This window comes from Megascapheus bottae, chromosome 27 (genome assembly GCF_031878675.1).
Source record: "Megascapheus bottae isolate mThoBot1 chromosome 27, mThoBot2.hap1, whole genome shotgun sequence".
NCBI lineage: Eukaryota > Metazoa > Chordata > Mammalia > Rodentia > Geomyidae > Megascapheus > Megascapheus bottae.
Genome location: NC_143535.1, coordinates 22,267,531 through 22,387,720, shown reverse-complemented (window position 1 = coordinate 22,387,720; position 120,190 = coordinate 22,267,531). Strand labels below are relative to the sequence as shown.

Sequence of the window (120,190 nt, the reverse complement as noted above, 5' to 3'; positions counted from 1 at the left end):
GGTGGGACTTTGGGTAGCACAGTTCTGAACACAGGGCCAGACAGAGCAATGGGCCATTGGGAAACTAGCAAATATGCCCTCTCAAAGCAATACCTTCTCTCTATTGCTAAGACAGAATTGCTTGATGAATAGAATGAATACAACGAAAACCATTGGTTTAACCAGAGAAAAAGCTCATCTACAAGACGTGTGGATAGTGTCAGTGTGACATTACTCCATCTTGTACAGCCTCACTCACATCTATGCACTCCCCTCACTACAAATCACCCCTAAGTATTGCTAATTCGTTGTTGTTGCTGTCTCTGCCACTACTAGGCCTTAAACTCAGGTCACAAGTACTGTTCTTTAGCTTTTTCATTCAGACTGGTACTAAACCATTTAAGCCACACCTGCTTTCTGCTAGTTAACTGAAGATAAGAGCTTTCTGGACTTTGCTACGCAGGCTGGCTTGGAATCAGAATCCTGGATCTAAGAGTATGACAGTGGCCACCAGATAACATCTTTTTTTTTTTTTCAGTCATGGGACTTGAACTCTGGGCCTAGGCACTGTCCCTGAGTTCTTCAGCTCAAGGCTACTGCCCTGCCCCTTGAGCCTCAGCACCACTTCCAGTTTTCTGGTGGTTAATTAGAGATAAGAGTCTCACAGACTTTAGTGCCCAGGCTGGCTTTGAAACGTAATTCTCAGATCTCAGCCTCCTGAGTAGCTAGGATTACAGGCGTGAGCCACCACATCCAGCTTAGATAACATCTTCTTTATAAAGAGAATACATGAATATTCTTCTTCCTCATTAGTCTGTCCCTCCAACTCACTTTTTTTTTTACTCAATGTCTATAGCCTCCTAACCTTCAAAAGTTTGAAAAGTTGATTTGTGAGTGAATCTATCTCCCACTTCTATTCTTTGCCTCAAATAAAAGTCTACATTCACTGTTCATGGACATTGGATCTTCCTGCTGTTTCCATGGTTCCAAGAGCATAAAAGCATTCAGTCTATGGTCAACACTTTTCCCTGTAGAAGACACCTCAAACACACTCACCTGCATTCATTCCTGCAGCCTTGTCATTCTGACAACCAATAGCAGAATCTCTGAAACATTTAAACATCAGGATAGTCTTGGAGCACAGGTGGTTCATACTTGTAATCCCAGCTACTCAAGAGGTTGAGATCTGAGGATCTGTTTGAAGACAGCCAGAACAGACAAAGCCAAAAGACATTTATTATCTCCAATTAACCACCAAAGAGCCAGAAGTGGAGTTGTGGTTCAAGTAGTGGAGCACCAGCTTTAAGCAGAAAAGCCAAGTGAGGGGGCAAGACTGAGTTCAAACTCCAGTACTGGCTGGGGAATTTAACATAATGATTCGTTTAATATAACGATACGTAAACTGTAGAGCATATTTAAAATTCGTAAACTCTACAGTAAAACAAAACAAAAACAAATACAAACAAACAAGAAAAACATTGATAAAAGAAGGATCGGAAGTTCTGTGGAAGGGGTATGCAGAGAGGTTGCCCTACTTAAAAGTTCCCTGAGTGAAGATCTGAACAGGGTGGAAGTTAGCCATGCATATTGCCACCCAAGGAAAGAAAGACTGCCCAAGCAGAAAGAACAGCCAGCACGAGGGAGATTAAGCAGGATGTGGCCAGGCATTCCAAGAAAGACAAGAAGAGCAGATGGAAGAATAGTGGCAAGAAACAACTTTAACAGCACAGTATAACTACATGCTTTGGACATGATATTCATGGATTTTATTTTTGGGGTTGTTTGAGGGGTTTTGTTGCCAGTCCTGGTGCTTGAACTCCAAGCCTGAGCACTTTCCGTGGGCTTCCTCAAGGCTAGAACTCTACCACTTGTGCCACAACACCATTTCCAACTTTTTCTGTGTGTGTGGTACTGAGGAATTGAATCCAGGTCTTCATGCATGCTAGCATTCAACCACTTGGCCAAACTCCAGGCCCATTTTGTTGTTGTTTGCTTTTTGTTTTGTTTTATTTTGTTTGCCAGTACTGGGAGCTTAAACTCAGCGCCTTGCACCCTTATTTAGCTTTTTGTTTAAGGCTGATGCTCTCCTGCTTGAGCCACATCTCTGCTTTTTCTGGCTGTCTGGGAAACCTGATCTCTCATGACCCTCACAATGCCCGAGTTACCTGTGTAGGCCTAGACAACTCTCAATAGGGACATGATCTCAGGTTCATAAACTTTTTTTCCTGAATGTATGTGATTGGTGCCAGCCCCAAAGCACTGCCAATTAGGGCTTTGAGCAGATACAGGGGGGTGGGATGTTTAAACTAATACCCCCTGCCCCATTTGACAACCTTAGCTTTTACTACCCACTATCACAGATGATGGGCAAGGGTGTCAGTTCCTGCCCCATTACCCAGCAGACAGATGTGGACAGTAGATGGACAAGCTTATTGACTATTTCTCTTGATCTCCTGGCTGATCAATTTTGAAAGAGCAAGTGTAAAGTGAATTCGTTTCATATGTGATAATACCATCTCTCCTTACTCTCCCCAATTCCTCCAGGTCTGGGTTGGAGGTCTGGAGTTCATTATTGGGGTGGCTTGTCCCAGTTGACATCTCCTTTTGTCATTCATGGAGTTTGAACTCAAGGCCTGGACACTGCCTGAGCACTTCTGCTCTCGGCTAGCATTCTACTTTTAGCCACAACTCCACTTCCAGCATTTGGCTAGTATCTTAGAGATAAGAGCCTCTTGAGTCATGCTTTTAGCTTGGCTCTTTGCTGGTTAGATGGGACATGGAGTATCAGAGGGATTTTTCTGCTCAGACTAGCTTTGAACTGTAATCCTCATATCAAAGGAGTCTTTGCCACAAAAACCCTTTTCATTCCCAATGAAAGTAATGAGGAGACCAATAGAAACAACAGGCAGAGCTTACCTGTAACTTGTTAACCAACAAATACATGTCACAGTTATTTTTTGTGTGTGCCTGGCTAAATACTGCAGATGGTAAAATCTGCAATGACAGTAGATGCGATAAAATTTTAAAATAGCCATTGATTAATGGAATATAGCACTTTAGGATACTATTGAAAATTAAAATAAACCATTGTTGCCCAGGGTCTGAGTTCAAACGCCAGGACTAGCAAAATATAAAAATAAACATATACTAACTTCAAATTTTATAAAATAAATATAATCTTCCTGCATAGGTTAAATGGATATCATATTCAATTTTTATTCAAATAAATGCCTCATGAATTAAAAAAGGAGAGAGAAATTTTTCCTTTACCTAACACTTATACTCTCCCATCCATAAATAACCTTACTGATACTAAAATAACTTTTTCCATTCACTTGAATATTTATACACATATGTATGAAGCTATTCATGCTCAGGTATTTTGTCAGTGCCACTCAGGGACAGGGTCCAGTGCCCAGAGTTCAAGCCCCATGGCCCACCAAAAAAAAAAATTCTGGGAGGTCAGAATTTTTCTACTCAGGGGTATGAAAAATTCTGGGAGATCAGATTTCTGCTCAGGGGTAAGAAAGTTGAATCTATACAAAAGGAGAGAGAAAATTTCCAATCAGTAGTTTGGGGATGACTTGTTAAGACTCAATCCTTGAGTGTGATGGCACTAAATAAAGTTACAGTGATACTATGTTATTTCTCTTCTCTTTTGTTGTCCTTTGGTTAATCTTATATTTACTGTATCTGACTTTGTTGCCTGGTATATTATATATATATATATGTTTATTTGTTTATTTGAAATAGTAAAGGGAAGGGGGAGAGGGTGAGGGGAGGGAAATGGGAACAAAAACATGAGAAGGGGGTATCAATGTGTGAGAAGTAATGTACCTACTACCTGGAGAATGTAACTGTAACCCTTCTATACATTACCCTGACAATAAAAAATAAAAATTAAAAAAATAAAATAAAATAAGCCATTGTCAGATCCATATCCAAGGTGGCTTATTAAAAATTTCACAAACAATACTATAGATGGACATAAAAATGACATGATGATTTTACATGTATTAATCTTGACCTTCTTTAAACCATAGCCCATTAAATTACATACCAACTTTACTTCAAGCTCTTTTATTTTTTTTCCATCCTTGGCTTTTTAGCTCAGGGCCTGAGCACTGTCCTTGGTCTTTCTTAAGGCTAGAGCTCTACCACTTGCGCCACAGCACCACTTCCGGCCTTTTCTACATATGTGGTACCAAGGAATCAAATCAGGGTCTTCTTCATGCCTGCCAGGCAAGCACTCTACCACTAGGCCAAATGCCCAGCTGTAAGCTCGATCTTTTAAGACATGACATCTGCTATATACTCAAATCTTTTGGGGTTTCTTAGACAATTTTTGCTTTTTAAATCCTTTTTCATTGAAAGGAAATCATTTTTTTTGTTTCTTCAACTCCTTTTCCAAGGCCTTTTTAAACTAATTTTCCCTTTTTACATTTCCTCACTGTTTTCTCCCTAAGTTGTGTTTTGGATTAATTTTGAGACATATTTACTTGAACCCAAATATGATGAGCTCCTTTGCTATTTGAGTTTAAAACTGCCCACTTTTTTTACATCTATGTAATCAATTATTTTTATTTTTTACATCATATTTCAAATGTCATGTTTAATGAAAAAGTATTCAAGAAGGGAATCTCTATATGAAATTACTGGCACATTGATTTTAGAATACAGTTAAAGTTAAGCTGAGGGTTTGTATGTCATAGATACATACTAATCTATGTAATAAAGCAATATGTCTATAGAGTTTATATCCCATCATAGATTTTCATGTTTATGTAGGTATGTTTATATCTCCAGACCATGTCCATAACCTTGTACCCAAATATTGAGTCATTGCTCTTATACTGTTTGGATCTAATATCCACCTATCAAGGAGACCATGCGCCTTTGATCTCACTCAACATGATTCGCTCTAGTTTCATCCACTTCCCAGAAAATACCATTATTTTATCTTGTCTGGTAGCTATGTAGAATTCCGTTGTGTGTACATATATACCACATTTTTTATCCATTCATCTCTAGTGGGGCATTGGGCTGTTTCCATTGCTTGGCTATTGTGAATAGTACAGAAATAAACATAGCTGAGCAGGTGTCCTTATCATATCCTGGGTTATGATGTTCAGTATATATGCCCAGGAGTGGTATGATGGGATCATATTTTCAGTTTTCTAAGAAACCCCCACACAGCCTTCCAGAGTGGCTGAACTGATTTACATTCTCACTAGCAGTACAGTAGGGTTCCTCTTTCTCCATAACCCCACAAACATTTGTCGTTGTCTGAGTTCAAGATGGTATCTTAGGGTTGTTTTATTTTCATTTCTTTTATGACCATGGATGATGAGCATTTTCTCATATGTTTTTCTGCCATTTTAATCTCATCTTTTGATAAGTCTCTCTTTAGTTCCCTTGCCCATTTAGTGATCGGTTTGTTGGGTTTGGTGGAGATTAGTTTCTTGAGTTCCCTGTAGATATTGGATATTAAGCATTTGTCTGAAGTATTATTGGTAAATTTCTTTTCCCAGTTGGTTGGCTGTCTTTCTACTTTAGTAGCTATGCCTTTGTCTGTGCAGAAACTTTTTATTTTTAGGTAGTCCCATTTGTCGAGTCTCTCTCCAATCTGTTGTGATCCTGGGACTCTGTTCAGGAAGTTTTTGCCTGTGCCTATGAGTTCCAGTGTCTCTCTTACTCTATCATGCAGCAGGTTCAGGGTTTCAGGTCTGATATTGAGGTCTTTAATCCATTTCGAGTTAATTTCTGCATGGCGACAGGCTAGGATCAATTTTTAGTTTTCTGCATGTAGCTGTCCAGTTTTGCCAGCGTCACTAATTGAATAGGCTGTGTTTGTACCACTGTATATCTCTGGCTCCTTTGTCGAATATAAGTTGACTACTATGTGATTTTTTTTCTCGATCTTCTATCCTGTTCCATTGATCTTCTGGTCTTTTTTGTGCCAATACCATGCCGTTTTTGTTATTATGGCTCTATAGTAGAGTTTGAAGTCTGGCATTGCTCTTTTTGTCTAGAATTGTTTTGGGCCTTCCTAGGTCTTTTGTTGTTCCAAGTGAATCTTTGTATTACACCTCTATTTCAATAAAGAATGTCTTTGAGATTTTGATGGGAGTTGCATTGAAAGTGTATATCAATTTTGGCAGTATGACATTTTCACTATATTGGTTCTCCCTATCCATGAGCATGGGATGTCTTTCCATTTCCTGGTATCCTCTTTGATTTCTTTCTTTAGGCTTTTGTAGTTTTCATTAAATAATTCCTTTACCTCATTAAGTCCCAAGTATTTTATTCTTTTGGGAGCTATTGCAAATGGGATCATTTTCTTGATTGCACCTTCTGTTTGTGTATTGTTGGTGTACAAAAAGGCTAGTCACTTTTAAAGGTTGATTTTGTAAGCTGCCACTTTGCTAAAGTGGTTTATTAGTTCTAGGAGTTTGGGAGTGGAGTTTATTGGGTTGTTCAAGTATAGGATCATGTCATCTGTGAATAAGGATAGTTTAATTTCTTCTTTCCCTATGTGAATGACTTTGATGTCCTTCTCTTACCTTATTGCTCTGACTAAGGATTCCAGCACTATATTGAAGAGAAGTGGAGAGAGTGGGCATCCCTGCCTAGTTCCTGATTTTAAGGTAAATGGTTACAGTCTTTCTCCATTTAGTATAATACTGGCTGTAAGTTTGTCATATATGGCTTTAATTATTTTAAGGAATGTACCTCCTATTCCTATGCTTTCAACATGAATGATGTTGTATTTTGTTAAATGTCTTCTCGGCATCCAGAGAAGTTATCATATGATTCTTAACCTCAGCTCTATTGATATGATATATTACATTAATTGAATTGCTAATGTTAAACTAGCCTTTCATCTGTGGTTCAGATGAAGGCCTATTTGATCATAGTGTATAATTTTTTAAATTTGTTTCTGGATTCTTTTAGCTAGTATTTTCTTGAGGAGCTTTGCAACTATGTTCATTAGAGAGATTAGTTTGTAGTTCTTTTTTTTGTTGGGTCTTTCCCTGGTTTGGTGATGATTGTGACATTAGCTTCATAGAATGAGTTTGGTATGATTCCTTCTGCTTCTATTTCTCAGTAGAGTTTCAAGAGTATAGGTATTAATTCATCTTTAAAGGTTTTATAGAATTCCATAGTGAAATTGTCTGGACCTGAGCTCTTTTTGGTTGGCATGTCTCTGATTGCTTCTGCAATCTCATTGTATGGAATTGGTTTGTTCAGTTGACTTATCACTTCTTGGTTCAATGTGGTAGCCTATATTTATTTAAGAAATCATCCATTTCTACTAAATTTTCCTGTTTCTTTGAATATAGGCCCTGGAAGTACTTATTCATAATGGACTGAATTTCTTGAATGTCAGTCATGAGTGTTCCAGTGGGGTCTCTAATCTTGTTTATTTGAGTCTCTCCTCTCCTTTTTTTGATTAATCTTGTCAGGGGTCTGTGGATTTTGTTGACTCTTTCAAAGAACCAAGTTTTTGATTTATTAATTTTATGTATAGTAGATCGTATTTCAATCTCTGATATTTCTGATTTTATTTTTGTTATTTCTGTCCTTCTAATTGTTTTAGAGTTAACTTTTTCTTGCTCCTTAGGTGCTTCAATTGCTTCTTTGAAACTGCCCACTTTTTATCTTTAACTATAACTCCACCCACAATTAGACTGTAGGGACAGAGCAGTTTGGTAGACTTTGAACCACATTACAGTTTTTATTGATGAAGATTTTTTTTAACAAGCAGCCCACTTGATAATTAACACAAGGTGTACATTAGCTACAATTATAGTCAAAAGGCAAATAATTTTGACACCATGGTGACAGTTGTATGTATTACAATGAAATTACTTAGGCCAGGAGTTTAGCCTAGTGATAGAGGGCTTGCCTAGTATGCACGAAGGCCCGCAGTACCACATACATGGAAAATGCCAGAAGTGGAGCTGTGGCTCAAGTGGCAGACAACTAGCCTTGAGAAAGCTCAAGGACAGTGCTCAGGCTCTGAGTTAGCTCAAGGACAAAGCCCAGGCTCTGAGTTCAAGCCCCAGGACTGTTATTTTTTAAAAAGTAAGAAAGAGGGGCTGGGAGTTTTGCCTAGTGGTAGAGTGCTTGCCTAGCATCCACGAAGACCCGGGTTCGATTCCTCGGTACCACATACATAGAAAAATAGCCGGAAGTGGTGCTGAGACTCAAGTAGTAGAGCTCTAGCCTTGAGAAAGTCCAAGGACAGTGCTCAGGCCTGAGCTCAAGCCCAGGACTGGCCAAAAAAAAAAAGTAAGAAAGAAAGAGAAAAAAAGAAATTATTTTGAACATGTTTACACATACACACACATACACACACATACACACACATACACTTGGGTACATACACTTGTGCACAATTTTAAGGCACACTTAGATTGAGAGGGGGTTAAAAAAGAAAAGAAAATCATCTGTGTGTAAATTTTCTGGAATTCCAGTAGCAAAATGACATTATTTTGCCCAACATAATGGAACCATGTGGTCAATACCAGAAAAAAAGAAAAACTTAAAAACAAACATTTTTATCAACAAACAAACATTACACAGCCAAGAACAGAATATATTTAAACATCTTTGTTAACAAGACACATTGACTTTTGAATAATTGACTTAAACACTTTTTCCTCAAATACACTTTCTACTGTTAGGAAATGGAGTTATAAGAATAGTAAAGAAAGAGCAGAGCAGCCGGGCATGGTAGCTCACGCCTGTAATTCTAGCTACTGAGGATCTTGGTTCAAAGCCAGCCTGGGCACTAAAAACCATGAGACTCTTATTTCCAATTAACCACCAGAAAACTGGAAGTGGAGCTGTGGCTGCAGGGATAGGACAGTAGCCTCAAACTGAAAAGCTCAGGGACAATGCCCAGGCCCAGAGTTCAAGCCCATGACTCACAAAAAAAAAAAAAAAAGCAGAAACACAATCTTAACAAACCAGATCAAGTTTAATGGAGAGCTAAAGAGGGAAGCTATGGTTAACTGAGGAATCAGGAAACATGAAACATGATGCAAAATAATGGCTGAGCTGCTTGGGGGATAAACAAAATCATGGTCAAGGGGCAGAGGCATGGGGTGCTTGTTCAAAGAGTCTTCTGAGTTCATGGCATAGGTCTGACAAGGTCCAGTAGACTATTTTTCACATCTCCGCCCCTTCATCTACCACATTGTCAAGATGGCACCTGTTAAACCCAATTTTGTATTATCTACCACATGGCCAATGCTAGACAGATGGGCAATATACAAAACACAAGACAAAACTTAAGAACTAGCCAACAACAAGGAGAATTTAACATGCTTAAACATTGACAACAAGAACGGCAAAATTAACCTTTGAACATCTAAAAGGGTGGAGGAGTAATCTTGGTGGAAGTGGGGGCTATAGAAAAGTCCAACATGATGCAAGGTGCCCGTGGCTCACGCCTGTAATCCTTTCAGGAGGCTGAGATCTGGGGATCACAGTTTAAAGCCAGACCAGGCACTAAAGTCTGTGAGAGTCTTACCTCTAATTAACCACCAGATAACTGGAAGTGGCACAGTGACTCAAGGGGCAGGGCAGTAGCTTGAGCTGAAGGGCTCAGGGACAGTGCCCAGGCCCGGAGTTCAAGCCCCATGACTGACAAAAAGAAAAGGAAAAAAAGAAAAGAAAAGAAAAGAAAAATCCAACATATGACCTTTGTCTTTTTTTAGGTGGGTGTTAATCTTCAGGACCTGTGTGTGGGGGGGGGGTGATCTAGAATGACTGCAAAGCCCAGAGGTTGTGATGATGGCATGCTGAGAGGTAAGGCACAGATGCCCACCAAGACCTTTCCAGAGCTGGGGGCAGTGACAGAGATCCAGTGTGGTAGAATCGAAAAGTGAATTGGCTGAACATAAAAAGAAGTGAAAGGTCTAGAACACCAATTAGTCAGCTTTATTTGTCTGTCAGGTGACAAGAACTATAAGAAATTGGGGCATTTTATAGTGAAGGGGCCCAGAGAGAAATAGAGCTGTTAGCTGTTAGCTTGTTAAGGCAAAGAAAGTTTATGTAGTTAATCTGATCTAATGGAATTTTAAGCCAGGACAGCTAGCCTTAAGAGTGAACCTAGAAGGGTGTGGCGATATCCCCCTGTGTCTCAACTTTTCAAGGGCACAAGCAGAGAGGCTGATAAAGAAAGAGAAAGAGAGGGGGAGGGGGATCTGTACATAAACAACTTTTTCCATTTGCCCAAGCGTTCACAGACATTAAGTCCCGTAAAATATCAGGGGCCCAGTGTCCTATGAAGGGGCCATTTGGAGTTATTGTCCAGTGAATATTGGGGCCAAATTTGATTGCATAAATGATTAGTTTATGAGTGTTAAGATCGGGTCAACCCAGGGGAAAAGGGCAGACCCTGAAAATATAATGAAAGTGAAAAGGGCTGGCATGTCTTAAGTGGTAGAGCTTATAATAAGCAAGTACAAAACCTTAAATTCAAGGCTCAGATCCACCAAAAAGAAAAAAATGAAAGATAAAAGGTTTGTGGAAGATGCTTCTATGGAAAAATCCATATATGTGATCAAACTGACTCATTATAAGGTAATTATAAGTTTCCCTAGAAGGTGGAGTATGAATAGCTAACTGTACTGATGTTGAAATTCCTAGCAAGATGATTATATTATATCCTTGGATATAAGAATTCCTAGAACTCAAATGAAGCAATGAGTGAATTCTATAGAATTCTATAGACAGTAGAATCTGTTTTACTGGGAAAATTGCAATGTCATTGCCATCATTCCTGTTGTACTCATTAAAAGACAAATGGCACCTACAGATGGAGGTTAGCGAAGTTAACTGAACTGGATTACCTGCACCATAGCTATTTACCACTGACTTTGGTCAAGAGCACTCCTGCCAGAAAACATAAAATGACACCTTACTAAATAGTTAACAGAATACTTATGTTCTGGTGACAGAGACTCATGCATGTCTTGAATTTTTGGGGGGCGGGTCAGTCATGGTCAGGGCCTAGGCACTGTCTCTGAGCTTTTTTGCTCAAGTCTAGTGTGCTACCATTTGAACCATGGCTCCATTTCCAGCTTTGTTTGGTGGTTAATTGGAGATAACAGGTTGGCTTCACAGATCTCAACCTCCACCTCCTAAAGAGCTATGATTACAGATATGAGACAAAAGTGCTCAGCCAACATCAATATTTTTTAATTGCTAGACATGCCAGGTGTCAATGGCTCATACCTATAATCCTAGCTACTCGGGAGGCTGAGATATGAAGATTGTGGTTTAAAGCTAATCCAGACAGAAAAGACCATAAGACTCTTCATCTCCAATTAATCTGCAAACACCTGGAACTAAAGTTGTGGCTCAAAGCATAGAATGGCAGCCTTAAGCAAAAAGCTAAGAGATAGCACCTAGGTCTTATATATAAACTCCAGTTCACCTCCCCTCCCCCAATAAATTAAATAAATAAAATTCCTAGACATAACATTTTCTAGTTCTTCAACTATGACAACACTGGATATATGTATATCTTTGTATATGTATTTGTATGTTTATGAATACATAGATGCGTATGTATATTTAGCTATTTTCAATATATGATCATATAACAATCTATAATTATATATTAGTACAAGAACAATTTGTGTCCATATCAATAATCTGCCTTCCTTCTGTGAGTAGTGCATGACTCTACTAAAATTAATAAATCTAAGTTCAGACCTATGCTAAAGTAAAACATGGAATGTGGGACTAACTGACAAAAGATGCAAAAAAGAATATAATTTTTTGTGGGCTTTGGACTTGCTTAGCTAGTGCTCTATCACACATGTCATGCCAATCTGCTTTGTACTGGTTATTTGAGAGTAGGCTTCCGTAGACTTCAGTCCTCCAGATCTCAGCCTCATGAGTAGCCAGGATTGTAAGTGTGTCAGTGATGTCTAGTTATGGCACATTTCAGGTTGGTTTCCTTCCTTCCCTTCCCTTCCCTTCCCTCCTTCCTTCCTTTCCTCCTCCTCCTCCTCCTCCTCCTCCTCCTCCTCCTCCTCCTCCTCCTCCTCCTCCTCTTCTTCTTCCTCTTCTTCTTCTTCTTCTTCTTCTTCTTCTTCTTCTTCTTCTTCTTCTTCTTCTTCTCCTTCTTCTTCTTCTTCTTCTCCTCTCTGTCTCTCTCTTCACACCTTTTTCTTTCTTCTTTCTTTCTTTTTTTCTTTCTTTCTTTCTTTCTTCTTCATGGTGGCACTGGGATCTGTGCCTCATACTTGTTAGATAGGTACTCTACCAATTGAGCCACACCCCAGTCCTAAGAAGATAATCTTATAGTAAATCTATTGTTTGCTATAACTGCATTATAGGAAATTCTTCTCAAACCAGAAATTCAAAAGGAACTTTCTCTGTTCATCTGGGACAAAGCATGAATGAATACAACTTGCTCAAAAGGGACCTGTGGAGCTGCCGTAGGGGCACGCTACCCCATCAGCATATTTTGTGAAGGTGGCTGATTGGGCTCTCTTTTACCTCAGGTCAATGAACCTATCTTACACAGAGCCTAAGAGCAAACTAAACATATTAAAGAAATGAAACATGCTGCACTCAAATTCTTCTAAGGTAACCATTCTGGAGCAGCATTAGCAGAAGCCATCTCTACAATCAAAACAAAACAAACAACTTCAAAACAAAACACAAAACTCTTACAACAGGAGCCGTGGCTCAGTTGGTAGAGTGCCAGCCTTAGGTGAAAATGCTAAGCCAGACCACAAAGACTTGAGTTCAAGTAGGCAGAGTGTGCTAGTGCCAGCACATACAAATAACCTTTTTTTTTGCAGGTCCTAAAGTTTGAACTCTGGGTCTGGGCACTGTCCCTGAGCAACTTTTGCTCAAGGTTAGCATTCTACTACTTGAGCCACAGAGCCACTTCCAGCTTTTCTGTGATTAATTGAAGATAAAAGTCTCTTAGAAGCTGGGCGCAGTGATTCACACCTGTAATCCTAGCTACTCAGGAGGCTGAGTTCTGAGGATGGCAGTTCAAAGCCAGGCCGGGCACTAAAGACTGTAAGACTCTTAATCTCCAATTAACCACTAGAAGTGGCGTGGCAAGAATATGTAAAATACGTATAAAAGCTTAAAGAGTCCACTTTCAAGTTTAAGGCATGAAGAATGAAGTGAAGGATGAGCTTTATGATGGCCAAAAGTTTGATAAATATTAATTAATTTTACAGTCAATAACAATTAATGAGATGATCGTACATTTTTGTGCCTACTGCTATAGTAGATAAAATATTTAATATGCATATTACATTGTATTTTACCAGCTCAGCAAACAGGGTACACATAGGTTATATCAAAGTAATAGACAGGGACCTGTGAAAATCCTACAAAAATAATACTTCTGGTATCTGCTAATCAAAACCAAAAGCAAACAAGTTTGCTGTTTGAAGCGATTGTGAAGTACAACACAATCAAAAGACTGCAATGATGTTTACCATTCCAGAAGCAAATGTGAAAGATTTAATTTAAAAGATTGTAAATGAAGTCTTTTTTATCATTATCGTTAAGTAGTTGTACAAAAGAGTTGCTATGAGACAAAACAGATTATGAACAGAATGCATTTTGATCTATGTTACTTCTTTCAATATTCTCACTCATCCCTTCCAACCTATACCTCCCCTTACTTTTCTTAATTTTATAGGATATTCTTTTTTTTTTTTTTTTTTGCCAGCACCGGGCTTGAACTTAGGGCCTGAGCTCTGCCCTTGGGCTTTCTCAAGGCTAGAGCTCTACCACTTGAGTTATTGCACCACTTCCAGCTTTCTTCTATGTATGTGGTACTGAGGAATCAAACCCGGGTCTTCATGCATGCTAGACAAGCACTCTACCACTAGGCCAAACTCCCAGCCCTCTATAAGATATTCTTTACTGCATTCTCCCCCTTTTTCTATTCCACATGAAGCCTTTGAGTGAACCTTTTCTACATGCATATTATTCCTTGATAAAGGAAGACTGGAGAAAGGATATTGGTAATTACTTCATAAACATTTATATATCAAAGACAGTTCTTACCAGGTATCCATTGCGCAACCTGTAACCCTAGCTATTCAGGAGGCTGAGATATGAAGTGGCTGATCCAAACTACTTCAGGCAGTAAAGTCCCTGAGACTCTTATCTCAAATTAGCCAGCAAAAAGCCAGAAGGGAAGGTGTTCAACTGGTAAAATATCAGCCTTGAGCAAAAAACAAACAACCAAAAAAAAAAAAAAAACCCTTGCCAGGCTCAGTGGCTCCTCCCTGTAATCCTAGCTACTCAGGAGGCTGAGATCTGTGGCTCAAGGGGTAGGGAAGTAGCCTTGAGTCAAAGAGATCAGGGACAGTACCGAGGATCCAAGCCCCACAACTGACAAAAAGGAAAAATCTGAAATTCAATAACTGCATTAATAATAATAATAATAATAATAATAATAATGTGGCTTGGAACATGGCAGTCTTCAAATCGCTGACAACAGTACAGTTTTGGTTTGGTTTTTAAAGTCTTCATTATGAGCAATTCCCTAGAGCAGCACTGGCCAACCATATCCTCGGCTGTTCTCAGTACACCTGGCCCTGCGCTCCTGGTTAACTGACTAGAACCTCTGCCCTTTGCCCTCTCACCTATGTGTGCTACTTTTATTATTCTTTCACGGGCCAAGAAACAGCTCCTTAATTCCTCCATGGTGTTTAGATGAAGCATGGTAATATTGCTCCCACAGATTCTGCCTCCACCTTGCATCTGCAATAGAAACACGTCCCTCCTTTTCCAAGTCACTGTATTACCAAACTGGGCCTGAACAGATTTCATTTCCCAGTATTTCCCTTGACCCTTTGACTCAATTCCCTACTATCTGAGAATTATATTTATCAGTTATAAAGTAAAACAGCATTGTTTTGTATCTCTGTAATAAAGTATATGGCCATATCTCAGAGAGCAAAGATGAATCTTTTTTCTACCAACATTTAGCTTATGCGTTAAACAAGGTGCTTCAAAAGTAGCATGCAATTGTCTTTGAACTTGTTCCTAAAGTGTATCACAAAGCTTACTAGGCCTGCCAGGCCCACAAAGATCACTTTGAACAGCAGACTCTGACCCCTTCTCTATGCTGCGCCCCCTTCTCCATTCCACATCCCCACCCACAGCCAACTGGAACCCATCCAGCAGGCAACAGCAACCACTTCGCATCCCCCCCCCCAGGGTGCCTGTAAGGAAAAGTCTGAGAACCAGGACCCTACCCAAGGCAACAGGCCCTGGAGGAAAGGTGAAGTGCCTACCTCCTATCCAACACAACTTTCTAGTTTTAGGGGGCTCAGTAGAAATCAGTCTTACCAGTTGGTAATCTGCTTGCCACTACATTTAGAAAATCTGTTTACACCTGTAATCTCAGGAGACTGAGATCTCAGGATTCCAGTCCAAAGCCAACCCAGGTAGAAAAGTTTATGAGTCTCTTCCCTCCAATTAACCAGCAAATACACTTGGCTTTGCAGAAACTGGTTGATGAACTAGAACCCTTGCAAAAAAAAAAGGGGGGGGGGCGGGAGTTTGGCCTAGTGGTAGAGTGCCTGCCTAGCATGCACAAAGACCCAGGTTCAATTCCTCGGTACCACATACATAGAAAAGGGCTGGAAGTGGTGCTGTGGCTCATGTGGTAGAGCTCCTACCTTGAAGCCATGCAAGATCATAAAGCCCTGAGTTTAAGTGCCATTGCTAGCATGGAAGAAGGAAGAGAAGGGAAGGGGAGGGGAGGGGAGGGGAGGAAAGAGGAGGGGAGGGGAGAGAGGAGGAGGAGGGGGGGAGGAAGGGAGGGCAGCCTATCTGCAGGATGTGCATTCTGTTTTATGTAATAAAAATTCAGTTCCTAAGAAAAGTATGCAGGCATGAGACTTCACTTAGGTAATATCATTCCCAGGATTCCATACAGGGAAACTTGCCTTTCATTGCAGTTCCTTGCTCTTATTACAGAGGTAATTTTCCAGTTCTACCACAAGATGGCAGCATAGAAACTTATAACTGAATGAGACTAATCAGAAAAAAAGGAGAAAAATCAGAGGAGATAAAAGAGGGGAAGAACATCCAGAATCAAGAAAGGAGGAAAGGGGTGCTGACAAACATGGAGGAACAGATAGGCTAACCAGGAAAACTAACACATTCCTCAGAGATGTGACTACAGAGAGGGAAGGGAGAGAGAGCTGAAGCCACAATCACATCAAGGCAAGCCAGGCAACCCTGATGACATCAGACTGATGACATCAAAAGAAACTGTATTCCCCACAAGCATTAGACCCAGTGGAGGGCAATGGGGGCAGGGGTGAGATTTGAAACTGCAGTGACAGGTTAGCATTGGAGAGGGAAGACATTCTGTCACTCCTAGACTCTCAGAAACCATGGAGTGGAGGGTACTTTCCTGAGACTGAGTCACTCTAGAGACCCGAAACAAAGAACAACTGCAGTGCAGGGAGTCTGAGGACACCGGGCCTGTGTCTGGCTGGGACATGGATACAAAAGGTGGTTGTGGAAAAGGAGTAGGTAGAACATGTAACAACTGAGAGGTTGAAGCAGAAGGAAGCTGGACTATGGCTCTGTGGATTGCTTGGCCTCTGGAGCTGCCTCTTGGAGGTTTGCTGCCAGGTAAAACTGAGATGTCTGATCTTAGGTCAGGCAGATTACTGGATTTCCACAGCAGTGAACAGGGTAGTTCACTGCTAGGTGGGGTATGGAAGGAGAGTGACAGGTTCCTTCCAGTCTACCTGTCCATGCATACATAGCTCAATGCTCTGTTTGTAGCCCCCACTCTCCAATGCATCTGGGAGACATTCCTAGGCTTGAACATTAGCTTCTTCCTGGGTGCACTGAGTGAGGAGCCGTGGAGTCCACTGGAACCTGTTGGCCCAGAGGTTCTGAAACTGGTTTTCTGAAACTGGTTGTGCCGCAGCACCTTCAGATTTCCAAACAAGGGAAACTTCTCGTGTGACTACAGCCCTGAAGCTGTCCACTGATCCCTGACCAGCCGGGCACTCAGCCCATACACAGCACCAGTGTACAGCAGGGGAATTAGAAGAGACTCCAGTAATGACACATTACCATGCTTCAATCAACTCTGCAAATCCATTGGAGGCAGGAAGCAAGTGCTGGATCTCTGGTTGCCAGGACAAGATTAGAGTCATTGATTTGCCCATGGATCCACCCACAAGACTCATTCTCATGCAAGGAATGCCTCAAGACATGGAAATCTCTCTAGGGTGTTATAGGAGTGCTGATAAAATCCTAGTACTCCTGGCTTGGGTTTATAATCCTAGCTACACAGGAAGCTGAGATTTGAGGATTAAAGTTAGAAACCATCCTGGCAGGAATGTGCACAAGACTCTTACCTCTCGTTAACAAGCAAAAAACCAGGAGAGAAGCCTTGGTTAAAATGGAGAACATAAAAAATATAAAACAAAAACAAGGGAGAGCAGCACCTAGCCCTGAGTTCAAGCCCCTGTAACAGCACTAAATAAAGTGCTGATAACAATGGTAATGAAGTTCTTTGGACCAGGCAGCTGGCACCAAGATCTGATAATTAGGGGTTCATAGAGCAGGCACAGTCTCCTCCAAGACACACATGCAGAGCTTTGCCCTCCAGTAACCTCTTCACACTGCCACCCAGTTTAAGCATGCACTGACATGTGTTAGTTAAATCACTCCTTTTACTCAATTGTTAAAAATTAGCCAAATCAAGTCTCAGGAATCTCTTGCAGTCTCCCTCTCCCTCTTCCCCTCCTCTCCCCCTCCCCATCCCTCCTTTCTCCGCTCCCCTCCCCCTCCCCCACCTAAGTGCCCTCCCTGAGGGGTTTCTTTGTTTAAGGCTTATCCCTTTATCACTTTGAGCCACAGCACCACTTCCAGCTTTTATGTGGTTAATCAGAGGGAAGAGTCTTGTAGACTTTTCTGCCTGGGTTGGCTTTGAACCTCAGATCTCAGCCTCCTGAGTGGCTAGGATTACAGGCATGAGCTACAGATACCAGTTCACTTTGTCTTTAATAGACTTTTCTATCATTTTCATTATGCTTCATATCTTGTTTGAATTCTTCTCTTGTAAGACAAAAGAACTGATGTTGAGTTATATAAATTTTCTAGAATTTATTATGAAGTTTAGTTGCTTGCCTTTTAACACATCCAGAAATCTGTCTAGTTCTTCTAGGCTTTCCACTTTATTAGCTTCTGGAGTTTCATAATAATCCTCTATTTTCATAATGATCCCCTATTTTTCTACAGTATTTTCTGTAATATGTGTTTCCATTTCTATATTTTTCTAGGTTAGTTTAGCTAAAGGTTTGATTTGCCAATTTTGTTTATCTTTTCAAAGAACCGATTTTTTTGTTTCATTGAACTTTTGTTATACTAGTCTCTATTTACTTCTACCGTAGTCTTTATTCCTTTCCTTGTACTAATTTGGGGTTTCATTTGTTCTTGTGTTTCTTAAGTCCCTGAGATGCTATACATCAATTTGTTACTATGTAATATCTGTTTTTCTTTACTTTTCATTTTTTTTGTCAGTTGTGGAACTTGAACTCTGGACCTGGTTGTTGTCCCTGAGCTCTTCAGCTCAAGGCTACCACTCTACCACTTCAGCCATGGCACCACTTCTGGTTTTCTGGTGGTTAATTGGAAATAAGAGTCTCACAGACTTTTTGTGCCTGGACTGGCTTTAACCATGATCCTCAGATCTCAGCCTTCTGAGCAGCTAGGATTACAAGCATGATACACTGGCACTTGGCTTGTTGTTGTTTTGTTGTTGTTTGTTTGTTTGTTTTATTTTTTGCCAGTCCTGGGGCATGAACTCAGGGCCTGAGCCCTGTCCTTGGACTTTTACCTCAAGGCTAGCACTCTACCACTTAAGCCATAGCACCACTTTCCAGCTTTTTTCTGTATATGTGATACTGAGGAATTGAACCCAGGTCTTTGTGTGTACTAAGCAAGCACTCCACCACTAGGCAAACTCCTGGCCCTATTTGTTTGTTTTTTAATGTGGGGACTCAGTATTATAAACTTTCTTGCTTTTGCAAGATCTTTTTTTTAAAAATGTATTTTATTGTTGGGGTGATGCATAGACAGGTTACAGTTACATTTATCAGGTAGTGGAGACATTACTTCTTGAACATTGATACCCCTTCCCGTATTTTTCTCCCACTTTCCCTCCCCTTACCCTCTCCCAATCATCTTATTGTTTTTTTAAAAAATACTCCCTTTGGGGAGCTGAGAGTGTGGCTTAATGGTAGAGTGCTTGCCTAGCATGCACAAAGCCCTGGGTTTGATTCCTTGGTACTACTACATACACAGAAAAAGCAGTAAATGGTACTGTGCCTGAAGTGGCAGAGCACTAGCCTTGATCTAAAGTTCTCAAGGACATTGACCAGGAGCTGAGTTCAAGGCCCAGGACTAGAAAAAACAAGCAAACAAACAAAAACCTCCATATTTTATTTCTGGCTTCATCGCCAGATATACTGTTCACTCAAAACTATATCATTCTGCCAGGCTTAGTGGCTCACGCCTGTAATCCTAGATACTCAGGAAGCTGAGATCTGAGGATCGAGGTTCAAAGCCAGCCACTAAAGAATATGAGGCTCTTATCTCCAATCACTAGAAAATGGGAAGTGGAGCTGTGGCTCAAGGGGTAGAGTGGTAGCCTTGAGTTGAAGAGCTCAGGGACAATGCCCAGGCCTTGAATTGAAGAGCTCAGGGACAGTGTCCAGGCCCAGAGTTCAAGCTAATTACCGACAGAAAAGAAAAATCGTTCTGTCTGCATGCATTGGTATTGCCACCACACCTGGTACACTGGTATAATTTCTAAAGTTTGTTTTGTTAATGATTTCCAGTTTTAGTCAACTGTGATCAGAAAAGAAATGGGCACAATTTTATTTGTGCCCTTATTAAGTTTTTGTATTATACAAATCTTTGGTTTTGAAAGCTTTACACACACATATATTTACATATATAGAGAGTATATATATATCTATACATGTATATATGTATATATGTGTATATATATGCATATATGTATATATGTGTGTGTGTATATATATATATATATATATATAGAGAGAGAGAGAGAGAGAGAGAGAGAGAGAGAGAGAGAGAGAGAGTACTCAACAAGTACTGTTTAAAAGGAAGAGAAGGGTCAGACGCTGGAGCTCATGCCTGTAATCCTAGTTACTCAAGATCTATAGATTGTGATTCCAAGTCAATCGGGCAGAATTTTCTCCAACTAATTGCAGAAAAAGCCAGAAGTGGTTCTGTGGCTCAAGTGGTAGCCTTGAGCAAAAAGGAGTTTTGGGGATAGCATCCAAGTACAGAGTTCAAGCCCCAGGACCAGCAGCAGCAGCAGCAGCAAAAGAAGAGGAGGAGGAGGAGGAGGAGGAGGAGGAGGAGGAGGAGGAAATATAATTAAAAGGATACTATGTTCAAAATACAATGAAGAAAGGGCAGAAAGCGAACTCAACATATCACTAGACTTTATTCAAGAGTGAAGCCGGGAGGGATGACTATTGGACAAGCGTATCTCAGGCTTTCTTCTAAGGCCACCGGGATGTTCTGCAAAGACCATTCTAAGATGAGGTTGTCAGGAAGAGCACGTTATTGAAGTCACTTTCCATCACATAGCTATAGAATTATCATGATGCTATCCCCTCCAACTATCAATGTATGCTAATAAAGTGGGCATACTGCATTCTCAAGAAAATAATACTGGAATTTTAAAGGAGTTTGAAAGAATATCTCCTTTTCTGTGCTTTGAACTACTTCACATAAAATTGGAAGGTCTTCATCATTAAGTGTTTGAGAGCAGTAGGGCTGGGTGTACTAAGCTTTTCTTCATGGAGAAATTATGACTGATTCAATCTAGCACTTAGCATTGGTCTCTTGGGTTTTTTTCACATAGTTCAATTTTGATAGGTTATAAATGATCAGAAAATTGTAAATGTTTTCTAAGTTTTCTGTATCAGTAGCATATAAATTTTCAGTTATTGCGAATTCAATTTCTACTTGTATTTTAATGCTCACTCACTGCTGTTTTTTTTCATCTGTCTGGTTTCTTGTTTGGGGGTTTTCACAGAGAGCCATGTACTAATTCTTTCATTTTTGCATAAGTCTTTGTTTTTTCTTTTACAAAATTTGAGGTTGGTTTGGTCTTGCATTAGTAGGTCCTTGAAAGGCATTATTAGGTTGCTTATTTGGAATCTTCCCATTTTTAAATGTTTTTTGCCATAAATTTGCCTTATTCTTATAGTGCAGTTCTTGTTGTATCCAATGTGTTTTGTCTGATGTGCTTCAACTTCCTCCAAAGAATATTCTAATTAATTATTCTATTGATTTATCCAACGACGCACTATATGGTTATGAGCATGTGGTTAAATAGCCATGAATTTGTTTGTGTGTGTGGAGGGTGCTTTTAATTTCTAGCCTTATTCCATTGTGGTCAGGGAAGATGTATAATATAAACTGGTAATTTAAACTTGTTAAGATTTTGAGGGGCCTAATATATAGTCGATTCTAGTGGTTGTTCCATATGTTAAAAAATTTGCATTTTGGGCCAGGAGTTTGGCCTAGTGGTTAAAGTGCTTGCCTAGCATGCATGAAGACCCGGGTTCGATTCCTTGGTACCACATACTTAGAAAAAGCCAGAAGTGGTGCTGAGGCTCAAGTGGTAGAGCTCTAGCCTTGAGAAAAGTCCAAGGACAGTCCTCAGGCCCTGAGCTTAAGCCCAGGACTGGCAAAAAAAAAAAAAAAACAGACTAGATGGATTTCAATACCTATCATGTATATTAAAAACTCTACCTATAAAAAAAATTGCATTTTGTATTGATTAGATAAAATAGTTGGTGTCTATTCTATTTCATCTAAAATATAAGTTAACTCTTCATTGATTTTTGGGGGCTCAATGGTCTCTCCATCAAATAAAATGTGGTACCGGAAGTTGTAACTGTTGTGTTTTTTGTTTTTGTTTTGCCAGTCGTGGAGCTTGAACTTAGGGCCTGAGCACTGTTCTTGGGCTTTTCTCAAGGCTAGATCTTTACCATTTGAGCCACAGCACCATTTCCAGCTTTTTCTATGTATGTGGCACCAAGTAATTGAACCTGGGTCTTTGTGCATGCTAGGCAAGCACTCTACCACTAGGCCAAACTCCCAGCCTATAACTGTTGTTTTTACCTGAGAAATTCCCTCTCTTTTGATTTAAAAATGTTTGTCTTACAAAATTGCATGCGCTGCCATTAGGTACCTGTGTGTTTGTAATTGTTCTATCTTCTTTTTTTCAATTGTATTTTGTTGTTGGGGAGATATATAGATGGGTTACAGTCACAATTGTCAGGTAGTAGGTACATTACTTCTTTTTTTTTTGCCAGTCCTGGGCTTGAGCTCAGGGCCTGAGCACTGTTCTTGGACTTTCTCAAGGCTAGAGCTCTACCACTTGAGCCTCAGCACCACTTCCGGCTTTTTTCTATGTATGTGGTACCGAGGAATCGAACCCGGGTCTTCATGCATGCTAGGCAAGCACTTTAACCACTAGGCCAAACTCCCAGCCCCTGTACATTACTTCTTTAACACTGATACCCCTTCCCATGTTTTTCTCCCACTTTCCTTCCTCCACCTCCTCCCAATCATCTTGTTTTTTCCCTTCCCTAGTCCAAATAAGCAAATTAATTTAGATACAATACACCAGGTAACAAAGTCAGATACAGTAACAACATGAGATAAACTATAAGGGAGAACAAAAGAGAAAAGAAGTAGCTTCCCATAGTACATTAAGAGAAGCAAACACAAAGATAAACCTGTTGTTTCCATATCCTGGAGTTCATTTCACTTAGCCTCATCCTATATGGCCATATATATGTAACTTTTGAGCTATTGTGATGCTCTGTTATGAGAATTCTAGATGTATACTAATTATTATAAATGAGGGAAACCATGGAGCCTATATTTCTTTGGGTCTGACTTACTTCACTTAGCATGACTTTTTTCCAAGTCTTTCCATTTCCTTACAAATGGGGTAATATCATTGTATCTGAAGGCAGCATAGAATTCCATTGTGTTTAAGTACCACATCTTCTTGATCCATTCATCTATTGAGGGGCATCTGGATTCGTTCTACATCTTAGCTATAGGAAATAATGCTGTAATGAACATAGTTGTGCTAGTGGCTTTAGTATGTCCTTGTTTCTGGACATTTGAATAGGATTGCTGGGTAATAGGGGAGCTCTATGTTTAATCTTTTTACTGCTTTCCAGAGTGGTTGAACAAATTTACATTCCCATGTGTGCCATGCCAAGAAACCCTAGTGTATCTCCTATTCCTTCCTGTAAAGTTTTCAGAGTATCTGCTTTTACCTCAATGTCTGATCCATTTGGAATTAATTCTGGTGCAGGGTGACATAGAAGGGTCCAACTTTAGTTTTCTACAGGTACTTAACCAATTCTGCCAGCACTATTTGTTGAAGAGGCTGTCTTTCTTCCATCCTATTTTTTTTGTGTCCCCCTTATCAAAGATTAGGTGGCCATAAGTCTGTGTGTTGATTTCTGGGTCTTCAGTTCTATTCCACTGGTTCTCAGGCCTATTCATTTGCCAGTACCAAGCTGTTTTTATTACTACTGTAACGCTGTAATCAAGTCTGAACTTTGGTATTGATATTCCTCCAGTGCTGTTCTTTCTGCTAAGGATTGTTTTTGGTATATGGGGTCTTTTATTATTCCATGTGAATTTTTGGATGGTTTCCATTATTTCGTTAAAGAAAAATGTTGAGATATTGATGGGTATTGCATTGAATTTGTAGATAGCCTTTTGCAGGATTGCTATTTTCTCACTAAATCTTCCCAATCCAGGAGCATGGGAGATTTTTCCACTTCCTTAGCTATGCTTTAATTTCCTTTCTCATGATGTTCTATTTTTTTTTTTTTTTTTGCCAGTCCTGGGTTTGAGCTCAGGGCCTGAGCATTGTCCTTGGACTTTCTCAAGGCTAGAGCTCTACCACTTGAGCCACAGCACCACTTCTAGCTTTTATCTATGTATGTGGTACCTAGGAATCGAGCCCGGATCTTCTTGCATGCTAGGCAAGCACTCTACCACTAGGCCAAACTCCCAGCCCTGTTCTATCTTTTTTTTTTTTTTTTTTTTTTTTTTGCCAGTCCTGGGCTTAAGCTCAGGGCCTGAGCACTGTCCTTGGATTTTTTCCTCAAGGCTAGAACTCTACCACTTGAGCCTCAGCACCACTTCTGGCTTTTTCTAAGTATGTGGTACCGAGGACTCGAACCCCGGTTTTCGTGCATGGTAGGCAAGCACTCTACCACTAGGCCAAACTCCCGGCCCCCTGTTCTATTTTTTTGAGGAGATAAATGGGATTGGGAGAAGTAGGACTGAATGATTAAAGGGGTGACATCACCCCAACTGCATTCAACTCAGAAATTGACATGTTGAGTCAAAAACCATTTGTACAACTGCTTAACAATAATTTTAAATTTTTAATAAAATTAAATACCTAGAAATAAGCAACTGAAAGTGTAATGGCCAAATCTCAGGATGACCACCAAGAGACCACCGAGAGTCAGACATTCTGAAATGCAAAAACAAGGCTTTATTCAGGTGGGCTAGCTCCGGGCCTCTGTCCTAAGCATCCTTAGAGGGAGCTCAGGAGGAGGCTGCAACCTGCTTTTTCACAGGGCTTTTAAAGGCAAAGACCACAGATTTACAGCAACACAGCAATCAGCTATTGGAGTGAGATAAGGTAGGGGTTAGGGACACTTCAGGCAGTGGAAGCCAGTAGAGTCCTAATTAGCTGTCTGAGGGTAGTTCTATGGCTTTAGAAAACAGATGTTTTGAATTTACATGAATTCAGTTTTAGAAAACAAATGCCATCCCTTGAATTTACTTGAGTTCTGGTTAATTTTAACACAGACAGGTCAGTTCCTGGGACTTAATGGCACCACAATTCTGTTTCTTTAATTTATGTGGGCTTTTGGGTCACTCATAGTTTATATAAACAGCAAGATGGTTACTACCTCAGAATGGGGGAGCTTTTCTTTTTTTTTTAGCTCCTCAAAAGAACTGCACAATGAAATAACTACATATTGCAGAAAGAAACCAAAGAAACTGGAAGATGGAAAGACCTCTTACATTTATAGTTCAGCAGAATTAATATTATGAAAATAATTATACTACCAAAAGCAGTCTACAGAGTCAGTGTAATATCCATCCAAGTCTGGGTGCCATTCTTCACCAAGATAGAAAGATTAATGCAAAGACTTGTGTGGAAGTATAAAAGGTCCTGAATAACTAAAGTAATCCTGAGGGGGAAATGAATTACAGGAGGTATGATAATACCAGATTTCAAATCATATTACAGAGCCATAACCAAAAGTAACGTGGTTCTGGCACAAATATGGAAATGAAGACCAATGAAATAGAATGAAAGACACAAATCTGGGGGCTAGTGCTCATACCTGTAATCTTAGGTACTTAGGAGCCTGGGCTCTGACGCCCAAGGTTCAGAGCCATCCCAGGCAGACAAATTCAAGAGACTCTTACACTCAATTAACCAGAAAGATAAAAATAAAAACAAACACAAAATTGGAGGTTGTAGCTCAAGTGGCAGAATACCATCTAAGAGTGAAAAAGCCAAGTGAGAATGAGAGGCCCTGGGCTCAAGTCACAGTATATGGCACCAAAAATAAAAGACCCCCAAATTAGCCTTAATACATCTATCTGATTTTTTTTTTTGCAAAGCTGCTAAAAACATACGTTTTATGTTTAGAAAAAAAGAACTTTTTGTCTTATTCTTCTGATTATCTGGATATGGTTGAGGTTCTTTGTGAACAGATGTTAATAAGATTAACACACACACACACACACACACACACACACACACACACAGAGTGCAACTAATTTAAAATGTCACCATTGAAAACCAATCACATTCTCATACAGAAAACATAGCAATTAGCCTAAAGTCAAACCATTACCTTCTAACAAAACCTTTGGGGCTGGGAGTTTGGCCGAGTGGTAGAGTGCTTTCCTAGCATGTATGAAGACCCAGGTTCAATTCCTCGATATCATATATGTAGAAAAAAACCCAGAAGTGGTGCTGTGGCTCAAGTGCTAGACAGTGCTCATGCCCTGAGCCCAAGCCCAGGACTGGCAAAACAAAAACAAAAACAAAAACACCTTTGGTCATTATTAAGTATAGGGCCCAGGGGTAATAATTTTTTTTAATAATCTAGTCTCCTAAGGGAGGAAGGAATTTTCTGGTTTAGATAAGAAAACAGGACCAAATTATCTGTTTCTCATTAATCTTAAGGTGTATTTATATGTTTATTTATTGCATTTTATTAGTTTATATTAATTACGCACAGGAGTTTCATTCTGGTATTTCTATTCATGCATATATTATACTTTGATCAAATTCACTCTAGTACATTTTCTTGTCCCTGTTTTTTTATATCTTCCTTGCTTTTCTTGAAGCTTTTAGTGCATTTTTGTTATGCTATTTTCAAATATGCATATAATGTGATTTGATTATATTCATTCTTTGTCATTCTCTCCTTGCCCCCATCTATTTTTCCTTTTCTCCCCAGAAGAGTCCTCCTCTTTCATTTTTGTAATGTTTTAGGTTTTAAGGAAAAAAAAATACAATGTTTGACTTTCCCTGAGCTTGACCTGTCTTACCCAACACAATGATCTTCAGTTCTATCTACTTTCCCGTCAGTGATGTAATTTTATCTATTCTTTTTTATGGCTGAATAATGCTCTGTTGTGTGAGTATATGTTTGTTTATAAATGTTTTTCTTGATCCATTCATCTTTAATGGATACCTTAGGCACCTCGGTAGATTGTATAGCTTGACAACTGTGAAGAAAGCCCAGGAGTGGTAAAAAGGATCATACACCAGTTCTATGGTTAGTTTTATTTTTGTTTTAGGAACCTCCATACATATTTCCACAGTGGTTGCACTATTTTACATTTCCATCCACATTGTGTGAGATAATACTTTCCCCACATCTCCATCAGCAGAACCAAAATTTGTTATATTATTCATATCCACCTACATTCAGGTATATTTGATTAGAAAATAAGATCCTACTAATGTTTAAATATCTAACTAGATAAAATAATTATTGATAATTTTAAAGACTTGTTAAAACATGCAAATAAGCACCATATGGTTATACCATAAAATGCCTAACCCAGTTGAGTTTTAAGGTTATTTTTATGTTTTTTCACTATTGTAGGCAATACTATGCTGGCCATTTTTAACATCTTCTTCCTAAAGAACTAGTTACAAATGAACTTCAATAATCCAGGGCCAGGAGCATGGCTTAATGGTAGTGTGCTCAACTAGCATGCACAAAGCCCTGGGTTCAATTCCCCAGAACCACGTGCACAGAAAAAGCCAGAAGTGGCACTGTGGCTCAAGTGGCAGAGTGCTAGCCTTGAGCAAAAAGTGTCCAAGAACAGTGTTCAGGCCCTGAGTTCAAGCTCCAGGACAGGCAAATAATAATAATAATAATAATAATAATAATAATAATAATCCAAAAAATGTATTAGAACAGTTTCAGCTTGGGCTTCCCTCTAGATCGGATAAATGAGCCGCGTTTTATCTTCTCAAACAGGATGATCTGGGAAGAAAAGAAAACTGGACAGTAGCAAAGGCAGACACACCTGTCATTCAGACACTTTGGAGGGTGATACAGGAGAATAGAAAGTGAGAGAACAGCCTGAGCCTAAAGCAATCATGTCTCAAAAAGAAAATTAAAGAGGAAAAGCTGAGCCTCGCTAGTCCAGGATGAGGCAGACACTGTGATTTGTATCACAGTGAAAACCAAGCTAAAAGTTTGGGAGCCCTCAAGGCAGAGGTGGGGTGACTTACTTCATTGTCTTTTGGGTGGAGCCAGACACCAGGAAGGTAAAGCGATTCCTGAGGTCCAATCTTCCAGTAACGCCCAAGGTTATATCCATTGACAAACACGAACCCACAGTGCCAGCCCTGCAAAGATGAAGGCTTGAAACACAGAAATAGATTGACCCTGGCAAGGGAAATCTAAGGTGCTTTGAAGTAAGAGCAAGATGGAAGCACCGGATGTCATTGAACATGGAAGTGGGCTGAGACTGAAAGAGGTCTGGGACTTCTACCCTGACGTCTAGGAAGGAGAAAGGGGAACAAAAAGGAGCCCCCTGCTTCCTTGCTGATGACCCATGCTTCTGATGACATTGCTCCTGACCTATGATGTACATGTTATCTTTTCAAAAACCAATTTTTTCCTTCCCCCCAAAAAGTGCTAGGTAACAGAGAAGAACAGTACTACAGACAATAGCTATACAACATTTTTAATCTGTTTATGACATGACAAAAAATATTACAGGGCAAAGATCTAGGTGGGGGGAAGGACATACAGAGAGAGATAAGAGAGAGACACAGACACCCAAGAAAGAGGGTGAGCCAGGTATAGTGGTACACAAATGTAACCCCATCACTCGGGGTGCCAAGGCAGGAGAATTATGAATTTGAGGCCATTCTTGCATGCATAGTGAGTTCTGGACCAATTTGGGAGAGAGAGAGAGGGAGAGAGAGAGAGAGATGATTGGGGGAGAGAAATGGAGACAAAAACATGAGAAGGGGTATCAATGTGTGAGAAGTAATGGACCTACTACCTGACGAATGCAACTATAACCCCTCTATACATTATCCCGACAATAAAAAAGACAAAGAAAAAGAAAGAAAAGAAAAAGAGGGAGAAAAGGACCACATGAAGGAGAAAGGAGAGAGAAAAGGGAGGAAGAGAAGTAGGAACTGAGAAAGAGGGAAGGAAGAAGGGAAAATGAAAAGTCAAGGAGACATTCGGGAAGATTTTTCCATTGAAGACATCTTGCTTATGTAGGGAGGGCTGCTGAGAAGCTGAGCAGTCTTTCTTGCCCTCACAAGGAAAAGGATCCCCAAAATAAATAAATATACACCAGAAAACATTGTTTAATAATGCATTCTTTTGTTTGGGACCCTTCTAAGGGACGGATAACATACAAGAAGTCCAATCACTGGAATCCTTAATTCGTTAGCAACTTAAGGAAAACTGGTTTCCTCAGGGGTAAATCCTATAGTAATATACCTTTAGTTGTCCTTTCTTTTAGCTTTAGGTAAGAAAAGGAACTGAAAATAGCCAGAAGTATTCTGATGTGCTATTTTAACCTTTCAGATTAAATGTTCTATGACTTGGAGCTAAGCAGGCCCAGCCCGCTCCACCATCTTTCCTTCTTCAACTGTGACCTTAAATCAAGCATACTCAGTAATATTCATCTTAAATTGAGCATGCTTGGGAATGTACCCAATTCCAATGTGCCTTCCTATATAAATCTGTATAAGTATCCCCTATCTATCTATGCTAATGGTCTTTACACTTGCTAAGAAAAGCACCCATTATGCTGTTCCAGCTTCTAAGCATTCTTTTGCTTGTTTAATTTATTTTAATGATATTATATATATGATATACAGAGATGCTTGGGGTATTCCACTTTTATGCTTCTCTCTAAGACTATCCTCCTTTGATCTCACTGTGAATACCTAGAATCCTGTGTACCTTGTCATATTTCAGCGTCTTTTAGATCTAACTTCCGCATATCAGAGAGAATGTGCTGTTTGGCTCTCACTTAACATGGTATATTCTATTTCTACCCACTTCCCTGTGAATGACATTACTTTATTCTTTTCAATGGCTGCATAAAATTCCATTATGTATAAGTACCCCATTATTTCATTTTTTTGGCCAGTCCTGGGCCCTGTCCTTTGACACATTTTGCCCAAGGCTAGTGCTCTGCCACTTGAGCTACAGTACCCCTCCCAGCTTTTTCCTGCGTATGTGGTACCCAGGAATTGAACCTGGGCTTTGTGCATGCTAGGCGAGCACTCTACCACTAGGCTATGCTCCCGGCCCTGCTCATCTGTTGTGGAGCATCTGAGCTGTTTCCACACATTGGCTATTGTGAGTGGTGTCACAGTGAATGTGATTGTGCAGGTGACCTGGTCATAACCTGGCTCATGATGCTCTGAGTAGATGCCTAGGAATAACATGGCTGTTTCGTTTTTTGAGGAACCTCCAGACTGCTTTCCAGAGTGGTTGTATTAGTTTACATTCCTACCAGCCGTGTGTAGAGTTCCTTTTTCACCACATCCTGCCAGCATTTGTTCTTGTTAGAATTTAAACTCTTGGCAAATCTAACTGGAGTAAGATCGTATGTCGGGGTTGTTTTGATTTGCCTGTCCTTTATGGCCAAAGTGATGAGCATTTCCTCATGTGTTTCTTTGCCAGTCTCACCTCTTCTTCTAAGTAGTCTCTCCTTAGCTCCCTTGCCCATTTAGTAATTATTTTATTAAGTTCGGGAGGTTGCTTTCTTGAGCTCCTTGTATATATCGGATTTGAGGCCTTTTCTGATGTATTTAAGCATTTCAGTCTTATAATTGGAAGAAGGTTCTTGCTAGTGTCTGTTACCTCATAAGGTAGATAAAAATTTTCTCTGGAGTAAAGTGACATCATTCTAGGCATGAAAATATTTACAATATTTTCCATGTATGTGTCTGATGGTCAACAAATAAAGAGGTGGAGGAAAGAGCAATATAACATAATTTTAAACAGAAAGAGAACAACAGGCTATATTAGTAAATAAGCACGTAATCCAGGTAATAGATTTAGATGATAAAGCCTTAAAAAAAAAATCTGGGCAACAGGATTGAGGGTACAGATAGAGCACTTTTTTTTTTTTTTGCCAGTCCTGGGCTTGAGCTCAAGGCCTGAGCACTGTCCTTGAACTTCCTCAAGGCTAGAGCTCTAGTCCTTAAGCTTCAGCACCACTTCTGGCTTTTTTTCTATGTGTGTGGTACCAAGGAATCGAACCCGGGTCTTGGTGCATGCTAGGCAAGCACTCTACCACTAGGCCAAACTCCCAGCCTGTTAGAGCACTTTTTGACTTGCTGAAGACCTGGGTCTGATTGTTGCAAGAGCAAAAAACAAAGTAATTATGCATAACAACTCAATAGATTGGAAGAGATAAAACCCAGGACTGAATTTTTTGGAATAGAACTGGGATTATTAAAGCAATTATTAAATATAATATTTAAAATGATTATCTCTAACTAGCAAAAAGCCGAAGTAGAGTTGTGGCTCAAATGGTGGTATACCAGCTAAGAGCAAAAGAGCTGACCAAGAGTATCGAGCACACACACACACACACACACACACACACACACACACACACACAGCTCTAGCTAGCTGGGCACTGATGGCTCACATCTATAATCCTAGCTCTCCGAGTAGCTGAAATCTGAAACAGCAGTTTGAAGTCAGACCCTTATCTCCAATTAACCACCAAAAAGACGAAAGCTCAAAAAGTGCTGAGAGACAGAGAAAGAAAGAAAAGGGGGAGGGAGGGAGGTAAGATTTGAAATTAAATCCAGAACTAAACAAAAACAGCCCAACTCCAAAGAAAGAAAGAAAGAAAAGAAAAGAAATAACAAAATGAAATAGAGACAAAATGAGAAGCAGAGATAAAAATGAAATAGAATAAAAACATAATACAAGTAATTAGTGGAACTAAGATTTGGGGTTTTTTTAATAAAATTTAGAAACTCTTATTAGATTAACTACATGTATACTAAAGGAATCTGATATCACAGTGAAGATGAATAAATGAATGCAAAGTGGTTAACTAGCTGAATCTCACAAGTGATGCTGGGAATATAGGGCTGATAGAAGAAGTTAGGGATACAGCACATGCTTAGCTTGCATGAGTTCTCTGTCAGATCCAATTATTTGAATGCATGCCATATCATTCTATTTACATGAAGCCAAAAGAATTTTCTCATCTAGAGCGTTAAAATTTAATATAGAGCTACTTTCAAGAAACCATTATTAATTGTAAGTGATAGCACTTTTACCCAATGTTATCTAATCACTATCATTACTCAATGATAGTACTTTTGTGCAATTAGCTGTCTTTCATATATTTTCTTTCTTTTTGTTTTTCAGGCCTGGGACTTGAACTCAGGGCCTGGGCACTGTCCTTGAGCTTTCTCAAGGTGAACATTCTACCATTTGAACCACAGCACCTTTTCTGTGTATGTGGTACCAAGGAACCGAACCCAGGGCTTCATGCACACTAGGCAAGCAGTCTACCACTTAGCCACACTCCCAGCCTCTTTCGTGTATTGTCTAAACAGTGATAAATTAAATGGACTGAAAAATGCTTGAAGATGTTGGAAGTGAGGAAGAGAAAGAAAGAAAGAAAAGCAAGTGTCTAGTAAGGCTTTGTTTAAAAACTACTGACAAATTAAATTTTTAAAAAATGAATAAACAATATTTAATTATTATTTTAAAAATGAAAATACCATGTCTAGAGACCACAGCAGAAGAGGGAGGTGGGCTTACTTACTGGCAGGCTCAGGAAGGTGTCCGCGGGCGAGGAACCAGCCCTCAATATCCCTTTGTAAAAAGCAGGGCCTAAATAGCTCTCTGGAACAGGCCTCCAAGGAGCAGAGCGAAGCCTGGGGAGAGAGCAAGACATGAAGGAGATGACCATACTTCCCAGATCTCCCCTCAGTGCAGACTCCAGACTTCCCTCACAGAGACTACAGTTCTCTTTCAAATAATTGCATGAGACTGGAAGTATTAAGGTCTCCTTATTAAGAGGCTAGTCCTTAGGGCACCTGACAACCCCAAAAGTCAGATCTCTACAGTTGTGTGGATTCAGCCCTTTTCGTATGCACGGAAAACAATCAGAAATCTGAGTTCCCCAGGATAGTCTGCGTTTGTCCACCACAGTTTCATGTGCTGATAAAGAAATGTTAAGACATTAAAGAGGTGGGAGCCAGAGCAAGATGAGCAGGTCATGGCTCACCTCTCTCAGAAGTGATTAATATTGCAGGGGGAGAAGAAGGGTACTTTGCAGTGTGTTCCAGGGAGAGCACACACACACACACACACACACACACACACACACGCACACACGCACGCACGCACGCACGCACGTGGACATCCTACGTCTGTGTGCAAGTCATGTTCTTGGAAATCCAGAACTGTGAAATACATACACCTTTCTTCTCAAATGTTCCCTCATTTTTGTAATAGAAGTAGAAACCAAACCAAGATCCCTGCCACACAAAATGTCTACCACCTATCGAGAGGAACATACCTTTTGAAAAAGCTCTTCTTCATCTCTAGAGGATAGATAGTGAAATTTTTCAGGGCAATGCCATCGATGCTAACAGATCCAACTAAACCTGCAACAAGACACAGCAGTGAGCATAGAAACAAGGAACGGGGCCGAAAAATCCAGACCTGTGCATGCATCATTTGGCAATGGAATGGCCAGAAGGCAACACTTTCTGACCCATGAGGACTTAAAATTGCTTTTTGTGTGTCTTCATACTACCAAAATGTTCCACATTTAGCATAGGAACTTTTCCAGAAATTCCCAAAAGAAGACTGGGCCCTGTTCTAGGACAGGCCAGTCTCCAACAATCGCTGCTTTCCTGACCTTCTTTGAAGAACAAGAAAAGATAACAGGGATAGGGAAGGTGGCATCTTTGATCCTAGGACTAAAGTAATCTACCACTGAGAGACTAGTTGTTGTTCTCCAAAGCGCAATATGGCTGCAACTATAGGTTCTAAGGAAAAAAATACTATCTGCTTCTCAGGATCTCCCAACTCACCTTTCTTCTCTTCTTGAATTCTCCAGGAATAATTGACTCGTCCTTGATTCTCCACCAAGATCCTCAGTAGTTGACAACCCTGATTGGGACAGATCAGTTCATGGAGACTATATGATCCATGAAGGCTCATATTCTAGAACTGACACCTTCCTTCAAGTCTCAAGAGGAACACAAACGAATGAAGAAGGCTCCAGAGCCCAGCAGTGTTCTCCCTCTTGTGATATTCCCACAATGCTCCTATTATATTCCACCCTCCACCTGTCTTTTCATTTCCGATCCTATTTAGAGAAGGCAAAGACTCAGTTCTGTCTCTGCTCAGCGTCTCAAAAGGGGGCTAGAGATGGACTCAGTCTAAAGGACAAGCTCTACCTTTACTTCTCAGTGGTCAATGCTATAGGTCCTGAGACTCTAAGACTTGGGAGCTGCCTCATGATTCTGCATCCCTATGGCAAGAGAAATACTAGTGTACCATGGATGTGGCCTAGCTTAAGACCTGGCCAGGCCTATGTGTTCTTTAAGGGGAGGTTATGGGCACCACTTGTAATCTGTACTTACATACCTTGAACTTAGGAATATGCATTTTCTGAACAATACCACTCAGAAATCCTATAATAATGTTATTCAAAAACACCTGCAAAAGAAGAACCAACATCACACTCCTAGGCACAGCTGAACAAAAGGAGAAGAGAATGTGGATGAGGCAGAAGGAGGTCACAATGAGGGCAGAGACTAGCCTTAGGATAAGAGATAGCTAGAAGCTAAAAGGCAGGTTTAAGTTGTGTTACAATGAAAAGTAAGGGATTTGATTTGACTTTATAATTCTCTATGCATCTCCCATATTGACGCAATAAGTCCTATTCTATGGTAAAGTGGATTGGTAACTTCAATGGCAGAGTTTGGTGAAGCTATGTCTCACCATCAGGGTAATACACACCTGTGCCACGTCATGAGCTTCAGCATAGAGAACGCCTCCAGAGCAGATGGAAGTCTCATAAAGGATGAAGCCAAAGGACTGGCCACTGCCATTGTTTATCGGAAGATTTTCCATATTGATTGGAGTACGTGTCTTGACTGGCTGTGAGAAAGACATGGCAGAAACAGAAGCCAAGTTGTGAAATTCAAGATCCTTCTTCCTATGACCCTTGTCACTTGGTTTTTAGCCCTTCTGGTGGTCTCCAAGTATTTCTTAAACAGAAATCATAGTCTCATAGTCTCATGACTAAGGTTTCCATTGGCCAGGAAACTCAGGGAAAGAGACATGGTAAAGACAGCAATATATATATGTATATATATATACATATATATATAATCATATACATAATGCCATATACAACCATAAGAATGGCTCAACAGACTACAAAATTGAATTGCAAAATATCAAATTGATATTTAGCATTCATCTAGCATCTGACATAGGACAGTCACTCCTTTTCATGTAAGATAGCAATAACAAACATGAAACAAATATAAATTCAAGAAGGTTTTGTTCGTGATAATGGTGTTTGTGGTGGTGCCAGGGTTTAAAGTCAGGATCTCATGATTACTAGGTTGGTGCTCTCCCACTTGAGCCATGCATGTAGCTCAGCTTTTTGCTGGATATCTTAGAAATATGCTCTTGCAGGCTCAAGTGGTAGAGCTCTAGCCTTGAGAAAGTCCAAGGACAGTGCTCAGGCCCTGAGCTCAAGCCCAGGACTGGCAAAAAAAAAAAGAAAAGAAATGTGCTCTTGCAGACTTTTATGCCCTGGAGGACTTCAAATTGCAATCCTCTAGCTATAAGCTTCCTGAACAACTAAGATGAGAGGCATACTCACTGGTATCCAGCTTAAGGGTTGATTTTAAACAGGTTTTAACATTTCTTCAAAACTGGACCCACTCTCTCATTTTAAGGATGCACAGTGACATAAAACCCAATGGTTTGGTCTACATGATTGGGAATGAAGACCAGAGTTCAGTTTAATGGATTCCTAGCTCAGAGCTAGTCCTGGTGCCACAAGTGGATTTGTCTGAGCTGGAAATGAGATCCTCTGTTATATCGCTATGCAGATCTCACCTCGTCTATGTACTGTAGAACATCCCATAATGGCAAGTAGAGTGATGGTCTCACTGCAGGATACACAGTCTTGGGAGTCAGGTGAGGTGAGCTGGGAAGGGGTATTGCTGCAATGAGAATGGACTGTAGGATGGGAAGTACCTGAAATTGCCACAGCTTCCTCTAAGCCTCCTCAGCTTGTCCATAACCTCACAACACAAGTTATAAGCCCTATTCTAGGATAGGAGTGTGTTTCTCCCAAGGGATGAGGAGCAGGAAGGACTGAACTGGGGTCATTTTACTCCATACATACCTGGTAGACAGGAACCAGAGAAGACAGGCTCTATAGAGGGCAGGAACTCTGCCTCAATCCTGTACAACGCTTTTGCTTACTTTGTAAACCCTTCTAGATGGTTCCCTGACTTCATACAATGAAACCAATTGCCTTTCACATATAATTAGATAGTATGAATGCTGCTTTATATTTTGTTTTCTACATTACTATGACATAAATGGTCCAAGAGCGTTTTATAATTTAGAACTTGTTTAGTCTTCACTATCAACAAATACATTAATAATTAATTTGCTTATTATTGTTAATATCATACAATAATAACTAACTTTATGCTCCAGTGCAAACACTAAGTTATAACAGGGCTTACAAACAGTAATAAAAAAGTTTCAACACTCCCCCCAGGTTTAAGCAAATACTCAGGATTTGAACTAAAGATTTCCTTGCTTTCAAAAGCTATTTCTCATAGGAGAGACTTTTCCTTTCCTCACTCTTCCACAGGAATTGAGGGCAGCCATCCTTCCACTAAGCACGCTTGAGTACCTGAAACAGATCCCAAAAGGTGTCGAAGCTTGAAATATTTTTCTGTGTAATCCCCAGCCTCGGTCAGCACAGCGTCATAGTCTGTAGAACACACAGGACCGTTAGAGGCCAGGCAGCCTTTTGCAACCTGAGCCAGGACCAGGGGAAATGATACAAGGAAGACACACCCTCTGCATGCAGAGTGTTCATTCCCTCATAGGCTGGGGTATGCCAATCAGAAAAGGTCTACCCACACCTTTTCTTTAGACACCAACCTCACCTAGTGAACCTATCAATTTCTTTTTTTTTTTCTTTTGTGAGTTGTGGGGCGTGAGCTTGGGGCTTGGGCACTGCCCATGAGCTTTTTTTGCTCAAGGTTAGCACTCTACCACTTCAAGCCCAAGTGCCACTTCCAGTTTTCTGGTGGTTATATGCAGATAAGAGTCTCATGGGGCCAGGACTGTAGCCTAATGGTAAAGTGCTTGCCTAGCATGCATGAAGTCCTAGGTTCCAATTCCCTGGTACAACATACACAGAAAAAGCTCAAGTGATAGAGTGCCAGCCTTGAGAACGCTCAAGGAGAGTGCCCAAGCTCTGAATTCAAATCCGATTACTGGTCAAAAAAAAGTCTCATGGACTTTTCCTGCTCAGGCTGACTTCAAATCCCAATCCTCAGATCTCAGCCTCCTGAATAGCTAGGATTGCAGGCCTGAGCCACAGGTACCCTGCTAGCCTATGGGTTTCTGATTGATATTCTTGCCTTTCCTCAGGGGGGTGACCCAGACAGATTTAGTTGTGTCTGATAGCAATCATTGTGTCCTGGCTTCTAAAGGCTCAGATCTTGGGGTCAGTGAACTAATGAACCAGGACTCTAAAGCCCCAGGTTGCCCATCCTTGGAAAAGACAGCCTGCTGCAACATTATAAACATCACAGAGGAAAGCAAACATGAAAATCCTCAGTACTCAGCACTAATTGTTCCAAGATTGTAATTCCAGAGTCTCTTCCCCAAGGCTCCACCACTGTCTTGGGGAGGTGACCACGCCCACCAACACTTACCATAGCTAGTCACCACACTCAGGTGCTTCTGAGTATAGGAAGCACCATTCATAAAACCAAAGTTGGTTCCACCATGGAACATGTAGGCATTGAAAGAGATCTCGTAGTTGATAAATGCTGACACAGTATGTTCAACTTCTGTAGAGGAGGAAGATGAGAACACAGAGAAAATAAGGGAGACGAGGGTCTTGAGTAAAATCTATTATTGCCAACCCCATCTATCATCAATGGTTTTGACAGTCAAACTTCACTAAGAAATTGATCAGGAAGTTGATAAATCAGCCAGAACTGCTTCTCTAGGAGACCAAGTCCTGCCAATACCAGGAGCCTATTTTTGAGAGGGTTTTTGTTTGTGGTTTTTTTTTTAAGGGGTGTAGCTTTGTTTGTTTCATGACGGTATTGAGGCTTGAATTCTAGGTGACGGAAATTTGTTTTGTTCTCATAACTCCATGCTGCTCTCCTCCCAACCCAATCTTTTTATGTATCCAAAAGACCCAATATGAAGGACCTTCCTCTTCCCTTTGGCCCATTCTTTCTTATATATCTAAAGATGGAATATGAAGGATTGACACCCCCCCCCATCCTGTTTTCCTAGGTGCATCCAGAAACCAGACAGGCCTTAAGTGCAGACTGCCTGACTCCAGCAGGGCAATATATCTAGGCCTGGCTATAAACATTCAGACCTAACTGAAAAGCCACCCACACACACACACACTCCCTTGACCTAATGGCTTTTGCATTCACCTCCGCCTCCTTGTTCAGATCCCATAAAACCCAGCTCCTGTACCAGCTCGGACACACAGTCTCCATGCCGGTGGAAAGGTTGTGTCCCTTAATGCTCTAGCTCAATAAACAGTCCTTGCCTATGGAAGATCGAATCTGTCCTGTTTCCTTCCTTTCTCCTCCACTTCCTAACACTAAGGCTCTTATTTTTGTTTTGCTTTTTCACTCAAAAGCTGCTTGAGCCATATCTCCGCTCTTAATTTTTTGCTGATTAATTGGAAATAAGAGTTGCATGGACTTTCTTGCCCAGGTTGGCTTCAAACTCTGATCCTCTGATCTCTGATTCATGAGTAACTAAGATTTACAGGCATGGCCAGGCATGGTCTAGTGGTAGAATGCTTGCCAAGCATGCACAAAGACCCGGGTTCAATTCCTCCATATCACATACATAGAAAAAGTTGGAAGTGGTGCAGTGGCTCAAGTGATAGACTGCTAACCTTGAGAAAGTCCAAGAACAGTGCTCAGGCCCTGAGTTGAAACCCCAGGACTGGCAAAAAAAAAAAAAAAAAAAGATTTACAGGCATGAGTCACAGGTGTGCAATTTGAGGATATTTTGTACCTGAATATTGGCATAATTTATCTTTAAACTACATGAATTAAATAATAGCATTAAAATTCTAAGCCATATAAAATCTGGTTTCTACTTTTTAAAAGAATTTATGAATAATTTACCCTCATTCCTATATTTCTGTCTGCAGAAGCTGAACTAAAAGCACAGCAATGTGCATTAATGGTTGTTCTTAATCTTTAGCCACTTTGGCCACTTTGATTTTCCATCATGTTTAAACATGATAAGGTGATCACTCTGTCACTATCAATGAGAAGCAGGAAGGTCAAATTTCTGAAAGTACTCCTGAAAGTAGTGCTGTGGCTCAATTGGTAGAGTGAGTAAAAGTTGTTCACGAACAGCACCTAGGCTCAGAGTTCAAACCCCAGGATCTGGAAAAGGATGGAGGTGGGAGGGGGGAAGAGAAGGGAGGAAAGAAGGAAAAAGAAAGAAAGAAAGGGAGAAAGAAAGAAAGAAAGAAAGAAAGAAAGAAAGAAAGAAAGAAAGAAAGAAAGAAAGAGAGAGAGAAAGAAAGAAGGAAAGAAAGAAAGAAGGAAAGAAAGAAAGAAAGAAAGAGAAGCTAAAGGACAGCATCAAGGGCCTGAGTTCAAGCCCCAGTATCAGCATAAAACAAAAAAAGCAAACAAACAAAAACCTCATAGATTTCATGACAATCCTCATTTCTGGATGAGGACAGAGACTTACAAGTGAAGGAAACTCATCTCTGGTTAGTGCTGCAGAGCTGGGCTGAAGTCCCAGCAATCCCCTCCCTCTAGAATCTAGCTCTCCACCATGACGGCAGCGGTCTGGTTATAATAGATGAGTCCATGAAAGGGGCCGGTGCATTTTCTGGCAATGATAAAGGCTTCCTGAACATTCTATGTCCTTGAGCATTTCAGAGATGTCAGCCTCCTGGAAGTGCTCCCATGAGCACCTTCCCTCATCTGAGCAGGCTGGCGCCTTGTCTTCATTCTACTACTGCGCCTGTGTATTGGCTTCATAAAGCCTAATAAAGATGAGCCTACAGAGAACTTGCTTTCTTTCTTTTTTGCCAGTTGCAGGGCTTTAACTCAGGGCCTGAGCACTGTCCTTGGGCTTTCCCAAGGCTAGTGCTCTACTACTTGAGCCACAGCACCACATCCAACTTTTTCTATGAGTGTGGTACCAAGAAATCAAACCCTGGTCTTCATGCATGCTAGGCAAGCACTCTATCCCTAGGCCAAACTCCTGGCCCCTTGCTTTGCTTTCTAGTGAACTGCTGACTCCACCCAACCATGGTAAGAACCATGTAATCTTTTTGATTGGTATATACTCTAATTTTTTCCCAGTTACCCTTTTTATCTTTTTTATTTTCTTAAAGTAGTTGTACAAAGGGGTTTCAATTTAACATATCAATTTATTTTTCACATCAATTTATTTCTGAGTACAATGGACCTCGATCGATGTTACCCTTCCATCATTCTTCCCCATCTCTTCCCACCTCGCCTCAAGTTCACCCATGCTTCTTTTCCCCTTTTATCTATCCCCTCCAATTAACCCCTTCCACCCCAGCTTCTTGGTAATCATTTTGTTAAACTCTGAGTTAGCTAGGACTATGCAATTTTTTTTTTGGGTGGGTCATGGGATTTGAACTCGTCCTGGGTGCTGTCCCTCAGCTCTTCAGCTCAAGGCTACTGCTCTATCCTTGAGCCAAGCCCCACTTCCTGTTTCCTGGAGGTTAGATGGAGATAAGAGTCTCAGGTTCTTTTGTACCTGGACTGGCTTTGAACCTTGATCCTCAGATCTCAGCCTGCTGAGGAGCTAGGATTACAAGTGTGAGCCACTGCGCCTGGCAAGAACTATGCAATTTGTTAATTATTGGTTCATCTTCAGGGTCTGACCAGTGCAGAATTTGAACAAATACTAGTAGATACATGAACATATTAATTAGCAAGAAATTGTATGATGATCCATGACTCAGGGCTGTCCTAACTTGGAATCAAAACTGCAATTCACTTACCATTCACACGAGTCACAGAGTGTCTGTGTCCCCATCTGTCAAACCAGCCAATCCAATATTCCATAATCAGGAATGGCTTATTTGACTAAAAGAAATACAAGTGGAATACTAAGTATGACCAAAACAAAAAGAAAGTCAGAAAACTGAACTACAATATCTGAGAGCTTAGAATGTCCTTCTTGCTTTTCCCAACTCAGAGCCTTCCTTTTCTGACACAGAAGCCTCCCATCTCCCCATATTCGACCTTCACCATTCTCCATAGAGTTGAACCATCTACTTCTCATACTCATAGTACCTGGCTTCAGAGATCACACAGCTAGCCGAGACATGGCTGTAACTCAAATTCAGCCTCTCTATTAGCACAAAGTTACATTGAGTGTTCACTGCATTGTTCATTTTCTCTATGTCTGGATAGCATTTCCTTTTACCTTATCAGTTTAAAGTATCCATTATCATTGTTTCTGCTCATTTCTTCTTTACTTCCGGCAGCTTGTTTTTCTTATAGTTCTTATTTTGTGTATTCATGGTACTAATTTAGTGTATAAGAATTCAGATAGGGAGCTGGGGTGTTGGCTCATGCCTATAATCTCAGCTACTCACGGGGCTGAGATCTGAGGTTCAAGGTTCAAAGCCAGCCCGGGCACTAAACAGTCCATGAGACTCTTATCTCCAATTAAGCACCAGAAAACTGAAAATGGCACAGGGGTAGGGAGGTAGCTTTGAGCTGAAGAGCTCAGGGACAACACCCAGGCCCAGAGTTCAAGTCCCACAACTGACAAAAAAAAATTCAGATAGGGATTAGACCTTGTATTTCTATAAATAATTATTGACAAACTAAAATGACTAAGACGGTTGAAATTTTATCAGCACTGGTCCCTGAGTGAAGCAGGGATCATGTATAAACAACCCCACTGGGAGACACTCTCCATCCCAGTTTACAAATGAGAAACTTGAAGTTCAGTACCCTGTCTAGGAAGTACGAGAGTTGAGATTGAATTTGCCAGCCTAGCTCCAGAGCGTCTCCTTACTCGTCATCACACTACACTACGCTGTCTGTGCTGTGATTACAAATGACTTATTGTCTAAAAATTCCAGAAAGTATAGCACAGGACAATATTTCCCCAAACTTCTGAACTTACTCAAAACTACAAGGACTTTTTTTTTATTAAGATTTTACATAGCCCCTCACCGGTGGCTCACACTTATAACCCTAGTTACTCAAGAGAATGAAATCTGAGGACTGGAGTTCAAAATCAGCCCAGGAAAAAAAGTCTATAAGACTCTTACCGCCAATGAACCATCAAAACGCTAAACATGGAAATGTAGCTCGAGTGGTAGAGTGGTAGCTTTAAGTGAAAAAGCTAAGGGAAACTGGGTGCCAGTGGCTCATGCCTGTAATCCTAACTACTCAGGAGGCTGAGATCTGAGGATTGCAGTTGAAATTCAGCCCAGGCACAAAAGTCCATGAGACTCTTATCTCAGAAAACTGGAAGTGGCACTGTGGCTCAAGAGGTAGGGCGGTAGCCTTGAGCTGAAGAGCTCAGGGACAGTGCTCAGGCCCAGAGTTCAAGTTCCATGACCAACAATAGCAACAACACAAAGAAGTTAAGGGCCAGTACTGAGGCCCTGAGTTCAAGCCCCAGTTAAAAAAGATCTTACATTATCATATATTAGTCCATAGGGAGATTTCGTTATGGCACATCCATAAGCAAATAATGTATACCATAGATCTTACCTTTTTAATCACTCTCTCTTATACCCCTTCCTGGAATCTTTTCAACAAATTGTATTGTTCTGTTCTCTCACAAAAGTACGTCAATCATGTTTATCCTGTTACCCTGCTCCTACTGGTACCTGCTCTCCAACAGAGCTTGTTTTACTTTCCTGCCATTTCTATGTTTGTGCAGATTAGTTGTACGAAGAGCTCTCACTATGCTATTTCTCACATGCAGCGCGAGATGCTCCCCATCTCACTAGCCCCTTCTCATTCAACAGCTTTCAATGGATTATCTCATGCCTAGATCCACTGGACCTCAGTATGATTTACCCTCCATCATCCCCTTTCCTTTTGCCCCTTCCCTCTCATTGCTCAGTTCTAAATGTATTAAACATGCCCCATGCATGTGTATATGTATGTGTATGTGCATGTCTACATGTATACATATATATATGAATATGTACGTCTTTTAGATATAGACTCTACAAATGAGTGAAAACATGTAATATTGGCCTTTGGGCCTTGGTTTATCTCACTCAACATGACAATCCCCAGCTTCATTCATTTTTCTGCAAATAATATAATTTCATTTTTCTTTATGTTTGGGTAATATCCTGTGATATACATGCACTATCTTTTCTTTATCTATTATCTGTTGTTGGGCACCTCAGCTTACTCCACAGCTTGCTATTATGAAATAAACATGGGTGTGCAGAATCCAGAAATAGCTACACCATACATCCTAGGATCAGACTGAGTATGAGAAAAATTGCACAAGAATAAAGTATCAACGAAGTACAGCAATTCTGAACGAGTACCTAAAACAGACCTTCCAACATGAGAACAATAAGGATAAACAAATCATGATCCAAACAAATCTATAATACCAAAACCCCTTTATAATGTCTGATGAGACAAATAGAAAGTGAAAGTCAGTAATGATAGAAATGATATCTGTAACATCATTGATCAAACTGACCTAATGAAAACATAAACAGTAACAACATATACATTATCCCCAAGTGAGCATAAACTATATGTCAGAAAAGACAGAATTAAGATACATAAAATAAGTCTCAATAAATGAAAAAGAAAGGAAGAGAAAGAGGAAGGAAGAAAGGAAGGAAGGAAGGAAGGAAGGAAGGAAGGAAGGAAAGAAGGGAAGAAAAAGAAAGAGAGAGGGGGCAGGAGGGAAAGAGAGACAGTGGAAGCTTATAGAATACCAGAGATCTTCCTCCTACAGAGCCAGAACCTTTTGATAAGGTGTAAACTGTATAGACATTGTGGAGAAGGGGTACAGATTAATTAGCTGGTAGCCAAGTGTTGTAATCTTAGCTACTCCAAATCATGAGATCTGAGGATCAAAGTTCAAAGCCTGCCCAGGCAGGAAAGTCCATAAAACTCTTATCTCCAATTAATCACTAAAAACTTCAAGTGGAGCTGTGGCCCACGTGGCAGATCACTAGCCTTGAGCAGAAAAGCTCAGGTTCAGCACCCAGGCCCTGAGTTCAAGCCCCAATACTGACAATAATAATAATAATAATAATAATAATAATTAGCTGGTGACTACCAGCTAATTAATATGGGGGGGTAGGCCTGAAGAAAGCATCTGCCCTTCTGTGGGAAGCTCTGGCCAAGCTACACCACCCCTGAAAGAATTGGAAGGAAAGTCTTCTCCCTCCAGTCAGTGAAACACGGGCTAGAGATAGAAAGATAAGGATCCTGTTAGAGCAGTTTTACCTGGATCCCAGCACAAGGGGAACCAGGAAAGCTTGTTAAGCAAGGACAGCATGCCGCTGTCATTGAAGAGCGCCCCCTATCGGTTGTGTGTGAAAAAAGATGCACTTCCTGAAGGCTCAGACTGGTGTCTCATGAGCTGCTCAATCCACATCTGTTACACAAGCTGACACCCCAAACTCACATGCTCCCATAATCTGCTCAGCCTAGCTGGGGGAGGCTGGTCCCACCAAGAGAGGACACATCCTCTGTAAGTGCCAGGGACAGCTTGGCTTCCATCTGTGTCCCTTACACAGAAAGAAAGAACATCAATGTACGTCAGGCCTGACATAAACCCCTTTTACCCTTCCCACAGTCATCCCCAGGACATGATCTATAAACAGAGGAAACAGACAAACATACTTCCAAGATCACTCAGTTCTATGCCCATGGCCCAAGGGGTTATTAGGCAATCTTCTTGTGAAACTTCGTTCACGGAACATCAGCTGCATAGATAAGAAGGTCATGGGGAGAGAACAGCCAATGCTTTTCATTACTAAGATGGCTTACCTGCAGTTGGTGCAGCTGAAGAAAGGAATTCCTCCTAAGGAACCTCAGATTGACAGTGGCCAATGCTGCAGAAGGAAGAGAGAGGCCTCTTTGCAAGGCATGTCTGACTGGTCACCTATAAAGACTCTCATCTTTCCTGACAAGGGCAGTTAAACTCACCCACCTGAGACAGGGATAAGAACTCACTCATGTAATCCTAACTACATTGCAGACAGACAACCAGAAGAATCACAGTTTGAGGTCAGCCCTAGGCAAAATGTTCACAAGACCCTCCTGGCTGACATTGGGAAGATTATAGTTCTAGGTCAACCTGGGGGGAAAAAATCATGAGAGAAAAAAACTGGGTGTGCTACAGTAGGAAGTGTAAATGAGAAAAGTCATAGAGCACTGAGCATCTAACTTGTTCTCTTGTATCTCCTTATCATTCTGTCCTGTATTGTCCTGGTTTTTACAAACTAATGTCTACACAGAAACTCAGGGAGTCAGAATGAGGACTGTAGCTTTGCCCATTCTGGGTTCTGCCCTTTAAGTGACCACAACGGAGGGAGATCAGGCCCATGAGCTACACCTAGAAGCAACCCAGTCTTCTGATCACAAATGTGAATTCTGGGCTTTAATGATAAGTCTCATCATCTGTAATATCAAATAGCTGGTTCCTTCTCCAAAGACCTGGGAAAAACAGGCAGAGATATTCAGAGATCCTCTGACTATTTCACTGGTTGACTAAGAGTCTCACCTCTCCCTTGAACACAACTGTAAACCAGTACCTCCGTGAATAGAGCCATTAACAACTTTGTCCTCAGTATCAGAGGTCAGAAGCAGCTCTACGATCCCTCTTTCCAGCAAGGCCTATGGGGAAAATTGCAAAAAGTAAATCCACATTTCCTTGTTCTCCTGGGAAGAAGATACAGGAAGTAAGGCAACAAAGACAGCTGGGCTCCCCTGGAGAGTTGTGAGCTACAGAAAATGGACATTTCAACCAGAAATGTTTCTCCAAAGTCCATGGTCCATGCGGTCAAGGCCTAGGTCCTCCATTTGATGCTAATCAATGGTGGAGAACATTTTAAGAGGTGGAGCCTAATGGGAGGTCTTCAGGTTATTACCAGTGTCTGCCTTAGAAGGGAACTGTGAAGTCCAGCTTCTACCTCTTTCACCACCTAGCCATGAGGTGAGCGGATCGACTTTGGCATATACTCTTGCCACAGGCCCAAAAGCAATGGGGCCAAGAAGTGATGAGATGAAAACTCCAACACTTTGAGCCCACAGCAACCTTTCTGCTTATAAGTTGGTGTTTTCTGTTTTTGTTGTTGTTGGTTTGGGGGTGTTTGTTTGTTTTGCCAGTCCCAGGGCATGAACTCAGGGCCTAAACACTGTCCGTGGACACATTTTGCTCAAGACTAGCACTCTGCCACTTGAGCCACAGCACCACTTCCTGGTTTTTCTGAGTATGTGATACCAAGCAAATTGAACCCAGGGCTTCATGCATGCTAGGCAAGCACTCTACCACTAAGCCACATTTCCTGGCCCTTTTCTATTGTTTTTGTCTTTTTCTTTGTGTGCATGTGTCTCTCTGTCTATATGTATGTTTGTGCCTGTACTAGGGCTTGAACTCAAGTATTGGACTCTCTTGGTTTTTCCATTGAAGACTCTTTACCATTTAAACCACATCTCCACTTTAAGCTTTTTTCTGGTTAACTGGAGATAAAAGTCTCATGATCCATTCTGCCCAGGCTGACTTTGAATTGTAACCCCAGATCTCAGTATCCAGAATAGTTAGGATTACAGGTATAAGTCACCAATGCCTGGCTCATTTTCTTTTTTCTTTTATTTTTGTCAGTTGTGGGCTTGAACTCTGGGCTTGGGCATCATCTCTGAGCTCTTTAGCTCAAGGCTACCTCCCTACCCCTTGAACACAGTTCTACTTCGCATTTTCTAGTGGTTAATTAGAGATAAGAGTCTCACGGACTTCAGTGCCTGGGCTGGTTTTGAACCATGATCCTCAGATCTCAGCCTCCTAAGTAGCTAGGATTACAGACATGAGCCACCGCACCCAGTGCCTGGCTCATTTTCAATGTTTTATTAGTGCATATTACTCAGAATAATGAGTTTCATAAAATTTTCACACATGCATATGCATAATTGGATCATAGCTAAGGTATATCAATAGGAAACCTGTCTAAGACAGAGGTTTAAATGTAGGGCCTGTGACACAAGACACTGGGGAAATGACCAGCACAGGGTCAGCTATGTATGTTTCCAGAGGTGGACCTAAAGCAGTTAGGGGTGGGCTCTGATGCCCATAGTCAAAGCCTCTAAAGTTGCATTGTCCAGAAACAGCTGAGGGAGTGTCTAAATCAGAGGCAGAGAGAGAAAGAAGATTTGGCAGTCACCTTGTGCTTAAAAAGGAGAGGCCAACCCTGCAAGGTTCTGAGGAGCAGAGGTCAGCCATGAAGCCTTTGTCCTGCATCAACAAGAAGCCTGCCACTTCTGGGGCAAAGTACCCAGCTGAAAATCACATCTGCTAAGATCACAGGCAGCACTGCAGCCCGAGCATACCTTGGGTGTCTCATGGACATGGAGCCATTCCTGGGCTTGGAAGTAGAAGGTGGTGGTAACACTTTAAATCAAGAGGAAGCAATATGAGCAGGATGACAATGTCTGAGATGGCCACGGCAGCCTGAGACAGTGAGTAGGAATTGTTTTCAGCCCCTATTGAACTCTAGGAGTCAAAGCCAAAGGCCAGTGTCAGCACAGGCCTGGCCAGCCTGTTTTCCTCCCCCTCATTGCTGGGTTGGTAGGGCCTAGCCTTTCATTCCAGGCCACTTTCCCAAGAGTGTGTGGGCACTGCCAAGTACTTAGGGCTGGATCTGAATGGCTTGGATCAGAACATGGAGCTGGCTGCCTGTAGAATCCTGAAGCCTAGGTCCAGTGGAGACCTGAGACGGTGCTGAGTCAGCAAGCTCCTGATGCGTTGTTTACTGTGGCTCAAGGTCCCAACTCCTAGCTGTTAAATAGGTTGTAGAGATGACCACAGAGGGCTAGGAGTGTGGCCTAGTGGTAGAGTGCTTGCCTAGCATACATGAAGCTCTGGGTTTGATTCCTCAGTACCACCTACACAGAAAAACCCGAAAGTGGCACTGTGGCTCAAGTGGTAGAGATTTAGCCTTGAGAAAGCTCAAGTCCTGAGTTCAAGCGCCAGGACTGGCGGTGGGGGGAGGGAGCGGAAGGGAGGGAGAGGGAGAAGAAGAGGGAGAGAGAGAGATGATCACAGTAGCAGTATTTTGCTAACATCACAACTGATCTCCTTATAACTGGTACATCCTGATTGGCATAACCTTATCGAAATTCAGAGAAGCTGAACTTGACCTTATGATGTTCGTAATACAGATGCAGCAGGCATGTGAGCTGAGAGGAGAAAAACTGAGAGAGGAGGGAAATATGGAGCCAGATCAAGAGAGCTTACCCCCTTGAGATATGCCATGTAGCGCTTGTCTTTATTAAAGGAGCCGTATTCATTTTCTACTTGCACAGCGATAACAGGGCCGCCCTGGTGATACTGCGAAACAAGCAAGTGAAGCTGATGGGTGGGTAGGGGTAGAGGGGAGAGGCTGGAATTTGGGTTCTATGCTGAAAACACCCAGTGAATATGCTGCCCTCTCTTCAACATATCTTGGGGACTGCTGCCTTCTGCATTAGAGTACCTACAAGGGTCACCGCCTCCAGAGCTTTATGGATATAAGGCCAGCCCAGATCCTGTGTCTCAGACCAAATGAGTGATGAGCTCTCAAGCCTACGAATTCACCTGCTTCCACTTCCGTCCATGACATCACAGAGGGGCCCCCTACCTGCCTAAGGTGAGGGCTGCCTACAGCTTAGCCATACCAGCCTCTTCCTACCTGAGGGACTTCCTGCCTTCCAAGCTGTCTGACCTTGACCTCCTCCATCCACGGACATCCATTCAGGGCCTTCATGTCACAGAGATGAGGATGTGGCAGCAGGGAGGGATGGCCCCTCCAGCCAGCTCTCTGGTCTCTGCTCTCTAGGAGGTTCCCAGACATGCACACTGTGACCTCTTTTCTTTTTGTCATTTCCTTTTTTGTGTGTGAGTTGTAGGGCTTGAACCTAGGGCCTGGATGCTGTCCCTGAGCTTTTTCACTCAATGCTAGTGCTCTGCCACTTTGAGTCTCAGTGCCATTTCCAGTTTTCTGGTAGTTCGCTGGAAATGAAAATTTCCCACACTTTCCTGCCCAGGTTGGCTTTGAACCACAGTCATCAGCTATCAGCTAGGATTAAGGCATGAGCTACCAGTGCCAGGCTCTATGTTCTCCTCTTTCTCATTTCTAGCTCACTCTTCCACTCAACTTGGTAAAGCTTTTACTCCCTGGTCATGCCACCTAAATACCAGCCCTGTTCTCCTGGGCCACATCAAACACACTAAGAACTATATAAATGTCCTTTGGGAGTTTGGCCTAGTGGTAGAATGCTTACCAAGTATGCATGAAGATCCAGGTTCAATTCCTTGTTACCACATACATGGAAAAAGCTGGAAGTGGTGCTGTGGCTCAAGTGGTAGAGCACTAGCCTTGAGAAAGCCTAAGGATACTGCTCAGGCCCTGAGTTCAAGCCCCTGGACTGGCATAAATAAATAAATAAATAAATAAATAAATAAATAAATAAATAAATGAACTAAAAGTGTCTGTTGATATTCAGGAACACACATGCTGTTTCTTGGAGCCACTCTACCCTAGAACCATGCAGAAGACTCAGAAACAAACACCTGCTGTTCATTTCCTGTGTTAAACACCACCATATCCCTATTTCATATGAAGTAAGCAGCAACCATAAGCCAGCAGTCCCTTCTGGACACAGGATGCTGCTCCAAGAGGAATGAGGGAGAGTGTGTTTAGGGGTCCCGCACAAACTGCCTTTGCCTCATTCCTTCCTCCAGGTGCCTTAGACACCCGGACAGCTTGCAGATCTTTAAGTGCCTCCTTCTCTCCTTATCATCTGCTGCTTGATGACAATTTATCAAGGACCATTGTCTCAGCCTGGCTAATGCCAGCGGACCCTTCAGGTCACTATTTAAATGTCAGCTCTGTCTGGAAAACATATTTTAAAGCTTATTGTCCCAGCAAGACCTTTTGGGTGCTCTTGTGTGTGGGGGGAATCCTTTGTCAGCCCCCATCCCAGTAGACCCGACTATGTGGTGGTAAGTGACATTGTGGTCCTGGGGTTTTTTTATTAGGTAGAAAACTCCACAGGACAGCCACCATGCATGAAAACAACTATACAGAGCCTGTTGTTCACTAATTACTTGTCAAATACACACTCTGAGGCATATGTAAACATATACAAGGTCATCTGCATATTAACTAAAGTATGGTAAATGCAGGGGAGAATTCCAATGACGTAACTCCTACAAACTACCAGACTGAATAACAAGAACTTGAGATGTGGATCGGGGGGAGGTGAATGAAGAGAGAAAATATAGTCATGATGCTCAATGCATGCGTGTGAAGATGGAACTTGGAAATTGGAGAGAATGGGTAGGGTTGGGTGGTGGGGGAGAAGGACAAAAGGGGTGACACTGACCAACATTAGTAACATGCACTCATACAACAGAGAAAAGGATCCAGGCACTGGTGACTTACGCTTATAATCCTAGCTATTCTGGAAGCTGAAATCTAGGAGTCAGGGTTCAAAGTCAGCCTGGGCAGAATAGACCATGAGATGTTTATCTCCAGTTAAATAGCAAAATTCTGGAAATGGAGATGTGGTTCAAGTGGTAGAGAGGCTTGAGTGGAAAAGCCAACAGAGCCCAATGCCCTGAGTTCGAGCCCCCCCATAAACTCATGAGTTGAATTGAAACCCCTTTGTATAACTACTTGAAAATAATTTTTAAAAGTAAATAATTTTTAAAGATCTAAACTTACAAATACTATTACTTAAAAAAAGAGAAAAATTATTTCATTACTGGCCAGTATCTTTCTCTTAAATGGAAGACTGAGAATTCTAAAAACACCATTGTAGAATTCCTATAATCCTGATCTTTATTGCTTCTCACACTATATCAAAAGATTTGCTCTTGGGCTGGGAGTTTGGCCTAGTGGTAGAGTGCTTGCCTACCATGCACAAAGACCCGGGTTCAATTCCTCTGTACCACATATATAGAAAAAAGCCAGAAATGGTGCTGTGGCTCAAGTGGTAGAGCTCTAGCCTTGAGAACATCCAAGGACAGTGCTCAGGCTCTGAGCTCAAGCCCAAGACTGGCAAAAAAAAACAAAAAACAAAAAACAACAGATTCGCTCTTAAACTAACCTTAATTGATACTTAACGTCCTTGTTCCCCCACTTGTTTGGATGGGACACTTATATTTATTTATCAAACCAATAAATATCACAGAAACCAAACAATTGGTTTCTTGCATGTTATGTGACATAATACACTCTTTTGTTCTACCTTTTGCCACAGACTACTCTGTGATCTACAGTCTGACATTCTGAAAACAAAGGGAACTTATTGCCTGGTGCATCAGATTTAGGTACTCCACAAAAGAATGGATCTCAAGGGTTTATGTTTTTTGTTTTTTGCTTTCCTTTTGAGAACTAAATCAAACCAGAGTGCATACAATAGCAATTTTACTCACAGACCATAAAATGACACATGAACCAAGTTATGCATTACAGGACATGCTTGGAAAACCCTCAAGTCCATGAATGGGACACAAGTTAAATAAGCTGATACATTCTGCTATGGATTACTATGTCACCATTAAGGATGGTGATAGGTCTCAAAAATTATTTTCTCAAATGATGAAAGAAAAGTGTCTACTGAGGATTCTGTATTTTTATATTAAAATGATATACATACACACTATACGTGAATATAATTATAGTTTCAATATATGGTTAAAAAATTCTGAAAAGATAACAAAAGTGTAACAATATTGATTGTTCCCTAGAAACACTGCTTAAATGGCTTTGGTATAGTTGAGAGAAGAGAGTATTTTCCATAAAATTATTTGTACCTTCAGAGTTTGTTTTCGGGGGGGGGTTGTTGCTGTTGTTGTTTGTTTGTTTGTTTGTTTTTGCCAAGTGCTTGTAAAATGGCAGATAATTTAAAAGCAGAAATTGAGTGTAAAGAGCATTATACTTGATGAATATTAGTTACACACCAGCAATCACCATTTTTCTGGTGTGGGCCCAGTCTTGTGTATGAAGGATCTTCTTTTATTTTGCCAGTCCCAGGGCTTGAACTCAGGGCCAAAGTACTGTCCTTAGATTTTCTCAAGGCTAAAACGCTACCACTTGAGCCACAGTACCACTTCCAGCTTTTTCTATGCATGTAGTACCAGGGAATGGAAACTAGGTCTCATGCATGCTAGGCAAACACTCTACCACTAGGCCAAACTCCAGGCCCCAAGTCTCATGGTCTTTAGTGCCCAGGCTGGCTTTGAACCACGATTCTCAGATCTTAGCCACCACACCCGGCTCAGATCTCAGTTTTCCAAGTAGCTAGGATTATAGGTATGAATCACCATCACACTCAACTTGCTTGTTCATAGCTAGTGTATTATTGTTTGAACCATGCTTCCAGTCTGGCATTTTGCTGGTTATTTGGAAATGAACATCCCAGGCTTTTTCTGCTGAGGCTAGCTTCAAACTGTGATCCTCCATATCAGCTTCCTCAATAGGTAAGATTATGGGTGTGTATGAGCCACCTGGCTTGATGTAGACCACGTGGGGCAGCTCAAGTCAAGGCTTCTATGCTTAACCTGAGGTCAACCCTAATTGGGCCAAAACAAACTTCCTCCCAAATCAAATGGACGAAGGAAAAGTAACTGGGATTTTACCTGAAGAGGGACCATCTTGGGAATGAGGTGATTGAAATACTTATCAACTGCTTGGACAAAGTCCTTGCTGGTAGTTCTCAATTGCAAATTGGGGTCTTGTAGAAGCCAGCTGGGGGTGAAAAGAGACACAGCAGTGTGTGAGGCTGGAGCAAAGATGAGTGGGTCTGACTAGCTAAGCATTGTCCCACTGACCTGGGCAAGCCCCCAAGGTCGATCTCACCGCAGATGTAGGGCCCTGGTCGCAGAATCACCCACAGCCCGATCTCTGCAGCCATCAGAACAAAGGCCCTGGGGAGAACCAAGCAAGCTCAGGTCAGGATGGCCCAGCAGGGAGGCTTTGTGGGAGGAGCCTGTGACCACTGCAAGCTCCTCCTCCCCTTCTCCTCAACCAGGGAGAGGGGTGGAAGAGAGGCTCAGTCCAGCACCGCACAACAGGACATCCTTGACACCATATTGGATCCCAGAGGCTTCCTGGGTTTGCACTGAGTCTCAGCACATAAATCTGAACAGGAAGGCATCAGATATGGTACAGAGGATGTGTGTTCTCCAACACATCTGTTCCCCCAAGCAGTCCCTGCCCTAGCCCAACTTGCTGGATTCCACTTCAGAACCCAGAGGCACCTGGTATCTTGAGCAGAAGCTGAAGGCCCAGGTCCTTGAGTGACCACAGGTCACAGATGGGGAGCAGGAAGAGCATCTTGATCCACTCCCTCTGGGTCCCTCATCAACCCCACCACCTCCAGTCCCCTCAGAAGCAGCAAGGCCACATACTCCAGGTCCAGGTTCCCAGTGAAGTCGAATTTGTCTCTTTCTGGCTCATGAAGGTTCCAAGGAATGTAGCTGGAAGAGAGCAGAGAAGTACAACTAGCATCACCCCCCCCCCACCATGCTGTCATGCCCAAGCCAAGCCTGTGCTCCAGGCCCCAGTGATGAAAATTCAACCCGTGTCCTTCACCCACAATGACCATCTTCCATAGCTCTCTTCTCCACCATCTGACTGCTCTCCCAGCTGCCAATGTCACTAGGGCTCTATATTTTAGATCTACATGTAATTCTCACACTCAGGGTTCCATTTTTTATAACACTCACTAAAAGTGGCTACACAGTGAGTTCTAGGCTGCCTCATGCTACATAGCAAGAAGTCAAAAGACAAAGAAGAGCCTGACACTGGGGCTCATGCCTGTAATCCTAGCTACTCAGGAGGCTGAGATTTGAGGATCGAGGTTCAAAACCAGCACAGGCACTAAAGACCGTGAGACTCTTGTCTCCAATTAACCACTAGAAAACCGGAAGTGGTGCTGTGGCTCAAGGGGTAGGGCGGTAGCCTTGAGCTGAAGAGCTCAGGAACAGCTGCCCAGGCCCAGAGTTCAAGCCCCACAACAAAGAAAGAAAAAAAGGGAGGAAGGGAGGGAATGAAGGATTGAAGGAAGGGAGGAAAGAAGGAAGGAAGGAAAGAAGGAGGGAGGGAGGGAGGAGGAACAAAGTAAGGAAAAAAGCAGGGAGCTAGAGGAAGGAAGGAGAAAGAAAGAAACAAACAGAGAGAAGGAAGGAAAGAAAAGAGGGGAGGGAGAAAGGGAGGGAGGGAAGAAAAATGTGAAACTTCAGCACATGATACAGAGCATTTTTGCTAATACTGTTCTATTCTTTCCATACTTACAGTTGTAATTTTATTTTTCTGATGTTCCGTAATAAAATCCCATCATGACCATGGAAACAACAGATTTTTTTTTCAATTATTGGTGACAAAAATGTTATCAAACTGGGAGAGAGTGAGGGAAAAGATGACATCCAAAAAAGAAATGCACTCTTTATCTGACTTATATAACTGCATCCCCTCTACATCTCACCTTTATAATAACAATAGAACATTTTTAAATGTTATAAAGAAGCAGAAAAAAGGTAAGGCATGGTGACATACTCTGATCATTCTAGAACTCAGATGCTGATGCGAAAGGATGGAGAGTCAAAGGCCAGCCTAGACTACATAGTAAGACTCTGAGAGAAAGAGATAAAGAGACAGAGAAATGGAGAAGGAAAGCAGGGGAAGGGAGAGGGAGAGGGAGAAGGAGAGAAAGAGATGGTGTGGTGGCTCAGGCCTAACTGTAATCCCAGGTATTTGAGAAGCAAAGATCAGGAGTATCAAAGTTCTAGGCCAGCCCTGGGAGCGAATAAAAACTCAACTGAGCGTGGTGGCATATGCCTATGATCCCAGCTACAAGAGAGGAATAATTAGGTGGATCACAGCCTAAGTCTAGGCCTGAACCAACAACTAAGACCCTACCTGAAAAAAAGTCTAAAGGAAAAGGGGCCGGAGGAATGGTGCAATGCTTACCAAACACAATCAAATCCCAGTGCACAAAAAGAGGAAGGGGCAGAAAAAATGTATTAGGAATCATAAAATGTCCTTGCAAAATATTTTTATTGGCTTAATAACAAGAGTATAATAAACATCGCAATGTCTGCAGCTATGAAAATGGCATAGCTAAAGGCTCTGTTGCCTAGTTGTATGAGCAATCATGGTAAGTTTGTGCTCACATATTTTTTCTTGGTTTTGTACTGGTGCTTGAACCCAGGGCCTAGGCTCTGTCTCTTAGCTTTTTTGCTAACGAGCCACAACTCCACTTTCAGCTTTCTGGTGATTAATTGGGGCGGGTGGGGGGGGGAGTTTCATGGATTTTCCTGGCTGACATTAAACTGATTCTTAGATCTCATCTTCCTGGATAGCTAAAATTACAGGCATGAACCACTAGTGCCAGGCAATGTTCCTGTACTTTAATTCTTCTGTTTGACTAAATGAACTTCCTTCTTCTTTTTTTAAATAGCCATTACTAAAACCATATATATGTCAAGCATTGGGACATGAATTAAATAAAATAAAGATCTTCTCTCTCTGCCCAATTACATAGGCTTGGCATGGTATGGTCAGTTGGTGGCAGAGCTGGGCAGAGAACTCTAAATCCCCATGCTCCCAGCATCACCTACTGCAACTCACTCCCTACAGGGGGCTTGAACTTGGCTTTAGTGATACTCATGTTTCTTTAGTGAACTTGCTGCATATTCTTACCTGCATATGAAAATTGTGCTTAAAGTTGGTGTGGCCATGGGCCGGGAGTTTGGCCTAGTAGTAGAGTGCTTGCCTAGCATGCATGAAGACCCAGGTTCGATTCCTCGGTACCACATACATAGAAAAAAGCCGGAAGTGGTGGTGAGGCTCAAGTGGTAAAGTGCTAGCCATGGGAAAGTCCAAGGACAGTGATCAGGCCCTGAGCCCAAGCCCAAGACTGGCAAAAAAAAAAAAAAAAAAAAAAAAGTTGGTGTGGCCTGGTGCTAGTGGCTCATACCTGTAATCCTAGCTACTCAGGAGGCTGAGATTTGAGAATCCTGGTTCAAAACCAGCCTGGGCAGAAAAGTCTATAAGATTCTTATCTCTAATCAATCACCAAAAAACTGGAAGTGGAGCTGTGGCTCAAGTGGTAGAGCATTAGCTTTGAACAAAAAAAAGCTCAAGGACAGGCTCAGGCTCTGAGTTCAAACCCCAGGACCAGCACACACACACACACACACACACACACACACAGGCACACACACAGGCACACACAAGCACACACGCACACACACACACACACACACACAGTAAACCTATTTGTGATAGGGTTACTGAGGCATTAAAAATCGCAAGAACTCTCCACATGAAAAGGTGTGACTATGGGGGCCAGGAGTTTGGCCTAGTGGTAGAGTGCATGCATGAAGACCCAGGCTCGATTCCTCGGTACCACATACATAGAAAAGAGCCAGAAGTGATGCTGTGGCTCAAGTGGTAAAGCTCTAGCCTTGAGAAAGCCCAAGGACAGGGGCTCAGGCCCTGAGCCCAAGCCCAGAACTGGCAAAAAAAAAAAAGAAGAAGAAAAGAATGAGAGAGAGAGAGAGAGAGAGAGAGAGAGAGAGAGAGAGAAAGAAAGAAAGAAAGAAAGAAAGAAAGAAAGAAAGAAAGAAAGAGAAAAGAAAAAGTGTGACTACGAATATTGATGAGGGCAACTCAGACTGTACCAGAGCGCCCTCTGGTGGGTGGCCCACTCCTTCAAATAACAGTCACCATAGGCAAGAAAATCACCAAGAAGTCAAAAAGACAAGCCTTTGTAAAACATAACTACAACCCCCTGTATCCACAAACTTCTTGGTGAACATCTCCTTGAACAAAGCTGTGCCAAAAGACATCTTGAGAGACATAGCTCTTAAGCACAATGCTAGGCAGGAGGTCAAGTTAAAGTTCAGGGAGAATTAAAGGCAGTTAAAAACAAGTAGTTCTGGGGCCGGGAGTTTGGCCTAGTGGTAGAGTGCTTGCCCTGCATGCACAAAGACCCTGGCTCCATTCCTCGATACCACATACTTAGAAAAAGCCGGAAGTGGTGCTAAGGCTCAAGTGGTAGAGCTCTAGCTTTGAGAAAAATCCAAGGACAGTGCTCAAGCTCTGAGCTTAAGCCCAGGACTGGCAAAAAAAACAAAAACCAAAAAAACCACAAGTAGTTCTTCCAGAGGCTTTGGTTGTAAATGCTTATGATTTCCACCACTAAAATTAAGGGGGGAAAAAGGGCTGGAGCCAGGTGTTGGTGGATCATGCCTATAATCCTAGTTACTCAGAGGCTGAGATCTAAGAATCACAGTTCAAAACCAGCCTAGGTAGGAAAGTGCATGAGACTCATCTCCAGTTAACCACATGGGGGTAGGGCGGGAGGGGGGTGGAAATCAGAAGTGGTGCTGTAGCTCAAATGGTAGAGTGCTAGCCTCAAGTAAAAGAACCCCAGGGGCAGCACTCTGGCCTAGAATTCAAGCCCTAGGACTGGAGAAAAAAAATAAAATAAACAATAAACAAAATGAAAAGAGCTAGAGGTGTGGCTTAAGGGACAAAGCATTTATCTAGCAAGTTTGGTGCCCTGAGTTTAAACCCAAGTTACCAAAAGAAAAGAAAGAAATGAAAGCTTCCTTTTTATTTTTTCAGATATCTGAAAATAAGTATGCATCCATCTGTATCTCTAAGTATGACTTCAACATAGTATTAACTCTGCTCCTGAGGGACCTGACAGCTACCACATTGGATACAAGAGTATGTCTAAGAAGTCACCTAAGCTGGGCAGGGAGTTTGACTTAGTGGTAGAGTGCTTGCCTAGCATGCATGAAGACCCAGGTTCAATTCTTCTATACCACATACACAGATAAAGCCCAAGGACAGTGCTCAGGCTCTGAGTTCAAGCCCCAAGACAGGCAAAGAAAAAAAGAAATCACCAAAGCTCTTATTTCTCCCATTAACTCTATCCAAGATTCTGATCACAGAGCAAACTAAATACGATGCCCATGTCAGAGCTGGACATGTAAGCATACAAGATACGTCTTGACAACAACTACCCAGATGATAAGCTCAGACCTTATAGCACCTGCAAAACAAGAGCCTGCACTACTCCAAGATGCAGGTTGTCAAGCCATGGGGACTGACGAGGCAGCACTCACGTGGTGAGGGTGTTGAAGCCACAGGCCTTCAGCTTCAGCAAGCGATCTCTCCAGTACTCCCTGGGCACCCGGAAGTAGTGGATGGACCCCCCGAAGATCAGGAACTTGTGACCCTCCAGGGTGAAATGGGCTGCTTTCCCACCTGTGCTTACCATGCCAAGCCCCAGGGATCTGTTCTTCAGCTTGTGAGGGGTCAGGTGAGACCAGTTGTACCTGGAGCGGGGAGGGAAGAGGAGAGGAGGAGACACTCCAGAGATGGTTGCTTTCTAGTGACAGGACATGTGTGGCTAGCACATGAAAAAAAAAAAGCTTCCCTTCCCCATTCACACAAACCTGGACTGATGCAGACCTGCTGTTTTAGACAACATGTACTCTCCATAGTTAATACGGGGAATAAAGCTTGATAAGGTAAGTGGCAGGAAAAACACAGCCATGATTCTCTTCCAGGAGAGACACGGGCTACAAAGAGAGAAAGACAAGGACAAGGAAAAAAGCATCAGCCTTGACTGGGAGTGTGGCCTAGTGGTAGAATGCTTGCCTAGCATGCATGAAGCCCTGGGTTCAATTCCTCAGTACCACATACATAGAAAAAGCCCAGAAGTCATGCCTGTGGCTCAAGTGGTAGAGCACTCGCCTTGAGAAAGCTCAAGGACAATGTTCAGGCCCTGAGTTCAAGCCCCAGGCCTAGCAAAAAATAAAAATCTGCCAGGACCAGAAAGGTGTTCTTAGAATCTTCTAGAGGCCAGAGCCACTGGGGATGCTCATCAGAGGCAGGTTTTCTCTACAAGCAAAAGAGGATATAATTCCACCTGGCTCCACCCAGGTCCTCTGAATACCAGCTCTGTCCCATATTCTCTTCCCCCTCCTCCCACCATGAGAACCTGAAGCTGGGGACAGACAGAAGCAGGACCAGCCTGGGCACTGAGGGGGGAAGAAATACAGAAAAAATAGGGAAGGAGAGAGGTGCTCCATTGACAGGGTCCTTTGTCCATATTCATGATCTCTATTTTCTTGCCAAAGATCAAGGTGCAGACCCTAAGCAGGGCCACATCTGCAGAAGAAAGAGCTGGAAGGCGGGGTTCGGGGGGAGGGGTCTTGAAAGGACAAGGTTTGAGAAACAGGAGGGTGTTCACATAACAACCACCCTGAGCCATAAATACCTATATGTGGTGTGCTGAGCCACTGAACATGTGGGAAGATGGAGGAGGCTCTTGGATGAGTGGCCCCACTTGGGACGATGGGGGTAGGGTAGGGCAAAAAATGGGCTTGAGAAATGGCGGCCTGAAAGGGCAGGCTGGGCTATGGCCCAGGGCAGGCCCAGAAGCAGACAGGATAAATCACCTCAAGTAGGACAGGAAATCCATCCAGTAATCCCAGAGTTCAGGCTGCCTAGGTGGAAATCTGCATGAAAATGGCCACAACCAGCAAGCAGCTGCCACCACCTCTCCTGGGCCCTGCCAATCTTGCAGGGTTGTTCCCAAGGAAGGATGCTGGCTCTGGAGTTCCAGTGCCAGCAGTGGGTCCTGGCACAGAGCCTCAGGACTCAGAGAGGCAAGGTGGAATGATCTTGGCCTGGGGGAGGCAGAACTGCCTCCCACCACTGGCACACAAGTCAGAGAGTGGGAGGAGAGAAGGGAGGAGATCTCTGCCACCTGCATCTGACTGCAAGAACTCTACATTCTGCTGGCTCAGCAACATCCCCAGAAGGAAATAACTGGGTTCAGGACAAAGCTTCACCCTAATAATGAGGAGGCTGAGTGTGCAATTACAGAGCTTTAACAGGATGGAAAAGTAATCGAGACTGTAAGCCTGAGGAGGAATTACATTAAGCCTGTCCAACTCTGTTCTTAAATAGGGATTTTATACTAATTTACAGCCCCATAGACAAAAAGAAAAAGAAATATTTATGTAGATCTATTGCCCATTTATTTATTTTTATTTTTTGCCAGTTCTGGGGCATGGACTCAGGGCCTGAGCACTGTCCTTATACTAGCACTCTCTGTTTTGAGCCACTTCTGGCTTTTTTTTCTATGTATGTGGTACCAAGGACTCAAACCCAGGTCTGGGCATGCTAACGCAAGCACTCTACCACTAAGCTAAACTCCCGGCCCTCTAGTGCCCATTTGAAAATTAAACTTCTAAATTTTACTTATATTTGAATGAGTACGTTTTCAGTTCTTTTAGTATTCTGGGCATTATACTTATTATCAGATACATGGTTTGAAAACATTGTCTCCCATTCTTTGGATGCTTGTCTTTGGCTGATTGTTTCCTTTGCTAGGCAGAATCATTTTCATTTGATATAATCAAATTTGTGTAGTTTTGCTTTTGTTTCTTGGGCTTTGAGGAGAAATACACAATTTTTACTCTGATAGTTCTTTTCTTTCAGCCCTTAAAATCACTTGTGCCATTTGCTTGTAGTTTTGTGGCACATGTCTCTTGAGGGGTCCTAGCTAAGATTTCCTAAAGGTAAGTTGGCCAAGCAGGGATCCCCTGATGGTAACCTAGCCAAGCAGGACTCCCTGAAAGATAACTAGGGCTTCCCTACAGATAACCTAGTCAAGCAAGGTTCTGGTTCTCATAAAGGTAACCTAGCCGAGAGATGTTCCCATACAGGTAATTGCTATTTTTCTCCGGCTACTTCCACTAAGAAATGTGTGTGTGTGTGTGTGTGTGTGTGTGTGTGTGTGTGTGTGTGTGTGTGAACCACACTACTGGATAGGATGATTCAACATTATAAAAAATTTAATTACCATATTCCTTAATGTAATTCCAAAAAAAATTCCAAGAATTCATGGTCCTTGTCCAGGTTACTTCAATAAAATGCATGTGATCTAATAAGAAAATAACATTCATAATAGTAAAGTAGGCACACAGCTTTGGGTCCTTGGTTGCCAGGGCAACAATTTTAGGGCTCCTGGTTAGCCCATAGATACACCAACAAGATCCTCTGCTTCTAGGAGTTTCCCCAAGATTCACAGGATGACCTCTCCCTAAAATGTCAAAAAGGGCTGGTGAAAATAATGGAAAAGTTCCTTAAGCTAAACTGGATGGTTCTAGGTCCTGATAATTAGGCTATGGAACAGGCAGAATCCTTCCCCTGTGCACCCAGACAGAAACCATAATGTCCTTACAGTAATCTCTTGACCCGACAGTGAGTGCCCTCGTATTTCAGTTGAAGACATTCTAATCTCTATAGAGAGGCTGTGCAGTGTCCCAACAAATCTTGGCATGCACAGATGCATATTTGTTACAATAAGTTATACCTTTCAATCAACCCCCTTGTCAGAGATCTTGCCAAAGAACAGTTTATATTTAACTTGGAATTGCTAAAAAAAAAAATCCCAGTTGAACAAAGCCTGGGGTTCAGGAACCTTACTCTGGCCCAGTGCTCTTTTTCAGTATACCTCACTTTCATTTTAAGAAATGTTTCTGTCATTTTCATTATGCTTCATGCTTGGCTTGAATTCTTCTCAAGTAAGGCAAACGAACTGAGGTTAAGCTGTGTAAATTTTCAGAGACAAATCAGATTTAGCTGCACGCTTCTCAGGTGCTAGTGGTACATACCTGTACATACAGCAATGGCAGCAAATGTTTCCATAGTGCTGTTATGCCTCAAGCACTTTTCCAAATCTTCTCACTTCTACATGCAGTAATAGATCCAGTTGTCGTAAGCAGGCAGGCCTGTGTGAGAAACATGCAGAGAGCCAACAGCCATGGGAGATCTGAGACAAAAGACAGGTTCAGGTGGTTGAGGGATAGTGTTAACAAATTCCAGCTCTTAACCTAATGCCAGTATTGGGACATCAAATGACAGTGACACTGGAACATTAGATTTGAAGCTGCCCTCCTAAAATACTCAGACAATATGGTCACCAGATGATCTGCCCTATTCATTCACCAGTCAGCTTCAGGTTTGTGAACAGCTCGAAATAGCATCCCACATCTCTTAGATTAGGCTGGAGACACAGAGGTGCAACATCTTGTGAGATGTATTTCTGGATGTAAATAGATATTGTGTGTGTGTCTGTGACTGTGTGTCTGTGTTTGTGTTGATGTGTGTATAGTACAGAGGCCTTAGTTCAAGTTCTCACACTCTTTCTCCTCAAGGCTAGAGCTCTACCCCTTGAGCCACATCTCCACCTTTGTCTCTCTGCTACTTAATTGGAGATAAAGACACATACTCAAGTTTGCTTTGAGCTTCGGTCCTTAGATCTCAGCCTCCTGCATAGCTAGGATTCCAGGCATATATAAGTATAAATTACCAGTGCCCAACTTTTTGTAAATATTTTAATAAGAAAAGAATCAGATGGAAAATAGAGTTTTCATTTTTGAAACCTAATACATATGCAAAAAGCATTTTAATAATGATCCTGTCTGTAAATGTAAAAAAAAGAGCATATTAAAACAAAATGTTGCTGGAAGAGATAGGGAAGAACAAGATATGAGATGACATTAACTGAGATGCGTTGCACTCATATAGTGACACATTGAATTGCAACCCCTTTGTACAACTACTTAAAGATAAAATTTTTTTTGCCAGTCCTGGGGACTGAACTCAGGGCCTGAACACTGTCCTTGGGCTTTCCTCAAGGCTAGAGCTCTACCACTTGAGCCTCAGCACCACTTCTGGCTTTTTTCTATGTATGTGGTACTGAGGAATCAAACCCAGGTCTTTGTGCATGTTAGGCAAGCACTCTACCACTAGGCCAAACTCCTGGCAAAGATAATTTTAAAAATACAATAACACAATATAGGGTTTATATAGTTCTAAAACAAATGATTTACTCTGCACAGCAGCCCTTAATGATATGTAATTTATGTTTGATGCAATTTCCTATTGCTACCTAAGATGTAACATGAGAGACTGCCACCCCAAGAAAAAGAGTAAGAAATAAACGAGTTAGATATATACTGAGGGTGAGCTTTTTGTTTTTTACATTGAGAAAGACCACAGGCGAAAAAATAAAAATCTAAAATCCAGCTGGGTGCTGGTGACTCACATCTGTAATCCTTGCTACTCAGAAGGCTGAGATCTGAGGATCGAAGTTCAAAACCAGCCTGGGCAAAAAAGTCCATGAGACCCTTATCTCAATTAACCACCAGAAAACTAGAAGTGGCGCTATGGCTCAAGTGGTAGAGCTCAGGCCCAGAATTCAAGCCCCTGACTGACAAAAAAAAAAATAACTAAAATCCTAAAATAATGTTTCACTAATCCTACTTCAGTTTTGACTAAAATTAGTCCTGTCCCCTCCCTGGGGCCTAAACTCTAGTTGTTATGATCCTATTGGGCTTTTATGCTCATAGATGGCACTCTACAGCTCCAGCTCTATTTCTATTTCTAAAAAGTATCTTTGTAGACCATCAAAGAATTCACAACATAATTGAGAAACTGGGGGAAATTTTAGAAAGTTTTTCCAAAGTGAGCTTTCTTTATTTGGGTCTTACAGTGGAAATGCATCCATTTTCCTCTAAGAACTCTGAGCACAGAATGCTCACCTATGTGAGTGGTATGTGGCCCAGTGGTAGAGCACTTGCTGGAATGAGTGAGATCTCACCAAGAAGATAAAGTAGAGAGGGCTGAGGTATAAGGAGGGCAGGGCAGGAGAGTGGGATAGTGGGAGGGGGGATGGGAGGGAGGGTGATTTAGAACTGTAACACAGCAGTAGAGTGCTTGCCTGGTACATGAAATCCTTGAGTTGGGTTCCCAGTGTTAACTGGGAAAAGAAAGCTGAATTTAATAATACACCAAGTACAGGCTAGTAAGATAACAGAGTCTCTTGTAGACAAACCATTTCTAGGTGGGAATTCCTTCTATAAATTTTGGTCCTCAAGAAAGAATTCTTGGTCTGGGAGGTTGGCCTAGTGGTTAAAGTGCTTGTCTAGCATGCATGTAGACCCGGGTTTGATTCTTCGGTACCACATACATAGAAAAAAGCCGGGAGTGGTGCTGAGGCTCAAGTGGTAGAGCTCTAGCCTTGAGAAAGTCCAAGGACAGTGCTCAGGCCCTGAGCTCAAGCCCAGGACTGGCAAAAAAAAAAAGAAAGAAAGAATTCTTCCCCAAAGCATTCATTGTGTGCCAGGCACTGGGATAAAGCTGGGGCAGACGGTAAGCAAGAACAGTAAGCGCAGATCGAGCCCTTCTCTCCTATGGGAGCAAGATAAGTACTGGAAAATGATACAGGGAATAAACATTCTAGAGAAAAATAGAGACAGGCCTGAGGCCCCACAGAGTACACACTTGATGTGCTAGAAGGCTCGGATGAAGCTCAAGCAGCTGGGGGATAGGAGAGCAGAGAGGGGCCCTGTTGAGCCCGGAAGGCTTAAAAATCCACAATCCATTTTATCTTCTGGATAAAATCCACAGGAGTCAAGACACTGGAGAAAAGCATGGAAATTGTGTCCAAAATGCACAACAGGAAATGGTTGAAGGCAGGAAGATATTTGTTTTCTGTATATGTGCCAGCAGATACCAGGGCTTCATGCCTTTTCCCAGCTTGCCCTCTACCACTTGAACCACTGCTTTAGTCTGACATTTTGTTGGTTAATTGGAGATGGAGTCAGAAGCCACCATCACCTTGGCTGGTATTGCAGGTATTTATGTATGTATGTATGTATTTTTGCCAGTCCTGGGGCTTGAACTCTATCCTTGTGCACCTTCGCTAGCAAAACTAGCACTCTGCCACTTGAGCCACAGCACCACTTCTAGCCTTTTCTGTGTATGTGGTACCGAGTAATTGTGGTACCAGGGCTTCATGACTGCTAGGCAAGCACTCTACCACTAGGCTACACTCCCAGCTCCGCCCCCTCCCACACACACACCATTGCAGGTTTTAGAGACAGAGTGCAGTGCTGGGGATCCAAGCAAAGGTCTTATGTACCAGGTGGGCACAGAGCGCCATTCCTAAACGGTCATTCTAGCTTCTATCCACTTGTAAGAAGAACAGAGAAAGCTGAAATCACAAAAGCCATAGGAAAACTCAGAGGATCATTACATTTCCGGTTGGAAGAACAGGAACTGGTGTTGAATGGGATCAAGGAAGTCTGGTAAAACTGAGTTAGAGATTTCAAAGGCCTCAGGCAGACCAACATGGTGCTGGATGGGTGTGACAACAGTGCAAACAATGTCTGGGAGTGTCTGGTTCCTGCACCACCCATTGATGACTGGTGTGTGAATTTTTGTTTTCTTTTTTCTTGAACTCAGTGTGGGCACTGTAGGCACTGTCCCTAAACTTCTTTCACTCTAAGCTAGCACTCTACCACTTGAACCATCCTTCCACTCCCTTGATAGTTTAGTGGGATAAGCATCTCATAGACTTTCTTGCTTGGGCTGGCTTTAAACCATGATTCTCAGATTTCAGCTTCCTAAGTAGCTAAGGTTACAGGCCTGAGCCAGGAGCCTAGGAGCTAATTTATAATTCAAAGAGAGGAGAATTGAACACATAGCTTGTAACAAAGGCCCAGACCTGGCCTTTCATCACTCCAATTCCAATGGGTTAATCTACAACTGCCAGAACGATGTCAAATTCCTCCCTGAAGATGCAGTCATAAAAAAAATTCATTTTCTGCTTTTTTTTTTGGTGGGTCGAGGGGCTTGGACTCCGGGCCTGGGTGCAGCCCCTGAGCTCTTCAGCTCAAAGCTATTTTGCCTCAGCCCCACTTCCCATTTCCTAGTGGTTAATTGAGACTCTAATCAGAGTCTCATGTTCTTTAGTGCCCAAGCTGGATTTGAACCACCATCCTCAGATCTCAGCCTTCTGAGTAGCTAGGATTACAGGCGTGAGCCACGAGGCATGGTAGCCACTGCACCTGGCACATTTTCTGCTTTTTATTCCCAAAATATACTAGATTGATGACAGCCAAGTGTGGGTAATATTTCCATGACCCCGAGAGAGGAATATATATATATATACATATATATTCTATATAGTATTGTATTATATTATGCTTGTATATAAAGCATAGGGAGGACAGGCAAGGCCTGGGCATCCCTGGAGCACTGTTCTCATTTCTCCAGTATAAAATACATGCAAATCCAGGCACTCATAGCTCATACCTATAGTCTTAGCTATTCAAGAGGCTGTGATCTGAAATTGTGGTTTGAAGCCAGTCCAGACAGGGAAAGTGTGTGAGAGACAGAGACAGACAGAGACAGAGACAGAGACAGAGACAGAGACAGAGACAGAGAGAGACAGAGACAGAGAGAGACAGAGAGAGAGAGGGAGGGAGGGAGAGGGAGGGAGGGAGGGAGAGAGAGAGAGAGAGGGAGAGAGAGGGAGAGAGAGAGAGAGAGAGAGAGAGAGAGAGAGAGAGAGAGCGAGCTAGAAGTAGAACTGTGACTTAAGGGGTAGAACACCAGATGTAAGCATCAGATCACACACAGACTCTGAGTTCAAGTCCTAGTATTGGTACATATACACAAGAAAAGAGAAGAGAAAAAGAGAGAAGGGGGAGGGAGGAAGGAAGGAGGAAGGAAGGACACACAAGTAGAATCATGCCATATAAAAGTCTTATTTTAGCCAAGCACGGTGGCTCACACCTGTAATCTTAGCTGCTCAGGAGGCTAAGATCTGAGGATAGCTGTTCAAAGCCAGCCCAGGCACTAAAGTCTGTGAGACTCATCTCAATTAATCTCCAGAAAACAGAACGTGGTGCTGTGGCTCCAGGAGTAGGGCGGTAGGCTTGAGCTGAAGAGCTCAGGGACAATGCCCAGGCCCAGAGTTCAAGCCCCACGACTGACCCAAAAAAAGTTTTATTTTTTGTGCTCTGAGTTTGACCAATCAGGATAAAAGATGGCAAAGACATACCCACTGTACATACATGCCCTTCTGCTCAGAAGTAAAGGTTTCCTTGGTCAAGAACATTATTTTCTCTTGGTGTCATCCACTTAGTGATCCTATTTCTCACATTCAGAAGTCAGAAACCATGTAGGCTACTGCACTGGAACTTGTCATCACCTCTGAAATGGAATCTTGTGTGCAGACCAGAGCAACCCTGTTTAGATAGAGGCCTTTCAGAGAAACCAGAGCACAATATACTGACAGGGGGCTCTCAAGAGACCAAAAGAAGGAAGGAAGGGCTGCAGGAAAGGAGGGGGGGAGGGAAGAAGGAAGGAAGGAAGGAAGGAAGGAAGGAAGGAAGGAAGGAAGGAAGGAAAGGGGACTGATTTGGGGGCTGGAGGACTCAATAGAACCTTGACATCAATCTCTACTACCAGAAAAAAAAAAGTTTCTACAAGTCCAGGTGTACTAAACTTAGTGGCCCAGCAAAATCAAAGTGCCATTCTGATTCAAGGTGAGAATGGCACCAGAGCTTCTGGCTACCCAGAGCCTACTCAATCATACATAGCAAACTTTAAAAAAAAAAGTCCTACTGTGTGTGTGTGTGTGTGTGTGTGTGTGTGTGTGTGTGTGTCTGTGTGCACATATGTGGGCTAGTTCTGGGGCTAGAACTCAGTGCCTAAAGGTTCCACATTAGCTTTTTTTCAGTCAAGACTGGTGTTCTGCCTCTTGAACCACAGCCCTGTTTCCAGCTTCTTTGTAATAAATTGGAGTATAAGTTTCATGGATTTGTGTGCCTGGGCTGGGTTTGAACTGTAATCTTTAGACCTCAGTCTCCTGAATTGCTAGGATTGCAGGCGTGAGTCACCAGCCCTAGCTTTGAAAAGATTTGTCGACAAATACACTGCAGTCTCTACCACCCACTGATATGAACAGGTAAAAGGGAAAGAGCCTGTGAAATTGGTATCAGTACACAATGCAGACAGAGACTCGAGCCTTAAAGGGCTTCTCAGGAAAATGAGGATGGCTGGTTGGTAGGAGAAGCCAGTTAAGACACACTGATGTGTCACAGTCAAACTACTAAGAAAAAGACAAACTAAGTCAACAGGAAAATCTTGGAAGCATCATGAGGAAAATGATTTCACAACATATAGGGGAATGGCAATATGACTGGTGACTGACTTTCCACACACACTGTGTGCCATAAGCTGGTACAGTAATACCAAATATCACCCAAGAATCTTTTATTGAATGCAACAATAATAAGGCACTGCTTAGTGACAAGGATACTCAAGAAAATACACCATTAGGCAATTTTATTGTTGGACAGACATCATAAAGTATACTTCCACTAAGAGAACCTCATGTCATTAGTCAACATAATCTTACCGTACCAACATCATGTATGCCGTCTGCTATTGACTAAACATGGTACAATGTGTGACCATTCTAAAAAAATGACGAACCTAAGTCTAGCTATGTAAAATTGAAAGAATTCTAGAAGTTACAGAACTTCCAAAAAGTGACACGGGGAGGTGGCATGGGCAAGATCAGGCAGTACAAGCATCCTCTAATCGTCCTTTCTGGAAGGATGGGCTTCAACAATGTCCATAACCCAGAGTTCCATGCAGGGTGTGAAGGTGAAGGAGTGGTCCAAGCCCATCACCAACTAGCACAGTCCAACAATAGATGTGCTGAAGGATGCTATGGAGTGAACAAGTGCTTCCCAGAGGCCCATGTGGTCCTCACGGCACTGTGGTATGGAGGTGGTAGATCCTGTAGGAGGCAGAGCCTGGTGGAAGGTGCTTAGAAAGAGGGGCAGAAGTGCGCATGTGCAACCCTGCCTCCTTCCTCTTTACTTCCTGGCTTAGAAGGTGAGCAGGATTTTTTTCTTTCTTTTTAGTGGGAAAAATTATGTAGCTTTATCATTAGCCAGCTGGATGCAGTTTAGATGATTCCAATTTTGTTGACAACATCTAAAGCATCCTAATCAGGAGCCAGCTGAACATATATGCCTTCGTCTCTCCATCAGGCCTGACCAGGGTATTGACCTTAGCCACATCAATGTCATAGAGCCTCTTCACAGCCTGTTTGATCTGATGCTTGTTGGCCTTGACATCCACAACGAACGCAAGGGTGTGGTTGTTTTCTTCTTCAAGGCTGAGTCCGTGTTCAGGGGGAACGTGATGATAGCATAGCAGTCACGTTTGTTTCTCCTCAGAACACTCTTCCAAGGATATTTGGGCTGTCTCCCGAGCCACAGCATCTTGGGCCACAGGAAACTGGGTGAAGTCCACATCTTCTTTTTGTGGCTGTGGAAGCCTTTCAGCACTGCCTTCTTGGCCTCCAATGCCTTTTCCTTGGCTTCAGCTCCCTTCTTGAACATTAACCTTTCCATGTTTGTCTCCTGCTTTCCCTCTCCCACCTCCTGCCTGCAGTATCCCTCATGAAGTAAAATGAGAGTAGAGTAGGTTTCTCTTAAGCTGAATATATAACTCCAAGGAGAAACTGGGTGCTCAGAATGCAAATGCTTGACTCATTTCTCCCAAAATGCCTTTTAGCAAATTTAATTTGTAACTATCACTTCAATTAAGTATATCTCATATACTTTTTGGCTTGAAAAGGTTGCTACAAACTTTACCGCATTAGGGTACCTGCCATTTGCATCTCGGGGGAGTGCTATTTCCACAAAAGTAAGGGTAGGAAAATACTCAGAAGGTCATACAACTTAACCTGATAATTCAGGACTGAGGGACTGAGAGCTTCTCCACAGTGCCAGAGCTGTAAAATTCCATGAGCAAGAAATTTTAAATTTTGTTTTTGAAATTGTAGGTCGAAGGTTGTGGCTCAAGTGGTAGAACACTTGATGATAAAGCACAGTTAGTTTGCTTGCATGTGGTGAGTCTTGAGCTACTAGGCTGGTTTCTAACACTTGAACCACACATCCAGGTCCTGATTTGTGTTGGTTATTTTTATAGATGGTATCTTTTTGCTACCGACGCTGACCTCGAGCTGTGATCCTCCAAATCTCAGACTCCCGAATGTCAGCGAATCGCTCTCCACTTTTTTTTTTAAGCTTTTAATGACATATGGAAGGAGGAAAAAAAAAATCTCACCTTCCTATTAAAAATCCCAATTAGACTTGACGGGAATGAAGTGCTTACTTGCTGGGATGAGGCTCTCCCTTGGTTCTGCCTGGTCAACATTCCTGAGCCACCAAGGCTATATAGGGGCAGAATGACGAGAGAGGGTTGGACATGAAGCAGTCAACCTGACGGTGGAGCAGCACCCACTGGGCCAATAAGGTACAGCACGATTCATAGCTGTCTAAAGCCTCCCATCCCTGTTCAGGGCAGACAGGACTGCTCACTCACATTCCAGCTGTCCTGGGACCCATGGACTTGGGCGTATCCATGGAGCTGAGACAAACTAGCTCAGACTAAACTAACAGGCTCCATCTTACAGCGATGCAGGTGGTGGCTTCATTTCTAGCACAGGATCCATGCCCACCCTCTACTGCTGACAAGGTTTAGGCTTGAGTCCCAGGCTCCTCCCACAGCTCCATATGGCCAAGCCACACAAGTCAGAGAGCAGTGACTGGGAGCAGAAGGCAATGCCAGAGAAAGGAGGGCATTGCCTGGGAGCAGAGGGCAGTGCCCTGCCATGGGCACTTAGCCCATGGGTCTCTGCAGAGGCAGAACTGAACCTCTCCTTCACACAGATAAAATTAACATAGCTAATTCCTACTCACCAGCATTTATAACTAACCACTTCACTGTGGGAAAAAAAAAAAAAACTTAGGAAAGGTAAGACATGGCAGAGCTTAAATGTAAAAAAAAAAATTTATTTTGTGAAAAATATTTAAATTGCTTTTAAACTGTATGCATAAGTATTCTACATCTTTCCAAAGAGGTCAGTACAGAAGCTAGGCTTGGGGCTGAGGTTTCAGAATATTAAGAGCAAGGGGAAGGCTGGAGAGGGGCCAGCTGGGGATAAATAACTGAGATATGAGCCATCCAGTGTCCCTGTACACACTTGGGATCAGTCAGGACTGTGGCCATAGCAGTAGAAGCAGCAGCAGTTCAGTGTGCAGTGGCAATGGTGACCATGTGACCAGTTCTTCCCCCAGAAGATTCAGCAAAGAACAGCACACCTGAGCATCAGGAAGAAGCCCAGGACGAGGCAGGGAAGTGTGGGGACGACATGACCCGTGGGTGGTGGATGGTGAGCATGGGAGGAGGCATTGGAAGGAGCGGATGGCGTCCTGTGTACTCTGGGAGCTTCTTCACTGGAGCTGAGGGCTCTCAGCCTGGGCAGGAGGACGTGGAGCAGCGTTCACAGGGTCTGGGAGGCAAAGCGAGACTCGAGGTCATATAAAAAAGAACAAGTCCCACATGTGACCCTGGAGGATAAAAGAACAAAAACAGGGCAAGAGAATCCCTCGGGAGATAGAGAGAGCCTCTTCTCATAGCCAAGCCAAGCAGGGGAAGCTCAGGGCCACCCATTACAGTAACTGCACAGCAGAGGTCAGCAGGGTACACCCCACACCTCAGCAGTGACAGCTCACAGAATCGGAGGGGCGGTGCCTGGGGGGATCCACACCACACAGGAGCCAGGGGAACAAGTGGACCATCTGGACAAATGGTTCCTTAGGTCTGCAGCCTCACCTGTGCCCAGTATGAGCCACACGCCAGGATCAAGCCTCCTCCACTGCCACTACCTGGCTCCCACCAAGGCCACTGCTTCCTCCAGGAGGGACACGACTGATGCCAGAGCTCTGGGCTGGCTTCATGGAATGCCCAGGGGCTGGCCAGCGCTGGGAGCAGCTGTGGGAAAGGGGGCTGGGGTGTGGAGCAGGGGTAGGGCTGGAGTCTACTTCCTTTTCCTCTGCTTTCTTCTTGCCTCCAGTATCTGCCGAGCATTTCGAGTCTTGGACTTGGCACCACTGGCAAGTGAAGGGGCACCCGAGGCAAAAGCTTGGCCCCCGAGGAAGCCACTGCTGTTGGTGAGAACACTGGGAAGCTGGGACTGCTGCCCGCCAGCCTCAAAGGCTGTGGAGGCGCTCAGGCCCCCTCTGTGTCCAGCACAGAAGCTCAGGGGCCCACATGTGTCACTGGTGCTGCTGGCCGTGCCAGTGCCACTGGGGAAGCTCAGGCTAGAGGACACGGCTGATGCTGAGGGCCTGGGGTCTCTAGGCTCCATGGGCTGGGGAGCCCCAAAGGGAAGCAGCTGGGAGAAGGAACTTGCAGCAGGATTTACCCCAAAGCCAAATGCAGGCCCGGAAGCCAGGACTGGACATAAACTGTCATGGCTGACAAAAGCCACCGTGGAGGGAGGAGCCGTGGCCAGGCCAGTGGTGGCAGGGGCCGTGGTGGCTGCGCCAGCTGGCTGCTGGGGGAAGGGTGGCTGCTGGGTCACAGGGCTGGAGGCGGCCTGAGTGCTGTCCAGGAAGACCTCGCTCACTCTCCTCAGCCTGGCTCTCTTTTCTTCTTCCACGTCTTCCACAGTGACGGGGTAGCCAAGCTGGGGTGCAGGAGGCAGGCTCAGGGGGCCCCCTCTCCAGGGTCGCAGCAGCTGAGTCTTCCTCTTTCTGCTCCCAGAGGAGGAAAGCAAAGTCCCTGCCTTTTGCTGCCTCTGAGTGTCGGGATCTGGGTCCTTGGCTCCCGCCTTTTGCTGCCTCTGAGTGTCGGGATCTGGGTCCTTGGCTCCCGCCTTTTGCTGCCTCTGAGTGTCGGGATCTGGGTCCTTGGCTCCCGCCTTTTGCTGCCTCTGAGTGTCGGGATCTGGGTCCTTGGCTCCCGGGGCCACCTTGTCGGGCCCCTGGTGTGAATGGGAGGGCCTGGCAGGAACACCTGGCTTCCTTCTGGCTTTGTTGGCAGGGCTCTGTGGAGTCTGGGGCCAGGCGGGCCAGGGGCTCCGCCTCCTGTACAGAAGTGACCAGGGGGCGCACTGGAGGGCACTGTATGAGCTGGCGATGGCGTTCCTGCTGCCCGAGCTAAGGATGCCAGCTGTGCCCGCGTGCACGGGGTCCCCTGAGCTCTCCGAGGGGCCTGCTGTCTCCCGGGACTGGGCCTGGGGCGCACTGGCCACGTGGGACCCCTCGCCGCCATGGCTTTGGCCCTGGCCAGCAGGGGCTGGGGAGGACAGGAAGAAGCTGCGCACTGGTGTTCTGCTGGCCGCGGGGATCCGCACGGTGATCTGGTTGCGCCTCCTTCTGAGGATCACTGTCCTGTCCCCTTCATCCCAGCGCACCCTGGCCAGTGAGCCAGGGGGACACTGGAGCAGGGGGAGCGGGTAGCGCCTTTTAGGGGCGATGCGGAAGCGCGTGTGTGAGGCCCCGCGTTGGAGGGGGACAGGCCTCCTGGAGGCGGTGACCCCGGAGGGGAGCACGCGCTGGACGTGCTGGACCCTCAGGGGCTGCGGGGGCCGCAGGCGGTATGCGGGGCCGCGGCGCCCGGGCCGGTGCTGGGCCGGGACAGGAACAGGGGCTGCGATCCGCCCGAGCTGGACGAGCTGGCTTAGGCCGCTGCCCATGAGGCAGGTCTGTGGACACCGGGCTCAGCCCGCGGGCTCTGTGGCTCTAGGTCGCCGTTGACCGAGGACCCTGGGCCGGGGCCGCGTCACAATGCCCGCTGGCGCGCTGCTGCCTTCTGACCAAACAAGGGCCAGGCGCGTGGCCCTGCGCTCGGGGCTCCGCCCTGCAGTGGGGAGACCCCAGGCTGCACCCAGAGCCCTGGCGCGCTGCCTGTCTCCCCACCCTTAAGGAACTTTATGCTGTGGTCCTAGAGCTATCTGAGGTTACTGGTCCTCTTAACCTATTCTCTCCTCTTAACCTTTATGTGGTCAATTTGTTACCTAACCTCATAGAAGCTCATATTAAACTTGATAGTAACCCCATTACACCCTTGATGATTCAAGCTAGAAATTTGCTCAAAGGATTTCAACATCTGAGGGGACATCAAAGCCTTCCAAGTATTTTGACCAAAGGCAATGCCCTTGCTGACCGGTTAGCCTCTAATCCTGAATGTTACACTTTACAGGAGGCTATCTCTTTCCATCAGCTCACGCATGTCAACTGGAGGGGACTACACCACCGATTTCCCCAAGTTGCTATTAAAGACCTAAAAAAGATTATTAGGACCTGTAAGTCATGTCACCCTTTCTTACAGGTTCCACCGCTCCAAATGGGCGGCGTTAACCCTCGAGGCCTTAGGCCTAATAATCTGTGGCAAATGGATGTTACACATTTTCCCTTTTTTGGAAAACTTAAATACATTTTTTTTAACAATAGACACCTTTTCCCATGCCTGTTGGGCTACAGCCCATTCCGGGGAGAGAGCTAAACATGATGTCAGTCATTTTCTTCAATGCTTTGCTACTCTCGGATTGCTGGACCAAATAAAAACCGCTAACAGTCTGTGATTTGTAAGCAAGTCTCTTGATGACTTCTTTAAACAATGGCAAATTACCCATACTACTGGCATCCCTCATAATCCCAGAGGACAGGCAATAGTAGAAAGATATAACCATGTCCTTAAATCTCAATTAATAAAACAAAAAGGGGGAACACTCCCACCCCATGATCAGCTAAAGATGGCATTGTTTACCTCTCAATATTTTAAATTTTGCCAAAGGGGAGCATCTCTCACCCTTCCAGAATCACTGGACAACCTCTATTCCCTATCGAACAGTCTATGTCCGGTGGAAGGACCCCCCTTAATGGGGAGTGGAGGGTCCCCGATCCCCTTTTTACAGCTGGAAGAGGGTTTGGTTGTGTCTTCCCCACTGATGAAACAAAGCCAATTTGGGTCCCTGCAAGGTACCTTAAATATTGTCCCCAAACGGGAAGGGACCCCAATAATATTGATGAGGACCCAGGAGGCTCTTTGCCTCCTGAGTATCTCTCTCCCTCTCCCTCCCTCTCTCTCTCTCTCTCTCTTCTTTTTTAGAAAGACCTTACAGTACTGATCCTGTTTCTTTTTGGAGTCAAGATACCCATCATCAGTGCGGGGTGACCCCAGCCAGGCCAGAGCTTTACTACAAAAGACCACTGGGGACACATGCAGTGCTTGTGTGTATGGTACCTCCCCCCCTCTTCTGAGATTTGCTATCGCACCACCAAATCCTGATCCAATGGTAAAAAGGCAGCCACTCTAATACAGGGAAGAGAAGCCCACTGTCCGGGGCCCATCCTTTCTCATATATGCTGGTCTGGCCCCAAGATCAAACCTCAGACATCTGGCCAGCCCCTACCCCCTTGCCCTTGCACTAAGTTTCAGTCCACCATTCACTGTAACTGTTACCAGGAAGCCATATCATGTATGTCTGGTAACAAAACCTACTGGTATGCCCAACTCACTAAGGGTAAACTAGAGTATGCCGATTGTAAACAAGGCAGGGGCAATCATGTGTGCTGACCTCCCCTTGCCCCGATCGGTGTATCCGATGGGGGTGGGGTACAGGATAGTAGATAAAATTATTGAGATCATCCTCTTGCTATACCTAAAATAAGAGGCAAGCTGTTTCTTGACCCCGAGACACAATCGATCCTGCAAGCTGCCTTTAATTTGCTTAACATTATAAATCCAAACTTAGCATGACACTTCTGGCTCTGTATGAAGCCTGGGCCATTACAGGCCAATGCTATTCTTATTAATTCCTCTCAGCATAATACCCAGTGCCCCTTCTTGCCACCGAGGCCCGGAGTCTATCTGGACCCCTTTTCTCCCAAGAGCTCATGTTTCAAATCCAACCCATTCCCCGGCAGTTCTAGTAATATAGATGTTGGGCATATTCATCATTCATTTTGTCAAAACAATATTACCATTAATGGTACCTTTCTCTGCCCTCCTAACGGAACAGTCTTTATTTGTGGAGGGGATGCACTCAGTTTCCTACCCAGAAACTGGACTGGGCTCTGTGCCCCTACTATTGTGCGCCCTGATATTGATGTGGTCCCAAATAATCAAAGTCCCCCTATTCCCACATTTGAGCATATTGGGGGGAGAGCTAAAAGAGCAATTCAAATTATTCCTATGATTATAGGCCTCAGAGTGGCCACTGGGGCCACTACTGGGGCGGCGGGGCTGGGAACCTCCTTACATTATTATAAAGCTTTATCTCAACAGATGATTAATTTACAAGCTGTTGCTAGTTCTCTTTTAGATCTCCAGGAACAACTGGACTCCCTGGCTGTGGTAGTTCTGCAAAATGGTTGAGGACTCGACCTCTTAACCACTGAAAAGGGAAGGTTATGTCTTCTCTTACAGGAGGAGTGCTGTTTTTATGCTAATCGATCAGGACTAGTCCAAGACAAGGTTAAACAGCTCCAAGAAGATCTTGAAAGACGCAGGAAAGAGCTACAAGCCAACTTCCTCTGGACCGGACTGCATGGATGGCTACCCTATGTCCTTCCTTTTCTTGGTCCTATACTCCTCTTGCTCTTACTTTGAACTTTTGGGCCCTGTGTTATCAATAAGGCCATACAATTCATTCAAAGTAGGATAGAATCCATTCAGTTGATGAACGTACAGGTGCATTACCAGAGGCTTGCTACCGATACCAATGACCCCTATGACCAATGAGAGCCCTATGACGAGGAGGGATCCCTCGACTCCCCTTAGATGTCTCCCTGAGAGCCAATGATGGGTAAGATCTCTGGAGCAGGGACAACCTAAGACAGGCCCAGGGGTGATCAGTACCATGGGACAGAAGGCTACAAAGTACTCTATGACGGGTAAGATCCCCTGAAGGGGACAACCTAAGACAAGGGTTTTGCGCTTGTCCCCCCTGTTTTAACAAACAAAAAAGAGGGAGTTGTTGAGGGCCTGATCTCCATCTCTGAGGCCTGTTCATCATTCCAGCTCAGCGGCCATTAAAGGACTTTGGCCAGGCATTCCTCGCACTCCTTGCATACCTCTCAAGGCATCTCTGCAGCGCAGGTCCTCAGCCCACCCGGTACCTAAAAGTTTTGCCCTGACCCTTAGTGATAGCACGGTGGCCCTCTTCCTATTGGCTAGCTTCCCAGTTCCCATCCCCTCTTCCCCCAACAGTATATAACTGAGTGCCTGATGCAATAAAAGAGAGATCTGCTGCGCTTTCGTGGCTGACACAGCTCCTGACTCAGTGTGGTTTCTTCCCCAGTAATTGGGGGAGGGCTGGGTCATCGGTATTTGCTCCGGGGGACTTCAGGCTGGCCCTGGGTGTCCCTCCCCATACCCGTGTTGCTCAAGAGTAGCAATGCTCCAAGGCGGTTTCAAACTGAATTGCTTTTGTATGGACAGTGCTTGGGGAAAACCATGTGGAATAAACATCCAGGAAATCACCTGTGCTCTATAGTGGGCGCCCATCTCCTCCACTCGTGAGCAAGCTCATCAACAGGTCCATATTCTTTCTTAGCGCTCCAAGTACACTGGCGGGGAGGGGGCCAGCAGCACTGAGCTGTGACAAGTTTGGGGGACCTAGGAACTGCTCCAGAGATTGTGCACAGGACATGATGGGCCACCACAGACACCCCCATTCTCCATGTGCCTGGCTGTCATCATCCTAGCTTCCCAAAAGTCACAGAGAGAGAGAGAGAGAGAGAGAGAGAGAGAGAGAGAGAGAGAGAGAGAGAGAGAGAGAGAGAGAGAGAGAGAGAGAGAGAGCGCAAATAAAATACAAGATACAAGGATCTTACTGGGACTAGAGGCGACTGGAGGAAAGAATAAGAGTTTCAGCATTTTAGGGAGCCCATCAGGGAAAAGAAACAGGAAGCTCTCAGCTTTCAGTCTGGCTTCTCAGGCTAGGAAGAAATTCATAGTCATGATTCCTTCCCAAGAGGGAAGAGGAGGTGTGAAGTGGGAATATCCAGGGAAGGGTTTGCGAGTCTCCCAACCCAAAGTAGACCTGTGGAGAAGAGGCTCCTCTCCCAAAGTCAGTGCAGACTGGAGGAGGGGACTGCTTCCTCTACAGTGAAACCGCAACATAAGGCTTCAAGTCACATGAAAAAAATTTAAGAAATGAGATGCTACCACTAGAACATAATTCCAGAACCAACCTCTAAGAAATGAAGGGAAAAAAATACAAAATTCTCTGCTATGCTCTTTTGCTACTGTAATTGGAATGAAAGTAAGCCATTCATGAAATCATTTTTCTTCCTTCCTTTTGTTTTCTTCTCTTTTGTCTCAGTATTGGTCCTTGAACTCAGAACCTGGGAGCTATCCCTTAGCTTTATTGCTCAAGGTTGTGACCAAGCTCAACTTTTGCCCTTTTCTGGTTAATTTGGAGATAAGTGTTTCATGAACATTTTTTGACCAAACTGGCTACAAACCATGATCCTCGGATCTCAGTCTCCTGAGTAGCTAGGGAGACAGGCTTGAGCCACCAGTGCTCAGCTGGAAAAAAAAAGTATTTTAATAGTGATGTTCATATAATTATTTTGACATTTATACAAGTTTGAATTGTACATAGCATGTCCACCTGTATGAACTTGCCATTCCAAAACTTTACTATTCAAATGAATTTTTTAAAATGGCGTTATGCTTGAATTAAAATTTTATCAAGTTCGTGTTATTTTTGTTAATCATCTATTCATGTTTTTTGCTTTTTTTTTTGATAGTCCTGGGGCTTGAACTCAGGGCCTGAGCACTGTCCTTGGGCTTTCTCAAGGCTAGAGCTCTACCACTTGAGCCACAGCTTCCAGCTTTTTCTGTGTATGTGGTACCAAGGAATCAAACCTGGGCTTCATGAATGCTAGGCAGGCACTCTACCACTAGGCCAGGCTCCTGGCCTTCTGCTTTTTACTTTTATTTGTAAAGCTTCTATGATATCAGAGCCATTTGTCCTGCAGCTACTAGAGTTTTTCTGATTTATGTGCCTTTTTACCTTTCTGACAGAAAAAAAAAAATGCTACTTACATAGTAGAGTATTTCTCAGGATAGGTTACTCTACACAGGTCAATAAACATTTAATACTTCTTTTCCCCCCTCCCAGTACTTTCTTTTTCATCTGTCCTTAAAGCCCCAGGGTCCTTAGTGTTTCATCCCTTAACTTACCTGACACAATTACCCCTATATTAACATCAAAGCTTTTCCTATCCTTTTCCACACTGCTTATAATTTGGACTCTTCAGCCATCTGTTTGCTTCTTACTAAAACATGTATTTATATGTTTTCTTTGTTTGGTCGCCTAACAGCTGTTCCTGATTTTCAGGTGTCCTGGCACACGGATGGCAAACTTCAAGGGCCACGCTCTCCCTGGGAGTTTCTTTTTGATCATTGGCGTGTGGTGTTCAGTGAGGTTCCCACTGAAGTACTTTCACCAAAAGGGCAAGAAGAACAGGCTGAGCCAACAGCAGCAGCGGATTGAAATCACTGAAGCTGCAGTCAGGATTTTCTTTTGTGTCATTTGGTCCAGGGACTTTCCCCATCACAACCAGATCCTTCAGTCTACTTCCTGACCCTCTGAAACAGATGATTCACTAACAGACACAAGAGGACAAGAAATTTCAAGGAGGCCACTGTTTACCCTAACATTCTATGGCTTATACCTGTAATCCTAGCTACTCAGAAGGCTGAGATCTGAGTTCAAAGCCAGGCCAGGCAGAGTCCATGAGACTCTTATCTCCAATTAACCACCAGAAAACTGAAGTGGTAGAGCACTACCCTTGTGTAGAAAAGGCTCAGAGACAGTGCCCAAGCTCTGTGTTCAAGCCCAACTGAAATAAAACTCTACACCATAAGTGCTATGAAATACTACCAAATAAACTATATTGTTTATCTTAGAGAAAGGTATAGAGAGATGTAGGAAGAAAACACATACTATTTTTATTGTTATTACAAAAGTGATTACAGAAGAGTTACAGTCAGGTAATTAAAGTCAGGTAATGAGTACATTTTTTTTGGACAATAACACCCCTTCCCTTACTCTCTCCCAGGTTCTCCCTTCACCCTCAACCACGAGCTGTGCAATTTATTTTCAACGTAGTGTCAAGTACTGCTGCATTTGTTCACCCTTTGTCCCTGTTTTTGTGCCTCCCCTTAACACTCCCAAAGACATATAAACAAACAAACAAGTCTAAAAGAAAAGGAAAACAATAACAAAGAAAAAACTTGTTTCCATTTCCTGGAGTTCATTTCAAAAAGCATTACTTTGATAAGCTTTACATAGATATTGTGACTCTGTAGAACTAATTTTAATAAAATAAGTACCCCACCTCAAACGCCACTTGTTTCTCCTGCTAGCATCCCAGGGTCCTTGGTACCCAATGCATTGGCCTCTCCTCCATCCTCTAATCTCAAGCAGCTTTTCATGGGGGGCATTTGTGTAGGGAGATCAGTGAGATGGGGAGTGAGACAAGGAAAACCGTTCCTTATCTTCTGCCCCTTCAGATAAAAACCCCTCACCTCCATTGTTCCTTGTCATCTTCTACATTTGCTGATGGCCACAGAAGAGCCAGCAGTGGTGAGATTAACAATTATCCCTCCTTGAGATGGATCTGTGGAATAACAAGGAATCTTGTTGCCGATTGCCGTCTGCTATTGTCATCCTTGGCCTACAGTTCTATTAGAGGGACTGAACGATGTTAGTAGCTTCCCTTGGAGGAAGCAAAGCTTGCTTAATGAACATTCCCTCATGTAGCTGTTTTCCCCCTGCTCAGAGCAGGCTTCAGAAATCTCTTTCTAGAATAGACTGGGACAATTTGGTCTAAATGGTAAAGGACATTATAAACTTTGCCTACACAAAATGAGAAAAACTGTACTTGGCAGTTCGGTTGGGTGGGATAAACATTCAGTAGCTCCAAGCCTGAGCTTCAACCACATGGCAGGCCCCGCTGTCTGACAACTAGGAAAATGATGGGGACTAAAAAAGAGTTCTTGCTTCACAGGGCTTTCATTTATCATTGGGATCTTTCCTGAGTCACAAACTTCTTGAACTTTCCCATGTGAAGTCAAAAAGGGGCTTCTCTGAAAAACAAATGTTTAGGGAAAGCGTGTGAGTGCTGGGTAAAAGGGCAAATCTGCTTCCAAGATATGTGTTAATAGAAGAGATGAAACTGAGTGACCCTGAGGCACGGCTTCATCAGTCCTCTGGCCCCAGTCCTGCCTCAATTTAGACAGCATAGCCAGGCTTCACGCTATTCAGCCAGTGTTTTAAAACAGAGGGCCAGAGGAGCCACTGGTGTCAGAGCTGTGTACCAAGGAATGGCTAGCAGGAATGTACTCACTCCCAAGTCTACCGCAGGCCACACATCTGGGAGCTGCTTCACAACACATTGGCTCAGTCTTCATTTAGACAGTTTCTTCCTGGGATTGCTCCATGGCTTTCCTACCAGGGAAGCCCAAAGACTAGTGCATCAGTCATTCCGTCACCTGAGATCATGCTCTCCTTCATCTTGGCTGCCTGAAAAACTTGGCGTTTCAACTGCTTCCTCTATTGCCCCAAAGGGGCAACATCTTTCATGTGTCTCACACAAATTACTCAGCAGACATCTTATTTGACGTGGAGGTAGCAGCTCCCAGGGCAGCAAAGCAGGTGTGCCCACACAGGCCACAGTCCCCCACATCTGGACTTGTGTGGGCCTTTGGACTAGTCTGTGCTGCTGTGTGCCTGGTCTGTTGGTGTGGGAACAGCTCTTCCTCCTCACTCTTGAGCCTTGCTTCCCTGCAGGGTTCCTGGCAGAGCAGCTCGCTAGCTATGGGCCCTTCTTCCATCTCTAGCAGGATGAACACTGGGTGGAGCTGATGAACTGGCAGCACTCCACGATGTACCTCTTCTTTGGAATCTCAGGGATTGTTGACATGCTCACCTACCTTTCCACCCACATCATGCCCTTGGGGGTGGACAGATTGGTGCTGTCCATGTCAGTCCTCAATGAAGGTAATGGAATGACGTGGCTGGAGGTAAGGGAGTAAGGATGGACAAGGGAAATTTGTGGGAGATCAGAATACAAAAGGTATTGGAAATATAATAACCCCCTCCAGAAAAAAAAAATCCAACTCCTAGAGCTTCAAAAACCTGAACAGGCCTTTAGTGATATGCTCTGGGTGGTCCATATCACATAAAGCAGCCATGGAGAGAGATGGGGAAGATGGAGGAGGAGGTGATACTGAACGAGATATACTCTACTCACAACCTGACATGCTGAATTGAAAAAAAAATTTAAACCTAAGAAGAAAAGCAACCCATGGGGGTGAGGCTTGTGGGTAATTCTCAGCCTTCAATGGCACCCTAACCTCCCCCACACTCCTGCTGCCCCACACACGTGTACACATACTCACACACACAGTAACTGCCCAAAGCTGCCTGAATGCCATCATGGGGGGAATCGTATCTTTTGGGAGAAAATCTGAGGCACCCAATTGCAAACCCTGAGGTGTCCTGTTTCATTCCATTGCAACCCTCAGGGGACCCATTATATAAGTTTTCCATCTCTCAGTGAAATTCTGGACAGGGTGTTTATGATGAGGTGTACCTGGAATTTTGAGTCCACCATTGGGGGCCACTGTAGGTTCTCCTGCTGGTGTGGAAAGCAGATCATGATGGGAACTTACATAAGAACGAAATGGTCACTATTTGAACTGGACTCACAACTTGGGGACATGCCCCCAGTAACTGAGCACCTCCTAGAGCCTCCAGTCGGGGGCTCAAACCCCTTTGAGGACACACAGGCATAGCTCCTGCGGGGTTCCAATATGCCTTGCACTCTTATTGCCTGAAAATCATCCCACAGTCCAACCACCTCACCCATATCTGAACCTCTGTAGGAAATGAGGGACTTGTTAAAGGAGGGCAAAACTGAGTTTCGAGTCTACATATCTGCCCTACTGATTCTATATGGAACCCAACTACACATTAGGTTCTATAGAGATTGTAAGCTACATCCTTTAATGCTCTTATCAGGCCTCTTAGCTGCTCTGTCCTGTAAATTGACTTCCAAAACACTGAGAATTCTAGCTTTGAGACAGTTGAGCAGGAAATCCCAGTAACAAAGGAAAAAGCCCGGGGTGAATTCTCTTAAGCAGACACAAACAAGTCTGATGGCTGTTCATTTGCTTGGTGTGGGCTTTCTCCTCTACCACCATTGTTCATGATCGACCCCACACCCCCTCACCCCCAGGTGGTTGTGTTTGGAACAGGTATCTCTATCTTCCTTGGGGTGCTTCATCAGGTGCTGTTCTTCAGGGATCCTGGTTTTGGCAGGTGATTGTTCATACCAAATGCTCCACACAGGGCCCAGATTAGGGATTCCCTCTTGGTGTTTGTCCAAGAGAAATCCTGAAGGCAGTGTGTTGTGTGACAATGCAGAAGGTGCACTTTGGGGATGGGCTTCCATGGCCCTTTCCTGTCTCATACCTCTTGCCCTGTGGTCTCCATCGATGCCCACTGATGCTGATCTCCCGAGGTACCTTGTCCTGGGCCCATCTGCCAATCTACTCACACAAAGTGTATGCCCAGCTGCCTTTAGCTCATCCTATCTTAAACCAACCTCAACCTTAGGTAGGCTTCCTGTGCAGAAAGGGCTTTGTGTTAATGCATATGGGAACAATGAGGAAGGGTGTGGCACAAATCACTCCCGGTAACCATGGCAGGCAGGGTTGCTTCTCAGGACAATTAACCCTAAGGCCATCAGACTGGGTTTGTACTGTTCCCACTGGGTTTAGACCCAGAGTCTCTTCATCTCAAACTTACCTTTTCTGTACTTAAATGGGCATGCTGTCTACCTCACAGAATTGCTGTGAGGATCAAAGGAACCATGAAACCACTGTGTAACACAAGCCATATTAGCCTTTCTCTCCTCCTCCACAACTTACAAATCACCTAACTTCAACCCTGCTGCTTTCTAAACTGGGCCATTTCCATTTTATGCTCTCCAGCTACCTTTCCCACCCAGACCCACAAAAGATAAGTCACTGAAGTTTCACAGATTAAATATACTTTTTTTTTTTTTAAATAATTTGAGCACTTTCGCAAGAGACAAGGAAGTTCTACCACTTACAAAGCTTCCCACCTGCCCCTGGCCGATAGCAGGCATATACAGTAGACCAATGGCATCTGCGGGTACCTGGTTCCAAGTAGACTGGCACTATGGAAACACCACAAATGCACTGACAATGAAAGAGTTTGAGAGCTCAGATAACCACACTTGGTCAAAATCTGGTGAAATAAGTCCACAAATAAGGTGACTTAGTGTACTGGTAATGATGAGTGTTTTTAAGGATAATGTCTGAAAAATCCCATTCTGAGGTCTACGTAATGATAGTGGCTGAAAAGGGTGAAGAAGCATCCACGAATAACTTCAAATCCAGACTGACTTGCTCTAAATTTGGCATTGTCAGGCAGTTCTGACTCTGTACAACCCCCACCCCTAGCCCTCATCTTTCCACTGGAGCTGGAACAACAAAATGTTTCTTCAAGGGCTATCATATAGCCTCTATGTCATCTATGAAATCCTGCCTTCTAATTGAAAAGCGGCCACTGACATTAAACGAGTGGTTGTAGATTATGTTCCAATACAACTTTATTGACAAAAACAAGTGGCCAGTTCCAAGGGCCTGGTTTGCAACTCTGCTCTAGAATAAAACAGAATGGACAATTTGAAATGTGACGAAGTCTATGTCTCTGATACTTCCTTGTCTACTGGCGCTGGACTTCCATGTAACAAGCCTGATGGAAAGATAATGCTGGCAGGTAAAGGTGCACATACTATCTAGATCCCAACACCCATTTTTAGGAAATCAGTGCCAAAGTAACTCCACGCCACAGAATCCACATTACCTCACTTCCTATATGTGCCTGCTTCTTAATGACCATGTAGTTATCAAGTCGGGCGCCAACTTGCTAATCTCTCATTCTGGTCAAAAGAATAATTCATCTGTTTAGGGGGCTAAAGCCCAGGTTTATATTTCATAAAAGATGTACAATAAGTTCTTAAAAAAATAAGTTACACAAAAACTTCTGGACACAAAACTCATATGTAGACCAAGAGTCACAGAGAAGACAAGAAGCTAAAAAGTACGGTCCTCACACACCAGGCTTACAGGACTGCCTGCTTACTCTCAACGGGCAGGCCTTCCTTTCCCTGGGCATCCCACTCTCAGGAGAAAACCCTGGCTTGTACAATCTAACTGACTTTCCACAAGTCTTTAACAGGCTCTTTTCCTGAACTGCTAGAGAGTAGTCTCAGGAACACTGAAGAGGACCCTCAGGGCTCAAGTTTGTTAACGAACTGAGGCCACAGCAGACAAGCTCAGAGGAATATGCAACCTCCTCGCTCCTGTCCTTTCCACTCGAACAGATCAGCTCTGGACCCCATGGAGGCCACTTCTTCGGTCACTGTTGTTCAGGTGCCTGTTTAGGAGATGGAGCTGTGGTCACAACAACAGTGGAGACGGCTTTGGAGGACCCAGAAGCTGTACCTTGCTGGAGATGGGATGCGGGAACTGTCTGGATGCGCACCTGTGTGCAACAGAGAAGGGCTGAGTCGTGACTGCTGGGGGGCTCATGGGTAAGAACCACAAAGGAGGTGAAACAGCCTACTGTGGCCAGGAGTCTGCCCACTGGGACCTTACCTGAGTAGCCTGGCCTTGCTGCTGAAGCTGCTGCAACTGCTGGGCCGTGAGGAAGCTCACAGGCTTGTTGCCAGCAATGAGCTTCGTGCCTGCTGGCATGGTCGTGAGGATGATATTGCGGCCCAGGCCGCTGAGACTGTGAGTAGACAATAAAGGAGAAAACTTTGGCCAGCTCATAGGATAATCTCTCAAGCCTAACTTTAGGCCAGGCACTAAAGGACAAGGAGAAAATATCTAGTGCCCATGAAAATTCTAGCATTCTGGAGTCAAATGAAAACTGGTACAGAGATTCCTTTCTTCTAGCTTCTGTGCTTCCCATGGCAGACCTACGTGATATTGTATAAAACCCCATGAACAGTGAACCCCCAAAGAGCAAGAAGAGATGATTCAGAAGTTTTGTTACACTGGAAGAAACCCTCCCAGGCAAGCATGGTGGCACCTTAAGTCCTAGCTACTTTGGAGGCTGAGGCAAGATCATTTGAGGTCAGGATTTTAGTCAGTCTGGGTAACACAGTGAGACCATCTCTTAAAAAAGAAAAAATGAGGGGAGGGGGGTTGGCATAGTTGTAGAGTGCTTGCCTAGCATGCATGAAGACCTGGATTCGATTCTTCCATACCACATACATAGGAAAAAAAAGCCAGAATTGGTGCTGGGGCTCAAGTGGTAGAGTGTTAGCCTTGAGAAAGTCCAAGAATAGTGCTCAGGCCCTGAGCCAAAGCCCAAGACTGGCAAAAAAAAAAAAAAAAAAAGAACATGAAACCCTGTGGTCCTGAACATCCTTAAAGTACCTTGAAATTGTATTCACTAACCCTCACAGAAAGCTGTTAGCCTCCAAACTGTCTTGAGTTCAGAACTTAAACATAAAAGGCAAGTCCCTCCCTTCTTTTCTACCACTTTATGACTATTATTCCTTGCTCCATTCTACTATTTATGACTAGAGACAGCATGGAATTCTGTGCCTTAATCACTATACCTAAAGAGATCTTCAGTAAATACTACTAATATTTATTTACTAATATTCTGGGGCACCAAGGACAGACACACATTGCACAGCCCACTCCCAAGTTTGCTCCTTCCTTCCCAATAGCACTCACTTGGCTCCAATGTTGCCTTTGATGATGGGGGCTGTGACCACACTCTTGCCCTTCATTGGCTGGCTAATCACAGAGAGTGGAACTGTGATCCGGGTAGGTAGCTTGCCCTACAGAAACAAAGCAGTCAACTTATATAGAATAAAAGATCAGAAAACCTGCCAGGCAGCACCTGTAAGAGATAAGAAGTGAGAGCAAGCCCTACAGATATAGCTCCTGCTGCTGCCAATATTCCAGGTATTTCCGTCCAAAGAGCCCTCATGAAATGGCTCACAAGGTACTTAAGGGTCATTTTACATATCATTCTCTTTAATGTTCCAGTTCTATTTGTTATCAAAACTTTCATATATGTTTAGTAGAATTTAAGAATAAAATTCATTAACTAGTTGCCTTTCTCTGAAAACTAATAGTTATTGCTTAAATTTATTTCAGTTGGCACCAGTGGCTCACATCTGTAATCATAGCTACTCACACAGAGATCTGAGAATCGCAGCTGAAAGACAGCCTGGGCAGGAAAGTCTGAGACTCATCTCCAATTAAGCTCCAAAAAGTGGGATGGGTGGGGCTGGGAATATGGTAGAGTATACATACATGAATATGGTAGAGTATAAGCATACATGAAGCCCTGGGTTCAATTCCTCAGTACCACATAAACAGAAAAAAAAAAAAAAAAGAGGAAGTAGTGATGTGGCCCAAGGGGTAGCTAGCTTTGAGCACAAAGAAGCTCAGGGACAGTGCTCACATCCTAAGTTCAAGACCCAAGAATGGCAAACAACAAAAAAGTGGGATGTAGAGCTGGGGCTCAAGTGGTAGACAGACAGACAGACAGACAGACAGACACACACACACACACACACACACACAAATAAAACAAGACTATAGTTGTCCCTCACTTATTGTGGTTCAGTTACTTAAAGTTTTGCTGTATGGTGGGGGTTTTGCTTTTGTTGTTGTTTTGTTCTTTGCCAGTCCTGGTGCTGAACTCAAGGCCTGAGCACTGTCCTTGGGCTTTCTCAAGGCTAGAGCTCTACACTTGAGCCACAGCACCACTTCCAGCTGTTTCTATGTATGTGGTATCAAGGATAAACCCAGGGCTCCATGCATACGAGGCAAGCACTCTACCACCAGGCCAACTCACGGCCCTACATGGTGGGCTTAAATAAATAAATAAATAATAGTGATCCCTCCCCCATCATGGGAGTTATGTCTAGAGACCACGGCAATCGGTGAAAATCTGGGTGTAGCAATAAATGAACCATGATACAGTGAGGGATAACTAGTACTACTACTTTGCCGATTTTCACCTGTCTTTGGAATGTAACTCCTGTGACAGATGAGGGACACTGTGTTGAAAATATCTGTTTCTCCCTTAGATGACTTTTGTTATATTGTAACCATCATGAAATTACTCAGGGCCCAAGCACTGTCCTTGGACTTTCTCAAGGCTAGAGCTCTACCACTTGAGCTTCAGCACCACTTCCAGCTTTTTTCTATGTATGTGGTACCGAGGAATCGAACCTGGGTCTTCGTGCATGCTAGGCAAGCACTCTACCACTAGGTCAAACTCCCGGCCTGTTTTGTTTTTTTTAAGGAGCAGAAATCATACTTTCAAAGGGATAAACTTATACCTGGTACAGCACCAATTCTGAGCCCCTAGCCTGGGAGGGTCTTATTAGGTCCTTGGTAACCGTGAGGGGAGACAAGCACAGGAAGGGCAGAAGAGCTCAGGAGTTCACCGAGAAAGCCCTCCCCTGAGCACAAGCTCACAGTGGGGGGGGGGGCATTATCCAGATGCTTTCTGCGTTAGTCAGGGACCTACGAATAATCTCAGGCCTGAAGCTAATAAGGGCCAAGAAAAAAGAGTAAGAGAGTGACAGCAAGGTAAGGGGGGAAATCAACAAGAGAGGAAAAAAAAGCAAAAGTCAAGCATCTTAGAGATGTTCCAGAGAATGAGGGCAGTCACTGAACCACTACAACAGTGCTCCTCAACCTAAGGCTAAGGAGAAAACACACACATACAAGCACTTCTAGGTGACTATGGGATTTGGTCTGAGGTTATGGAGACATTCTAAATCGTCGGAAAAGAGAAAAATTGAGTCGACGATGTTAGACAACTCTGAAAAATATAAAATGTGATCCCTATTCGATGCCACTCACAAAGCCAATTCAAAAGGACAAATTATACTCTCCCCTACAATCAAAAATTTTAAGGAAATAGAGGTTAATACCTCTATCATCCTGGAGAATAAGATATACAACAGGCATAGAACTTAGAAGCCACAGAACAAAATGCTGACAACCTTAATCATATAAAACTATAAACATCTTTAGCACAAAAGGATCCAAATACTAGCTTAAAACATAGAAAGAAAATATTTTTATACAACATAAAGGTAGAAAAGGCCAACTCAATCAAATGAAAAAGCCAACTATCTCCTCTTCCCCCACAAACTAACAGTCATCACTAGATAGCACATTTTAGTCTGAACATAAATGGAAGCTCAAGCTCATTCCAGATCAAAGAACCAAAATTGGAAAAGAATTCCCTTTCTTCCAGGAAGGCAGGAACCTAAGGAAAGGCACTTTCCACATAAGCAGCCATGCTGGTTAGGGTCTGATGCCAATGGAGGGCTTGCTGATGAGAATGGGAGTTTGAAGGTCCCTTTTGCTAACGTTACTAGAATAACAACTTTCAGGAGCCGGGAGTGTAGCCTAGTGGTAGACAGCTTACCTAGCATGCACGAAGCCCTGGGTTCAATTCCTCCATACCACATACACAGAAAAAGCCGGAAGTGGTGCTGTGGCTCAAGTGGCAGAGCACTGCCTTGAGCAAAAAGTGTCCAAGGACAGTGCCCAGGACCTAAGTTCAAGCCCCAGGACTGGCAAAAACAAAAACAAAAACAACTTTCAGCATGAGCACCTGCATGACTCACCCACACCACCTCTGCTTCAGGAAGATGCACACTGTTGTCCACACACACACTAGGAACATAATGGTGGCAGTGGCAACAGGGAAACATCCTCCACAGAACCCATTCCACACATAATCTTTCAAAAGGACATAATCAGCATCTGCTTATAGCTCAAGACTCTGAAGACCCACTTTATAATAAAACTGCTGGGCTCTGGTGATGTATATTTTGTTATCGTAGCTGAATATTTAGGAGGCTGAGATCTGAGGACTGCAGTTCCAAGACAGTCTAGACAGGAAAGTCTATGAGCCCCTTTTCTCTAGTTAATCACCGAAAAGCTGTGGCTTAAGAGGTAGAATGCTAGCACCTATGCCCTAAATTCAAGCCCAGTACCATCACCCAGGACTGGCATGCACACGCGGGCACACGCACGCGCACCCACACACACACACACAAATTTTTTTAAGAATATGTGCATATATTACACTTTTATAAATTATGTTTCAAAATAAGACAACAAAAAAAGCTTATCAAGAGAGATCAAGAAAGATGTGACTGTATCCAAAAGGAAATGGACTCTTTGCCTGATTTGTGTAAATCATATTTATAATAGCAATTTCTTTTTTTTGTTTTGCCAGTCCTAGGGCTTGAACCAGGGCTTGGGCACTATCATTGGGCTTTCTCAAGGCAGTGGTCTACCACTTGAACCACAGCACCACTTCAGGCTTTTTTTTTCCCCCTTCTGTGTATGTGGTACCAAAGAATCGAACCTAGGGCTTCATGCATGCTAGGCAAGCTCTCTACCAAAAGGGCACGCTCCCAGCCTCTATAGCCATTTTTTAAAGGGGGGAAATCTACTAGGTAAAATGAGGTGGCAAGGAAATTTACTAGTTCTGAGTGAGCTTCCAGAAGGATAGGAAAAAGAGCTTCCTGGGCTGTGTATGGTGACAACAAACCTGTAATCCCAGCATTCAGGAGGCTAAGGCAGAAGATCATGAAGACTGAAGCCAGCCTTGAACATAGAGCAAGACTATCTCAACAAGAAAGCAGGCAGTTTCCTAAGCAGAAAGCTAGTTTTTACACACCACTACTCACAGTCTGTGACGTGGACACAACTGTGGTGCTGACGGGGACCTGCCGCACGGCCGGGGCTCCAGTGCCAATGCCGATGGGAGTGCTTGTGGCCCCAGAAGCTACAGCCACAGTCTTGGACATGGTGGCATTCAAACTGGGCAGGGACACTGTTGAAGAATGGACAGGTCCAGCCCCGCTGGCCACTGAGGCCCCTTGCTTGGCATGGGTGGCGACAGTGATGGTCTGGCCTGCTTTGGGGGGCATCACTCCCAGGCCCTGCACGATTCGGATTGTGGCAGCAGGTTTTGCTTCTGAAGAGGCCACTGTGTTTTTACCCTTCTGCTCTGCCACACTCACACCCAGGGCTGGCATCAAGCGAAAAGCTGAACTTGAGGCTTCCGCTGGCTTGAGTTCAGGAGTCACTTTGACTACAGTGGTGCCTGCTGGAGTGGAGGAAGGGGCACTTCCTGAATTGGTCTTGGCAGGACTATCTGCTGTGTGAATGGGATTGGAAGTGACATGCAAGGTAGCAGAGATGCCTTTGCCTGTTGTGCCACTTCCAGCCCCGAAGAGGTCCTGTGTCAACTTCACCGTGGTAACCTGGGACTTGGCCAGAGTGGCCATCATATCTGGGGTGATTCTCAGGACTGTCTGGCCCTTGGCATCTGTGGTGATGGAAGATGGTGGCAGACGCAGTACATCCTTTCCCTGGATATGGAAGTTTGTGGCTGTGAGAGGAATGCTGTTGCCGGTTTGTGGCTTCACCCCGAGCTGCCCTGTGATCGCAACCTGGAGGAGGAAAGAACATTGAGGAAGCAGCTCAGCAAAACGAGGCAAACCTCTGCACACCACTACCTTTTACACTTTAGCCTTTTACTTCGAAAAGTAGTAAAACATGCTCACACCCGCTGCCATCTTCACTTCCCTCTGCGTTCCACTCCTGCCAGCGCTCTACTCTTTCAGAAGCAAAATTCTAAAAAGTACCTATATTCATTGTCTCTGCTTCTTTACCTTGCCTTCTTTGGAATCCAATCCTCAAAAGCCACCAATTTCTTGCGTGGTGACATTCACACTGACCCCCACACACACACACTGCCCCTGCCTAAGGCCACTCAGCAAGCTGTCCTGCAGCCTCTATACCTCAATTTCCCCCGTCTCATTGATACCACCATCTAGCCAGTCACTTCAGACACAGCTCACAGCTCATCCTCAGCTTCCTTTACTCCAGACACCAGCAGGCCACACGGGCTGTCTTCAGCTTCATCACCTACAATCACCATCTTACGCTGCCCACACCTCGGAAGGTACACCACACGGGACTCTATCCACCTGCTTTCCCTGCTTCCACTACATTCCTAAAATGAATGGAAACCAGATCAGGTCAACCTGGCCCACAATCTTCTAGGGGAGCAGATCACACTTAAATCAAAATCGAAGTCCACATAGTCTAACGACTGGCAACCTCTCCAACCTTATGACCTAACATGCATGCTTGCTCCCCGATGCAGCTCCATTCACAGTTTTCCTCAAACACATTCCTGACATAAGACACTTTCTAAGCCTAGGCAGGAATGCTTTATCTCCAAGTCACCATACATGGCACAATCTCTGAAATGCCATCTCCTCAGAGGCCTTCCCTGTCATCCTGGCTCACTCCCCTTCCCCTACCTACTACTGATCCTCTGTGTTTTCTATCACCTGATGCTAACCTAGTTATTTCTTAGTGACAACACGACTTCCACAAAGGCAGAGGCCTCATCTGTTTAGTATACCACTAAATAAAAAAAAAAAAAAAAAAAAAAAAAGAGCAGGTGTGGTGGCTCACACCCATAATCCTAGCTACTCAGGAGGCTGAGATCTGAGGATCAAGGCTCAAAGCCAGCCTGAGCACTAAAGAACCTGAGACTCTGGGCCAGGATTTTGGTCTAGTGGTAGAGTGCTTGCCTAGCATGCACGAAGTCCTGGGTTCGATTTCTCGGTACTACATACATAGTAAAAAGTCAGAAGTGGTGAAGCTCTAGCCTTGAGAAAGTCCAAGGACAGTGCTCAGGCCCTGAGCTCAAGCCCAGGACTGACACACACACACACAAAAAGAACCTCCAATTAATCACTAGAAAACAGGAAGTGGTGCTGTAGCTCCAGGGGTAGGGTGGTAGCCTTGAGCTGAAGAGCTCAGGGACAGCGCTCAGGCCCAGAGTTCAAGCCCCACCACTGACAAAAAATAAACAACTGTAAATGTTACCCTATCATTATATAAATACGACTCTACTCCACTTATCATCTGTATAATGAGGACAACAAAATGTGCGTACTCCACTATCCTATGAAACACACAGTGTGTTGCAGTGATGCAGTGCAATGCAGTGAGGACAAGCAGGAAACACTCTGCATAGCTCACTGCTAGTCTGCTTCACAGTTATGTGAAGGATAATGATCACGTTGCATATTCACGAGAAGCAAAGGCGTCAGACATCTGCCAGGGGTAAATGGAAAAGCTAGTAACATGGAATCACAGACATTTAACTATAACAATTCAGGCACTGTAAATCCAAAACTATTTACTGAACGCTGAATTACATGGCAAGAAACAGAAGCAATCACTTGAGCAGCCATGAATGTTGTTAAATGCCCTTACTGGAGACATTTGCAGTGACTACAAATGGAGGGTCAAAGATGACAAATCTCCACAGGGATCCAATTGCTCTAGAGCATGAGAGCCAAGTCCACTTACCTGCTTGATGATGTTCTGTCCTGCAACATTCTGAATGACAGCAGTTGTGGAGGCACTGGGAGCTGAGCTCCCAGGAGAACTTGTGGCTGGTTTGCTCATAGGGCTGGCTGTAGCAGGGAGACTTGTCACGGTGAGTCCCACCTGCCCAGGTCCTGACCGCTGCACAGTGGCTACTGCAGTCTGTCCCTTGACTGGAACAGTGGCCATAACTGCCTAGTTCAGAGCAGAGGCCAAAAGTCTGATCACACACTGAAGTGGAGCCCCGCACTGCAAGCAGGGCTCACATGCCACCACCCAGGGAAGCATCCTCTGCTGCACATCTGCTCTGTGTCTAAGGCTCACCAGTCCCTAACATGGACACTGAAAATGAGATGGAACATCTTAAATTTCAGAATAACTGTATATTTACCACCTCTTTTTACGTATATATGTTGAAGACAAACAGGGTATTAGCGGAGCCCTTTCACAAATACTGAAGTAATAAACTGAGGAAAGAGGACATGAGTCCCTCTACAGCTGTACGTCTAGTGAGCAGCAGAACTAAAATACAATGGAAAGTCTGAGATGTAGACTCACAAGCTTTGCATTTACATTCACTCCTGCCAAGGCCCAGATGTTAGAATGCCGGGCATCTCACCACACTTCTCAGAAGGTCTGATTCTCAACAGTAGAATGTAAAAAAAATGCTATCCAAGCCTGCATGGTGGTTCATGCCTGTAATCCTAGCTACTCAGGAGGCTGAGATCTGAGGATCAAGGTTCAAAGTCATAAGGCCATGAGACTCTTATCTCCAATTAATCACAGAAAGTGGGGCTGAGGCTCCAGGGGTAGGGCAGCAGCCTTGAGCTGAAGAGCTCGGGGACAGCACCCAGGCCCAGAGTTCAAGCTCCATGATCACCGCTTCTCCCGCCGCCCCCCCAACCCCCGGCCCTGCAAAAAAAAAAAAAAGAAAGAAAGCTGCTTATCCAGCTTGAAATGTTTTGTCATCAGGAACAACCTTCCATAATTCCCAGGGTTTTCCCAGACTGCTCATTGGACTTCTCAGCCCACTTCAGGGTCCACTGTACCCATCGCCCAGTGACCTACAGCTCCCCTCTTACCTGGGGCACTACTTTGGTCTGTGTGGCAGTGGCTGGCACCCGCATCTGTGGTGCTGCTGGCATCTGTGGCAATGTCTGTGCTGGCCCTGCTGCCTGCTGGGGAACAGCAGGAAGGCCTGGCTGGGCCACCACCCGCACCTGGGGCAGCCCACCCGAGCCTGAGTGGCTCACAACTCGTGCAGCTGCCTGAGAACTGGGTGGAGTCTGGCTGGAAGCTGGAGAAAGCACTGTTCCTAGCTGTGGCATTGTTGGTGAGGATACCAGAAGAACACTGTAAAGAAAATCCAGGTAAAACACCAACCAAAAACATAAGACATGCATGCCAGCTAAAGTAAGAGAACCACACCAAACAAAACAACAGTAAACAGTAATAATGAAGATCAGAGGTGCTTACCCTGAGCTAGACTTAGCTGGTTCTGAGACAGTGGCAGGGCCATTTTTGCTCACCGATGACACAGGTGGAGGAGAGATGGGGGTGGTAGGCAATGCTGGTGTGGTGGGGGTGACAGGTGTGACAGGGGTGGGGGGCATGCTGGAGTCACTGAGGCTCATCTGGCTCTGCTCTGACAGGCCAGTGCTGAGGGCCTTTGTGGAGCTCTCCTTATTGTTGCACTTCTGGAAGGAGAGAGAATGGGAATCCGCCATTGCTGTCAGGAAGCTTCCACAGGCACAGCCTGAGACTTCCAAAGCACGAAGTGAGAGCTCAGCAGTGACCCAGCATCCCTAAGGCAGATGCCCCCATGCCACTTACCACTTTAGAGGGGGGCTTAGGTTTCTGCTGTAGGGCTTTTCTGGCTTTAGCTGCAGCTGCTTGAGCTTGATGAATACGCTCTGTAAACAATGGTAATCTTCAGCAAATTTGATCTTTTTTTTTTTGTACAAGTAAAAGGAGCTTTATTTTGAAAATCAAGACCTCATCAGGTATAGAGATACACCCCTGTAATTCCAGCACTCAGTAGGCTGAGACAGAGGCTGAGGTCTTGTCTCAAAACAAAATGAACAGCCTGAGGGCTGTGACTCATGCACATAATCCTAGCTATCAAAAAGACAGTGACTGGGAGAATTTAAGTTCAAGGACAACCCTAGGCAAATAGTGAAACACCATCTCAATCAATAAACGCTGGGTAAGGTGACCTATGCCAGCTACATGAGAAACATAAAAAGGAAGATCACAGACTAGGCCAGCCCAAGCATAAATATGAGAACCTACTCAAAATAATGAAAGGAACAGGTCTCAAATGATAAGAGGGCCTGTCGAACAAGCATAAGATCTTTAGATGAAATCACAGTACTGCCAACATAAATTAAACAAATAAATAACAGTAAAAATTCCTAAATACCACTATGGTAGCCTTGCTTGATGGACTGGATCCTACCTCCACATTCCTGTACTGCCTGAATATCATGGAAAAAGGGCACAGAACTGTGACAGAAAGTCAGAGGCATCCAATGTAGTTGGCATATTGTGCATAGGTCTCACATACCAAATTCTTCCTCACTGCGGTCACGATGCAGGTAGATCCACAGCTTTCGTCCAATGTCGTATTTGACACAGGGGTCTTTTTCATAATGTAGCCTATCAAGTGCACCACTCACTACTGTGTTCACCTAAAAGCATAATAAAGGGAAATAGGCCAAATACGTTATTTGGATTCCTGAAAATAATCACTGGCTATGAGTGCCAACTGATAAACAGATTTCACAGTCTAGCCCTGTCTTCCCTAAGCTGATCAAATCACCTGGCAAAACACAATGATGTAAAATTCCTAAGGTCCTGATCTGTTGTCACTATAAGGATACTGAGAACTCAGTAAATGTAACAGCCTTTTCTTTACTATACACTGATAGAAGCTCAGAGCCAAATTTCCAAAGCTTCAATATCCCAATTCTCTTGCTTTATATCTCAAAATTAGCTGGGATTATAGCTATGTACTGTCTTTCTTCACTGTTTTTTGTTTGTTTGTTTTGGGGGCGGGGGGGTTATACTAGTTCTGGTGCTTGAACTCAGGGCCTGCGCACTGTCCCTGAGCTTTTCTGCTCAAGAATAACACTCTATCACTTGAGCTACAGCCCCATTTCCAGCTTTTTGGTAGTCAATTGGAGGAAATGGTCTCATCAACTTTTCTGTCCAGGCTGGCCTTGAACCATGATTCTCAGCTCTCAGCCTCTTGAGTAGCTAGGATAATAGGCATAAGCTACCAGTACTCAGGTCTTCCTTAAGTTTAAAAAAAAAAATTATGTCAAGCTCTGTGGGTGTAACTCAATGGTAGAGTATTTGCTCAACATGTAGAAGGCCCTGGGTTCAATCCCTAGCACCAAGGGAAAAGTAGCATTTGCATTTCTAATATGTTTTCTGTAATATTCTGGAAAAGAGCCAAGTAAAGTTTTTCTCCCACTTACCTGAGTGCTAGTAACATCTGATGCAAGGAACTGAGAATCTTTGAGAAGTTCACAGATCTCCGCCCGAGTGCCTTCTCCATTAGGTAGCCTAGCAGCAGCATCCCGAACTGATAATATCAGAAAGTATAAAATCCAGGGGTCAAGCAAGGCCTCCACAGAGGAACTAGTGGTCCTCTGACCTGCTATGAAGGAGCAATGCTCCTTGAACTTACTCTCACCTGACTGAGTTAGGTGCCTACTGCCCTCTAGTGGCCAGCATCTCTGCCACTGGAGGGTCCTACATACTCATCACTTTAAGAGAGGTCTAAACGTTCCTGGGTATCTTAGAATTCAATATTACATCTCTTATTGAAAATTTACATTTCCCTAAATTATAAACAAAGGCCATAAAAGTATACACTGAGGCAGACACCGGTTGGCGCATGCCTATAATCCTATCTACTCAGGAGGCTGAGTTCTGAGGATCATAGTTCAAAGCCAGTCAAGGTACAAAAAGGTCCATGAGACTCTTATCTCCAAGTAGCCACCAGAAAATTGGAAATGGCACTGTGGCTCAAGTGCTACAGTGCTAGCCTTGTGCTGAAGAGCTCAGGGACAATGCCCAGGCCCAGAGTTCAAGCCCCATGACTGACCAAAAAAAAAAAAAAAATATATATATATATATGCACACTTGGCAGTGCTTTGATGCTGTAGTATGAGTCCAACAGTTTCACATACTGTAGGTGTTGAAGACAACTCAGAATCATTTCTATTCATCTCTTTTTAGAACTGACAGAAATTAGTAAGTTATGTAAGACCTACTATTAAATCTTCTCATTGACTATCCCAAATAACAGATTTTTGCACATAAGCTTGTCTTAATATCTTATTAACTACCTTCAAATGACTGACTTCTTCTGTAATGAGGAATTTTTACTTTATGCTCTTAGAAACCATCATTCCAGAAAGGGGTCCACAGGTTTCTCCAGACTGCCAAGGAGATTCAGGACAACATAAAAATCTAAGAAAGCAAAGTCCCACACTTAACTATTTAGGTGGCCTGGGAGCATTCATTCTTGAATGAACATAACTCTGAGTCCAACTGCAGAAAGAAATGCTGATTCTTGGCATCAATATCTTGAAGCAGAATCCCTCCCTCATTTCCCAAATGTTATCCCTGTCCCTCTCAATGCCAGCTCTGACGAGATGACACAAGAGGAGGATCTGGTGTAAAGAGAAGAGAACTGATTTGAGAAAAACTTTGGGGTGGGAAGAAAGAAAAGGGGAGGGGGAGAGGAAGGGAAAGGGGAGGAAGACAGAAACTCCAATGATAAACAGGCACTACATACCAAGAGACAGGATGGTGACATAGGCAGGCCGGTCAGAGCGCAGCAGTGAATGCTCTCGAGCCTTGTTGAGGGAGGTCTCCTTGTCAAACACGCCCTTCACTGGCCCCACCACAGACTCGAAGCCATGCATGCGAAAAGTGAATGCCTTATGGGGTTGACTATACCTATAACGCTCCTGCCAAGATAAAAAGACAGAACACTCCTAAGTCAGAATTAGTAGGGCTCTTCCTGAGCTGGTCACCCAGCAAAGGACAACAAAGCAAAATGTTGCTTTCTTGGAAGAAAAGACTATCCAAGGCTGGGACATAGCTCAGTGGCAAAGTGCTTGCCTAACACGTACAATGTCCTAGATTCAAACCCCAGTATCAAAAAAAGCAAAAACAAAACAAATACAGTTCAAAAAAAAAAAAAAAGATTATCCAATTTTCTTTCCTCAATCATTCCCTTCCTGAAGTAGGAATCTCAACCATCAGAATATCTAAGGTGAAGAGTACCAATTTCCTCAAAGAATCTAGACTCAAGGAAAGTACTTCTCTCTACTTGGCTTCTTATAGGCAGAGATTTATACTAGATTCAAAAGTATTTTTTTGTGGATGTGAGTGTGTCAGTACTGGGGCTTGAACTCAGTGCCTATGTGCTGTCCTTGAGCTTCTTTTGATGAAGGCTAGTGTTCTGCCACTTCAGCCACAGTGCTACTTCTGGCTTTTTCTGAGTAGTAATAGCCTCACAGAATTTCCTGCACAGGCTGGCTTCAAACTCTATCCTAAGATCTCAGCCTCTTGAGTAGCTAGGCTTACCGATATGAGCTATCAGTATCTAGCTCTCTAGGTACATCTTACCTGCTCCTGAAAAACTCGTTTCTCCTCCCCTGTGCTGGGCCGCACAACGTAGTCAGTTCTTCTGAAACAAAGAACTTTATATCATCTCTGAGCCAGAAGATGAGTCACAAATCCATCATCTTTTTTCAGCACCCAGAATACTTTCCTTGGCAACAAGAAAATCCCTTCAAAAGTACTCAACTCCTTAAAAGTCCACTTTCTAACTTCTATTTACTTCCTCTGGTACTGTCAGAATTACTCAATTCTTAGAATCCAGAAATTTTGGGGTAGGCAGAAAATGATTTTTTTTTTTTTTTTTTTTTTTTTTTTTTTGGCCAGTCCTGGGCTTGAGCTCAGGGCCTGAGCATTGTCCTTGAGTTTTCTCAAGGCTAGAGCTCTATCACTTGAGCCACAGCACCACTTGTGGCTTTTTTTTATGTATGTGGTACTGAGTAATTGAACCTGGTCTTTGTGCATGCTAGGTAAGTACTCTACCACTAGGCCAAACTCCTGGCTCAAGAAACCGTTATTTTTAACTTCTGTTCTTAGTATTGCTTCCAACACTCAAGCCCAATGTATCCACAACAAAAAGTACCAACCTTCACAGACTAAAGCACCAAAGTTTGTCCAAATACAAGGGTGGTTTTTGTGCCTCCCAAGGAAAGTACCAGAACCTGAGTTGCATATTCCTGTTTACATGAACACACATATTCTGCTGCACTTAGGTTGGATCTTTGACCTGACATTTGAAAACCTAACTCAGACCACACCAGTTAGGACCTTAGGACAGGTGTTAAGACTCTGAACTCTAGTGGGGGGTCCTGTGGCTAAACCTCAACAAGTCATTGAACGTCAGGCCCCAATTACTCTACTGATGAAATAAGGAAGTCATTCCAAAATGGGAACCCAGGTAAGAATATAGGAAAATCTATGCCTACCCAGCAGGTAAGTCATGCTCGCACATAGCCTGTATATAGTCCCCTCTACTAATCAAGAGCTTTCCACCAGGAGCTGTTCTTAGTGATATGTATGTGTTGCTGTCCTCAGCAGATTCCTAGGATCTCCAAGATTAACTGGTTCAAACATACCAAGACATGTCAGCTGAACCAGGGCGATGTAGCCACCATGGTTTCATGGACACCACCTACCGATAGAATGTTATACTCACACTCGAGGGACAGGTGTCATGGCGTCTGAGCTGTCCTCATTTTCTTGCTGGAGAAAAGGAAAACATTAACAGTTAAATGGACTAAACTAAGTTTCACTAACTTGAGGGATCTTGAAACTCAATGAGAAAGACCTACTATTTTGAAGAAAAAAAAAAAACATACCTTACAAAAGACCTGGTCTTTGGTCTCTAGCCACAGTTGGAAGAGTGCAGCTAATTCCTTTTCATTATCTTGGGACTGACCTATAGAAGGGTGAATAAAAAGACAAAAAGAAGTATTATTCAAAATCCTACCTTCTTGTCAGGTGACAATTCTCCATGTCAGAGAGAAAACGCACCAGGACCATAGCAATGACCCGCTGCATACGTGTGGCTCTTCCACACACTGCCTGGAGCACACGCCAAGGTCTCTGGCTCGTAGTGTTTATAATCAAGGGAGGAAAGAGCATATGGTAAGCAAAACCAATTACAAAGTGTCGTAAAGACAAATGATACAGAGAGGTCATCCTATTCTTTAACTGTATTTTATTGTCGAGATAATGTATAGAGGGGTTACAGTTACATTCGTCAGGTAATGGGTACATTACTTCTCGAACCTTGATACCCCTTTCTCATGATTTTGTCCTCCTTTCCCTCCCCCTAAATTTTTTTTCTTTCTTTTCTTTTTTTTTTTTTTTTGCCAGTCTTGGGCTTGAGATCAGGGCCTGAGAACTGTCCTTGGACTTTCTCAAGGCTAGAGCTCTACCACTTGAGCCACAGTACCACTTCTGGTTTTTTTCTATGTAAGTGGTAACTGAGGAATCGAACCCGGGTCCTCATGCATGCTAGGCAAGCACTCTACCACTAGGCTAAACTCCCCCTCCCCTCTAATTCTTGATGTGGAAAAAAAGCTTGACTTCCTAGAAAGAGAAAAGCAGTCTGTGTCTTCATCTCTTGCTACTTCATTCAGGTTACTAGTATAGCACCTGGCTGGTGATCTAAATTTCTTTCCCAGGCTAGAACTACCACAGGACCATTACCACCTAGATCTGCTATGTGTGAATATCCTTCCCTAGGAGGCTCAGCAGGTATATACACCAGGATGGTTATCCCTGTTTTCATTAGTCAATATACAATACCACCAAAACCACCTCCCCAGAAACCCCTGCAAGCTTATTCCACTATCAGCCTTCCTTGTTCCTACCATACATTCTGGAAAGTCTACTTCGTAACCTGATGGTTTTGCTTCTAATTTAATCATCCTCTCCCAACACTCCCTCCAAGATCTCTGAGGTGCTTTCCCCAGACCTGTCACCCCTGGATGTGACTGTTCATTCTCTAGTGGCTGTGTCCTACAGAGTCAGGATCCTTCTCCTCTCCACAGTGGTTCAGACATCTGTTGTCAGTTCTTCTCAAAACTTAATAAAAAATAAAAGTAATGCACCCACTACCTGACGAATGTACCTGTAACCCCTCTACACATCTCCCCAACACTAAAATACAAGTAAAAAATAGTCCAGAAATATACACACATATAAATTCATTTTGCCAAGGCCAAGAAAGCAAAATAAGGTAAAGATAGCCTCTGCAAAACAATGAATTGTAGGGAAACTAGATATCCAAATTTGTAAGAACAAATTTTGGGGGCTGGGAAGGTGGCTTAATGGTAGAGTGCTTGCCTAGCATGCATGAAATCCTGTGTTCAATTCCTCAGTACCACATACACAGACAAAGCCAGACGTGGTACTCTGGCTCAAGTGGTAGAGTGCTAGCCTTGAGCAAAAGAAGCTTAAGAACAGCTTGAACTGAGTTCAAGCTCCTGGAATGGCCAAAAAAAAAAAGAATTTTTTTTTTCTTTTTGATGTAAATAGGAATGTTTACATGAACACACATATTCTGCTGCACTTAGGTTGGATCTTTGTCCTGACATTTAAAAATCTAACTCGGACCACATCAGTTAGGACCCCAGGACAAAGTGTTAAGAATCTGAACTAAGGGCCTGGATACTGTCTCTTAGGTTGTTTTGTTCAAGGCTAGTGCTCTACCACTGTGAGCCATAGTGCCATTTCCAGTTTTTTTGGTAGTCTGCAGACATTCCTACTCAGGCTGGATTTGAGCTGTGATCCACAGATCTCTGCCTCCTGAGTTACTGACATCCACATGAAATTCAATTTTTATGTCGCACCACATAAAGATTTAAATGTAGGTTCATGCCTATAATCCTATCTACTCAGAAGGTTGAGGACAGCAATTTGAAGCCAGCCCAGGCAGAAAAGTCTGTGAGACTCTTATCTCCAATAAACTACTCAGAAAAAGCCAGGAGTGACATTGTGGTTCAAGTGGTAGAGAACTAGCCTTGAATAAAAGAAGCTTAGGAACAGCGCCCAGGCCGAGTCACCGAACTCAAACATTGTCACAAAAATATTATACAAATGCCTGGTAGGCATAGGAAAAGTTACCCATGATACCTACTCATTTACAAAGAATGTAAATGACAACCGCAGTGAGTCATCATCTCACATCTGTCAGATATGCTGTCATCCAAAATCGAAAAGAAGGTGGTTGGCACGAACGTAGAGAAAAGGGAACAGTTACACACTGTCAGTAGGAACAGAACATTGTGTTGCTCTTCGGAAAAACAGTATGGAGGTTCCTCAAAAAATAAAAAAACTGAACTGCCATATAATCTCACTTCTTTTTAAAGTTTGTGGTCGGTCCTTGGGCTTGAACTCTGGGCCTGGGCACTGTCCCTGAGCTCCTTAGCTCAAGGCTACTGTCCTACCCCTTGAGCCACAGTGACATTTCCAGTTTTCTGATGGCTAACTGGAGAGAAGAGTCTCACAAACTTTTGAACCCAGGCTGGCTTTGAACTGCAATCCTCAGATCTCAGCCGCCTGAGTAGCTAGGATTAAAAGGCGTGAGCCAATGTGCCCAGCCCCACTTCTAGGTATACTCAAAATAACTGAAATAAAGATTCTAAGGTGGTGGGGGGGGGGGCAGGAATTAGGCCTAGTAGTAAGCTCAGAAGTGGTACTGTGGCTCAAGTGGTAGAGGTCTAGCCTTGAGAAAGCTCAAGGACAGTGCTCAGGTCAAGGTCAAGTTCAAGGTCCAGGTTTGGCCAAAAAAAAAAAAAAAAAGAAGATTCCAAGGAGGACTGGGAGTTTAGCCTACTGGTAGAATGGTTGCCTAGCATGCACAAAGGCCTGGGTTTATTTCCTCAGTATAACATATATAGAAAAAGCCAGAAATGGTGCTATGGCTCAAGTGGTAGAGCTCTAGCCTTGAGAAATCCCAAGAACAGTGCTCAGGTTATTTTCACTCCAAGATTCATTGAGTTTATTCACAACAGCCAAAAAGCCCCTAAAAATGTACCTAAATATCCACTAATAGGAAAAAAAATGCATACACAACATACACAACCATATTATTCAACCTTAAAAAGGAAGAAATCTAACCATTTGCAACGGAATGGATGAATCTGTAATGTATTCAGCCAAGTAACCTAACCAAATCGTATACAGAGACAAGTACTTCATGATCTCACTTATATGAGTTGTCTAAAATAGTCAAACTCATATAAGCAGGATGTTTCTCACAGGGCAGACAGAAAAGATAATGCTATTCAATGGGTACAAAGTTTCGGTTATGCAAGACGAATAAGGTCTAGAAACCTGCTACACAACAGTCTCATATGTCTTAAAACAATTCGTTGACTCACCGCATGTTAAATTTTTTTCTTTTTTTGGCCAGTACTGGAACTTGAACTCAGGGCCTGGGCACCGTCCTTGGACTTTCCCAAGGGTAGCACTCTACTACTTGATCCACAGCATCACTTCTAGCTTTTTCTGTGTATGTGGTACTAAGAAATCAAACCTAGGACTTCATGCCTGCTAAGCAAGCACTCTACCACTAGGCCATATTCCTGACCCTACAACTCTATGCTTTAGAATAGCTTTTTGAGTGGGGTGCTGATGGCTCACACTTTTAATCCTAGCTACTCAGGAGGCTGAGAGCTGAGGATCATGATTCAAAGACAGTCAAGGCAGGAAAGTATATGAGATTCTTCTCTCTATTCAATATCAAAAAAGCCAGAAGTTGAGCTGTGGCTCTAGTAGTGGAGTATTAGCCTTGAGCAAAAAAGCTCGGGAATAGCAAGAACCTGGTGGCTTATGCCTGTAATCCTAGCAATTCAAGGGACTAAGATCTGAGGATCACAGCTTGAAGCCAGCCCAAATAGGAAAGTCATGAGACTTAAGTGTTAAAGTACTAGCCTTTAGAAAAAGAAGCTTAAGGACAGTGCTCTTGCTCCTGAGTTCAAGGTCCAGGATCTAGACACACACACACACACCCCACACACTTCACTGGAAATAGCTTTTTAGAGGCTATTTGATTTCACTACATTCTTAGTAATGAAAAACAACTATACTGTGGAATTCAAAAACATTGGTAGGGTTTCTTCTGATGCTACTATTACTCTTACATATTTAAATTTGGCAATTACACAACAGCTGCACTGAAACAGAAGGGCAATTCATGAAGTAGAGCTGTGGATCAAAGTGGAAGAATGCTAGCTGCAAGCAACAGCACTCAGGACAGACCCAGTTCAAGCATCGCAACTGACAAAAAAGGAAAAAAGAAAGAGCTATTCTACCTGAGCTCTGATAAGCAGAAGTACAGTTGGTGATCTTGAAGGATTCCTTCACAGAGAAAATGTCTAATGTTGCCTTTCTGTCCAGTGTCCTAGACTGTACTGATCAGAAGGCAAAACAATCAGGGGAGGTAGTGATAGGGAAAGGTAATACAAATTACTTACCAAGCAATTTCCACTGCTGGGTTTTCTCTTTGAATTCAACAAATGGAGAGAAACTAGAAGGAACAGCTGTAAGAAATGGACATGAGGCTCATGAGTAAGGCACAGTCTGCATCCTGAGCTAGCTTCTGACTTCTGGAGTGCATCAGGACAGCGATATCCAGGATAAGATAATGCAAAGGACAATAAACCAAATGAGTACCCCGGGGGAAAAACAGTGACACTTCACAAAAAGGGACCTTACCTCGACTTTCTCCAGCAAGATACTGCAAAGCTGGTAACACCAACTCAGCCCAGTTGGGGGCTGCAGAGAACCAGCTGTTGAGAGAGCTGGCTGGAGATGATTGCCAGTCCAAAACGCGTTCCTCCAGCTGAGGGGAAGAAAAAGCAGAACCAAGCTACCACAAATTCTAAGGATGTGCCATGGCAAGCTAAGGATTTCGGTGTAAGTATGTTCAAGCCCCAAGGCAAGAGAGCATGTAACTTTGGGCAGAATCTGACAGTTTGCTTCTCATGCTAGAGATCATCAAAGAACTAGCTCGACAATCTCAAAATTTTTTTATATATACCTATTTTTTCCAAGACTCTTACCATAGGAAGGCTAGCCTGATTCTCCAGCAGTAAGATCTCTAACAGAAGAGAGAAAAAGCTAGAAGATATCTCATTGATTCCAAGGCAAGGCTTGAGGTCTTCAAGGGGCCTAAAGGAAGAAAAACAAAAGAACACCATCAGAACATTTAGATTCATTCAGGTGCCTGAGCTTCCCAGAAGTCCTAAAAATTCAAGAAAGGAGTACATGACAGATTTTCCCAGCAGGATTCCTGGGACTCAGGGAACACAGGTTTAGTACACTAACAACTAGCTCACCAAGTCCAAAAGGACTGGGTAAAGCCCGCAGCTAAACCTTCCACTTCATTGAGCAGCATGCAGCCCACTTACTCTTCCTTAATAGAAGGTATTGCTAATGGAGATGGGGCTTGAGAAAGAGGTGGGACCCCTTCAGTGCTACTCAGGGGCTCAGCCAGATCCTCTGCCTCTGATTTAATTAGCTTAATTTTCTTCTTCTTCTTTTCTTCTTTTTCCTTCACCTTTTTTTTAAGGACTGCCAGGTCATATAAGGCTGGGGAGGAAAAAAAAAATAAGACACAGACCGTCATTCTCTACATCAGAAGTAAGGGGTATTATCTGCATATTCTCTTCTCAAGGCACATCAAAAGACAGAAAAGTCTTAGGACACTTTTTTTTCCTAAACTAAACTCAGTGAGTGATTTACATCTTAATTTTTAATGTCTAATGATCTGTTGTTTTGGTTTTACATTCACAAGAGCAAGCATAAAAGTGCTTAGCACAAAGGAAACTATTGTTCTATTTATTTTTGTCACATATAGAAAGACTCATACAATTTAACAGCAGTCAGGTAAAGGCTACCAGGGGAGATTCCAGTCTTTTACCTGCTAGAGAACCCTTCCTGCCAGCATTTACTCTAGTCATGATGTCATTGAGAGTCAGGTCCCCTGTCAAAAGGTCCGGGTGATCCTAGATGTGATATAGAGATTTGGTTACAGAAGACCGAAAAAGGACCAAAATTTGAAGATTACCTAACAGATTTACTTAACAGAGTAAGCTGTCAGGTACATCTGAAAAAAAAAATTATGTTGAGTTAAAATACACAGTGATAAAACTATTGTTCTTTTTAAGCTGGGCACTTGTGGCTCACACCTGTAAACCTACTCAGAAGTTGAAATGTTCAAAGCCAGAATGGACTGGCAATCTCTGTGAGACTCATAAACCAACCACAAGAAAACCAGAAGTGGTGCTGTGACTCACAGTGGGAGAATGCTAACCTTGAGTGAAAGAGCTCAGGGACGGTGCCCAGGCTCTAAGTTCAAGCCTGATGACGAGCCCCCACCACCTACAAACAACAACAACAACAAAGACTATTTCTCTTCTTACTGTGCATAAGAAAACTCATGTATGGTATTTATAGTTCATAAAGTTCCTTTGTATTCCTTATCTCATGTACTCTTCAATCTTACAAAGTCTAAAAATAGGTTCTAAGAAGTTAAAAGGATCTGCTCAATATCACAGTAAGTGGACAAGAGAAAGAATTCAGTTCTACAGAGGACTTTTTCCATTTTTTCTGCTTCAATAGCTGAGTACTGACCTTCTACTGGAACTGAATAATGGAGTCAGTAAAAAGTGGGAAAAGAATAAAGTCAGATACATGATTCTAGCATGATTCTACTAGTGGTAAGTTCAAGGACAGTTGATTAACCTCCTAAGCACAAGCAACATGAAGATAACATTCATACATATTGTTACCATTAAAACCTAAGCAAGATCCAGGAGCATAGGACAGTTGTGGAGTGTAGCCCTGGGCTCAATTCCTCAGTACCACATACACAGGGAAAGCCACAAGTGGCACTGTGGCTCAAGTGGCAGAGAGCTATCCTTGAGCAAAAAGTATTCAAATGTAGTGCCCAAGGCCCTGAGTTCAAGTCCCAGGACTGGGGAAAAAAATACCAAAGCAAGTAGTGTCTAGCATCCTTTAGAAGAATGAAGCCAAAGTACTTGTTCTGTCTCACATCTCTATGCTAACTAGACTCTGAGTGCTATTTTCCCTAGCAGTAACAGGAAACACAAATAAGGTAGTGACGACCAGTGTCTTACTCAGGATAGCCAAACCTGAGACTGAACAAACACTACACACAGCCACTCCCATCCCAATCTTACTGGTTGATGTTTCCGCTTCTCATGATGCTTCTTTAACATTATCTTCAGGTCACTGTCTCCCAGTTCTATTTTATCTGAGAGAAAAAGAACCAAACCATATGGGCTAGATCATTCAGTAGGACGATGCTCCATCTATATCATGGGATATTCAAATGTAACGGGTTTCTTCCTGCTGAGTGTATACTACTCAGACAGTCAAAGGACCAGCACTTCTACTTTTCTATATACTGGTCAGTAAGTGACCAGTTATTAAGCTGGTCTGAAAACATACTAAAACCTTAGCATTCTTTTTTGATTCCTAAATACTGACTCTTCTCTGATTTTCATAAGACAAATGGCTGGCTCTGGCTACCCATTGTGTCCTAGTACTGAATTCTCCCCTAATTTTGAGATTTCAAGATTCTGTTCTCTTTATCCCAAAATATCAAATCACCAGCTACTCAGACTAATTTCCAAAACAAAGGAAAAATGTGCGATGGAGGCCAGTCACTGGTGGCTCACACTAACAACACTCAGCATTCAGGAGGCTGAGGTCTGAGGATTGAGGATCCAAACCAGACCTGGAAAGTTGTGACTCCTTATCTCCATTAACTGCCAAAAAGCCCGAAGCAGAGCTATGACTCAAGTGGTAGAGAACTAGCCTTGAGATGAAGAGCTCAAGGGCAGCACCCAGGCCCAGAGTTCAAGCCCTACAACCGACGAAAATTTTAAAAATGTGGACTGTTATACCAAATGTCCCACTAATGGGGAGCACTGCTATTTCCTGGCAGGGAAGAATCTAGTCCCATTTCCCACTAGAGTTCTCACTTCTGTCCTGTAAGTTGTCAGAACAGGGTCGGAGTGAGCCCGGTTCTCACCTGCAGTTTTCATATCCGTAGTGGAAAGCGTGGGCACCACCCTCAGGGGCACCGCAGGACTAGGAGAACGCGCAGGAGAGCTTGGAAGCCATGAGCTGAGATCTTCAAAAGAAAATGTTTCTTGTAAATCCAACGTGGCTGTGGACTCCAATAGGGGAGATTGGGTAAGTGGCCATTTGGGTTCAACAGGGCTAAGCCAACAACATGGAGGTCAGGGTTCCACATTCCTTTCTGACCCTTCCCCAGACGAGCTGGAGCACACTTAGGTCATTTAAACGGCTCTTCCAGGAGAGAGACTTCAACAGTGATGGGGTCGCATTGCAGCAGGCCAACAGTCACTACTACTCTCCTGTAAGGGGAAAAGCAGTTCTCTCAAGTGGCACAATGGGACCAGAAGGCCTACTGTGGAGAGACCCTGCCCAGCAGGGATCCATCCAAAAGGCGTTCATCTAATTCAAGTGCCACACAAGCACAAGGGTAATAAGAGCAAGGAGCCATCCCATCTACCAGCATCTCAGCAACTCAGACAAGAGGCTAATAATGAATCCCACTCTCCACCCCCAAGACAAGAATTCCAAGGGCTGCTTTACTGGGGGGATGAGTAACTGCCACTAGCTCTGATACCCAGCCATCCCAAGTACCAAAAGACACTCACCCTCTTCATCAGAGGACAGGGCTGTGTCACCACATTCCTCCTTCACTTCCCTCAGGACCTTCAGGTAGCGCTGCTGTGTCCGCCACTCCCGCTCCTCAGGGCTGCGGGAGGGGGAGAGGCGCTTCTGCCTGAAGGGAAGGGCTGGGCCACTGCGACGGGCCATCTCCAGCAGATCCTAGGACGGAATCAGGTAGCCAGAGCACCCAGCATCACCAAATCTTGTTCTTTGTATACTTTGCCAACCTACATTTTATTCTCTTACATGTTAAATGCAATTCCTTGTCCCAAAGGAAAATACAGATAGGAATACATGCCAACAATAAGGGCCTATGCCATTTACAGACTGTATTCCTAATATAAACCGGAGAATGTGTGAATGCCAACATGAAATCACAAATGAAAAATTCTATGCCTGACCTCGAACTGGAATGCTGAACTGTCCCACTGAGATAGAATACTTAGACTAGACAGACAGCAAAGTAATCTACAATGAAGCTTAAAGAACAGCTTAAAGAAGCTGGACATCAGTGGCTCACATCTTTGCTACTCAGGAGGCTGAGATGTGGGGATCGGGATTCAAAGCCAATCAGGGAAAGAAAGTTCACGAGCTTTCTCAAGGCTAGTGCTCTACCACTTGAGCCACAAAATCACTTCTGGCTTTTTCTGTGTATGTGATACTGAGGAATCAAACCCAGGGCTTCGTGTATGCTAGGCAAGCATTCTACCACTGTCATTCTCCCAGCCCCTCCTTAGTGGTATCTTTTATATCTAAACCACTAAACATAAAATTTATGAAACCTTTCATCAGCGTCCACATTTTATTTATCCAGTTCCCAGCACTACTTACACTCCGGGAAGCAAGAATCTGCTTTAGCAGCCGATGGAAATACTGCTGTTGAGAGCTGAGGTATCGCTTGTACTGTGACTTGAAGCATAGCTGCCGATACTTGACTACCTCGGGGTTAAAGTGTCCATCTGAAATTTAAAAAAAAAAAAAAAAAAGCCCGGAAGTACAACTGACATGTCAGTCCACATAGATTTAGTGAGTTTTGGAAAAATAACTATTAAAAAAAAATCACATGATAAATTATAAAGGTCTCTAGGCATTCACACTGAGTGAGACCAAGCAGGATATTCTTTTTTTTTCTTTTCTTTTTTTTTTTTTTTCCAATTGTGGGGCTTGAACTCAGGGCCTAGGCACTGTCCTTGGGCTTTCTCAAAGCTAGCACTCTACCACTTCCCCTTTTTTCTGTGTATATCTTACCAAGGAACTGAACCCAGGGCTTTGAACATGATACACAGGCACTCTACCACTAGGCCACACTCCTGACCCCCAAAGGAGAATACATATTCTTAGGAAAGGATCATAAAGGCACAACAGCTATGTGCATTTGGTGTCACAGTAGGAAATACAGTTGGGCACAAGGATGTGCCTTAGTCCCAGCTATCAAAGGGACTGTGCAAGCTGAACTTTCAGCCAAGGAATTCAAAACCAGACCGAGCAACAAAAGAACACCCTGTCTCTTAAAAACAAAAAAGGGGCCGGGAGTTTGGCCTAGTGGTTGAGTGCTTGCCTAGCATGCATGAAGACCGGGGTTCGATTCCTCGGTACCACATACTTAGAAAAAGCCAGAAGTGGTGCTGAGGCTCAAGTGGTAGAGCTCTAGCCTTGAGAAAGTCCAAGGACAGTGCTCAGGCCCTGAGCTCAAGCCCAGGACTGGCAAAAAAAAAAAAGGCAGGGGATATAGTGGTGCAGGCACAATGCCTTGTTTGAGTCTCAGCCCTACATAAAAGAAGGAATCAGCCGGGAGCGCAGTGGGCATGCAGTGGCTCACAGTGGCTCGTGCATGTAATCCTAGCTACTCAGGAGGCTGAGACCTGAGGATCAAGGTTCAAAGCCAGCCCGGGCACAAAAGGACCAGACTCATGGAGACTCTTATCTCCAATTAGCCTCTAAAAAACAGGAAGTGGGGCTTGGCTCAAGGATAGGGTGGTAGCCTTGAGCTGAAGAGCTTAGGGACAGCACCCCAGGCAGAAATCAAGCCCATGACCCACAAGAAGAGAAAAAAAAAAAAAAGGAGGAATCAATGTGGGGTTTTTTTTTTGGTTGTTGGTGCTGTTTTTGCTTTTTGTTGTTTGTTCTTTTTTCTGTCTTTTGCAGGGACTAAAAGGGATGTGGTAAAGAAATGGAGGGAAGGAGGAAGAACAATGCAGGCATAGGTACTCAGAATATACTATATAGAAAATGAACTATGTGCAACTTGTGAGACAGGAGAGGAAAACTGGGGAAAAGCACAGGAAGTGGTGACATTGTCCAAAAAGAAATGTACTCATTACCTGACTTGTTAACTGTGACCCCTATGGACATCACCTTTATAATATCAATTTTAATTTTTTTTTTTGCCAGTCCTGAGGCTTGAACTCAAGGCCTGGACACTTTTGTTCAAGGCTAGTGCGCTGCCACTTGAACCACAGCATCACTTCCGGCTTTTTCTGTGTGTGTGGTAGCAAGGAATGCTAGGTGAGCACTCTAATGTCTATCATTCTAGTTACTAAGGAGGCTGAGATCTAAGGATCCTAGTTTGAAGCCAGCCTCAGCAGAAAAGTGTATGAGACTCTTATTCTAATTAATCATTAAAAAAAAAAAAGCCAGAAGTGGAGCTGTGTCTCAAGTGGTAGAGTGCTAGCCTTACAGACATAGACACACACATAGACACACACACACACACACTAATTTTAAGGTTCTTAAAATGATGACAAGGAAGAAATGACAAGCCTTATCTCTCCAGTCTTTAGTAACAACCAGAATGTCCAATTCAACACAACTCAAGATGTATAGCACTTTCAGGCTGTCCTATCAAAGCAAAGGCATCCCAAAAAGGAAAGAAGAAACAGCAACTATTTCTCTATATAACTGAGAGAGGAAACTGACTTAGAATTGGCAACCTCTAACTAACAGTGGTTACAACCTCTCAATAATAATTGGTTCAGGCAAGGATGACCAGTAGTAGCAAACACCACTGAGTAAAACAAAACTGGCTTTAGAGAAATAGGACTATCACTTGATCCCAAAGTATCATTTGACAAATTGCTTTGCAACTATAAAGGAAAAGACATGTCCTTATAATCAACAGGTCTGACAAATACCTCTTCTTTTTGTTGGTCGTTAGGGCTTGAACTTAGAGCCTGGGTGCTGTCCCAGAGATCTCTTTTTCCTCAAGGCTCGTGCTTTACCACTTTGAGCCACATAGTTCCATTTCTACTTGTTAAGTAGTTGACTGGAGTTAAGACTCTCATGAGGACTTTTCTGCCTGGGCTGGCTTTAAACCATGATCCCCAGATCTCAGCCTCCTTCATAGCTAGGAGTACAGGCATGAGCCAGTGCCTTAGCCAAATTATCGTATACGCATTGCCAATGATAGAAAACTGGCACTACTTCTGGAGATGACACAATGAAATAGTATTTCCTATATAGTATTCTAAACAAGAAAACTTGACAAAATCAAATTATAAAACAACCAAGATTATATATTTGCAGAAATTAGAACATCATTATTCAATTCTAGTGTCTAGTGCTCATTTGAGCTGGGCACCAGCAGCTCATACCTGTAATCCTAGCTCCTTAGGAGGCTGAGATATAAAATTTATAACAACAGCAGTGCCCAACCTCTCAGCTAGAATGAGAAGCCTCAGATAGGTAGTACCTGGGTTGGAAACAAGACACTTTTCTAAGACATAACCAGTACAAAAGCAGGCTACAAGCAATGCCTAGCTGTGGAGTGCTAGCCTAGCAAGGCCTTGAGTTCAAATCCCAATAGCATAAAAAAGTACCCAATAAAATGAAGGCATTACTCTTGTAAGTGTGAAAGTATCCCCATTTTCCAATCTAATAAAATCAACACTGAGCTATGAACCTCGGAAAAGCTTCTGGGCGATGTGCAGAGGATTTCCAAAGCGGAAGTTCTCCCCACTGAACAGGGAGAGGATGAGCCCGTTTTGCTGCTCCGCACTGTCCATAGGAAAACGAGGCAGGAACTGCCGGAGGTGTGCACGCTGAGAATCACTCAGGACTTCCTGCCATGTGGAGAGGCTGACCACATCAAAGAATATCTCGGGCTAGAATTCAGGCAAAACAAAACAATAACAGACAAAGTTTGTGAGGGTGTATGTAGTAAAAGGTATATAACACAGACTCTAGCATTTTGTCATTTCTAAATTTTCAGTTCAGTGGTTTCCAGTTCATTCACATTTGTTGTTATGCAAGAAAACAAAATTCTACTGACATCTACTCAACTCTCAAAAACTAAGAAATTAAAAATAACATATAAGCCACAATATTATACATAACAGCAAGTAATTCCAGAGGAAAAGGATCTCAACGGACAGAAACCCACGCAGAAGCCATCTGTGCCCCACAAGAGTAACGGTGAACACCTGAATCCAGGTTAAACTCCAGTGAGGACAAAGTTAACATGGAGAGGAGTCTAAGAGCTAAAGTCACTTGCTAAAACTGAGAATCAACAAGATAGAGGCCATTTTCATCTCATTACCAGATGCATCTGCCAGGTACTAAGCTAGACTAGCACAGATACCACCTGAAAGGTTAACAATTAAATATACAATTAAAGTCCAGTTTTTAAGATGTGCTGATGAATATACAAACAATACAGCATAGAAAAAAAGGCCCACTAGAATAAGACATAAGGATAATAGGATGTAAAGAAAGGGGGGAAAAGGCTAACAGAGAAATTAAAAATTCACGGTCAAAGCCATAAAAACAAATTAATATAAAAGGTCAAAATGTTTTAGAGAAGGCAATAATTATTAAAAATATTGATAATTACAAAGCAGAAAATAGGTACCCTGATGTTTGTCACAGTGATTAGGTTATGAATAACTCTCAAACAGCTGACTTATACTTTTCATTCTTTGAGATCTAATGTGAAAAATAGGGTAGGGGCAGGGAGATAAGGAGCAAACCACTAGGCACTAATATAAATATTTTATAAATATTAGCACGAAGCAATTAATAGCATGCCAAATATGTATATCACATTAGTACAATTGGCAGGCATTAAAATTAGTGAACAATTAAAAAAAAAAAAAAAGACAGGAAGCCCAGTTACCTGTGGCTTACAGCTGTTACTCCTAGCTACTCAGGAGGCTGAGATCTGAGGATTATGGTTCAAAGCCAGCCAGGGCATGAAAGTCTATGAGACTCTTATGTCCAAATAATCACCAGAAAACCAGAAGTGGTCTTGTGGCTCAAATGGTAGAGTGTCTCTAAAGACCTAGAGACTCTTATCTCCAATTAACCACTAGAAAACCAGAAGTGGTGCTGTGGCTCAATGGGTAGGGTAGTAGCCTTGAGTTGAAGAGCTCAGAGTCAATGACCAGGCCCAGAATCCAAGCACCACGACCAAAAAAAATTATATTATATATTATATATGATATAATATATATATCATATATATACCATATATATAATATATATATCATATATATGGTATATATATGATATATATATCAGCATATATTCTTTCTTCCTTAGTCATTTTATACTTAGAAGATAAGAGATCACTCCATCTACAATGCAGAAAGACAGAAAGCAGGCCTGAAAACTCTAGTAGGAAAGCTTGAGAACAGGTGCTATTAGAAGTTGGGAAATGCTTACAACGAAGTAACTACTTACATCCTCCAAAAGGTCCTCTGGTAGGCTAACCCGGGTGCCTCCCAGCAGACAGTCCTCCATAATGCGGCTGCCGTGGCCATCTCCACACGGACCAAGTTCCAGGGGATCCGTCAGCATATGATCTAAAGAATCCATTGTTCTCCAAGGTACCCTTGACAAAAACATGAATCTTGAGGCAGAAATACAGAAATGCTAACACTCTTCTGGAAAATATTCCTTCTCAAATTGACTTTCATATCTTATCCTTCTACCCCAACTAAAAACAGCTCTTCTCCATCCCTCCACGGGAATTTTCTAGAAGAGCTGTTTTCTTAAGATGCTTCTACACAAGCTCCTACATTCATAAGTTTCTTGTACTTCCACTTAGGGACATAAAATGACACTTAGAATATAAATTATAAAGAGATCACAGTCATAATTAAGAGTTCCCAAGTGAGCCAGGCAATGGTGGCTCATGCCAAAATCATAGCTTCGAAGGAGGCTGAGCTCTGAGAATCACCGTTCAAAGCTAGCCCAGGCAGGGAAGTCCAGGAGACTCTTATCTCCAATTAACCACCAGAAAACCAGAAGTGGATCTGTGGCTCAAAGTGATAGGGCAACACACTGGCCCCGAGTTCACAAGCCCCAAGAGTGATTTAAAAACAAAAAAAAAAAGAAAAGAAAACAAAGTTAGGTGGGGTTTCATGACCATAATCCTGCCTACTCAAAGCCAGCCTGAGTAAGAAAATCCGTAAGATTCTTACCTCCAATTAACCAATAGAAAACTGGCAGAGGAACTATGGCCCAAACTGTTAGAGCACCAGCCTTAAGCAAAAACGTTCAGAGAACCATACGCTGGTGGCTCACACCTGTAAACTACTCAGGAGGATGAGATATGAGGAAAAGTCAGAGAGACTCTTATCTCCAATTAACCACCAAAAAGACTGGAAAAGTGGTGCTATGGCTCAAGTGGTAGAGCTGAAGAGCTCAGGGACAGAGCCCAGGCCCAGATTCAAGTCCCACAACTGACAAAAAGAGTTCTTCAGGTCAATAATCACTCCACGATAGCATAATTTAATAATTTTTGGCAGTTAGTTCTTCATTGTTATAGAAACACACTGAAAACCCATGTATACTAATAAGCCTCAGATAGTAACAGCAACAACTACTTGATTTTTGTTGTTGTTTGTAGTTGTGGGGCTTGAACTCTGGGCCTGGGCTATATCCCTGAGATCTTGAGCTCAAGGCTAGTGCTCTACCACTTGAGCCACAGTGAAACTTGCCCAACTATTTTGAAATGGACCTAGTAAAACATCCATGTATCTCATATAATTACTGCAACACGGATATTTACACTTATTCTACGATATAAAATTAAAGAATAACAAGGTGCAAGTAGCTCACACCTATAATTCTAATTATATTCTAATTTCAAGAGGCTGAAATCTGGAGAATCTCAGTTCAAAGCTACCCTAGGCAGAAAAGTCTGCAACTCTTACCTCCAATTAACCAGCAAAAAATTGGAACTGAAGATGTAGTTCAAGTGGTAGAGTGCCAGCCATGAGCAGAAAAAAACTGACAGGTGGAGGCCCTGAGTTCAAGCACAGTACTGCACACACACAAAAATAAAAAGAATGAATGAGTAAATAAATAAATAAAACAAATGAAAATAGGTAATTAACTTTTCCTCCAGAGGTCATAATTCTACCTACCTGCAAATCCATGTTCTTTTTTCATAGGTTGAGTAGGAACTTAGGGCCTCATGCATGCTAAGCAAATTCTCTATCACTTGAACCACCAGCCCTTTTTACTTTAGCTTTTTTTTTTGCCACTCCTGGGGCTTGAACTCAGGGCCTGAGCACTATCCTTGGGCTTTTCTCAAGGCTCTATCACTTGAGCCATAGTACCACTTCTGATTTTTTTCTGTATATGTGGTATTGAAGAATCAAACCCGGGTCTTTGTGCATGCTAGGCAAGCACTCTACCACTAGGCCAAACTCCCAGCCCAAGATACAAACGTTTTGCGTGAGGTCAGCCTTGAACTGTGATCCTACCTCTGCCTCTCAAATATCTAGGATGAAGGTTGTGTGTCACTAGAGCTGGTTTAGAGACCTCAAATGGAGATCCTGTCTCTAAGTCCCAGGTAGCTAAGATTGCAGACATAAACCACCACACTCGGCCCAAATCCAAGCTCTTAACAGTCCACAATACTTTTGCAGAAACACTCAGTTTAAATCTTGAAAGCATTATTAGTCCACATACAATCCTGATGTTGTAAGTACCTGATGACAACCAGTAAAGGTAGTAGTCTACTTGAACAGTTTTTGATTTGAGGTCAGTCCTTGGGGCTTGAACTCAATGCCTGGGCACTGTCCCTGAATGTTACTGCTCAAAACTAGAGCTCTATCACAGTTCTACTTCCAGCTTTTTTCCCCCTATGTATGTGGTAACGAGGAATCAAACCCCGGTCTTTGTACATGATAGTAGGCAAGAACTCTACCACTAGGCCAAACTCCTGGCCCCCCAGCTTTTTTTAATTGGAGATAGAATCTGACAGATTTTCCTGCCCTGGCTGCTTTGAACCTCTATCCTCATATCTCAGTCCCAAGCAGCTAGGATTTGAGGTGTGGGAGATAGAATCTGACAGATTTTCCTGCCCTGGCTGCTTTGAACCTCTATCCTCATATCTCAGTTCCAAGCAGCTAGGATTTGAGGTGTGAGCCACCAGTGTTTGGCGTGAATTAGCTGATCTTTACAACCATGAATTAACACTTTTTTTCTCCTCCTATAATAACTGCTGGCCACCTTTAGAAAATACTAGCCAGGTACAGTGGCTCACATCTGTAATCCCAGCTACTCAGAAGGCTGAGATCTGAGGATCAAGATTCAAAGCCAGCCAGGTTACAAAAGGACCTGAGAGTCTTATCTCCAATTAACCTCTAGAAAATGGGAAGTGAGGCTTGGCTCAAGGGTAGGGCGTAGCCTTGATCTGAAGAGCTCTGTGCCCAGGCTGAGTTCAAGTCCCATGATCCCCCACCTCTACACACACACACACACACACACACACAAAGAAAAGAAAAAGAAAATAACACACTAATATGTTTTCAGAGAATATCTCACAAAGCTGATGGCTACAGTCAAGAGAAGTTGAAGCCACAGGACTGTCAATAATTCCAACAGGAACTGGATCCTCTGTAAACTTTACTGAATCATTCTAGCTCCTGCTCCCCCAAAAGAACAAATATAGTATACTAAAATGAAAAGGAAAAAAATAAGCCTTGGTCCAAATTCAAAACTTCCAGTGTAAGTCAGCTAGCAATTCTGTGACCTTCTGAAAAATCTTACCTCAACAGATATCAATTCCTTACCTGTAAGCCACAGAGGAGTTGGCCCAGGACCTATTATTATTTCCAATCCTGGAATCTCGCAATATTTTCCAACAAAGTGACAGTTTGTATTACTTAATGTAGGGATGTCTCATTTCCAAAATTCTCAAATGATAATGAGCAAACCCTGAAGTGTCTTTCCCCTTAAAGTTCTCTTGAACAGATTTCTGATCTATGTAAAGATACGGCAGAGATTCGTATTAGATCAAGGAAGCTGAATGATTCCCAGATAACTGTGTCCTATCAGCCTTCTGCACAAGTTTGTTGTTGCTTTTTTCCTAAGGCAGAAGCAACTGGTTAGCATAAAATCCCCATAACAGAATCAATACTAAACAGAACAGTAACTAACGCTGTCAAGCACTTACATATACAATTCTCTTGTAAATTTCTCCAGTTACAGCAGATATTTAGCTGACTGTAATATATCCCTATGACGACCTCTGCCCTGCCAACTTTTTAAAATTTTACTTTATTGTTGTTTTAGCGGGGCTGATACAGCAGGGTTACATACATCAGGTAATAAGTACATTTTTTTTCTCAGTGTCAACTGTTCCCTCCTCTCACATTTCCTCCCTCCCATGCCCACCCACGAGTTGCATAGTTGACTTTCACCAATGTCCAGTGACCTGCCAACTATTCTACAACGGATCTCAAATGAACGAAAAGCAAGCAGCTACCTGAGAGCTGGAACCCCGGAAGCCATAGGTGTGAGTCTTGGGTGTCCTGGGCTCCTTTAGGGGATCAGGAAGGCCTCTCCCCCGCCCCCCCCCGCCCGCACCTGGCTAACGAACCTTCCCTCCAGGACCCTCCCCAAGCAGAATTAAACAGTTCTTCCCTGAGCAATTGCGTGTTCCACAATCCTCCCTCGGGCAGCCAAGCCCACCCCACCCGGCCCCAACCCCACGCCGGCCCCCAGCCCCGCCCCTCTGCACAGCGCCCCGCCCCTCCCCCACACGGTGCCTAACCCTCACCCTCACCCACTCCCGCCGCCCCGCTCCCAACGCCCAGCTTCCTGCCCCTAGCCCACGGGAGGCGGCGCCCGAAGAGCCCCACTTCCTCTCTCCGCCCCCGGGCCACATTTTAACCCTCCCGCCGCCCTGGGCCCGCCCTCACCAGAATCCTAGACGCGGGTCTCCCAACCCGCAGCGCCGCTCCAGCCGCGGGCTCCCGGACGCGCTCGCTCCCGCAGGCGTGCGGGTGCGTGCACGCTCCGGGCTCGAGCGGCGGAAGAGGCGGGGCTTTGGTGGGCGGGGCCTGGATGCGGCGGAACAAGGGGCGGAGCCCAGAGCGGAGCTGGCCTGTCTGTAAACACCCTGGCCATTGGTCTCTGACGCGAGCTGCGATTCTCGGTGATCTCACCCGATTTAGGGGATTTTGAAGGGCAGAAAGCAGCTGGATTTTGTTTGCCTGGGAAATGAGGGTCCTTCAAGCTAGAATGTACATTAGCATACCCTGTCACAGGCACGATACCAACCATTTTCTCTCTCCTATCTTTGATCTGGGCCTGCATGGCCCCAGCCACCTGTGCTTGGCTAATAGTGCTTATTTTACAGTGGAGGAAATCTTGGTTTCTCTGGGTTCTGTGAGGAAAAGGCGGACCTCAACCTGTGCCCCTGAATGTCTTTTCTCTCATTTCCATGCTCCCAAAGTCCAGAAAATGCTGCTTTTTTTTGTTTTGTTTTTTTTGCCAGTCCTGGGCCTTGAACTCAGGGCCTAGACACTGTCCTTGGGCTTTCTCAAGGCTAGCGCTCTACCACTTGAACCACAGCACCTCTTCCAACTTTTTCTGTGTATGTGGTACCAAGGAATCGAACCCAGGGCTTTGTGCATGCTAG

At 43.4% G+C, this 120,190-nt stretch overlaps 3 protein-coding genes across 3 annotated transcripts; all 3 read right to left on the bottom strand.

Annotated features, from left to right (window-relative positions):
- Nucleotides 1-27,539: 27,539 nt before the first annotated feature.
- Nucleotides 27,540-68,493, bottom strand: Glb1l3 (galactosidase beta 1 like 3). Its single transcript, XM_090319765.1, has 20 exons — nt 68,480-68,493; nt 58,644-58,769; nt 58,311-58,523; nt 53,580-53,648; nt 53,001-53,096; nt 52,809-52,917; nt 48,420-48,512; nt 45,724-45,805; nt 44,957-45,021; nt 40,954-41,038; nt 37,625-37,762; nt 36,589-36,669; nt 35,775-35,881; nt 34,659-34,799; nt 34,284-34,355; nt 33,725-33,803; nt 33,205-33,292; nt 32,446-32,557; nt 27,899-28,015; nt 27,540-27,647 (listed from the first exon to the last, which is right to left on the bottom strand). The coding sequence occupies exons 1-20, from the start codon at nt 68,491-68,493 to the stop codon at nt 27,573-27,575; spliced, it is 1,962 nt and encodes a 653-aa protein (XP_090175891.1). The 3' UTR covers nt 27,540-27,572.
- Nucleotides 68,494-70,966: 2,473 nt separating this feature from the next.
- On the bottom strand, nt 70,967-73,717 carry LOC150045764 (nuclear envelope pore membrane protein POM 121-like). The gene is made up of 2 exons (XM_090319836.1): nt 71,758-73,717; nt 70,967-71,434 (listed from the first exon to the last, which is right to left on the bottom strand). Exon 1 carries the CDS (start codon nt 73,622-73,624, stop codon nt 71,963-71,965), a length of 1,662 nt encoding a protein of 553 aa, XP_090175962.1. The 5' UTR covers nt 73,625-73,717; the 3' UTR covers nt 70,967-71,434; nt 71,758-71,962.
- A 10,125-nt stretch (nt 73,718-83,842) lies between these two features.
- Nucleotides 83,843-119,113, bottom strand: Nfrkb (nuclear factor related to kappaB binding protein). The gene is made up of 28 exons (XM_090319749.1): nt 119,033-119,113; nt 118,338-118,527; nt 116,469-116,578; nt 114,991-115,159; nt 113,213-113,414; nt 110,146-110,273; nt 109,299-109,473; nt 108,644-108,781; nt 107,787-107,860; nt 106,505-106,589; nt 105,993-106,173; nt 105,645-105,753; nt 105,298-105,424; nt 105,057-105,122; nt 100,428-100,507; nt 100,265-100,311; nt 99,118-99,178; nt 98,279-98,453; nt 96,951-97,057; nt 96,035-96,158; nt 95,302-95,381; nt 94,945-95,165; nt 94,551-94,821; nt 93,451-93,663; nt 90,741-91,508; nt 86,737-86,843; nt 85,642-85,777; nt 83,843-85,528 (listed from the first exon to the last, which is right to left on the bottom strand). Exons 4-28 carry the CDS (start codon nt 115,153-115,155, stop codon nt 85,403-85,405), a joined length of 3,966 nt encoding a protein of 1,321 aa, XP_090175875.1. The 5' UTR covers nt 115,156-115,159; nt 116,469-116,578; nt 118,338-118,527; nt 119,033-119,113; the 3' UTR covers nt 83,843-85,402.
- Nucleotides 119,114-120,190: the final 1,077 nt, after the last annotated feature.

What these genes read in the sequence shown, in the direction of transcription:
- Glb1l3 (XM_090319765.1), bottom strand. An exon ending in GCAGGTCTGCATCAGTCCAG is followed by an intron (nt 58,524 to 58,643) that starts GTTTGTGTGAAT and finishes TCCCCGCTCCAG; the next exon opens with GTACAACTGGTCTCACCTGA. An exon ending in GAGTGTGGTGACTAGCTATG is followed by an intron (nt 36,670 to 37,624) that starts GTAAGTGTTGGT and finishes TGTGTTCTACAG; the next exon opens with ACTATGACGCTGTGCTGACC.
- LOC150045764 (XM_090319836.1), bottom strand. Translation starts at nt 73,624, where the DNA reads ATGGGCAGCGGCCTAAGCCAGCTCGTCCAGCTCGGGCGGATCGCAGCC.
- Nfrkb (XM_090319749.1), bottom strand. Translation starts at nt 115,155, where the DNA reads ATGTTTTTGTCAAGGGTACCTTGGAGAACAATGGATTCTTTAGATCAT. An exon ending in CCAGCAGTGGAAATTGCTTG is followed by an intron (nt 100,508 to 105,056) that starts GTAAGTAATTTG and finishes ACCCTTCTATAG; the next exon opens with GTCAGTCCCAAGATAATGAA. An exon ending in CCGCAGTGAGGAAGAATTTG is followed by an intron (nt 95,382 to 96,034) that starts GTATGTGAGACC and finishes CATTGTTTACAG; the next exon opens with AGCGTATTCATCAAGCTCAA.